Below are 143563 nucleotides of genomic sequence, written 5' to 3'. Positions count from 1 at the left end.
TCTTTAAGTAAGACATCAACCTCAAGTCACATCCCAAAACGCATATATCCCTAATTAACTTCATGATACACCCGTTCACCGAAGTCTGCGCTACACTCCCTAAGACGGTTCCAAAACTTCCCCACAACCTCACAATCTCTACCATGTTTCCTTAAAGCTTCGAAACTTAATCCATCATGCTAAAACGATCATAAGTACATGAATCATCACTTTCCAACGCAAATCCTAAGTTCCCCCAAAAACAAAATTACTAACATGCGTCCAAAATCATCAATTCTAAGCTCTAGCATGCTCGAACCATAATTATACATGCTCTAAAAGATAAATACTCATCATTTTGAGCTTGATTAGGTATTGCTCACCCCAAACAAGCGTCCAAACTGCTACAACCCTTCTAGCAACCACTTCACACGTCCGATCAAGTGCCATGCTCGAGATTGCTTGCTGTCGCTGCTCACTACACACCCTACTAGCAGGTAAGAGGGGAAAAACGTCCCCTAAACTGCAAACCAACCCCAAACGCCCAAAAGTTTAACACAACTCTGTTGCTAGGAAAGACCCACGGTAGTAGTTGGGGAAAAAAACTGAAATAAACAAAGAAAAGGGACGCTGACAGAGAGGAGAGACAGAGAGAGGAAGGGTTCGGTCAAGGGGGAAACAGCCGTGGGGTGAGAAGAGAGAGAAAGAGCAGGCGGGGGAGTGCGGGTGAGTGAGAAGAGGGTCGAGCGGTAGAGAACCAGCGGAAAGAGGGGAAAGAAATGGCGAGAGAGAAGAAGGGGGACGTGCGGCAGAGAGCAAACAGACAAAAGGGCATGAGTGGCAGAGCAAGAAAAATCGCACGAGAGAGAGAGGGTTTACCCAGCAGCCGCCGCCGCCGTCGCCGCTGCCACCTCCGTCGCCGTCGCCGTCGCCGTTCCAGCCACCACCACCCGACCGTCACTCTCCTCCCTCTGCGCTGCCACATGAGACCACCGGAGACAACGAAGAAGGAAGGGAAAGGCGAGGGAGAAGGGCCTCGCGTCGGGCCCTTACGCGAGTGGGGGGGGGGGGGGGTCGGTTCCGGGTCTGGACCTAGCTCGACCCGACCCGTCGAACCAACGAGCATTACATCCTACCCTTCTAAAAAGAAAATTTCATCCTCGAAATTTAGCTCATACCTCAATGCAAGAACAAGTGCGGATATCTCTTCCGCATGTCCTCCTCATGCTCCCATGTACTCTCCTTCAACCCATGGTACTGCCATTCCACTTTCACTAAAGGAATCCTCTTGGTGCGAAGCACTTGCTCTCGATGATCCACAATTCTAATGGGCTGTTCTTCCATTGTCAAATCATCTTGTACTAGAATACCTTGAAAATCAATCACATGTGTCGGGTCGGGTACGTATTTTCGAAGCATGGAAACATGGAAAACGTCATGAACATGACTCAAATCTGGTGGTAACGCCAATCTGTATGCCACCTCTCCAATCTTCTCTAATATCTCAAAAGGTCCTACAAACCTCGGGCTCAATTTTCCCTTCGCACCAAAGCGAAAAACACCCTTAGTAGGAGAAATCTTTAAAACACATGATCACCCACCTCAAAAGCCAATTCTCTACGACGAATGTCAGCATAACTTTTCTGTCTACTCTGAGCAGTCAACAACTTCTTTCTTATCTATTCCACTTGGTCGGTGTAGTGTTGCAAAACTAAAGGGCTTTCGATCTTACCATCACCCAACTCGGCCCAACAAGTTGCGATCTGCACGGTCTTCCATACAAAGCCTCAAAGGTGCCATCCCAATACTAGAGTGGTAACTGTTATTGTAAGCAAATTCTGCCAATTTCACATGTTTGTCCCATTCTCCTTTCCACTCTAAGACACATGCACGCAACATGTCTTCTAAGGTCTGAATAGTCCTCTCTGATTGCCCATCAGTTTGGGGATAAAATGCTGTGCTCATCTTAAGCTTGGTACCCAAAGCCCTCTGTAATTGCCCCCAAAACCTAGAGGTAAAACGCGGATCTCGATCCGAAATGATAGACTTTGGCACTCCATGCAATCTCACTATCTCGCCAATATACAACTCTGCGAGACTTTCTAATGATTGACTGATTCTGATTGGCAGAAAGTGGGCGGACTTCGTAAGTCGATCAACAATCACCCATATGGCATTTTGTTGTCTTTTGGTACGAGGTAACCCAACCACAAATCCATCGTAATGTCTTCCCATTTCCACACTGGAATATCGATTCTTTGCAACAAGCCTCCTGGCCGCTGATGTTCTGCTTTTACCTGTTGGCAAATCAAGCACTTTGCCACATATTCTGCAATTTCACGCTTCATTCCAGGCCACCAAAAATTTCTTCTCAAATCTTGAAACATCTTTGTACTGCCCGGGTGAATAGAAAACTTAGATTTGTGAGCTTCATCAAGCAACAGACGCTTCACCCCTTCATCTCTAGGAACCCAAATCTCTGCCGAAAACGCAATGAACCATCTTTATCTTGATGCCAAAGAGAATCGTTCTTCTGGCTTGCTTCCATGTTCTTAGCAAACTCTGGATCTTCCTTTTGTTTCATTACAAGTTCTTCCATCAAAGGACGCCGAATCAAGGCCGTCATCGTTGCCTTGTGCTCATCACTAATGCAAGGCTGCCAAGCTATCACATCTTGCAATAATGTCCAAGAACGAGTCAACATACTGCACATTGTCGCCTTGGCATGCCTGCTCAACGCATCTGCCACCACGTTCGCCTTGCCTGGATGATACGATATGGTGAAATCATAATCCTTTAAATATTCCATCCATCTTCTTTGCCTCAAGTTGAGATCCCTTTGTGAGGATATATACTTCAGGGACTTGTGATCTGTAAACACCTCGAATGTTGCACCATAAAGATAGTGTCTCCACATCTTCAATGCGAACACGACTGCTCCCAATTCCAAATCATGAGTGGGATAGTGCTGCTCATGGGTCTTCAACTGTCTTGATGCATAAGCCACTACACGGCCATGCTGCATCAACACACAACCATAACCGATCCCCGAAGCATCAGTGTACACCACAAAACCGGAATGACCTGATGGAAGCGTCAGAATAGGGGCAGAAGTAAGCTTGTCCTTTAGAGTTTGAAAACTCTTCTCACAATCTTCATTCCACACAAACTTCATCCCTTTTCTTAATAGCTTAGTCATGGGCGTAGCTATTTTCGAAAAGTCTTGTATGAACCTGCGATAGTATCCTGCCAATCCCAAAAAGCTTCTAACCTCAGTTACACTGCAAGGTGTTCTCCAGTCCTGAACAGCTGACACCTTAGCCGGATCGACGGATACTCCATCCTTCGAGATCACATGACCCAGAAAGTTTACCTTCTCTAGCCAAAATTCACATTTTGAGTATTTGGCGTAAAGCTTGTGCTTGCGCAAAAGACCTAACACACTTCTCAAGTGGTCTCTGTGCTCTGCCTCACTCTCTGAGTACACCAAAATATCATCAACAAACACAATAACAAAACAATCCAAGAACTCTTGGAAAACCCGATTCATGAGGTCCATGAACGCTGCGGGAGCATTAGTCAACCCAAAAGGCATGACCCTGAATTCATAATGTCCATACCTAGTTCGAAAGGCAGTCTTAGAAACATCTTCCTCCCGTATCAATAGTTGATGGTAGCCTGTCCTCAGATCGATCTTAGAGAAAACCTTTGCATTCCTAAGCTGATCAAACAAGTCTTCAATTCTTGGAAGCGGATACTTATTCTTGATGGTGACTTGATTCAACATACGATAATCTATACACAAACGCATAGTCCCATCTTTCTTTTTCACAAACAGTACAGGTGCTCCCCAAGGAGACACGCTAGGTCGGATGAAGCCCTTATCTAAGAGCTCCTGCAGTTGCTTCTTCAACTCTTCTAACTCCGCTGGTGCCATACGGTAGGGTGCCTTAGAAATGGGAGTTGTCCCTGGTAACAACTCTATCTTGAACTCCACTTCTCGAGTTGGAGGCAAACTCGACAATTCCTCAGGAAACACATCAGGATACTCACTCACCACGGCAACATCCTGCAATATCATCCGTTCAGCCTCATTGATCAACACATTGACCAAGAAGGCAACGCTTCCACCTTCTATCCATCGCTTAGCCTTCAATGCAGACACCAATATCTTATCAGTTCGACTGGCCCTACGTGCACGAAATTCCACAGGCTGCATCTCATTAGTCAACATCTGTATCTGCTTCTTCCTGCAATCTATAATGGCATAATGCGCATACAACCAATCCATACCCAAAATCACATCAAACTCATTGAGACCGAGGATCACCAACTGTGCAGGTAGGTGAAATTGAAGGATTTCCACGTCCACATCAGGAAGATACTCACGACACGACTCTTGAGCATGCATCGGACTAACAACTTTTAAAACATACGGCATTCTTCTAGCCGACACTTCGAGTGAGGTAGCAAATCGACTAGATATAAAAGAATGTGTCGCTCCTGGATCAAATAACACTCTAGCAAAATGAGAACTGACAAGTAAAGTACCTTCAACGAGGTCGTGTGCCTGGAGCTCCTCCACAGTAGTAGCGTAGACACGTCCCGACGTCTGTCGTGCGCTAGAAGAACTGGCTTCAGGCTTCTTCAATTCTCGTTCTTTCTTCAACGGGCAATCCTTGATGAAGTGTCCCATACTTCCGCAGTGTAAACAAGCCCCAGTCACCCGATAGCACGGCTTCCCGAGGTGCACACGAGAACAAGTGGGGCACTTCTGAGAAGTCGGAGTGGCCACTGACCCCTGGGTGGCCTCACTACGGGTAGACTGGTTCCGTCTGAAAGTTCGGTCATCCCGCCTCTCATAAGGCCTTGTCCTGCCCGCAAAGTGTTGGCGCTTTACCTGTGTCCGTCCACCTTGTGAATGCTGGCCTGCTTTCTTCTGATGATCCTTCTGTGTCCTCACCCAATCTTCTTCTATGCATCGTGCCATTGTAACCGCCTCATCCAAGTCACGAGGTCTACTTGTCAACACTTTGCTTCGTAGTCCATCTCGCAGCCCGCGCACAAACTTGCCCGCTCTGGCCTCATCGGTAGTGTAAAGGTGTGGGCAATACACCTCCAAGTGCCGATATCTCGCAATGTACTCTTCTAAGCTCGACTGATTCTGCTGCAAATCCAGAAACTCCTGCATTTTCTTGTCTCTGGCATACACCGGAAAGTATGTGCTGAAGAAGGAATCTCTGAACTGCTTCCATGAGATTGACCCTTGGCCAGCGAACCGAATCTCACTAGTTGATTGCCACCAATTCTTGGCATCACCCTTCAACAAATAGGAGCCATAGTTCACTCTATCTTCTTCTGGCACCTTCAGAAGCCCAAAAATACGTTCAACCTCTTCAATCCAGTCCTTTGCCTTGTCATGACTGCCCCCTCCTGAGAAGATAGGCGGCTGCATCGCCATAAACTGCTGATAAGACACTGTCGTTGCCTTCTCCCGAACTGGAGCACTGGTGTCCCCCGAAGGAGATGCGTTACTTCTCTGATTACCGACCATAGACTGCATTAACGTGGTCAGCGTCTGCAACGTGGTCAGCAATATAGTCTGCTGATCCACTGGCGGAGTCTGTCTCGGTGGGGTTTGGGCACCCCCACCTAGCTGGGCATACTGGGGCTCTGACGCACCGTCACCCCGCGGAGTATGTGCATCAGAATGGGTTGGGCTGGGCTCTCTATGTGCCTCTGAAGACGGCCCAGCTCGCTTCTTACCCCTACGATGATATTCCATCTGTACAAACAAGATCCTTAATTCTCAAATCACGACCAATACCAAACTCACAAGTCAAATCACAACGTGCATTAGCACGAAGTTCAAAACACAGATCACATTACATACTTATACTTGAAAAATCAAAACTACAATAACCAACTAATCAAACAAATGCGTACCTGGGCAACACGACTTCACAGATAGGCTTTAACTCACATCCATAATGGGGTTTGCCATGGCTCTGATACCAAAACTGTCACACCCCGACCTTTTTGACACTCAAACATTTTTTTTTTTTTTTTAACATCCAACATCGAGGTGTGACTACACAATAGTTCAAAAAGGAATGAGCCAAGCAATTCAAAACAATGGGGCAAGCTTTCCATTATATAGCATTTCAATTCAATTGTACATTTGACAAAAATGCCCCAAAATCACAACATCGATGCCTCATCAAAACAAGGCATCAGTAAAACCAAAAACCCGACGCGCCGGCACTACAAGGACAAAACAAAACCCAAAACCTCCCCAATAGGACGTGAGTGTAGCCATCTGCTCAGCCTGCTGCCCCGGGTACACCAAAACCTGAAAAAAGGAAACAACTGAAGGCTTAGCCTTCGCAGTATGGCAACAAGCCAGAAAAATGCCAAACCCTCTCAAGTAAGGCTCAAATAAAGGGACAAATATCAACCCATCTATCGTCATGTCGCGTCTGAGTGCGACACGTAAAAGCCACTTGATGGCCACACTAACACAACATCAGTCACATGCGAAGCATGCTTAAACATAACACTTGCATTCATATCAATCACATATACGTCAGTCACATGCATTCTGTCAAACACTTTGCATTTTCATTAACTTTAGTGCATTAACAGTTCCTGTGGGTGCAACACAGGCACGTGCACACCGCGGGCGGCCTACAGCCGAGAGACAACCCCCGTGGTGGCCCATAACAGTATGGATCCATTTCACCCGCTGCAGCGGTAGAGCACTCATCCCTGGATGTGTGACGTCCAAGGTGAGATACTCAGCCTTCCCTAGGACACCCAGGTTGGGAAGGCAGGAGCCCAACGCTCCAAGCACAACACACAACAGAACCCTGGGGCCTTGCACCGCCTGCGCTCTGACAGGCGAGACCAGTGGCAATCAAGGGGACGTCTCCCAAACACATAGCCACATCCCACTGGCCTCTCATCTCTTAGTTATTCATTCTTATCATTACAGTTACACATTCACAAGAAGACTGGCTAACACACGAGGTTAGTACACTTCCCGAGTGCACCCACACCTCCGATTACCTCCACATGAGGTCTATACATACAGTAACAGTCATTGCTAGCCGTCATACCATACGGGTACAACTACCCTCCAAACATCCATTTGCATCATTGCCCATGGCAATGCATATGCAACAACATACACATTTATATCAATCATCACATCAGTCATGTCAATCACCTCTTTGAAAAACATAGCCAATCCACAGAGAGTAGTCTCGATCTGCGGTTGGCTCGTAGCTGTCCTATGCAGTTATCATTCTATGATGCTTTCTAATGCACAATTGGGGTCGAGGAGACACTCGACTCGATACCCCACCTCATCTGTCCTAAACAGATATCAATTCTAGCATGCACATGCCAATGCGTAACATTTTTAAATCGAATGACTAATAATCTTTCTAACCCATTCATATCATGTAAGCAACATACACATACTCAATCACAAAACCGTCAATCAATTAACATCACAATCCTAGGATCCCTTGATCCTAGGAGCACCCAATCACACAATTGCCCCAGGCAGGAATTTGCCTGGAAAGTTGCCATACCTGTGGCGCGCTCACCAAATTCTTCAAAATGCCTCAAGCTTCGAACTCAAGGTCGACGGGATGAGCCCGGTGCACCTGCAAACATAAACAAGAATAAGGTTTCTACTAGATTCCTACACCAATCAAACAGAAATGAACAGATACAAAAATAAAATCCTTGAGGCACGTGACAGCGCCTCAAGAGGGCATCGACAGGTAGTGTCGACCGACGGGCTCTCCACAAGGCCTCCTCCTTTACGTCTTGACGTTGCCTTGAATTATCAAGGCCTTCAACCATCAATCAAACTGTCACTAAATCCTTCCTCAATAACGTTCTTTAAGTAAGACATCAACCTCAAGTCACATCCCAAAACGCATATATCCCTAATTAACTTCATGATACACCCGTTCACCGAAGTCTGCGCTACACTCCCTAAGACGGTTCCAAAACTTCCCCACAACCTCACAATCTCTACCATGTTTCCTTAAAGCTTCGAAACTTAATCCATCATGCTAAAACGATCAATAAGTACATGAATCATCACTTTCCAACGCAAATCCTAAGTTTCCCCCAAAAACAAAATTACTAACATGCGTCCCAAAATCATCAATTCTAAGCTCTAGCATGCTCGAACCATAATTATACATGCTCTAAAAGATAAATACTCATCATTTTGAGCTTGATTAGGTATTGCTCACCCCAAACAAGCGTCCAAACTGCTACAACCCTTCTAGCAACCACTTCACACGTCCGATCAAGTGCCAATGCTCGAGATTGCTTGCTGTCGCTGCTCACTACACACCCTACTAGCAGGTAAGAGGGGAAAAACGTCCCCTAAACTGCAAACCAACCCCAAACGCCCAAAAAGTTTAACACAAACTCTGTTGCTAGGAAAGACCCACGGTAGTAGTTGGGAAAAAAAAACTGAAATAAACAAAGAAAAGGGACGCTGACAGAGAGGAGAGACAGAGAGAGGAAGGGTTCGGTCAAGGGGGAAAACAGCCGTGGGGTGAAAAGAGAGAGAAAGAGCAGGCGGGGGAGTGCGGGTGAGTGAGAAGAGGGTCGAGCGGTAGAGAACCAGCGGAAAGAGGGGAAAGAAAATGGCGAGAGAGAAGAAGAGGGGACGTGCGGCAGAGAGCAAAACAGACAAAAGGGCATGAGTGGCAGAGCAAGAAAAATCGCACGAGAGAGAGAGGGTTTACCCAGCAGCCGCCGCCGCCGTCGCCGCTGCCACCTCCGTCGCCGTCGCCGTCGCCGTCGCCGTCGTCGTCGCCGTCGCCGTCGCCGTCGTCGTCGCCGTCGCCGTTCCAGCCACCACCACCCGACCGTCACTCTCCTCCCTCTGCGCTGCCACAGGAGACCACCGGAGACAACGAAGAAGGAAGGGAAAGGCGAGGGAGAAGGGCCTCGCGTCGGGCCCTTACGCGAGTGGGGGGGGGGGGGGTCGGTTCCGGGTCTGGACCCTAGCTCGACCCGACCCGTCGAACCAACGAGCATTACACCAATGGCTAGAAATCTAGCTGTTGGAAGCTGGTCCAACAGGTAGTTTTCCCTTTTACAAAAATAAAAAAGGCAAAAATTGAAAAGAAGAATACATAAAAGACATAAACACCTATGCATACATATATAATTATATATACAAATCATACATCAAACTAGATGTATGACCGTACATATGAAATATACATATGTATACTTACATGATGTCTAAACCTTAAATTCTAACACTCACTAGATGCCTATCCTCATGCATGATGTTGTTGCGCAGCCACCAAAGTCTCCAGCACGTGACCACGAAAGCCACCATCCAGCATCTCTTCCTCCACTTGCCCCCAATCCTCACATGCATCTATTTTCTCAAATTAGATGTTACTTCCTGAAACAGGAACATACATACCTTAAACTTGGAGGCAATCAACTTCCAAATTGCCTTAGAAATGCTGCAGGTTGACAACACATGGTCATTTGACTCTCCATCTTTCCTGCAAAATAAATAAAAATTAGCAATAAAAAAACCCTACTTTTGAAGCTTGTCTAGAGTGGGAAGCCTTCACACGCCAAAAAGGTGAACCAACAAGCACTAGCAGGGGCTCTGCTACACCAAATATCCTTTCTCTAAGCATCATTGACACCCACCTCTCTGCACTTCTCCCAAATGTTTTTAGCCAAGAAATAACTCTGCTTATTGTACTTCCACACCAGTTTATCAGCGCTATTCGTTGGTTGGGAGGTCTAAATCCATTGATATATCCACTCCAGTCCCATAAATCAATCAACGCCCCCCGACCCGCACTCCACATGAAGTATTTATCACACAAATAAAGATACTCCTTTCTCTCCCAATAAGTCAAGCTAGAATCTACATTTCCTACAATCCTCAATCTTCCATGTCACCTTGTCGTGAATCCACTTTCAGTCCCATACCAAGCTTTTCCAACTCCAAAAGTCTTTTCCAGTCTTTAATAGTCCACAAACTTTGGCACAACAGGTGCTGTCTCTATATAAATTGGCCCAAATACCTTTTGACATAATAAGCCTCACACCCTTCTAGCAAGTAACGCTCTGCTGGAGTCCTTCACACTTCTCATCCCAATCCCACCCCATTCAAATGGCTTGTAAAGCATAATGATGTGTAACTTCATCTTCATTCCATAAGAAGCGCCTACAGCTTCTTTCAATGCTAGAAATGATCTTATTCAGGAGCCTGTAAACCATCATTCAATAGAGAGGAAGTGAAGCCAAAGCACATTTAATGAGGGTGATTCGACCCACAAAAGATAGTATATTGTCCTTTCAAGTTCCAAGCCTCTTATCCATCTTAATCAGCAATTGTGCACAAACCTTTTCAGTAAGCCTGCCTCTAAACGAAGGAAGTACAAGGTAGTAGGAAAATCCCCAATAGGCCATTGCAAAATCTCCTATAGCTTATCTATATCACAGTCCACGGGGCTCCCAACAAATAGTTCCAACTTCTCCTTATTAACCTTCATGTTTGTCAAACTTTTGAAGTCAACTAAAGCCTATCGAATCGACTTGAAGGACCATCTAGAAGCATTGAAAACCATAAGCATATCATCCTCATATATGACAACTGCTACCTATTGCATGACATTCCTAATCTTAGGTATCTGGACCCTCGTGTTTCTCCCTGACACTGAATTCTATGATTAAACATCTCCATGGCCATGATAAATAGATAAGGGGACATGGGATCCCCTTGTCTCAAACCCCTCTTAACCCTGAATCTTTCTCCAAGCAATCCGTTGGCATGCACCTCATAAGGCACTGAAGTGAGCAGTGCATGACTCTTTCCACCGGGTGAAAACCTGGCAAAAGAAAGCAACTCTGGAGGAAGATCCATGAAACATGATCATAAGTCTTCGAAAGATCCAGCTTAAGACAACACCTACCTTTTCTCCAGAAATCCTTCGAGTTCACCATGTCACTCGCTCAAAGAATGTTATCCTGGATCTGTCTTCGCTTGGAGAAGGCAACTTCATTATCATGAATAATTTATATCAATAATAGCCCTCATGCGAAGCATCAGCACTTTTGCAATTATCTTATAGATTGTATTGCAAAGGGATATTGGCTTGTAGTCCTCTACCTGAATAAGATTGTTTTTTTAGCGATAAGGCAGATCATAGTCTGGTTGATACTACTGACCATTTTACCTTTGTAAAAAAAATCTTGAATCACTAACTTGAGGTCCTTTCCTATAATGTTCCAACAATCTTGATAAAAGTAGTTAGGAAAGCCATCAAGAACAGCCGCACTATCCTTGTCCAGGCTGAAAGTTGCATCCCTGATTTCCTCTCTTGCAATGTGCCTAAGAAGATAGTCATTCTCTGCATTAGGCACCATGTCCCTCTCGTGCAATGTGCCTAAGAAGATACTCATTCTCTGCATTAGGCACCATGTCTCCTTCTTGAACCCCTTCGAACATATCTCCAGAGTCCAGACGCTATATCCTCATTAAGAAGAGAACTAAAGTATTCAGTCCAAGCCTTGATAATGTTCTCTTCCTGCTTGAGGGTCACACCATTAGCTACCATCTCCAAAATGAGCCTTTTGGATTTCCTACTGTTAGCCATAACATGAAAAAAGTAGTGTTTTTAACCTTCAGCCAACTATTTAACTTTAGATCCTTGCCTCCACATTGCCTCCTCCATACGCAGCACCTCATTTACACGCTCTCTGACCTCTGACTCTTCATTGATTGCTTCAAGTGACCCATGTTCCACTCTAATCATGCAGCTCTCAAGATCACATCTTAGGTTACCAAAGCAATTGCCTAGCCTACCAAAAACATCCATATTCCATTCCAAAAGAGCTTTTTTAACCCTCCCAAGTTTCCTCACAAATCGCAACATTAGGCAGCCCAAAAACCTTCGTCTGTCATTCCTTCCTGATCACTTCCATACCATCCGCTGACATAATCCAAGGTTTGAAGATTCTGAATGGCCTCCTACCCTTGAAGCGACTCCTTTAAGAACTTGTCTGATACATAAGCCCATAGTGGTCTAAACTGGAAAAATATTTGATTTTCAGGTTATCAACTCCTTCAAAAGAATGAATTCAGAGAAGATTCACGAAGCACCAATCCAATTTGCATAGAACTGAGCTTTCCCCTGTTTAAGATTAGAGCACGTGAACTTCTTACCTGAGTCCATAACTTCTTTCAGATTGCAAACTAACACAATCCGATTGAACATGACACAAGATTGCGCAATGGGAACTGCACAAGTTTTATTCCAATTGCTCATCATCGAATTGAAGTACCCACGGACCACACAGGCACCATTGACCCTGGAGACAACATTTTCATGCCCAATCAAACTCTCTGTTCGCTCCCCAAGTCTGGTCGGCAGGTACACTCCAAACTCTATCCCCATCCTCCTATCTCTCAAGGACACACCAATCCAGTGCAGGTCCACCATCCAACTGAGCAGATCAAGATCATCTGGCCTCCATATACAAACACACCGCCTTTACCACATGCATGATTTTGGAAACTGACTTATAACCTTTTAAACCACGCAAGGCCAGATTTAGCCTCCTCAAATCTAACATGTGGTCAATAACAAAAAAGATTTTCAGCTTCACACCATGAATAACATCTCTAACCTCCGGCTTGGCTAGGCCCCTTACATTCCAGCACAAAAATCTTCATCTAGGACAATCAAAAGTAACCTCTCCCGACTTGGAACCATCCATTTCCACACTTTCCTTAATCATCATATCACTAGAGTCACTAACATCAATCTGCCCAATCTCCACTTCGGTACCAGCATGACTTGCAGTCTTCCTTTTTTTTTGACCCAGGTGTGAGACAAAAGAAGGTCCACCAAACTATGCGGCATTAACAAAAGTCTACTTTTCTTCCTATTAGGCTTTATTTTAGTTTAAGCTCTGTTAGTATTGTTTTATGTTATGTTTGTTTTATGCTATGTTTGGCTTTATTAGGAACATGTTATGTTCAGTCAGTTTTGATCAGGACCTTCGTAAGAACCCGCAATGCTTTATCCCTTTTTGGACGTGATTAAACTTAATGCAAGTTAGTATGTTGTTTTGTTCCCTCCCTTGATCTCTCTCCCTCTCGTTCCCTTCCTCCTCCTTCCCGCACAAGTCGGACGATAGCCTTGGAGGCTATCAACTGGTATCAGAGCCATGATGGATCCCATTACCGCCCTTGAAGGCAACGTGATGCTAGCCGCCCTTGAAGCACATCATGCCTGGATGGAGGAGACTATCATCGAAGTTAACTGCCGCTTGCAGACAATGGAGCGCTCGCAGGCTGACACCAAAGCCCGACTGCACAGCGCCATCCAAGCTGTTGTCACCACGGGCCTCTGTGACACCCTCCAGTCTAACCGCAGTCCGCCCGATCCACCTGTGAGACCGCCGCCCCTTCACACAGTCGTCGGCGATTCCCTCCTTGGCATGCCTGGTGCCGGCCACGACACACTGTCGGGCACGGGTCTCCACGACCACCCACGAAGCGGCAGTATGGTGGGAGCCGTTCTGCCTCCATAGTAGCCAAACGCCAACGGTGGCTTCATTGCAAATGGCGTGGGTGTCGGAACAGGCAACATGAATCCAGCGCAAAGTGGTGGCAGCCAGAGTTGCCGCTGCCCAACCTTTAGTATGGGGAGGAGACTTAAATAGATGAAAGTTGATCAAGATGGATTTTTCCTGCTTCAATGGAGATGACTTGCCCAGTTGGATCTTCAAGGCTGCACAGTTCTTTGAGTGCCAAGGAATTTTCGAGATGATGAAAGTAAGTCACGCTGCTATGAATTTTGAAGGACCTGCCATGTGATGGTTGGTATCACAGTAAGGACAAACCGAATGGCACGAACTAGCGGGACCCATGACAGCCCACTTTGGATCGTCGATATACGTGGACTACAATGCAGAACTCTCTAAGATATGCTAGAAAGGAAGTGTGGTGGCACACCAAGAGCAGTTTGAGGAAGCTCGCAACATGGTTTGAGGGTGGCCAATCAAAGGCGCTCGTTAGGACATTTGCCTGCGGCCTTGAGGAGGAATTACAGATTGAAGTACAAACATTGCGATCCTCCACTCTACATGCTTGTTTTGCCGTAGCATGTATGGCCGAAGAAAAGCACTATCGTTTCCTAAGCATCAACTGTATGTCCAATGCGTTGTGCACCCTACACCAACCCACCACTTATCTGGTCGAGTAGGATAAGTCGATGGGCAAACCACCTTCCGGCAAAGGTCCTACCCAGCCATTCGTGTGACGCCTCACATCTGAATAGATTCGTGAGAAACAACACTAGGAAATCTGCTTTTATTGCGACCAGCTGTGGACAATGGGGCATTCATGTAAGCGCCTCCACATGTACTTAGTGGATGAAGATGAAGACATGTCGTCCTTCGAGGAGGAACCAACAGACGCACCTGGCGAGCCATCGGCCATGAACATTACTATGGGTTTTTCGCCGAAAATCTCCCTGCACGCACTAGTAGGAAACGAGGCGCCTCAATTGATGCAGGTCGAAGGGTGACTCAAAGGCAGATCGGTGAGTGTGCTGGTCTATTCAGGCTCTACTCACAACTTTATCTATGAGAAGTCTGCGAAGGCACTGGGTTGCAAGTTCGATACACAACCTGTGTTTGACGTGGTGGTAGGGGATGATAGTACCAAGCAATGTAATGGACTTTGCAATGAAGAAAACTTGAAAATTCAAGGTCATTGCTTTCCTGTGCAATTATACACGTTAGCCATGGCAAGTGCCAACCTTGTTTTGGGCATGCATTGGTTACAAGGGCTTGGGGAGGTGGTGTGGGACTTTGTTGGCATGGGGATGCACTTTACACAATGTGACGATCATCGACTCACGTTATCGACCAACACGCGACCAACGGCTACCACTAAGATGTTGAGAGGAGCAACCGCAAGCCTTGTCCTACTCATAAGTCAAGCGAGACCAGACTAAACATCAAAAAGCACACTGGAGATAGATGGAGTACGTTTATTCTCATTCCCTAGTGAGCTCTCTGATGTTTTTGCAATACCTCGGGGATTACCGCCACCACGTTCATGCGACCACAGGATCGACCTTCAGCCTAGGGCAACCATCATCAAGCAATGCCCCTATCGGTACAACTCGTTCCAAAGGGAGGTACTCATGCAACTAGTACAAGAGATGCTAGCACACGGTGTCATTCAGCCGAGTAAGAACCCATTCGCTTCACCAGCATTAGTCGTGTACAAAAAGAATAGAAGTTGGCAATTATGCGTAGATTATTGGGCCCTAACGCCTTGTTTGGTTGGAGGGAAAGGAATGGAATACTCAATCTCTCTCTTTCCAATCCCTCCTTTCCTTTCCCTTCCTTTCCTTTCCCTTCCCTTACAGCCAAACAAACTTTCTCCATTTCCCTTCCTTTCCTTCCTTTCTAATTAGTCAACCAAGGAGGGATTGCTCAATCCCTCCAACCAAACAGGGCGTAAATGCCATCACTATCAAGGATCGATACCCCATTCATGTCGTGGAGGATCTTTTGGACGAGTTTCAAGGAGTGTCATTGTTTTCCAAGCTCGACCTGCAAGCTGGTAACATCAAATCAAGCACTAGAGGAACAATTGCGAAAGACCGCCTTCCTCACACCCGATAGCCATTACGAGTTTTGTGTAATGCCTTTTAGCCTCACCAACGCGCTGACAACATTTCAGTCCCTCATGAATGACATGTTGAAGCCTTATCTACACATGTTCGTGCATGTCTTTTTTTATGATATTTTGGTGTTTAGCGCAGACGAGGAGGAGCATTTCAAACATTTGCATGTCGTTTTATCCTTATTAAGGTAGCATGTCTTACACGCCAAATTCTACAAGTGCGTGTTCGGCATGTCTCATGTTACTTACCTAGGGCATGTAATTAGTCGAGGTAGTGTCATGATGGAGGCAGATAAGGTGGCAGCAGTAAAGGAATGACTATCACCACACAGGGTCAAACAACTTTGTGGTTTCTTTGATCTGGCAAGACACTACCGACGGTTTGTACGTAACTTTGGAACCATAGCAACTGTCAGCACGCAAGGTCAAGCAGCTTCGTGGTTTCCTTGGTCTGGCAAGATACTACTGACGATTTTTACGTAACTTTGAAACCATAGCAGCCCTGCCGACAAAGAAGAACGGGTTTCATTGAAGTTCCCAAGTAGAAGAGGATTTGAGGCCTTAAACCAAGTGGTCACGTCGGCACCAGTACCAAAAATGGTCAGCTTCGATATCCCTTTCGAAGTAGAGGCCAACGCTTTCGACATTGGCATTGGGGTTGTTTTAAGCCAAAACCAGCACCCACTCGCGTTTTTTAGTCGCGCCATGGGCTCTACTTTTCACAATAAATCAGCTTATGTCTGCGAGCTGATTGCTATAGTTCTAGCCGCGCTGCATTGGCGACACTATCTCTTGGGGTGACGCTTTGTGGTCCTCACAGATCACCATAGCCGACACTACTGCCTACAACAGGCACTCCATGAGGTACAAAAGTGGGTATTAAAGTTGATAGCTTTGACTTTGAGATCAAGCACTGAAAGGGTAGAGACAACCTCGCCGCAGACGGACTATCAAGAAGAGGTGAGTGGGAATCATCTGGTAGTTTTTTGTTGTGATTTCCATACAGTGTGGGATTTTGGATCAGATAGCTCAGGCACACGGCACCGTAGCCTCGATTCAACCCATTTGCACCACCGTGCAGGATGATCTCATGCGCAAATATGGATATGAATGGAGGCTTCCTTATCTATACTTTTGGGATCACATTTATATACCCACCGACATGAACTTGCTAGTATCTTGATAGCGCATTTCCATGAAAGGGTGTGATATTCGCCAATATAACAAATATGACTCCAAAAATGCACGTCAAGAAGGGGTGGAAGCTATATTAAAGGGTGTGATATTCGCCAATATAACAAATATGAAACACAGAGACCTGTAGGGTTATTGCAGCCATTACCAATTCTTGAGCAAATTTGGAAAGATATTTCGATGGACTTCATCAAAGGTCTACCCCAAATGCATGGGAAATCAGTGGTGTTAGTGGTAGTTGAGAGGTTGTTCAAATATGCACATCTCATTGCTCAAAGTCACCTTTTCTCTACCAAGATTGTCGTGCATGCCTTCCAAGAACACGTGGGGAAGCTATATGGCATGCCTCAAACCATTATTAGTAACTGAGATTCAGTGTTCCTTAGTGCGTTTTGGAGAGAGTACTTCCACTTACAGGACACAAAACCAAAGATGAGTACGGCCTACCACCCGCAGATGGATGGACAAACAGAGGTAGCGAATCGTGGTGTGGACACACACCTTCGATGCTTTGCAGCGCATTGTCCAAAGGCATGGGCAAATTATTTATCATGGGCAGAACTGACATACAACACCGGCAAGTGCACTTTCACAAATACAACCCTCATGAGGTCGTCTACGGGCGACCACCACCTACGGCTAATCGTTGCTTGTTGGGCACAACACCAAACAACACGGTAGACACTCAGCTATGTTGCTGAGATGTCGTCTTGATGGACCTAAAGGAACATTTAGCTGCAGCCTACAATTGCATGGTCATACAATACAATCGCCGCCATAGAGAAGTGATGTTTCAAGAGGGCGATTGGGTATTTTTGAAGAGGCCCTTGCAGCATACCACTTGCTTGAGAGGAGCTAGACAGCAAAACCCTCATGACATTGGGCCCTACAAAATCAACCGAAGGGTAGGTAAACTTGCTTACGAGCTCCTGCTTTCTGAGGAGAGCTCTCTACATTCAGTATTCCATGTATCTGAACTGAAACTCTGCACCAACGGTCCCAGCGGCGACGATATCGAATCTGCTCCTATCTTAGAAGAAGCATATGACCTTTCACCTTTTCGACGCATCGGCATGAGGAAGGTAAATGTAAATGGCTAGTGGCGTCACCAATAGCTTATTGAATGGCTATCCAATGAAGATGCACCAACAATGTGGAAAGATAGCGAAGACATCACATCTTGTTTTCCATTATTCGCACCTTGAGGACAAGGTGTTTTTCGAAGGGGGAAGTAATATGTTAAGACTTTTTTTAGTTTAGGCTCTGTTAGTATTGTTTTATGTTATGTTTGTTGTATGTTATGTTTGGGTTTATTAGGAACAAGTTATGTTCATTCAGTTTGGATCGGGACCTTAGTAAGGATCTGCTTTGCTTTTTGCTGTAATCCATTTTTGGGCATGATTAGCCCTAATGCAAGTTAGTATGTTGTTTTGTTCTCTCTCTCTTGATCTTTCTACCTCTCATTCCCTTCCTCTTCCTTCCCGCACTAGTTGGCCGATAGCCTTACAGGCTATCACTTCCCTTTCCCTGCAAACCTGGCATAGTCCGTCCCTTCACTTGGTATGGCTCATCTTGTATGTCTTTTTCCTTAGGGTGCCGTTTGATGGATGGAAATTTATTTCTGAAAAAAAATTTCCAGAAATAAATTTCTTGAATGGATGAAACGGAAATATTTTTCCGTTTTTCCAAAACCAACTTTTGTTTGTTCCAGAGGAATTATTTTTCTTGAAAAAAATTTCTTCATTTGGTGGAAATGGTGAGGAAGAAGGGAAGGAGTGAGGAGAAAGAAGGGAGCGAGGGAGCAGGGAGGAAGGAGGAAGAAGGGAAGAGAAGGGAGGAAGAAGGAGGAGGAGAAAGGAAGGGTTTGGGAGGGAAGACGTAAGAGAGATGGGACGGAAGAGAGAGGGAAGACGGAAGAGGAGGAGGAGGACGCCGGGATTGCTGAAGTGGCACAAGAAGGTTCTGACGGACAACATCCAGGGCATAACGAAGCCGGCGATCCGGCGACTGGCTCGTAGGGGAGGCGTGAAGCGCATCAATGGCCTCATCTATGAGGAGACGAGAGGCGTTCTCATGATCTTCCTTGAGAACGTCATCCGCGACGCAGTCACCTACACGGAGAACGCTCGCCGAAAGACGGTCACTGCCATGGACGTCGTCTATGCCCTCAAGAGGCAGGGCGTACCCTTCATCCCTTCTTCTTCCTCCTCCCTCCTTCCCTTCTTCCCTTCTTCTTCCTCCCTCCTTCCCTTCATCCCTTCTTCTTCCTCCCCGTCCATTCTTCCTCCTTCTTCCAACGGTCAAAAAAAAATTTCTGGAAATTTTTTTCCGAAAATGTATTTCCAAAATCACCTCCAATGGTCCACAATTTTTTCCATGTTTGATGGATTGGAAAAATTTTTAAAATTTTGAAATAAATTCCCTCTGCTACAGTAGATTTCCTGCCCATCAAATGGGCCCTAGGAGATTTGACACTATTAAACTTTAAGATAGGAGTCATGCTCTCAGTCAGGGACTCCATCGTGTCCATCATAGGATCAAGGATATCATGCAAAAAAACCAAGAGCCCATTTGGTGCTACTAGCATTGCGAGGATCAAATATTTCGTTAATTGAAGTAGCATTAGAAGGGAGAGGCATACCATCTAGTTGCTTCTCTTTCTTGAAGCTCTTCTGCTTTACGCCTGAATCAACCTTAAATCCTTTTTTACCTTTTTGGTACATTGCAAGGGACCTTTGATGCCTTCTTACTGTCTGCCCTTGAGCTCGGGCCATCATCACCCTTTTTCCTTGATTCTTGACCAGTGACTTTGCTATGATGTCCACTTGCACCTGCCCTCAGAAGGCTCCCTTGATGATTCTCCTGTTGGCTCAACACCAGAACAAATTCAGCAACCTTGGCCCAAGAGTTGGTTTAGGCAGCACCCTAATCTGACTCTATTCGTCCTTCGGAAGATCCCCAACCTCTTTAAGACCACTGATCTGGCACAACTTCTCAAAGTCAGAAGTCGTACCACATTTACTACAAGAACACACTTTTGCCTCATACAATATCTCTCCAACATGTTTCCTAATGTTGTCAACACCCAAAAACACCCAAGCAGTCAGTCGAAAGTTAAGGGAAACATCTATACAGATTCTAGCATAGTTGATCCTGATCATCTGCATAGTGCACACATCTGCTTTAATGAAAGCCCCTCCTAGAGCCTTTGCAATACTTTTGAAGCCATATTCTGTCTAAAATACTAAAGGCAACACAGGCAGCCGAATCCAAATTGGAACAGAGGCTTCCTATGCTATCTTCATCTACATCCCAGGGACCCACTTGCTGGAAATGAAGTACCACCCTCCAACCATCCAAGTTCTTTGATGAAGGACAACATGCAGTTCATCCTCCGAGGAGACCCTGATCAAGAACCTGTCATTCCCTATAATGGAGAATTTGGGGTTGTGTACAGACACCCACATCCTTCTCAATTCTTCAAAAACAGTCATAATCTATCCTTGAAATCATTCTACCCCCATAAAATCTACCGATAGCTGCAAGCCTGAAACGCATCTCCATCTTCTGATATACCTCACCAGGGACATTGATGCAGGTCTGCTTACCTTGCTTGACAATCTCTACTTCAGGCCATTCTTGTGCATCCAATTCCAGATCCATGTGGCTGGCTACCCTTGCCCAACTCAGCCCTCCTTTTCCCCCACAACGGCAACAGCTCTTTGAGTCCCAACGGGTTACCCTTCTTCACCCATCCACCCTAACTCCACCGTGCAACGCAAGGATATCATGACATCATCTCTAGATCAATCGCCTAGCTGCCCAATCACTACCATTGAGTCCTCTGCAACCTTGCTGCAATCCATATTAGTGTCACCACCTCACCACAAGCACCCATCTCCAAGTCCTCCAGATGATGCTCCCGATGTTGCTCACCCCTTCCTTTCTGATGACCACGAGTGGCCTCCCCCATCGCTGGTAAGACCTTCTCGTTCGACAAATCCGTAGAAGCCTCGCCTCCCCCAACGACCACTGGGAGGTAATCCCCAACTCGAGCCCTAACTTCAATTGTGTTGCCCCAACAATCTCTCTCTCCTCTCAAAGAGGCTATTTGGTCAAATGTTTGAATTACTTATAAACTTATCACACAATTTACTCAAATTTTAAAAATAAGCAAGTGGATGATTTATTCTTTTAATACAAGAACTCTGATTATACTTAGATCACATATGCATCATATATAGTCGTTTTTGTTCATATGTGAGATTTATGGAAATAGCAAAACACGTGAATTTTTCTCAAGATTGAGTAATCTATGAATGTTCAGTAACATATGCTTACATTCAAAATCACATATAAACTCATACTTAAATCATATGCATATATGTGCTTACCTTTATTCAATGTAAATCAGTACTTTGATTAAGCTTAACATATGGATCTTGTTAGAATATATATATATATATATACATAAAAGGGTACTTAGGTTGTTTATGTAAATTTTCCTTTCTTTATGTATTGTTCTTATTTCGTATTTTTTTATTTTTGCTTTCATCTTTTTGTTTTTTACTAATTGACTGGAGCTGGACTAATCCCAATGGCTAGATTTCTAGCCGTTGGAACTAGTCCAACGTCTAGATCCTTCTCCTCCTTATGTAGTCTTCCTTTATAAATAGTCTAGCTATTCAGTTGTTTAGGTGTGGGCTTTTTGGCATGATATTGTGTATCTTTTGAGATTAATGCATGTTTTCTTTCACCTCTAGTTTGAGGTTTCCCCTGTGCGACTTATTGAAGCAGCTAGTATCTACAAGAGTGTATCTCTTGAAGTATTTTGATCTCCAGGTTTGAGCCTGGTTTTTATAGTATCAGAGTCGTAGTTTGGCTCTTCGATTTGGTGATTTTGAAATCTTGAAAAATCAGTTCTTGCTACCTATTTGGAGCTATGAAGCACACTAGCTGTTCAACGAAAGTGTTGGTTGTTGTTTTGCACAAGATGTGTTGTCTTATTGCTGGCCTTTGGTGGTTGTTTCTCGTGAACTTTTTGGTGATCTTTGTGACTATTTTGACACTATCATCTCAAGCTTCTTTGTTGTCCTTGTGGCTGATTTCCTCTTGTTGCTGTTGAGATCATTTCTTCTTCACGTGGCAGCAAGCTTCTCCAAAATTGTAAGTAGATTGTTTTGCTCAATGAATGTCAAAGTCTCCTCTTTTCCATTTCTTAAACTTTCATCAACAAACTATATCCAATGGGCTAGAACTATAAAACATTTCATTCATAGTACAAGCCTTTGGGGACTAGTTGATGGGACAAAAATTGAACCTCAATCAGTTTCGACCAAAGATGTTGATGGAAAAGTTGAGGAATTAGGTGGTATGTTAAAGGAAAAGGTTGAGGCTGAGTACAACAAGAAGTGGGAAGAATGAAGTGTAGATCATCACAAGATTATCACATGGATATTGACTTGTGTGGACAATGTTACTAGTGGCCAGATTTTAAAATCAAATTCTGCTCAAGAGACACAACAATACCTAAAGAAAACTAACACAATGAGAGATGTAGCTTATATGCACAATATTCAACTCAAGATTCACAAAATCCAACAAGGAGATAGATTCATTAAAGACTATGTGGCTGAAATGGATCAATTGTATGATGAGTTGAGCATTTTTGAACCACATTAGGTTGATGCACAAGATCTTATTCTTAGAGAGAAGCAAATTCAACGTGATAAATTTATAAGTTTGTCATTGGTCTAAGACCCGAATTTAATGATGTTAAAACTTTCTTGTTCCACAATTCTAAAACATCATCTTGAATAATGCTATTGTTGAACTTCAAATGGAAGAGAATCGACTTTGCCTTGGTAGAGAAAAAGCAAACAATGTTCTTGCTACATTTAAGTTGGGGGCCTACTTAAAGCCTGATTGGCCTTCAGATTCCAACCAATCAAATGAGGGAGGAAGAAGGAGAATTATTTGTTACCATTGTCAAGAAGAATGACATGAAACCCAAATGTCCAAAGCTAAGAAGTGTTGACAAAATAAGTAATGTGGCTGCTCTCATCTAAGAAGAAAAGAAAGAATCAAGTTCATTTCAACTTGATCAACTCATAAGTGCTCTCCAACCAAAATTCATTGAAGTCATTCATCCATTGCATAAGGGATGAGGCACACCTTCAACATTGGGAGCTACCATTGCGTGTACTTCATCAAGTAAATCTTCTTGAATTATTAATTCGGGTACATCTTTTTCTTCTTCTCACCAAAACCCGAAACAACGAACATATGACTCTTTGTGGATCCCTTCTCACCGAATGCACAAAAATTGTTCATATTCTTTTATGAAAACAACTTATAGAAATCCTCTTGAAATTAACTTTATTGGAAATTTTGGTTAAACATTTCAAACCAAAAATTTAAAAGTGCATGTATTCCTAAATTGAACTTGAAATTATTATCTGTTTCACAAATAGCTGAGCTTGGTTTTGATATAATTTTCTCAATATAAATGTTTGATACAGGACCGTTTATCTAAGAAGACAATTGGGGAAGGTTTTAGAACAAATGATCTTTACTACATTGATTTTTTGGATCTTTCAAGGCCCTCATTACAATACTGTCTCATATTCCTTTCATAAAAAAACATCGTCAAAAGACTTTTTGTTGTAATGATCGTATCAATGCAAAAATAAAGGTCTTACTTTTTTATAATAAAAATTTTGATGCCTAAATACCTTTTGATTTGGTGCATTCGGATGTGTGGGGACCCGCTCCTATTATGTCTAAAGGAGGATTATTATATTATATGATTTTTATTGATGATTTCTCTAGACATACTTGGGTGTACTTTCTCAAACACAAATCGGAGGTATTTGTAAGCTTCAATAATTTCTATAACATAATTAAAACCCAAATTGACACCAACATTAAAGTTTTTAGAAGTAACTCGGAAGGAGAATTTACTTCAAATAAATTTGAATAATTCCTAAAAAATAAAGGCATCGTACATAAAAATTTTGTCCAAAGACTCTACAACAAAATGGAGTGGTTGAACGAAAACATAGGTACATTGTTGAAACCGCAAGAGCACTTCTTTTATCCAAAAATATTCCTAAAAATTTTTGGGCTGAAGCTGTTTTGACATCGACTTACTTGATTAATAGAATGTCTACCAAAATTTTGAAACATATTTCTCCACTTGAAAAACTATACAATATCAAGCCAAATTAGAATAGACTTAAAGTTTTTAGCTCAAAATGTTTTGTTTTAAGCAGTGTTGTACATATCGTACGATATGTACTGTATTGTTTTAAAAAAACGGAACGATACACGCCCCGTATCGTAAATAGAGGGTGTATTGTTCCTGTATCACACGGTGCGATACAGGGTCCGTATCGTACGATACGGGGTGATACAAACCTCGTATCGTACGATACAGGCTGATTTTGCAAAAGGGGGCCCGAGATCTACTTATTTGGCTTCTTTTTGGAAAAAGCCTCTGTTCTTCATTTCTCAAGCTCGGATACTGCCGTCATGGAGGGCGATCGTCCATTTTCACCATCAAAAAGTTGATTTACACTGTGAAATCAAAGTTTAAGGGGTTGATTTGTGCGTGGGTGGTTGATTTTCGTTGGGAGGAAAGGAGTTTTCTTCATTTCTTCTTCGTAAGGTATGAAATCTCATGTTTTTACCATGTATTCATCATTTTTTATCGTATAATCGTACATTGAAAGATTTTGAGTGTTCTTCATTAAGTTTACCATAGGATTTCGTTTTTTTTTAAGATAGGGATCCCACATGGCAATGGTGCGAAAGGGTGAAGCAGAATAACGGCTTGAAACTCAAATGTAGCTTCTGTGTGAATACATTTTCAGGGGGATTAGTAGAATGAAACACCGTTTGACAGGGACCTCCAAAAATGCGTCTTCTTGTGTTGGAGGACCAAACAAACCTTTGCCTCTATATGTGCGTCAGCAATGTTTAGATATGCTTCATGTTTTACATCAAAAGAGGATACAAAAAGAAATTGAAGAAGCAGATGTAGGCTATAATGAGCCTTTGGAAGATGAAGAAGCTTATGAATGTGATGATGAAGATGATAGCATTCTAAGAATAGATTTGGACACCTCAAGGGGTAGAGATCGTAGAGGAAAAGGGATTATGTATGAAGGAGGTCGATCTGGCATAACGAGAAGGAAGAGAAGAGGCACAACAGATAGGGCCAAGTATGGTATGCGACCACCTAGTAGTAGAGTTCTTACTGGTAGGTCTAGTGTTGGCTCTATTAAGAGTTTTTTCCCTTCATATACTAGCCCAGGTGGTCAGCCGCAGATTCGTGTTGCTATGACATCTAAATATATGCTATATCAAGCAAAAAAAGATGGTAGGGAAATGGTTTTATGATGCATGTCTTCCATTTAATGCAGCTAATTATTTTCAATTCTAAGCATGAAATTGCTTCTATATGCCTCAGATTCAAAACGGCATCATATTATCAGTTGAGGGGTAAAATTCTTCAAGATACAGTGAAAGAAGTGTCTGAACATTGCGATCAATTTAAATTATCTTGGAAGGAAACAAGTTGCCCCATTATGTCAGATGAATGGACTGATACAAGGTCAAAAACTCTTGTAAATTTTCTTGTTTATTGCCCTAAAGGTACAATGTTCTTGAAATCTCTTGACTTGTCTGATGTTCCTAAGATTGCTGAGATTTTGTTCAATGTTTTTGATAATGTCGTACAAGAAGTTGGACTTGCAAACATTGTACAGTTTATTACAAATAATGCTGCAAATTATAGAGCTGCAGGAGATTTGTTATTTCAAAAGTATGGAACATTCTTTTGGAGTCTTTGTGCCACTCATTGTGTTAATCTTATGCTTCAAGATCTTAATGAGATGCATGATATGAAATCAGCTACAATATTTGATGATGAAGATCTTGAATGCTTCAACCTTGAAGCTGAAGCAACAGAAGGCTTTGTTGATGAAGGAAAGTCTGCTAGTGCTACTGCTGGTGCTGAATATGTTGGTGACGATCTTCCAATTCTTGACGATGAAGATGAAAAAGAAGATGAAAATGAAGATGATGAAGATTATGAATGATGAATCATTATATGTATCGAACCACTTAAGAGTTATGAATCTATGGTTGTTGAACACTTGAATGTCTTATCACTTTATGACTTATGCTTTGTTGATTGAAATTGAATGATATTGTTATGAATTTTGATGTCTATGATATCTAAAATATGTTTTCTATGAAGAATTTATTATTTTTAATTATTTTTTATTTTTTATGAATTTTTTGATTTTTTTTTAATTTATTCTGATTTATTATTATTATTTTAAAAAAAAATTACCATACGGTTACGTTACGTTACGATAGGTTAGGATACGACGTATTTTAAAAACCCGACTGATACGCCTTACGATACGCGTTTTACAGCATTGGTTTTAAGTAACAAAAATGATAAACTTTCCTCAAAAACTATTAATTATGTGTTCATTGGATACTGAGAAACACAAAAAGGTTCGTTATTGGATAATGAAAAACACAAAAAGGTTAGTTATAGATATTATTATATTAAAAGAGATAATGTCTATGTTACTAGAAATGTGATTTTTTTTTAAGATTGTTTGCATCCCAAAATTTTCATTGGTTTTGGAGTGCTCCAGAAAAATGAGGTTTTTGTTTTGAAAGAGAAAAGAAAGGGACTCACCCGTCGGTACGAGGATCGACCGTTCCTGGCACCTTTACCGGGGGTAATCAACCCAAGGGCTATGTTTATCATTGATGCATTTCGTTTTAACTTGAACATCTTTTTTGATTCTATATGCGGTGTAAAAAATATTGAAAGTTTAAAGTTTCAAACTTTTGAAAAGGTTCTTGAAGAGTTGCTTGAAAATGTGAAATGTTTTGAGGAAAAAGTGGAACTAGTAAATATCATTTGAAAAACTTTTGAAATCACTTTAGTGTTCTCTTAAGACTTTAAGTAGGTTTGATATTTTGCTCTAATTCGGTTACCACCTAACTAGAGCTCCATCCCTTCTTGCTTAAGTTCTTTTGAAGAGATGCTTGTGATCATAAGTGAAATAAAGTGGGTGAGAATGCATGGATGCATTTATCCTATATAATTGAAAGAATGTAAAACATTTCTACCACAACATTCATCTAAAGTCATTCATACCACAACATACATTTAAGATTTCGTTGTTATAATTATTGTATACAAGAAGGAAAATTTTTTGAAAAGGGATAGGGATTGTAGACCATCAAGCATGATTCCAATATTGGGTCATTACTTGGTTTGTGGCCTTAATGAAATTGGTAAATAGAAAGTTCGTGAGAGGAGAATGTTAAAAAGAATACAAGAGATAAAACACTCTTATGAAAAGAAAGAGAGAGAGATAGAGAAAGACATGCATATATGTGTACATACGATCACATATACACATATATGAACGCTTAAGAGAAAAAGATGTATTGATTTGAAAAGAAAGAGAGATTTTAGAGGAAAATAAAAATATCATACGTATATATGGGTATGAGAAATTTTATGAGAGATGATATTTGTCTTGAAAAGAGGAATAAATATTTGAAAGAGAGGAAATGGAGCACATGTACATACGTATTCATGCACATATGAAAATTTATGAAATGGAAAGTGAAAGCATAGAGAGAGAAAGATGGGGGGTCATCATGTTGGCATAGATGTATATAACATATGTATACATCCATACCTTCACAAGATTAGAAATCAATGAACAACTTAAAATTACAAACTTCAAGTTTTATGTAGGCCGGAGGGGAGCTTGGACTCATGTAAGAGTATAAGCTAAGTCCCTAAGGCCATGTTAGAAGGTTCCTTTTGAAAATGTTTTTGAAAACAAGCATAAAATGTTATTATTTAGTTTGTTGTAAGGGATATATTTCTTCCACCGTTGGGTATGGAAGAAAACAAGCAACATAACGAAACATTCGTTAGGGTTCCTAATGGGATAATTAAGAAGAAAACTAGCGCAAAATGATATGCAAATGCATATTAACATGTACATTTTCGTGAGGGTTTATCCCGAGTTGTACAAGTCCCAACCTCAAAAATTAATATGAAAATAAGGAGTCCTCAAACCACTCTCATTCCCACCATACATTCACATACAAGTAGAAAACCGAGCAACTATGCATGGAAAATATATAGACAACATTCAAGGAAGGAAAAAGAGAAAGAGGATAACAGAAAGTGCAAGGTTCAATTAGGAGGGAGGACATGATGTAACTATGAAATGATATGTCACATCATCTTCTCATGTTCCTGGTGTACTTGAGTATAGCATCTTGACTCTAAAATAGAGACTGAGAGCTATCTCCTTTGGCCATGGGGAAATATGGAATAGAGGAAAATAAGAGGAAGCAAAAGAACAACAAGAATGTATTAATGAAAATAAAGAACATGATTAAAATGAAAGATCATCTCATTTTTTCATGCTCCCAGTACACTTGAGCATAACCTCTTGTCTCTAAAAAGAGATTGAATACTACCTCCTTTAGCTATAGGGAGATGAAGATGAGGAGAAAATGTAGAAAGAAAAACAATGCCATATTTAATAAAAGAGAAAGCATGATTCAATCACGAAATGAAAGATCATCTCATCCTTACATGCTCCCAATGCACTTGAGCATAGCCTCTTGTCTCTAAAAAGAGATTGAGTGCTATCTCCTTTAGTTATGGGGAGAGGAGGAAGAGAGAAAAGAAAATAACAAGAACAAGGCTATATTGAAAAAAGGAAATAACAATAACAACAAGAATATATTCATGAAGGGAAAGAACAACAACAACAAGAACACTTGAAAGAGCAAGATTTAATCATAAAATAAAATATCATCTCATCTTCTCATGCTCCCGGTGTACTTGAGCATAGCCTCTTGTCTCTAAAAAGAGGTTGAGTGCTATCTCCTTTGACCATGGGGAGATGAAGATAAGAAGAGAAAATGAAAACAATCAACAAGACTATGTCCAAGAAAAAGGAATAGCATAATAATAAGAACATATTAATGAAAAATAACAACAACAACAAGAATACTTGAAAGAACATGATTTAATCATAAAATAAAATATCATCTCATCTTCTCATGCTCCCGGTGTACTTGAGCATAGCCTCTTGTCTCTAAAACGAGGTTGAGTGTTATCTCCTTTGGCCATGGGGAGATAAAGATGAAAGAAAAAAAAAATAAGAGGAATGATGATTACATACCTCTAATGAGAAATGACCTAAGGAAGATAAACACCTTCACTTGAAAATCTCCTTTGAGTGAAGCTCTAAGATAATGCCTCCAAGAGGGTTATAGCTTGCTCCAAGTTGGAGAGGGAAATGGAGAGAGGAAGAGGGAGAGAGAGAGAGCTCAAGAGAAACTTTAAGTCTTCAAGTGAGAATACACTAGAGTTTCTCTCAAGGGCCAATCTTACTTAAGAGGAGGGAAAATGAGGGGTATTTATAGAAGATTTTGGAGCCAAAACCCTAAATTTGAATTTTTTGACCTAAGAAGACTAAAATCACCCCCTAAAAGGAGATTTTTGGTCAAAATGAAGGGCAAATGAGTCTTGTCCACCCAAAAGGACTAAAATTACCCTCTAAAAGGAGGTTTTTTTGTCAAAAAGAAGGGCAAATGAGTCTTGTCCATACAAAAAGACTAAAATTACCCTCTAAAAGGAGGTTTTTTTATCAAAAGGAAGGGCAAATGGGTCTTGTCCACCCAAAAGACTAAAATCACCCTCTAAAAGGAGATTTTTTTTGTCAAAAGGAAGGGCAAATTAGTTTTGTCCACCCAAAAAGACTAAAATAACCCTCTAAAAAGAGAATTTTTGGTCAAAAGATGAGGCAAATTGGTCTTGTACACCCAAAAAGACTACAATCACCTTCTAAAAGGAGATTTTTTTGTCAAAATGAAGGGCAAATGAGTCTTAAATGATCGATTTGAATCTGAACTTGAGTTTTGGATCTAATTTGGATATGGAAGTTGTATTTTGGATTTAATTTGGATCTAAAATTGAGTTTCGTGCTTAGATAAAACATCATAATCTTTTAGAAAAATTTGAGGTGATTACAAAGATGAAGGTGTGCTTTTCCATGGACTAATTTCGATGATGATGATGATTCTAATGGTGAGGAACATGTGAAGAAATTGAAGAAGATAGTTCTATAAATGACAATCCTCTAAAAGATATTATTGTTTATAGGAGAAGAAGTCATGCAACTCAAGAAACTAATCAATCAAATCTTAGGAGGTCTCAAAGGCATATTAGGCTTGTCTTATGACACATCATTCTTTTTATGAGTCTTCATCTTACCTTAAGGTTAAGGAAGATCCAACTTGGATTGAAGTCATAAATCATGAGCGTAAAGCCCTCAAGAGTAATGAGACTTGAGAAATTGTTTCTCTACATATAGAAAAAAAGACCATATGATGTAGATGGATCTATAAAGTCAAATTAAAAGTGATGGATCCTTACAAAAGTATAAGGCTAGACTTGTCGCTAAGGGTCATATTCAAGAATATTGATTAACTATGAAAATTAGCCAAGGGTCATATTCAAGAATATGGATTAACTATGAAAAAAACCTGTGCTCCGGTTGCTCGTATGACCTCTGAGAACTCTTATTGTCGTCGTTTTTACTAAACAACGATTTATTTTTCAAATGAATGTTAAAAATGTTTTTCTAAATGGCAACTTAGAAACCTCTTTATGGTTTAAAACAAGCTCTCAATGTTACAAGTTTAGTAGTGTCATGTTTGATCAATGTTTTCAATCATGCTATTCATATACTATCATGTTTGTGAAAAATACTTCTGTAGGCATAATTGTATTGTTGTTGTATGTTGATGATATGGTAATTACTATCAGTGATCATAAAAGATCATAAAAATAAAACAATTCCTTAAGAATTGCTCTCAAATAACTAATTTGGGAAGACTAACATATTTCCTTAGAATTAAAGTTGCCTATAGCAAAAGAGGTCATTTGTTTTCTCAAATGAAGTATGCTAGTGAATTAATTGACAGAGCAAGTGTAACGCTTGATGTCTTTCAGGCGGGGCGGGGCGGGTCCAGATCCAGACCCGAACCCAAGTGCGTGAGGAGCCCGACGTGAGGGCCCTTCTCCCTCGTGTCTCCCTCTTCTTCCTCGTCGCTTTTCTTTCCTCTGTTTCGACCGTGTGAGACCAGGAGGAGAACGAGGGTGCAGTGGCGATGCTTGGGCCGGTGGAGGAAGGAACGGCGGCGTTCGGGTAAGCCCTCAACCTCTCCCTAACTCTTCCTTCTTCTCCTCCTCCCTCTCCCACTGTTTTGCCGTTTTCCCTCTCTGCCGCACGGCCTCCTCTTGCGCAGCCTCTCCCCTTTCGTTTTTTTTGTTGTTGTTTCTCTCCCTCTCCTCCTCTGCTCGAGCTCTCACTCCCACACTCTCTCCTCCTCTCTGCTGCACCCTTTCCCTTTTTCCACGCCCGTTTCCTTGTTGTTTTTTACTGTTTTGGGGCTGTTGGTTTGGATTTCAGTGGGGAACACATCATTTCCCCCTCATACCAATGAAATGAAAGCATTGGTGGTGGAGGCAGCGATCAATCGTTTACGTTGGAGCTCAATCGAACTCTTGAAGTGGCTGCCGGGAGCACTACGATAGTTTGAATTTTAAAATTGGGGTGAGAAAGGCCTAATCGAGCTTAGATTGTTGTAAATTTTCGGTTGGAGTACGTATAATTATTGTTTGAGCATGCTAGAATTAGAATTTGATGCTTAGGGATGCATGTTAACGACTTTGCTTTTTGGAGAAAATTTAGGATTATGTTGCAGAAGCGATGATTCATGTATATATTGATGTTTTAAATTTCAGGTGTTGATTTTCGAACAATAGGGATGCATGGTAGAGATTGTGATGTCGTGGAGAAGATTTAGAACTGTCTTAGTGCGCACATTGCACATGTTTTTGTGAACGGGCGTATCTTTGAGTTATTTGGAGAAAGCATACGTAAGTTGGATATGACTATGGGGTTGACGCCTAAGGAAAGCAAATGAGACTTGGGTCGCGATGGATTGATCGAAACAGTGAATTTTGACGTTTGGTGGCAACGTCAAGAGGTTAAGAGGAGGCCTATTGGAGGGCTTGTAGGTCGACACTACCCATCGACACCTTCTTGAGGCGAAGACATGTGCATCAATAATTTTGTTTTATGTTTGTTTGCATAGTATAGGTAACTAGTAGAAATCTTATCTTGTGGTTATGTCCGCAGGTACACCGGGCACGTCCCGTCGACCATGAGCGACCAGATTCGAAGCTCGAGGCATTTTGGAGAATTGTGAGGGCGCGCGACAGGTATGGCAGCATTCCAGGCAAATCCATGCCTGGAAAAATGTGTGAATGTGTGTTCCTAGGATCGTAGGATCCTAGGATTTTGATGTGATTGACGGATTGTTTTGTGAAAGAATGTGTGTACGTATGCAAATGGTTTGATACATGATATGATTTGTTTTGAAATGATATTAGAAGCATGTTTTGAAAATGTTACGCATTTGCATGTGCATGATAGAATTGATAACTGTTTAGGACAAATGAGGTGGGGTATCGAGTCGAGTGTCTCCTCGACCCCAATTGTGCATTAGAAAGCATCCTAGAAGAATAACTGCATAGGACAGGTACGAGCCAATCACAGATCGAGACTACTCTTTATGGTTTGGCTAAGTTTTTCAAAGAGGTGATTGCTATGATAATTGATGTAAAGGTTGTGTTTTGTTGCATACACATTGCCGCGGGCAATGATGCAAATGAAGGAATTGGAAGGTAATTGTACATGTATTGTATGACGGCGAGCTATGACTATTAAATGTTATATGTACACCTCGTGTGGAGGCAATTGGAGGTGTGAGTGCACTCGTGAAGTGAACCAACCTCATGAGCTAGCCAGTCATTTTGTGAATGTGCATTTGTAATGATAATAATGAAAGAATAAGAGGTGAGAGGCCAGTGGGTTGTGGCAATGTGTTTGGGAGACGTCCCGTTTTTGCCACTGGTCTCGCCTGTTGAGAGCGCATGCGGTGCAAGGCCTCAGGGTACTGTTGTGTGTTGTACTTGGAGCGTTGGACTCCCGCCTTCCCAACCTGGGTGTCCTAGGGAAAGCCTGAGTATCTCTCATTGGAATTCACACACCCATGGATGAGTGCTCTACCGCTGCAGCGGATGAATGGATCCATACCATTATGGGCCACCACAGGGGTTGTCTCTCGGCTATGGGCTACCCATGGTGTGCACGTGTCTGTGTTTGCACCCATAGGAACTGTCAATTCACTAAAACTAATGAAAATGAATGTATGTGAATGAAATGTGTGTGAACGAATGTATGTGATTGATGAGCATGTGAATGTTATGAATGAAACGAAATGTTTAAGCATGTCTTGCATGTGATTGAGATTGTGTTACTGTAGCCCTTGAGTGGCCTTTTCATGTCGTGGTCTATGTTAGGGGTTTTATTGGCAAATGATGTGCTTATGTCCTAACACGACATGACAATAGATTGTTTTTATGATTGTCCTCATATTTGAGCCATACCTAAGAGGGTTTGAAATTTTCCTGACTTGTTGCCATACTGTGAAGGCTAAGCCTTCTGTTGTTTCATTTTTTAGGTTTTGGTGGACCAGGGGTAGCAGGTTGAGCAGATGGCTTCACTCACGTCTTACTGGGGAGGTTTTGGGACTTTTGTAGCGCCGACGCGTCATATTTTGATTGTATTGATGTCTTGTTTTTGTTAGACATCAATTATATGTTTTGGAGCATTTTTGTCATACACTTATATGTGATTTTGTATGAAACAAAATTGTTATATGAATGAAAGTTCACCCCATTGTTTTGATTGGCAGAACTCCCTCTTTTGAATTGTTGTATCGTCACACTTCAATGCTTTATGTTAAAAAAATGTGTTTGAGGGTCAAAAAGGTTGGGGTGTAACAACATGTATTTTAGATGACAAAATTGTAGACACTCCAGAAGCTCTAGCAGTAAAAATCAAGATTGATGATGGAGAGATATTAGAAAACCCTACTCCATTTCGACAAATTGTTGTTGCTCTCTCTTATTTCTCTATCACCAAACCAGATATTGTTCCTGTGGTTCATGTTATAAGTCAATTATAACAAAGACCCACTTTAATATACATGGAAGCGGCCATAAGAATTGTGCATTATGTCAAGAACACAATCAACCAGTGTTGTACATATCGAACGATACGACCCCGTATCGTACGATATGTACTGTATCATTTTTAAAAAACGGTACGATACACCCCCTATCGTAAATAGGGGGTGTATCGTTTATGTATCGCACGTATCGTGCGATGCAGGGCCCGTATCGTACGATACGGGCTTATTTCGCGGAAACCCGCCCGAGACCTACTTATTCGGCTTCTTTTTGAAAAAAAGTCTTTGTTCTTCATTTCTCAAGCTCGGACACTGCGTCAAGGTGGGCGACCATCCATTTTCACCATCAAAAAGTTGATTTTCACCGTGAAATCGAAGATTAAGATGTCGATTTGTGCGTGGGTGGTTGATTTTTGTTGAGAGGAAATGGGTTTCCTTCATTTCTTCTTCGTAAGGTATGAAATCTCATGTTTTTACCATGTATTCATAACTTTTTACCGTATAATAGTAGATTGAAAGATTTTGAGTGTTTTTCATTAAGTTTACCATAGGATTTCGTTTTTTTTTTTAAGTTATGGATCCCACATCGCAATGGTGCGAAAGGGTGAAGGAGAATGACCGCTTGAAACTCAAATGTAGCTTCTGTGGTAATACATTTTCAAGAGGGATTAGTAGAATGAAACACTATTTGGTAGGGACCTCCAAATATGCGTCTCCTTGTGTTGGAGGACCAAACAAACCCTTGCCTCCATATGTGCGTCAGTAATGTTTAGATATGCTTCATGTTTTGCATCAAAAGAAGATACAGAAAGAAATTGAAGAGGCAGATGTAGGCTATAATGAGCCTTTGGAAGATGAAGAAGAAGAAGAAGAAGCTTATGAATGTGATGATGAAGATGACAGCAATATAAAAACAGATTTGAAGACCTCAAGAGGTAGAGATCGTAGAGGAAAATGGATCATGTATGAAGGAGGTCGATCTGGAATAACGGGAAGGAAGAGAAGAGACACAACAGATAGGGCCAGACGTGGTATGCGACCACCTAGTGGTAGAGTTCAGGTCTAGTGTTGGCTCTATTAAGAGCTTTTCCCTTCATATACTAGCCCAGGTGGTTAGCCGCAGATTCGTGCTACTATGACATCTAAAGATATATTATATCAAGCACAAAAGATGGTATGGAAATAGTTTTATGATGCATGTATTTCATTTAATGCATCTATAGGCCCCAGATTCAAAATGTCATCATATCATCAGTTGAAGGGTAAAATTCTTCAAGATACAATGAAAGAAGTGTTTGAACATTGCGATCAATTGAAATTATCTTGAAAGGAAACAAGTTGCTCCATTATGTCAGATGGATGGACTGATATAAGGTCAAGAACACTTGTAAATTTTCTTATTTATTGTCCTAAAAGTACAATGTTCTTGAAATCTCTTGATTTGTCTGATGTTCTTAAGACTGCTGAGATTTTATTCAATGTTTTTGATAATGTTGTACAAGAAGTTGGACATGCAAACATTGTACAGTTTATTACAGATAATGCTGCAAATTTTAGAGCTGCAGGAGATTTGTTATTTCAAAAGTATGAAACATTCTTTTGAAGTTCATGTGCCACTCATTGTGTTAATCTTATGCTTCAAGATCTTAATGAGATGCATGATATGAAATCAGCCATTGACAAATGTCAAGAGGTAACAAAATTTATCTATAATCATGCATATGTATTGAGTTTGATGAGAAAGTTAAAAAAAGAGTTGAATTGATACGACCTGCACAAACTAGATTTGTCACAAATGTATTGACTGTGCAGAGTGTGGTGAAACAAAGAACTCATTTGAGGCAGATGTTCGCTAGTGAAGAATGGGTTGCATATCCACATGCTCATAAAAGAAATGCTTCTTTAGTTGTGGATATCATATTTAATAACGAATTTTTAGAATCATATGTGAAGCTATTGAAAGTTTGTGTTCCATTAGTGAAAGTCCTTAAGTTAGCTGACAGCGAGGATAGGCCTTCCATAAGGTACTTATATGAGGCCATGGATAAAGCAAAACAGGCAATTCAAGACAACTTAAAAGGAAAGAAAAAGTTATATATGCCCATATGAAAGATGATAGATAAAAGGTGGACTGGACAGCTTCATCAACCTCTTCATGCAGCAGCTTACTGTCTAAATCATGCAATTAGATTTTCTCCTACATTTAAGAAGGACAAAGAAGTCTTATGATACTGGTTAGCAATGAGTTAGATTTATATGATACTGGTTATCGGGGCATGGGACAACCTGTCGCCATTCGAGCCAGGACAACCATGTGTCCAGGTAAATACATAGAAATGTTTAATTTACTTTGCATTTGTTACATTTGATTCTTTTAAAACTTTCACATTGATTTGTTATAACGTTATATTTTTGTTTAGATTTGTGGTGGAATAGGTATGAGTTTGATTGTCCAAACCTAGCACGTTTTGCAATCAAAGTCCTCAGCCAGACATGCAGTGCTAGTGGATGCGAAAGGAACTAGAGTGTGTTCCAACATATCCATAGCAAAAAAGGAATAGGCTCGAACATAAAAGGTTGAATGACCTTGTCTTTGTTCGATATAATATGAGGTTGAAACAAAGGTAATATAGCTTAATGTTTACATTTTTTGTACAATATATTTATATGAAATTATATATTTACAAGTTTTCTCTTATGTAACGTAGAGAATTACAAAAAACATCAGCAAGGAAGCACACATCTCAGTTCGATCCTATCAGCTTGGAAAACTTTGACGATCTGGAGCCATGGATTGAGGAAGAACCAGCTACAATATTTGATGATGAAGATCTTGAATGCTTCAACCTTGAAGCTGAATTGATGAAGGACAGTCTGCTAGTGCTACTGCTGGTGCTGAATATGTTGATGAGGATCTTCCAATTCTTGACGATGAAGATGAAGAAGAAGATGAAGATGATGAAGATTATGAATGATGAATCATTATATGTATCAAACGACTTAAGAGTTATGAATCTATGTTTGTTGAACACTTGAATGTTTTATTATATGACTTATGCTTTGTTGATTGAAATTGAATGATTTTGTTATGAATTTTGATGTCTATGAAGTATGAATGATGAACCGTCAACGCGTAAGTTTATAGCATTTAGCAATAATAAGTCTATCATTATCTAAAAGACTAAAACATGTTTTCTATGAAGAATTTATTATTTTTAATTTTTTTTTATTTTTTATGAATTTTTTCGATTTGTTTAAATTTTTTCTGATTTATTATTATTATTTTTTTAAAATTTACGATACGGTTACGATACGTTACGATACGGCGTATCTTAAAGCCCGACCGATACGCCTTACAATACACGTTTTACAACATTGCAATCAACAAAGGATTTTTTTTTATCTTTCTCTTGTAAATTATAATTAATTGCTTTACATATGCTTATTGGGGTGGAGATCCCAATAATAGGCACTTTACCACTGATTTTTGTGTGTTTTTATGTAATTCGTTAATTTCCTGACGATGTAAGAAACAAAACAAGGTGTCTTTATGATCAACTGAAGTTAAATATTGACCCAATATGGGAATTCATTTTGCGGATCCTGCTAAGCTTTGCTATGATAAAAAGAGTGCAATTTATATTCCTTGCAATCACATATTTAATGAAAGAACAAATCATATAAAGATGGATCGTCATTATGTTCATGAAGAGTTTCTTTGGAAAGACATTGATCTCTCCTATGTGCAATCTACCTACACATCCTCCGTCCAGGAGGTAGGGGCACAATGGAAGCGGGACACTTTGACTCGAGGAGCAGTGAATCAACGAGACTCATGGATGCGGAAGTCTTTTTGGGTCTCAAAGGCGGCTCAAGCGATTGTTGCTACTTTTGATGACTCGAAGCGTTATCCCATCAAATGAGGGAATCTATCTTCTCATCTTCACGAGACGAGGGATCGAGGAAAGCGCGGTAGAGTGGAATGGGAGCCCAGGTGTCCAGACAGATAGATAGACGCCCATGAGAGAAGTTGGAAGTTCGTTCCCTCCCGTGTTATGCCAGCTAAGAGGGGGGATATGACTCCTGGCGCTTTCACCTTCTCGATCGAGAAAGGAAGACACAGATTCCACAGTTCTTTCTTCCATGCCAATTGGGTTCCGCTGACGGATGATTATAGACCTATATTGTCTTCTAATTAGGTGCCCCATCTTTTGACTGTTGTCAACTAATCTCTTCCATGTTCGATTCTCGTTAGCACTAATGGCATCTCATTGCCACGAATCCTGACCTTTCCATAATTGCCTTTCTTTTCCATAACCTTTCCATAATCTCCTTTTCGATTTGTCTGACCTGAATCAGTTTAGTGACCTTCAGTCTCATTCACGGCAGGTGTTGTCGCCAAAAACCTTCCCCGATTGACATAACGTTCCGCTACTGACACTTGAAAAAGCTTTCAAGGTCTCGTCGCTTCGGTGAATCACTTGAGCCCTTATACAGTTTCGGTGCCATGGAGCTAGACCAGTGAGCTATTACGCTTTCTTCAAAGGGAGAGGTTCAACTGGAAATTTATTTACCAAGACTCTTGTTGCTGTCAGGTATCAATTTCTTCTTGGCAAGCCATTCCACCGTAAGTTTGAAGGAAGTGTTAGAATGTATGTATCCAGATCTATAAATATCTATATGTATGTATATTACATATATTAGTCACCTTATATATATATATATATATATATATATATTAGGGTACTTAGGTTGTTTATGTATTTTTTCCTCTCTTTATGTATTTTTCTTATTTCATATTTTCTGATTTATGGTTTCATCCTTTTGTTTTTTACTAATTGAATAGAGGTGGACTAGTCCCAACGGCTAGATTTCTAGCCGTTAGAACTAGTCTAACGTCTAGATCATTCTCCTCCTTATGTAGTCTTTCTCTATAAATAGTGTAGTTGTTCACTTGTTTAGGTGTGGGCTTTTAGGCCCGATATCGTCTATCTTTTGAGATTAATACATGTCTCTTTCACCTCTAGTTTGAGGTTTCCCTTGTGTGACTTACTGAAACAGCTGGTATCTTTAAGAGTGTATCTCTTGAATTATTTTGATCTCCAACTTTGTGTCTGGTTTTCAGATCCATACCATTTATATTGTCAAAGTAAAAAAAAAATGAAATGATACATAATGACCACTTATGTTGGATCTTTTCTACAAATAACAAAAAAATGAAAAAACCTACAATCTTTCTCACCATGACGAGCATCAAATGCCATTCAGTAGTAAAATGCCTTTTGACTGTTCCTTTGTCTAGGTTCTTTAATCATTAACTACTTATATGCAGATCACGTAGTTCTTGATGCGTGTGTATAAAGAATATCCCTTGGTCAAACCATAGTTCATGCCTGTGCACAAATAGCTCTACATACCCTATCACAAATACACCGTAATTGGAACTTTCTTAGAGAGTGAAATGGATAGTGCACAATCTATTTCTTGTTGTCAAAGCCCCATTGAAACTTCAAGAATCATATTTCTCATCAGAATAGTGTTATTACAATATATAATCCAGTAATATGATCTTAAGTAATAAAGTAAAGTTTATTATATGCAAATCATGAAAGCCGTATCACTTTGTGTCTATTGCGTCAACATGATTGAATGATAGAGAAATACAAATAAAAGTCCCAGCATTCCCATAATCAAATGATCAAACAAACAAGAAGAGTATATTTGAGTCCCCTAGGCTACAGCAAGAGCTATGTCACTCCCTGATTCACAACCAGTTAGGGGTCATTTGGAAAATGGAACAGTTTTTGAATGTTCCATGAATATGCACTAGAGATTGGGGCAGATTCATGGACATTTAATTCTAATGTTTCATGAATTTGCTCTAAAATTTGAGGTAGATTCATGGAACACTTGCGTATTATTCTAACAACCAAATAGCCCCTAAGGATATGTAAAATTAAAGACAAAACCCACTTGAAAACCCTAGAGGGCATGTAAGGAGCAGAAATTATGCATGAGCACAAGAAATATGTAATTTTCATCCATCAATAGTTGATTTCAGCATTATATTTAAGGTACAACAGCAATTGACTGGTGTCCTCGTTCGTCAAAAGCAAAACTCATATTTTAGTTCATACATTATAGTCACTGCCAAAAAAATGTTGGCGGAAAAGAAGAAATAAAAGGTTCAATACAAGCAGCTTCTGCTGTTGAGTGCATGTGCTGAGTAGGATAGCACATCATCTTGGGAGGCTACATGGTGGAAAATGACGTAAAGGATTCTCTCTTAATAGTTCAGTTTCGCTGCAGGAACAGAAAAATAAACTTGTTACAGCAATGAGTACGCGGCCTAATGTAGGAGGAACCATAAATTCATCTAATTAGTGAAATGGCCCTTCATATGCTTACTTTTTGAGGTTTTGAATGCCATGCCGAGTATGCAAAAGTGATTGCCTTTCAGACTCAGAGCCTTCAGCAGTCCCAGGTAACCTGAGCCGATCATCAGCACTGGCCAAAAATAAATAAAGCATATAAGGATCAAAAGTAACAAGACAAGATGAAGCATTTGGAAGATGAGTTGAAGAATTGAAGATCTATATATGAGTCAAAAATATCAGTTTCAGGCTGTCAGCCATGATAACTAAAAGTTCTCCAATCAGAAATGTGTTTGCCTGTTTGATAATATAAGGAACATATGTAACAAAATTATTATAGAAATGCACACATACGTGTCGTGCAAATGCAAAAGAAGTCCTGAAACCTTTCAGGGTCTTGCTGAAGCCTGAAATCCTCCAGGTATTAATGCAATGTAGACATGTAACTGGAGCAAATTTGGACCAGAGTAATGTACATCCAATTAAATTTCTTTTTTTCTCTATAAGAACTCCAAATTCAACTCAAACTCTAATATGATCAAAGTTCAAGCCATTTTATCCAGACATTTATTAGATTTTGTACATAATTGTTCTACAATATCTTTACTGAAATAAAATATGGAAAAAACTAATTAAGTTCAATATATATCATATACACTACTACATAAGCAAACCAATTCTATTAACAGGTCAATCTTGTAATCCATATCCATCTCCAAATATACTCGGTCAGACTGGATATATAAACCAATTCAACTCCCTTTGTACCTCCACTGTGATGTATAAACGTTCAGTATTCCTAATGGGTTTTTTTTTATTTCAATTGACTCTTTCAATTTACAGCTTGAATTCCACAATGTTACAGTCTTTTTCAAATGAAATCTTATGCCCATATTGCTTCAGATCTTAAACTCATGCACATTTTGTGAGAATGTGTATCAATTATCAGATTGTAATTTTCATGACTGCATGAAAGATCACTTAAAATGCCCAAAGCAAATGAAAACACAGGCATCCTGATTGAGGTCAAAATTCAAATAATCCAATGATAAATGAATGTCATTCAGCCAAAGCTGGTAAATTTGGTCAATTAATTTCTCTGAAAACCTGTTTTGCTGAATGTTATTCCAGTAATTCAGTTCCAAATGGCTGCACTCCAAGTCCTGGCAAAGTTATCAACTAGTTCCTAGTTTATTTAAGCCAAAACACCAAAATAAGACGGCCATGATATTGTTATGCCTCTTTAGACACCCATGCGTGATGGCAGAAATCTGGTTCCCCAGAATATTCATGCTTTGAAATTCTATATTTAGTATTTCCTCAGCTCATAAAGAAATTAAAATTTTCCATGACTAAAAAGGCAATGGATCACTTACTCTGCAAATTCGTCATCAACAAAAACTTCAAGATATGGACTCGGACCTGTATTTCTTCTTCTCATTGTGTTCTTTTGGGGAATCTAGAAGAAAACAGTTCTTTATCAAACTTTACATGAGTGCATAAGGAATTTAAATTGACTGAAGTTCCAAATGGACCCAAAGCCTAGCCTTGAAATTAGCAACTTAAGGATGAGCCATGACGCACCTTAGTAGATGTCCACTTTACAGGCACAGCCGTGTTTTCCTTGTTCCTGTCAACCTGGGTGCCCAGGGTTCGCCAAACATGACCTTGAATCTTGCTTGATACTCTTTGAGATGCATTAGGTGATGATTGCACAGAGTGTCCTTCTGAAGTTGCATCATTGTAGATAGATAATGGTACATTACTTGATGCCCTGAAAAATTTTGAGTCATATTATGCTTGGCTTTTTTCCTACACTTGCAGTAGTTTCAATACTCTAATTTGCAGAAAAAGAAAGAACAACATTTCCAAAAACAACGAAGAATGAAATCTCCTGATTATGTGCTTCTGTTTTAAATAATTTTATCCAAGTCAAAGGACTTGCGGCAGCAGTCACCACAACTTAGGTATGGGTTGCAGTGTGGCAAAAAATAGTTTGCATTCTTTTTCATCATATCTTTGAAGAAGGATAACTTGATAATTGCTGGTTTTGTGGGTGTTGTGGATTAATAGCATTCGATAATAAAATTTAGAAGCAACAAAATTACACATAAAAATAAAAAACAAACAGCTGAAATAACAAAGCATACCTTGCTAATTTTGCCCTTTTTCGAGAAACATCAGGTTGTTGTTGCATGGCGAGTCTGCCTTTGATGCCCCAAAATAACTAGTTTGAGAATCAAATTTTTTATGCAAGGAACTGAAAGTCATAGCAAAGCTTACCAACTTCTCCGGCAGCCAAAACAGTTCCAAAGACTCGAGCAGGTAATGGATCTTGGGCAGATTCTTCCTAAAAATTAGCAAAAGAGATAAGACAAATGTAAATAGGAAATTGAAAAAAAATGTTCTCCCAGTTGGCAGAAAATAGTTTATCTGAAATAATATTGTATTTTATCTTCTCTTTCCAATTTCGTACTTCTTTAGATTTGCAAGATCTCATTGAACGTGAAAGAAATTTCCTGTAACCACTTTCTAGCTTCTCTATTGGATGTGCCTTCCTGAAACATAAAATCAGAATCAATTCCATGAGTATAGTATTAAAATAATGGAATGGGATTTGGATGAAAACATGTTTCTTGTAAAAAAAAACCTAGGTATTCCATAAAAACAAATGAGTTAAATTAAACACATTGAATTCATTCAGTGGCAACAATTAAAATACCCTTCTCATATTTCAAGGAACAAATTCCAAACAGTATACCATGAGTACTTTCAGAAATGCATCTATGACCATGGCAAATAGCATTTTGTGGGCATGGATATTGAGATATCTTTTGCTGTAAAACTCGTCTAGACTTAGAGTTAACAGATTCAACTCATAAACAGATATACAACAAAAGTATACAGATATATAAATGTGTTATGTATATACATATATGCATCAAAAAAAGATATAAATGCACATATGCTCACACATTTATATAGAGCGAGAGCAAGAGCAAGAGAGACAGATATTAAAAAAATAACAAAATGAAGATACAAGATATGTTTAGTTAAAAGAAACAGATATGTTATACAGAAACACTTTCAACCAGATGCATTCACTACTAAAAGAATATTCACAGTTAAAAGTACAAGAAAACATACATACGTTGGAGAGAGGATCAAAGGTACAGGAGAGAAAATATAAGCTTTTTATAACAGAAAGATAAATCACTAGTCTTGGCAGGTCATCTTTGTCGGGAACCACCCACACCCCCCCCCCCACCTTCCACCAACCACCCAAATAGTTCCTGGGGACTTTAAGGTCCGGGACTAGTTGTCTAACGAATGACCAAGCTGAATAAGCAACTAGTCAAACTGCCTACTCTCTGGTTTGACAACACAGATAGCTTGTGCATGCAACATTTCTTTTTCGAGTGAAGATAGGTAAAATCCACAGAAGGTTGGACCCAACTAACCGTGAAATACCAAGATTGAAGATATCATCTGCATTTTTCAACTTATGCTTTGATTCCATATGTAGAGCATATGATATGTAATAACAAGAATGTGTTTGTCCAATTTCATTTGCATCCAGAAATTTGTATATCACCTCAGCATCAGAGCAATTATCAGCCTGCCAAACATCAGCCAATAGCAATTTCATTTAGACTGAGCTTCGTGAGAGGATGAATAAAGAAAAGATTTGGAGAAAGGAACGAACATATTCCAACCACACTTTTACATAGCGCAAATCATCCTTATATTGCGCTTGATGCCAGAATGTACGGACACATTGCTCATAAATGACAAGCAACCCAGAATATTTACCACCTGCTGGAAAGTATTCTTGAACCCATTTGATGCACCTTCAAATAGAAAAGTTAATATCAGTAATCAGTGTTCAACTTAGTGTCCAACGAGCAACATTCAACTACAACAAAAATGCACATACAGTTACAATCAACTAGCATTTAGGAGAATTTCACCTGCAAGAAATCTCACATGGGAACTAACAAAGAACACCAAAGTATCAGTGGATGAGCAATAGCTTATGTGATACCATGAAGGTGAAGAGGATTCTGCTGCTAAATTCAACTTTTCAATCCAAATTTATTGGTTAGGATAATTGTCCTTACAGAATAGATCTGCCGAATAGATTTGTCACCAAATTGATTTTCTCTATTTGCCTTTTAAACAAACTAAGTTTGCCTTCTATTTAAGAACATGGATGTGAAACTCAATCAGGTGTGGGGATGGATGTGAAGCTTACATCAAAATCCAAAAAAAAGAAAAAAGACAAAGCAAATATGGGAAGTTCATTATTCCCAGTAAGACAATTCACAACCAAAAGCTTTACTCAAAACAATGGATTCTTTTCCCATAGTATTTTTAGCTGAACACAAGCTGATTACTAGACAACAAGGATGTTGCATGTACAATAGTATATGAGTAGGCTTCAACTTTTCACTTAGTACTCACTAGAATCTTTTGATAAGTTTCCTTATTGTGAAATGTTGTTGATCCCTTCGTGGATGGAACAGTTCTAATAATGCCTACAATGCAAATTTCTGTCAGAAGGGAGAACCTCTAGCATTACAGCTAGAGTTTTTCATATTGGACATAGATGAGGACATATCATCTGATATAAATTCTACATGATCATGGCTGCACACCTTCATCTGGTGAGCAGTAGCAAGGCAAAGCTCGATCAAACAAATCAAGGAACGTACATATACAAATGGTTCAGGTAACTCTCTGGCTAATTGCAAGTCGAGGATGCCATCAGCATCTTGTTGCAATAAAAGATAATAAAGTACATAAATGTTTGTCAATGCAAAAACACAATCCTCTAATTTCCATCAAATACAAACAAAAAACAGAAAGAGATAAACAAATGGGACAAAAGAATAAACAGCTAACTCGAGCCATGGCATGAGAGGATCGTCCCCTTTATAATCATCAATTGCTTCAATCAACTTCCTGACATGACAAAAAACGATAGGCAACATTAGAAGCCTAAATTGATGCCAATGGCGAGGTAAAGGGAGAAAAAGATGGTTGTTGCAAAAGAAGCGGGTGTTGTGGATAGATCTAGGGCACCTGCGATGCTCGAAGAGAAATTTCCTAGAGGCATTGTGATTATTGCATTTAAGAGCTTCGTTAAGGAGGTGGACATTTCTCCCCCTTTTCAACGGCTTCACGTTTTCTTTGTAGAGTTCCCACTCATGCCCTGTGGGCTTCTCCGTGGCCAAGAAGGCAATCTCTGCATCAACTTCCTCCATTCCTTAGGTAGTGAAGTTTTTTTCTAGGAAAAGAAATCCTAGCAAAAGAATCCTAGAAGAGGGTACAGCAGGGAAAAATTAGATGTCTTCCAAATCCAGGAATGTTTTTGAAGGGCTAGAAGAAGAATTCAAGTAGAAATTTCGCTAGATTACTGGACCTGAAAAGTTTTTCCAAAAAAATTTGACTCTTGGTGGCCATACAACAGTGCATATTTGTCGAGTCCCCAACAAGATAATGTGCTGTTTATAGAATTTAACCCCATGAAAACAATTAAACTGCATGTACTTCAACATACAACATGAAATGATGAAAACAAAAACAATGTAGCTACCTGTGCATCAAATGAAACAGATCATTCCTACATCAAGATTGAATGCTTACAGATTATAACTCCCATGAAAACAAAAGAAATACAGCTAACCCGAAAATAAATGAAACAGGGCCATCCCTACATCAGCCCTGCAAACATGAAATGTAGAGCAAAAACATATGCACCAAAACGGGTTCCAGGTTCCTTCCCCTTGATCAACTCTATATACTAGCTTATCATTGTCTATGCATGAGCTAATACTACAAGTAAAATGGAGAATATTTGAGACATAGAAACAAGAGTACTATAGACAAGTTCCTAGGGTTCCTAAGTACGATGCTGCCTCTTGGTATACATGTCAGTTGCCGACATATGTTAGAGCTCTGACGCGCAGATAAGCAACACTGATCTAGAAGGAGATACGCAGGGAAGCAAAGAAAATAAGATTGAACAAGCATACAAAACAGGGAATGTGATAAAACATATTCACAAAGCACCAAACGTGAGACGATAAAAAACGGAACGCGTTTTGTTCTCTCCACGAGATAGACATCCATACATAACTACATCGTTTAAGACGAAGGTGAGTAGAGAAACCCATACAACGAAGGAGAAACCGTATAGAGGACAAATAAGACGGTACATGGCGCAAATAAGACGGTAAAAGGGGCCGGAAAAGAGGGACGAAGAAGAAAAAATAGATGACTAACAAGAAAGAGGGCGCAGATCCATATGACAAATTAAGACGGTAAATAAGGCCAGAAGAAAGGGGACGAAGAGTCCGCTGCCTCCGCAGGGAATCCTTACTGAAATGGCGGAGGAAGAGTGAGAGGGACGGAAAGAACGAGACGAAAAGAGAGAGTGAGGCGTTTACCTTTCACCAGCGATGACGCGATGCTGGGAAAGCTGCTGCTGCGACTTTGCAAGAGGACGGAAAGAGAGGGACGCGCGACACGAAGCCCTCACTGCTGCTTCTTTTGCTGTGAATGATTTGGGGTCAAGGAGATCGTCCCTCGCGGCTGTAAACACAGTTCAAATTTTTGAATAATAGGAGGGACGGTTCAAACTTTTAAATAAAGGTGCAGCGAATCTCCACCATATAAAAGCACATAAAAACAAATGGTTTTAACGGACAAAAAATTTGGGGCTCAAATACAACCAAGCTATAATGTTTTAGTTTGAAGTAAAGAGAGAGGGAGAGAGAGAGAGAGAAAAAAAAAAAAAGATAGTCCAAAGAGAGAGAGATAAAGATTGGTAAGTCCTAGGGACAAAAACCAGACTGCTTAAATGTGATCAACCTTACATATACGAACTGTTGATGGTAGATGCATATTTAGCTCCTATTTGTGTTTAATAATGTTTTTCATAATAACAAAAAACGAATTGATCCTATAATATCAAAATTTTGGTAGTCGATTAATCAATAATTTTCATAAAAACAACACAATTTAAATCATGATTTATCTTAAATTAGTTTTTATAAACACATTAAAATGTTTATTTTGTTTAATTATTTTTTATCAAAAAACTTAAAAGGTCTAGTTTTTGTCCCTCACACACCACTCTCTCTCTCTCTCTCTCTCTCTCTCTCTCTCATGTTTTGTTGAACTTGCTTCAACCTCATTGATCAAGTATACGCATGTGTGTGTGTGTGTGTCATAGTTGGCACTCGATCACAAAGACAGATGACGGAATCAGTTAGTCAGCTGTTGACTCGATGGCTTTGCCAGGTCAAATCATAAAATTTTATAGTACATTTTACTATAATCTTGTTGTATAATCCACTGCCGCCCTACCCAGCATGGAGTAGCATCAACTTAATTATGATTTGTCAACGACTCTCGACAATGAAGGAGGCCATGAATCTAAGAAGTTGGAGACATTGGAATACGATATAAAGAAGAAGTTGGGTCTAAGACTTGGATTAACAGTTTAAATCGAATTATGGATTGAGAGATTTAGATCATAATTAAAACGGATTATAGACATGAGTTCAAATATCATGATGTGAATCAAAGATCTGGGATCCGAGTGCTCGAACTAGGCTTAGTGTGCATCTAATGGCTCGGGCTCAGTGTTCACAGGGTGGACTTGGGCTTGATCTAGGTTTGGACTCAGCTAGATGCAAGTCAAACTAGGTTCGGTTCTGGTCAAAGCGGTTCCATTATGTTTGAACTTGCTTGAGTTCAACTCTAAGCAGGCACAGACCATACGTGAACTTTTATTGGGCATAGGCCTCGTGCTGGAATACACTTGGTTTCGTTCATGTACCTCCAAACTTAGGTTTCTTTGAAAATAATGTATGTATGCACAAATGACATTTTCATCTTTGGCACAAAACTAGGCTTTTCGAGCTTGATTAGATTGAGAATTGACATTTAAAATGTCTCAAAAATCAGTTCATAAGTCACCAATGACAATATCCAGTCATGAACACTCTAGGAGAGACATGAAAACTACAATTATGTTATGAGATAGAATTGTTTGAATCAATTGCAAGGATAATTATATCCAGCACTGAAGAATACGATTTCAGTTCAGTTCAGGCTAACTCACTTAAACCAAGCAAACAATAATGGTTAGACATGGAAGTGGAGGAAATGGGATACCACTTCCTAGAAATGGTTGTTTTAACACTGGAATCCAGACTTGAAAACTAAAAATTAAGATGGAAATGCTCTACTGATATTTGGAAAATCTATCAAAGGTTTGATCATGTGTGCAGGTGTTCTCACGGCAATAAATAAATAAATATGGGAAAAGGTGTGCAGGTGTTCTCGTTCTAAATGTTCTCATGACTTATAAAGATGGAAATAACCTTGATTCATATTGGGTAAAACAATTTTCAAGACTTTCTCTAAAATTAGAGTAAATTGGGGCGACATGGGGATGACTAGGGGCAAAATGGCGAATTTAAGGTGAAGACAACCTGGAGAATTTGGCTCTAATGTAATTCATGGCTCTTACATTTGAAATCGTTTTTGAAACAAGTTTATAATCATATTCATGAAGGGTATAATAATCATTTTGGTTGTAAAAAATTTGAAGTGTCTACAAGTGGTATCAAATCCGATTTAACGTTCAGACCTAGGGTTCCCCACATCATGGATGTATGTGTCTTAAAGGGTTAATTGTAATGCCTATCTTCAAAAAGTTTAGTCTTGTATATAAGACTGCAAAAAATTTTGGGAGGCTGATAAGTGGGTTGACCAAGTGATAGATGATCTAGTTCCTAGTCTTTTTAGTGTTGAAATGAAAGTCGATGGCATTCTAGAATCCACCAAACCAGAAGCTTAATCTGGTGTAGAAGTGTTGTTATAGTGATACCAAAGCTGGTTATTGAGTTTCACCCATGCAGACGTGTGTACTTTAGTGGAGTGGGTTATAATGTCCCACTTTTGAAAAGTTAATTTCATACCTAAAATTTTGACGAATTTTGGATGATTTATTAAAGGGTTGTAAATGATTAGTTGTATTTTTTATGAATTGGAACAAAACAGCTAAAAAGATAGGTTGGGATCATCTAAATTAGGACCTCAGCTAGGGCTGAATGCCAGCAGAGTCAAGCCCAGGTTTGGTCAGCTCAAGCTCAGAGTTGCTTCATGTATGGAATATGGAAAGCAGAAAGTAGTTTTGCAAAGGAGAAGGAACAATCATATGTTACAAAAATCCTTCGTTTGGGGGGGTGTAGAGAGAGAGAGAGCCAACTTGTCCCAAGAGGCTTAATGCACAAATCAAAATGATGATAGACTTTGTCTGCTCATCAACTCAACCAACTATTCTAAGTCCCTTGAGTCAATGCTTGTGAGAGAATAAAAGATAGAATATGAGAGAAAAGAAAAAAAGGGAGAGAGTGACACGCACAGCAGTGCAATAGAGTTGGAAAGAAAAATGCCTAAAAAGAGGGGGAAATGCGAACTATGGAAAACCTGGTGCCTATCACTTCAGTGAGACGTGCATTTAGAAAGAAGACATAATCAAATGAACCCCTTAACAAATAACCTCTTGGTGCTACCAATAGATCAAGAGATGTTTGTTCAAGTCGAGTTGCAGGTAATGTCACACCCCAACCTTTTTGACCCTCAAACACATTTTTTTTTTGTTAACCTAAAGCGTTGAAGTGTGATGACACAACAATTCAAAAGAGGGAGCTATGCCATTAAAAACAATGAGGCGAACCTTCATTCATATAACTTTGATTCATACAAAATCACATCTAAGTGTATGACAAAAATGCTCAAAAACATATAATTGATGTCTAACAAAAACAAGACATCAATACAATCAAAATAAGACGTGCCGGCACTACAAAAGACCCAAAACCTCCCCAGTAGGACGTGAGTGAAACCATCTGCTCAACCTGCTGCCCCTGGTCCACCAAAACTTGAAAAATAAAACAACATAAGGCTTAGCCTTCACAGTGTGGCAACAAGCCAGGAAAATTCCAAACCCTCTTAGGTAGGGCTTAAATATGAGAACAATCATAAAAACAATCTATCAACATGTCGTGTCAGGGCATAGCCACATCATTTGCCAAAAAGACCCCTAACATAGACCACGACATGTAAAGGCCACTCAATGGCCACAGTAACATGTTTTCAACTCACATGCAAGACACGAACAAACATGTCATTTCATTCATAACATTCTCATGCATATCAATCATATACATTTCATTAACTTTAGTGAATTGACAGTTCTTGTGGGTGCAAACACAGGTACATGCACATCGTGGGCGGCCTACAGCCGAGCGACAACCCCCGTGGTGGCCCAGAACAGTATGGATCTATTCACCCGCTGCAGTGGTAGAGCACTCATCCATGGATGTGTGAATTCCAAGGAGATGTACTCAGCCTTCCCTAGGACACCCAGGTTGGGAAGGCGAGAGTCCAACGCTCTAAGCACAACACACAACAGTACCCTGGGGCCTTGCACCGCCTGCGCTTCGAACATGCGAGACCAGTAGTGAAAGCGGGACGTCTCCCAAACACATTGCCACAACCCACTGGCCTCTCATCTCTTATTCTTTCATTATTAACATTACAAATGCACATTCACAAAATGAGTGGCTAGCTCATGAGGTTGGTTCACTTTACAAGTGCATCCACACCTCCAATCGCCTCCGCACGATGTCTATATATAATATTAACAGTCATAGCTAGCCATCATACAATACGGGTGCAATTACCCTCCAATTTATTCATTGACATCATTTTTCGCGGCAATGTATATGTAACAAAACACAACCTTCACATCAGTCACTTCAATTATCACATCAATCATCTCTTTGAAAAACTTAGCCAAACCACAGAGAGTAGTCTCGATCTGTGATTGGCTCTTAGTTGTCCTATGCAGTTATCATTCTAGGATGCTTTCTAATGCACAATTGGGGTTGAGGAGACACTCGACTCGATACTCCATCTCATCTGTCCTAAACAGTTATCTCCATCTCATCTGTCCTAAACAGTTATCAATTCTAGCATGCACATGCACATGCGTAACATTTTCAAAACATGCTTCTAATAGCCTTTCAAAAGAAATCATATCATATATCAAACCATTTGCATGCATACACACAATCGTTCACAAAACAATCCATCAATCACATCACAATCTTAGGATCCCACAATCCTAGGAACACACATTCACACATTTGCCCAGGCAGGGATTTGCCTGAAATGCTGCCATACCTGTCGCACGACCTCAAAACTCGTCAAAATGCCTCGAGCTTCGAATCTGGTCGCTCAAGGTCGATGGGACGTGACCGGTGTACCTGCAGACATAACCACAAGATAAGATTTCTACTAGTTATCTCTACAATCCAAACAAACATAAAACAAAATCATTGAGGCACATGTCATCGCCTCAAGAAGGTGTCGACGGGTAGTGTCGACCTACAAGCCCTCCAATAGACCTCCTTCTAACCTCTTGACGTTGCCACCAAATGTCAAAATTCACTATTTCGAACAATCAATCTCAACCCAATTCTCATTTGCCTTCTTAAATCGAGGCGTCAACCCCATAGTCACATCCAACTTACGTATACTTTCCCCAAATCACTCCAAGATACACTCGTTCACAAAAGCATGTGCCATGTGCTCCCTAAGACGGTTCTAAATCTTCCCCACAACCTTGCAATCTCTACCATGCTTCCTTATTGCTTCAAAAATTAACACCTCAAGCTTAAAATGTCAATATATACATGAATCATCGTTTCTCCAACATAATCATAAACTTTCCCCAAAAAGCCAAGTCGCTAACATGCATCCCTAAACATCAAATTCTAACTTCTAACATGCTAAAACAATAATTATACATGCTCTAATAGAAAATATTCGACAATTTAGGTTTCATTTAGCCTTGCTCACCCCAAATTTAGCGTCCAAACTGCCGCAATGCTCTTGTCAGTCGCCTCAAGCGTTCGATCAAGTGCCAAAGCCAAAAATTGATTGCTGCTTCCACCACTAACACCTTCTAATCGCTATTATGTGGAAAAAAAACACGTCCCCCAAGCTGGAATCCTATCAAACAGTGTTAAAATCAGTGAAGAAGAGTGCTCAGTTGGGGAAAAAGGGAAAAACAATCAGAAACTGGGGAGAGATAGCTCAAGTAGGGAGCGTGTGGGCAGGGAGAGGCGCTGACAGAGGGAGGCGGATAGAGAGAGGGTTCGAACAGAAATGGGAAAACGGCAGTGAGGGTGAGAGTGCGTGAGAGAGAGAGAGAGAGAGAGAGAGAGAGAGTGAGAGTGAGAGTGAGGGTGCTGCCAAAGAGGGAAGAGTGCAGGCAGAGGAGGAGCTTGCAAGGATGCGTGGGAGGAAGAGGGAGAGCATGCATGGAGGGAGAGAGAAAACGCTGCAGAGAGGAGAGGATGCGTAGGAGGGACAGGGAGGGGAGAGGCAGACATAGAGCCTAGAGGGCGAGAGATATTACCCACGAGCTGCCGCCGTCGCCGCTGCCGGTCCCATCCACCGCCACAACAACCCGTCTGCCCACTTCTTCCTTGCTGCAGTCGTAGCAGAGGAAACAGTCGAAGAAGGAGAAGAAGAAGACGTTGAAGAAGTCGCACGAGTGGAACTCGGGTCTGGGTCTGGACCCGCTCCAGCCCAACCTGTCTTAAAAAAAAAGGAACGAGCGTTACAGGTAACCTCTATTCAGGGAGTCCTCTTAGGGCCTGTTTGGTAGGAATGAAAGGGAGGGGTTGAGCAATCCCTCCTTTGTTTGGTTGGCTAATTAGAAAGGATGGAAAGAGAGGAAAAGAAGCAAAGCGTGTTTGGCTGCGAGGAGTGGGGAAGGAAAGGAAAGGAAAGGAAGGGATTGTGTAATGTAAATCTCTTCCCTCCCAAATCGGACGGATTGGGAAGGAAAGGGAAGAAAGGGAAGTGAAAGAGTTTTTATTTCCACATTACCCCTCCCATTCTTTTCACGTCTTCAACAAGCAAAAAACCTCAAACCTCCCATTCTTTTCACATCTTCAACAAGCAAGGAAGAGAGAGGCCTCCTCCCTTGTGCAAGAAACTCTTCCTCACATTACTACTTCTTCTCAAGGAGTGAAGGGACGCTCGTCTTCAACAAGCAAAGAACAAGGTGCATCTCTCTCTCTCTCTCGTCTTCTTCTTCTCATTGTTGTTTTTTCTGCTTTTTCTCTCTCATTGAAAGCCCAGATTCTTCTCTCTCTCTCTCTCTCATCTTCTTCTTCTTCTGGTTATAGATTTTTTTTTCTGCTTTTGGGTGCTCCTCATACTTTGCCCACCAACGTCTGATTCTTCTCTATCTCTCTCATCTTCTTCTTCTTTTTCATTGTTTTTTTTGTTTTTTCTCTCTCATACTCTGCCCACCAATGTCTGATGCTTCTCTCTCTCTCTCGTCTTCTTCTTCTTCTTCTACTGCTTATAGATTTTTTTTCAGCTTTTGGGTGCTCCTCATACTCTACCCACCAACGTTTGATGCTTCTCTATCTCTCTCGTCTTCTTCTTCTTCTTTTTCATTGTTGTTTTTTTTTATTTTTTCTCTCTCATACTCTGCCCACCAACGTCTAATGCTTCTTTCTCTCTCTCGTCTTCTTCTTTTAAACATTTTGACTGTTAGGGGTATTATTATAAATGATTATAAATTCTATCCTTTCTTTTCCTTTATGTAGTCCAAACAAACATGATTTGTAGTCTTTTCTTTCATTTCCTTTCCTTTCTAGCCAAACAAGTTTTTTAAATCAACTCTTTCCTTTCCATTCCATTTCATTCACTTTCTCTTCCCTTCCCTTTCCTTTCCTTTCATTTCCCTCCCTTTCCCTCCTACCAAACAGGCCCTTAAGGCTTTTAATCATGGCTAAATTCTTAGGTGGCATGGATGCTAAGTACTCGTGAAAATGAAAATGTAAAAGCCAAGGATAGTGTAGAAAACCAATTTCAGAACCATGTCACAAGCTTATTCCTCCAGTTTGTTTCAAAATTTTGCCTCAGATTCAAGTTAAAGGAATATGACCGTTCTGTTATAATGGTATGCTGAGAGGCAAAGTCAGCTTTCTATCCCGAGGTTTAAGACTAGCTTAGAATTTAATTGGACCTACAATACATCTGTTAATTAGAGTGTCACTTTGTTACCACTTGCAGTTTGGGTATCTAGCTATCACGGGCTGACTCCTTCAGCCCGTACGGCACGACAAGAATCTGATTGCCGTAAGCCTTCAAACCACCGAAAGGGGCGCAAAGGTAGTTTTAGAAAACAAGTGTATAAAGAATGCTTTGTGAATAAAGAAATCTCACAATGTATTCAACTTGAAAAATTAGTACTTCACGAGAAAGATAAGCAAGGAGAATGATCTCAACTTTACTTATATAGGATGGCCGAAGCCGCTTACAGGATTTCCAAGCCGACCTCTCAAAACTAAGAATCCCAATACATGACACTTAGACGGTGGGAGGGTACTCCCTTACAAGCAAACGAGCATAAGCAAATGACTCAACATAAGCAAAGGAAGTATACTGCAAAACAATCAAAGGACTGTACAGACTCTCAAACACAGGGGAACAGGTTCCCCCCTTCAAATCAAGCGCCGTCCTCGGCACCAGCAGCTTCATGATAGGCCTTGACTTCCAGCGGGTAGCGCTGCTTCATACGAAAGGCATACTCTGAGGTTGGATTTTGTTCGCCTATCCACTTCACTTGGTACTTCTTTGGTTCCCCTAGATAGTTTGTTTTGTGCCAAAGAATTTCTTTCATCTGACGGTCCGCCGCTCGCTTGGTCGACGGGGCTCGCTGTAAGATCGGGTCTCGTTCCGGGACGCTTCTATCAGGGTCTTCCTCATCAAAGTATAAGGGCTTTAGGTTACAGACATGAAACATTGAATGCACCTTAAAGTCTGGCGGCAAGCCTAGCTTGCAGGCTAACTTCCCGATTCTTTTCAGCACTGTGAAAGGTCTCTCATACTTGCGGATTAATGACCTGTGTCGACCACGAAAAATGCCCATGTGGTCAGGATAGAGCTTCACGAGGACTTGGTCACCAACTCGGAATTCCATCGGCCTTCGATTCCGATCCGCAAACTTCTTCATTTTCTTGGCGGCCTTATGTAAGAACGCCTTAGCCATCTCTGTCTGTTCCTGTCAATCGCGAACGAACTGGTAGGCAAAAGTGGGTCGTCCCTTTTCTTGAGCGGCGAGGGTATGAGGCATCAACGGTTGTTGCCCAGTGTCTATCTCGAACGGACTATGTCCAAAAGGCTCGCTCTTCTGTAAATTGTAGCAAAATTGAGCTACATCCAACAATTTCACCCAATTCTTTTGATTCACGCTAACATAGTGCCAAAGGTATTGTTCCAACAATCCATTGATCCGTTCAATTTGGCCATCAGTTTGTGGGTGGAAACTCGTTGAGAATAATAAATCTGAACCCAGCAAACAAAATACTTCGAGCCAAAACTTCCCTGTGAAGCAAGCGTCCCGATCACTGACAATGCTTTTCGGACACGCCTCAGTACTTGACTATGTGCTTCACAAACAATTCTGTCGTCTTCTCTGCAGAACATTCCTTAGAGGTTGGAAGGTGGCATATTTCGAGAACCTATCCACAACCACAAGGATGGAGTTGAAGCCATCAACTTTGGGTAGGCTGACGATGAAGTCCATGGAGAGGCATTCCCACGGACGTTCTGGAATAGGAAGAGGCTCCAAGGGACCGGCAGGCTTCTGATTCGTTTTCTTGTCCTGCTGACAAATCAAGCATGTTTTCACATATGCTTCAACATCATCGCGCATCTATGGCCAGTAGTAACCACGTTCGAGGAGCGCCAGCGTCCGCTCCTGGCTAGGATGGCCAACCTACAATGAGTCATGGCATTCCTTCAACAATTCTCGTCGAAGGTTGCCCCATCTAGGCATGAAAACCCGTCTCCTTTTGCCATCAGAAGTCCATCACGCAACCAGAATCGTCACGTTTTCTCCGCTTCAACTGTCTCAACCAAGTGCTTGGCCACAGGGTCCTGCTTCATGCCTTCTCGAATCCGCCCGAGAAGAGCACTCTCAAGTTGTGCTTCGGATGATGATGTCCGAGTAGCTGCCAACTCCGCCTTCCGACTTAGTGCATCGACGATGTTTGTTCTCCCCGCCTTGTACTCTAAGGCAAAATCAAATTCTGCAAGGAATTCCTGCCATCGAGCCTGCTTTGGGCTGAACTTCTTTTGAGTCTGGAAGTAGCTTGTGGCTACATTGTCAGTCTTCACCACAAACTGACTTCCCAACAAGTAGTGTCTCCATGTACGAAGACAATGGATAATGGTCGTCATCTCCCTTTCGTGGACAGAATATCGACGCTCCGCGTCCTTAAGTTTTCTGCTTTCATAGGCAAATGAGTGACCTTCCTGCATCAACACTTCGCCAATAGCAAAATATGATGCATCTGTGTGGACTTCAAACTTCTTCAAGTGGATGGGTAACCTGAGCATAGGCTCCTGCGTGAGGGCCCTCTTCAATTTCTCAAAGGCATCTTCCTCAAGTCCTTCCCAAGCCCAAGTCTGGTTCTTTTTCAGCAAATCAGTGAGAGGTGCAACTATCAAAGAATACCCCTCAATGAATCGCCGATAGTAGTTCGCCAAACCGAGAAAGGAACGCAACTTCGATACATTGGTTGGCTTTTTCCAGTCATGAATAGCCCTCACCTTTTCTGTGTCCATTCGCAGTTGACCTTTTCCAACAATATGACCGAGAAAACTGATTTCTTGTTGACCAAATAAGCACTTCTCGTGCTTCACATAGAGTTCATTTTCTTCCAACACCTTGAACTCTATCCGCAAGTGTTCCACATGATCTCCCATGGAGCCCTTGTACACTATAATATCATCAAAATAGACTACCACAAACTTATCTAAGTACGGATAAAATATCATGTTCATTAGAGTCGAAAAAGTGGCTGGGGCATTCGTCAACCCGAACGACATTACCAAAAATTCAAAGGCACCGTAGCGAGTGACACAAGTTGTCTTTGGCTCTTTACCGTCAACAATATGAACTTGCTAATATCCCGATCTGAGGTCCAGCTTGGAAAATACTCGAGCTCCGCCTACTTGATCAAATAGATCTGCAATCAAAGGTAAGGGGTACTTGTTTTTCACCGTTACCTTGTTCAGCGCTCGATAATCCACACATAGCCTTTTGAAACCATCATATTTTGCTTGGAATAACACTGGTGCACCAAAAGGGGCTTTGGAGGGTCTGATTATACCTCCAGCTAGCATCTCGTCCAACTGTCACCGAAACTCTTTTAATTCTGTAGGGGCTATTCGATAAGGTGCCATTGTCGGGGGTTTGATACCAGGAATGAGTTTTATGGCATGATCCACTTCACAACGAGGTGGCAGCCATCTAGGGAGCTTCGCAGGCATTGTTCCTACGAATTCCACTAAGAGAAGCGCAAGCACCTCTGGGACCAAACTAGGAGAGTCATTAGTCACTTCTCTGATTGCCACCAAGTACGTACCTTCACCGTGCTTTAGGCCTTTCTTCAACTGAAGAGCAGATATCATTGCGGCCATACCTTTATCCCTCTTAACCGATATTGTTGAGACCATACAAGGAGACTTCTCGTCCATGATACTGATACTATGCAGATGCGACATCGGGACCATCTTTGTTGAACTGAAGAGCTCCATTCCTAGGATCATCCAGAAATCATCCATCGGGACCACCGAGAAGTTGGCTATTCCTGACCAACTCTCAATCTTCACAAGCGCATTCCGAGCTATACCGTGGATGGGTTTTGCCTCTGAGTTCACTGCCTTCATGCGTAACTCTCCCTTCTCGAGGGTGAGGCCGAATCTCCTCGCCTCTTCATTTGAGACGAAGTTATACGTGGCACCCGTGTCTACCATGACCATAGTAGGCCTTCCATTTACCAAAATCTCTAGGTACATGAGCTCGTTGGAAGGTGTCGCTATCACCTGCATTTTTTCCTCCTTTCTTAAGGTGTTCAGAAGTTGAAGTGCACCCATCTTTGGTCATTCTCCTTCTTCACCTTGTACCGCACCAGCAGATTGTCTTGAAGAGCTTGCCTGATTGTTTTTGTTCTGATGCTTCGGACATTGCCTTCCCAAGTGGCTACCTTCACAAAACCAGCATTTCAATACTCTATTATGAGAGTTGTCATTTTTGTGAAAGAATGTCCTCCTCTCGACTTGATGCTGAGTCGATGATTCATCTTTACGTTCCCGTCGATCCTTTTTCTTTCTTTCATGGTCAGGCTTCTTCGAGGGCCTGAAGGTGTTAGTGTAGCTCTTGCGCTGGGTATCGGCCAAGCGTTCCGCTACCACATAAGCATCCTCCAAGGTCTCTGGATTACTCCTTTCCACTTCGGATTGTGCCAACGATTGGAGTCCCAAAATAAACCAGTTCAGTTTATCTTGTTCCTGCATATCTGACACATCTAACATGAGCATTTGATAAGCTCTCACATAATCTTGCAGAGATCCCATATGTTTCAATTCACCGACCATCTGATAAGCATGACGTGTCGCATTCGGGGGCATGAATTAAGTTCTCAACTCTCACTGAAAATCACCGAAAGTGTCTATTGTGCAGATCCCCTTTTGAATGTCGAGCCGTTTTCATCTCCACTATGCTACAGCATCGCCCTCCAGCAACATAGCTGTAGTCTTGACCTGAAGGTCGTCCCCCACAACGCCTTGCAGATCCAGATAGTATTCCACTTGGAATAAAAAGTTGTCGATCACTCGACTATCTCGGGTCCCATTGTATTTCGCTGGCCTCTGAACGTCGACCCTCGCTGGCTGATCGTCACCTCCACCTACAGGGATCTGTCGCTGTAGTGTGTGGTTCTTTATCTGAAGTTCCTTGACTTCAGCTTGCAGTGCAGTCACTGTGTCAATAAGTAACCGGCCATAAGATCGGCCATTTAATCCCGCAAGATCTTCATCTCGTCATTCATTTCACCGAAGGATTCAGCTGCATTACTCAACGCTTCTTCATGAGTAGTCACGTCGGTAACCAGCTTGTTCACCACCTCGATCAGGTCTTCCTAACCCTAGGATGTACCCATCTCGTCAGACTGGGCTACTCCCTTGCCCTTGGCGCTTTGCAGATTGTATTGAGTTGCCAGGACGTCATCCTCGATCAACGATCGTCGGCGTGTAGTTCTATACTGACTGTCCAATCGTTTCCCCAGATTGAGCAGAACCTGGGGCTCTGATACCAGCTGTCACGGGCTGAGTCCTTCAACCCGTGCGGCACGACAAGAACCTGATTGTCGTAAGCCTTCAAACCACCGAAAGGGGCGCAAATGTAGTTTTAGAAAATAAGTGTATAAAGAAATCTCGTAATGTATTCAACTTGGAAAATTAGTACATCACGAGAAAGATAAGCAAGGAGAATGATTTCAACTTTACTTATATAGGATGGCAGAAGCTGCTTACAGGATTCTCAACCCGACTACCCAAAACTAAGAATCCTAATACATGACACTTAGTCCGGTGGGAAGGTACTCCCTTACAAGCAAACAAGCATAAGCAAATGATTTAACATAAGCAAAGGAAGTATATTGCAAAACAAAGCAAATGACTGTACAGACTCTCAGACACAAAAAAACATTAGCACCCACATAAATTAAACGGTCAACATAACGTTTCCCTTAACTAATTACCTAGCACCCAACTTAAAAAAAAAAAAAAAAAAGTTAAAACTGCCTAAGCGGGGGAACATCAAAAACCGTTTTACATGAAGATTTCCCATCCAAACCGAATCGATGAGTGATCATCCGATTCTTTGCACAAACCGAGCTATACAAAGCTTTCCGTCCAAACCCATTCCAATCTTTCGACCGTTTAAAATCCTGGAACAAGGAGAGTGAGAGATAAAGAGAGAAACACAGAGCGAGCGAGCGAGCGAGAGAGAGAGAGATGGACGTATTCCTTCCTCCTCTCGGTAGAGCTTCTTTATCTTTACGACGAAATTATAGGGCACCCTCCTGCAGAAATCAGTTTTTTTTTACCTCGCTCAGTCTCCTTTGCCCCATGCCTCCACCCCGTCCTTACTTTCCTCCCTCCTCCTCGTGTTTTCTTCGAAAATCCCGCGGAATCCCCTCGTTTTCCACCGTCCATCCCTCCAGTTCCGACGTCCTGGGAGACTGGGATGAAGACGAGGAGGAGGAGGACTATGTCTCCGACAACGAGGATTTCTCTGTCGCGGCTTATGGGGAGCTCGAAGAAGAAGCGAGGGAACTCGCAAGGAAGTTCGTCCTCACTCTCGATCGAGAATTAACTCTAGGTAACTCGGTTTCTTCTTTCTGACTAGGAAGACGTGTGAATGAGCGTTAGTTCTAAAAGTAGACAGAATTTCTCATTAAGAACGATTAATTCTTCTTCTTTGGGGGAAGAATGTTGCTGAATGCCTAAACCGTGAAAATGTTTTTGTTCGTCATAAATGAATTGTTCCCTGATTTGCTTTTCATTGTTTATACAAAATCAGCGGGTTGTATCTGTCGGTTGATTGCTTGTGTAATTGTCATGGTTAAATGACGCAATGTTTGCTAAGATGGTGGCCTCCTTAAGTTTTTTTGTTGTTTAATTCTGTTAGAAGAAGATCGACATGATAGGAAGACATCTTCTGGGCGGAAGGGAACTCGAGCAAGTGAGATTAAGCATGTAAGAGGTTCGATTCTATATGGATGTTCTGTTTGTTGCTCTTCACAGGTTTTTTCTTGGTAATTCTAGAAATCTTGGTTTTATTTTTTCGCAAGTTTTTACATGAAAATGGTTAAGCTAGTGCATGTTTTCATCTAAGGACCGATAACACGTCTATAGATTCTGATAACGCTTGCGGTCAAAACTTTGTGTCCTATACCTGTTTGGGACGCATTTAAGAGATAACCAACTAAGGACCACTCATAAAATAAAGTCACTTCCTATCTCTTTCTGTCTCTCAACTTTTTAAAGGTTGTTTTGCTAGTTAAGGCCATTTCTCCTTGATTATCTGGCACTCCTTAATATTGTTTTCTCTTTTTCCAGCAAGGTTCACCGAAAAATTCACTTTAAGATTGTTCAATTTTCAGTTTCGGTCTTGGCAAAAACAGCTGATACCTTTTCAAAACTATTGTTGTTTTTTTGGTGGTGGGTGCATCGGAAAACTTCTCTCTATATTGGCAATATTATGCACTTAAAATAGTTTGCATATACAAGAACAGATGCAATTACATAAATGGCTTGTAAATTTGTTTGCAGCATTTCAAAATTCAAAGTATTGCCATTCTACACTCCTCTCTGATGGTTCGTCCCTGAAATCTTGTTCCTGTAGAATTTATTCATCCGCTGTTGATGGGGATAGTAGAGTTCATTTGTCCATAGGTTATGTTGAAGAGCATGTTGAAACTTGAAACTTCAAGAGGATACTGGGAAACATAACACTTCCATGTGAAGAATGGTTGCATTTTTGAGTCAGATTAACTAAAACTACTTCATTTAAATTTTCAGATCCCTGATCATCTTCTTCCACATGTTACAATTGTTGGGAGGCCAAATGTTGGTAAATCAGCACTTTTCAATCGTCTTGTTGGGGTATTATTCATTCCACTACATAATTGTTTCTTCGCCAGTAAAGAAATAGATCACCTTGACTTTTATTGCATATCTTGCCATTCTTTAGCTTTGTCTATTTCTTTCTACACCATTTTGTAAATTTATTCACGGCGTGCAATGTGATAGGGGAACTTGGCAATAGTAGTGGATGAACCTGGTGTTACTAGAGATCGACTTTATGGTAGGGCCTTTTGGGGGGAACATGAATTCATGGTAGTTGATACAGGCGGGGTTCTCACTGTAGCAAAATCACAAAGTGCTGTAATAGGAGAATTGGCAATCACTACCACCATTGGCATGGATAACATTCCTCTTGCTTCAAGAGAGGCAGCTATTGCAAGGATGCCCACCATGATTGAGAAGCAAGCTGCTGCTGCTGTTGAAGAAGCGTCAGTTATTATATTTCTTGTTGATGGTCAGGTAATCGTTTATTGGCATATACTTATATGTCCTCATGCATCTTTCTCTGGTTTAAAGATTTGAATGACATTTTCTTCTATGGGCTGTAGGAAGGGTCAATTACCATGATGTTGTCACTGCTTGAATAAATTTTTTGTACAATTTCCACGAGCTTGTTAACTCAATAATGGCTGTTTCATTAAGACATTAACAGTAGATGAAAAGCAAAAAAGAATGTGAAACCTATGTTGCATGGGTGAGGAGGGTCTGGTGTGGCAAGGGTGTGTATCTATATTTGTTAGTGTGTGTCTGTGTGTTTGTTTGCACACAGCCACACACACTTTGATACACATACACATACCTTAAAATAAATTTTCTGCAAGAAAGATGAACGAAGGAGAAAAAAAGTAGATTAAAAAAAAAAAAACAAAGCGAAAGGGTAGGAAGAAAAAAAAAAGAATTAAGAAAGGAAAAAGAGGAAAGGGGGGCGGGGCTGGAGTTAAAAAGCTAAAACAAACAAATCACCCCTTTATTCGTATCCTTTAATGCATTTGAGGTGGCCCGCCTCCTTAAAACATGATAGGGAGATAGGATGGAGGGGTTCAATAGGGAAAAAAAAAACAGATAATGAGGGAGGCAACTTCTCCTCTCTCTCTCTCTCCTGTCCTTTTATTCTTCTTTTTCTCCTCCATCTTCTTCTTCCAACACTTCCTCCGCTTCATCATCATAATCTTCTTCTTCATCCTCCTCCTTTTTTTTTCTTGCTTCATAGCATTTGTGGATTTTTTTGAAATTTTTATTTAAAAGATACGAATGATATTAGACTAAAATACTAAATCAATGTTGGTTGAGTCGGCTTCTGGACAAAATAGGCTTGGTGTGCCCTCAATATCTTTTGTTTGTGCTGGACTTCCGAAGTCTGGTGTGCATTAAAACGTGGTGAAGATGTTGTCCACACTTTGAAGGTCTCTCTTGAAGCCTTGTATAATGGAACTTCTAAGAAACTGTCCTTGTCAAGGAATGTTTTATGCCCAAAATGTAAAGGAAAAGGCTCAAAGAGTGGTGCATCAGGGAGATGTTCTGGATGCCAGGGCTCTGGAATGAAGGTCTCCATTAGACAGCTTGGACCAGGCATGATTCAACAGATGCAGCATGTTTGTCCTGAATGCCGAGGCTCAGGTGAAGTTATAAGTGACAAAGACAAATGCGGGCAATGCAAAGGAGAGAAAGTTGTTCAGGAGAAGAAGGTGCTGGAGGTGCATGTTGACAAAGGAATGCAACATGGTCAGAAAATTGTATTCCAGGGTGAAGCTGATGAAGCTTCCGACACTGTTACTGGAGACATTGTGTTTGTCTTGCAACTGAAGGAGCACTCAAAGTTTAAGAGGAAGTTTGATGATCTCGTTGTGGAACATATTGAACACATGAGAACAGTATGATATTTTCATAGCCTTTTAAAAAAACATTTTTAAGTATATCTTTTAATAATTTGATATCTATTTTAAATTTTTATGAATGTGAATTGAGACTCCAGTCTTTTTCAATAAAATCATCTCATTGTAGATCAACAAAGCCCAAATGACATTTCCTTCCTCTTACATTTTACCTACTATGGTGCAAAGTGAATATGATCTCCCCCTGATGCAATGCTTTAGCTAGTGCGTCAAATACTATGATTCCTGCGTCTATCAATAACTGCATGTATGCATGGTTGATGTAAGAAGCAAGCCATTGTTTTTGCAATAATGAGCAAGCTAGTACTCGTAGTGAATCCCTCTGTCAAGTTGCCATGCATTATGGTATGAACTCGCGACTTTATTGCACATTTTATCTTTTTAATTATTTCTTCAAATGCAGTTGCAGCCTGTGGTGGTCTGCGCTTTAAGAAACTCATAATTTCATGTTTTTTCTATCCTTTTAGTTTTTGGATTCTTGAGGTTTTATAGAGAAAAACAACTTTCTTCATTAGTACCTGAGAAAAACTTCATTTCTAAAATTCTGAGAAATGGTACTGGTGACTGCTAAAAACATATTAGATCTGATACAAGGTGGAATGTAAATGTTAGGTCCTGCCTATCAATTCCAAATCTAATGGAATGTGTTTTGGACCTTATTGTAATGATATCGCATGGAGATAATGGGTCGTTTTCAGATGGGTAACCAATAAAAGTCTAGCAATTGTGTCCGTAATGTAAGATTGATTTTTTTCATTTGCTTTGTGGTTCCTTACAAGTGGAAGATACTGATGCTATGGCTGGAATGTCATCATGGTTTCCCACAGATTTCTATGTTATGACACCTTCCTTAATGCAATTACGATTGAAAATCTTATGTTATTATCTTTGTGTTCATCTATGTATCATCATGTGTATGTCTCTTTTCAATGGTGATATGGCTAATGCTCATGTAACTAATAGTGACTGTCATTATCACTATTACATATGTCGAATTAATGTACATTGATGTGTCCTAGTGGCTTATTTCTTTTGAAAGGAGGCAAACCATAATGCTATTAAAAGTGGCCGTGTGTAGTGATGTTTGGAGCTAATTCTCTAAATCAGAAGCCTCTGCCCTGCACTGGTATCCATATGTTTGCACATGTGCAAAAGCTCTGTGAATTGGTTTGTTATTACATAGTTGATGTGTGTGTTGGTCTGTGGCCACATCTTTATTTTGTATATAGTCAGTAAATTGTTTCATTTAAGACAAGAACATTTGTTTACCACTATAGATGTCTTGCATAGGCTCCATGTTGGAAGAACTATATGTGTTTTTTAAATATCTCTTATCATCATTATTTGACTCTTAGATGGTGATGCTTGCTTCACTGCTTGAGGTTTCAAGATTAACAAATACTTAACAGGCAGGTCCAACGGCGGCTGATGTGGAAATAGCAGATTGGCTGCGGAAAAATCATTCTGATAAACGGATAATTCTTTCAGTGAATAAATGTGAATCTCCACGCAAGGGTTTAATCCAGGCATCTGAATTTTGGTCATTGGGGTACGTTTCCTCCTTTTCCTGTTTACTGTTATTTCTGTGATGTATGAATGAGTCAATATGCCAGCTTCATTGTATATATCTATCATTTGTCTCGTTGATGAACAATCTGTGCTGCTTGCTTGCTGTCTGGTGAGATAATTGCTAAGGTACTGTCAAGAAGTTCTTGTGTTGACAAGTTTTGCTTATTTGCACTTTCTAATAAAAAAGATGTTCAGGTTTTCTCCACTTCCAATATCAGCCATATCTGGAACTGGGACAGGGGAGCTCCTTGATCTTGTTTGCTCTGAACTTAAAGTCATTGAGGTAATGCCACGTACATGTTCTTTTCCTACTCACCTTCACTTGCTTAGATGGGAATTAGAAAGTATAGAAGGTTCTTGAGTGGTCAAACACTCAGTGAAACTTCTGTGGAATGTATTCAGGAGAACCCAGCTAGATGGTGCATATTCTCTCCATAACTATTTTATGTTCGATTTTATTACTTTGTCCTGGCTACCTTGCTGCTTTGTTATTACCATTTTAAGTTTTTAAGAGTGCTGATACCTCTGCCTTCTATCGGGTAACTTGCTTTAGAAAGTTTGTATAGTCTTGCTGGGTCAAGCAAGAAACATGATTCATGCTACTGTTCTTTGTTGAGAAAACTTACTGTTTTGCATTTGGGGTTTTCTGTATTTTGGAAGTTTAGTATTAGGTAGTTTTCTGAATTTTAATATTTTGTTGGACTCTTTATGTAAAGGGTTAATCATAACCCTAATCATTATTATTTAAAGGAAAGGGAGCAGCCGTAACAAGTGTACTGCTCCTTACTCTCTTTCCTCCTCACGTTCTCCTTCTTCTCTACCTCTCTAAACAACATGGTATCAGAGTACGTTCCTTCTTGGGACTGATCTGCCTTCCTTCATCTCCATCTCCACTCCTTTCTCATACCCATCGTCTTCCCATTCCTCTACTCTACTTACTTTTTTGAGCACAACAGTTGGGTCGTGTTTGTTGGGCTCGATCTAGGGTTTTCTCAAAAATTTCAAAACCCTAGATCGATGCCTTGTTGAAGTTGATGTGGCTGCAGTATAGTTAACTGGTCTTCAAGATGGATGGACTTCTAAATACATCACAGCAGTATGGTTTACGTTTCTGTTGAGGTTGAAGTTTACAAGTCTGCCAGATCAGCGAAGATATATTGGTCTGGTATGCCTTTTTGTTGTTGATGTTGTCGGCCAGATCTGGTAAAATTTTTTTTTAAGTACCCTGCTGCTGGACCAGATTTTCTTATACCTGCATGATAGTTGGTGCTGATTACTCAAGCCTGTTGCAACATTGCAAAACTGTATATCAGTTTTCAGTTAGTTGGTTTCCTAGTATTTGAGGTCCATCATCTTTTCTTGTCAATCTGTGGTGGCTGCTTGCTAGAAAAAAACTTTATTTGCGATAAAGCAGAAGTATTACTATAGCAGTGGGTTTGTCGTAGGGGCTGCTAAACAACGACTGCAGGGATATTCTTCCTTGTTGGAGATTAATTTGATATCTTATTAGTCAATATTCAGTCTGCCGTGGACTTTCATATTCTTCTATTTTCAAGGTTTTATCATGGCTGCCAATAAATCTTTACAACATGATAGAACCGAATCTGGAAATCAGCAAATAGAGGCCGGTGTTGAGTACAAAGACTTCTCAAATCCCTTTTCTTTTGGATCTACTATCAAACTTGATGGAGCCAACTACGATGTATGGGCTAGAACCTTCATGTTGTCAGTCGTTGGACATGAGAAGAAATATATATTGGAGGAAGATGAACCAGTTGAAAAGATTGGTAAATACGCACGGTGGGAGGAAGAAAATAGTATAATCAGTGCTTGGCTTATGAATAGCACTCAACCCCACATTGCTGCTGGGCTTTGTTATTATAATACAGTTAAAGATATGTGGAATTCTCTTCGGCAGACATACTCTCAAGACAAGAACATCAACAAAATTTTACAGGTTCAGCAAGAATTGTTACAAATGCAGCAAGGTGACTTGGATTTAACTGAATACTTTACAAAGCTGAAGTTCACTTATGAAAAGATGAATTCCTTAAAACCACCTTGTAAGCATTGTCTCAAATCTCACATGGAGCAAATAATTATTGTTAAATTTCTTGTTGGACTATCATCGGATTATTCTGCAGCCAAGGCTCAAATGCTTACAGGTTCAGATTTTCCTGATCTTGATGAGGCCTTTCTCTCCTGTGACACGTCTAGGTACTATACGCCTTATTATATCTGTTGCAGTTCATTATGGATGGAATATGTACCAGCTTGATGTTAAAAATGTCTTTTTGTATGGGGATCTATTTGAAGTAGTTTATATGCAACAACCACCTGGTTTTGAGAAGCAGGGGGAGTGTACCAAGGTATGTTTGTTAAAGTGGTTTGAAACAGAGTCCAAGAGCATGGTTTCAGAAGTTGTGTGATGTTGTGTCCAAGTTTGAGTTGCATAGATCTCCTTTAGATCATTCATTGTTCATAAAAAAGACCTCAAGAGGTATGGTTGTTATGGTGATATATGTGGATGATATTATTTTAACTGGTGACAGTGAACAAGAAATACAAGACACAAATAAGTATCTCCAACAACGCTTTGTTACTAAAGATCTTGGCCCTCTACGTTACTTCTTGGGGATAGAAGTAGCAAGAAGTAAAGAAGGTCTAGTCCTTTCCCAAAGAAAATATGTTCTTGATTTGCTACAGGAGACAGGTATGACTGGAACTAAACCGACATCTATTCCTATGAATTCTCGTATTCACTTATATGATGATAAATCTGAACCTGTTGATAGCAAATCATATCGGTCTCTGATTGGAAAGCTACTATATGTAACCATTACTAGACCCGATATATCCTTTGCTGTGGGAAAACTAAGCCAGTTTATGGATAAGCCAAGAAAAGCTCATTGGGATGCAACTATGCTATTATTGAAATTTCTAAAAGGTTCTCTTGGAAAGGGTCTATTATTTAGAAGAAGTTCTTCACTTCAAATAGAAGCTTATTCTGATGCAGATTATGCAGGTTCTATTGATGACAGAAAGTCCACTACGGGATTTTGTATCTTTGTTGGTGGTAACTTAGTTTCTTGGAGAAGTAAAAAGCAAGCTATTGTTGCTCAGTCGAGTGCAGAGTCAGAATACCGAGCCATGGCCCAAACTGCCACTGAAATCACTTGGGTGAGAGCCATGCTAGAAGGACTTGGAATACAGACCGAATTGCCTATAAAAATGCAATGTGATAATAAAGCGGCTACTTATATAGCAAATAATCCGGTTTTCCACGAATGGACCAAGCATATCGAAGTTGATTGTCATTACATTAGAGACTTGGTCCAAGCAGTTATTATTTCTACTGAATATATTGCTTCAGAAGATCAAACTGCAGATATATTTACCAAAGCTCTTCCTATATCTGATTTCATGAAATGTTGTAACAAGCTAAGCATGATAGACATCTATGCTCCAGCTTGAGGGGGAGTGTTGAGAAAACTTACTATTTTGCATTTGAGGTTTTCTGTATTTTGGAAGTTTAGTATTAGGTAGTTTTCTGAATTTTAAAGTTTTGTTGGACTTTTTATGTAAAGGGTTAATCATAACCCTAATCATTATTATTTAAAGGAAAGGGAGCAGCCCTAACAAGTGTACTGCTCCTTACTCTCTTTCTTCCTCACGGTCTCCTTCTTCTCCTTCTTCTCTACCTCTCTAAACAACATTCTTTACATTTGCTTTTACTCCTCCTTCTAGAATCCAGTTCCAACAATCAAAAGCAACATTACTTGGTCAAACTTAAATTCGAGATGTTCATGTAATATTTTCTACTTGGTAAGTTGGCTTTGGTGAATGGCTTCCACTGAGTTGGATCTCTTTGCTGGCAGCAAATCATGCTAACCAGCTCTACCTGAAACATGCCTGAAAGTTAGATCTGCATAATTATCCAAAAGGAAAGGTTTTACTTGAGAACTAACCTGCTGCTACCTTTCATATCAAAACTGCTAAGGAGTAATATGTTTTGATGTATGCATTTGAATGCAAATCTGGTGAAATAGTTTGAACTCCAAATTTGATAAGATGCAGTTCAGGAAAAGAGTTAAAATACATTCATAAGGTTAACTTCTACATGTGAGTTTGATATTTCTGGTTTGTCTAAGACAGAAGATACTATTATCATATGAAGTTTGACACATTGAATGATAGGTATCTTAAGTTTATTCTGAAATACCCACTCTGTGATAATATAGTGCTCATCCATGCTAGTGATTCTTGCCCTCATGTTGCTAAACTGGTAAACTGTTGGTTGTAGGAGCAAAGCTCTGGCGAAGCGGAGAGTCGAATCCCTGCTATTGCCATTGTTGGACGACCTAATGTGGGTAAGAGCAGTATTTTGAATGCATTACTTGGAGAGGACCGAACAATTGTTAGTCCAATAAGTGGAACCACTCGTGATGCTATTGACACGGAATTTACTACACCAGATGGGCAGGTTTGTGGCATCTTAAAAGAGTTGCATCCCTTGTAATTCTTGTTTAATTTGGAATATACTTTTTGACCCTGTTGTTATTAGTCATCCAAAAATTTATTTTCTGGTAGTGCTTACTCATCACATCTCACTTCAGCTTAATGTATGTTTCTACTATGACCACCATATATTTCTCAAACTCTTTTAAAGCATTTACATTCTTACTAACGTATAAAATATGGGATGCAATGGCCTATGGCTAAATGTTTGACATTTTTTTTCCTGTGTCAGTGTCCTAGTGGTGATTATTTCTTTGGATTGCTGTTGCTTCTTCTGACACTCTCTATTTTGCAGAAGTACCGACTCATTGATACGGCAGGGATAAGAAGGAGAGCTGCAGTTGCCTCAGCTGGTAGTATGACTGAGACCCTTTCAGTGAATCGAGCATTCCGTGCCATACGTCATGCAGATATTGTAGCCCTTGTTATTGAAGCTATGGCATGCATTACAGAGCAGGTACTTTTTGTGCACCTTTTATGCATTTCTAGAATATATAGTTGTATACAGTTTCATGCTTATTGAGGCCCATACATTTTGTTCTGTACAAGTTCCATGTACCTCCAAAGAAGAGCTATATTCTTGTGGTTCTTGCAATGCTGTTGCCAATATCTCTATATTGGTTTATTGGTTACAATATGCTGTAGTCGGATTTAAGTTACTCTCAAATGCATAATGAGTAAAATGGTTCATGCCAATAGTCTGTGCATCTCTCGATATTAAGTTCACTGTGAAGCAGGTAAAGGCTCTAGTTACAGGGATTCTGTGACTACTACTGTAGTTGCTTTTATGTTAATCTTGTTGCTCTTTTAGCAAATATTATTTGTTGTTTCTTCTCTCTTTTCTTGTTCTGCAATTGGAGAAGGCAAAGATATATAACATTGTCAAAAAATTGAAAGTGATCCTATAAAACAACACATATATGGGATACATTCCTTTAGAAGCAAAGTGGCAACAAAAAGTTGTTTCTCATTTGTGAAGGCAATCTGATGTTTTTCGGCTAGCCTTTATGGCTTTATTAGTGCATGCAAGAAATTATGTACAGTTCAAGAAATTGTTTATATACATCTTAAACAATTTCAGTTCAAGAAATTGTTTGATATTTGTTATATTGGAGAGGGATTGTAGGATAATTATATACACATAAATACAAAAAATTGGTAATGTGTCTTTAGTGTTATATACCAACAGAACAGAGTAGTACAATTAGTGCAATAAAATGATAAATAGAACCGGGACCCAATAGTTCACATTTGACAACTATAGCACATTTATAAAGTGCAAGTTGTTTGATGGAGAACTTTGAGACAACAATTATATTTATAAGCTAACAATGCACACCAAATGGCTTTAGAGTTTAGACTAATTTCTGGAACAACAAAGCTTTGTCGAAATTTGACTGAATCTGTTTGCAGATGAAAATAGTTGTAGCTGCATTGACCACTTTAACCATGTCTGGAGATGCACCCTTGTCCATGCAGGTGTCCAATTGTCAACATGGTTTAGCACCCAATACAACTATACAAGTGTCCATATGTCATAGGATTCAAGCTATGATATTGCCAAGCTATGAGATTGCCATGGTTTAAGGCTGGTAAGGCTAGGATTGCTAAAGGGGATGGTTAATTCCTCGCGTTATTCAAGTCACCTACTTGGGTAGTTGCACCCATAGCCACAAAAAACCAATGTTATCCGTATCGTACGATACGTATCGTATAGGTCAAGAAGACATATACGATACACTGTTTAAAGACGATACGCGTCCGTATCGTATGCATATCGCACGATACATGCGATACGGTAGCCGTATCGCACGATACAGTAGCCGTATCGCACGATACGTGCGATACACCCCCGTATCGCACGATACAGGGGAAAAATTAAAAAGGGGCCCGACGGCCCCTTTTTGACGCCTTGTTTTAGAAGAGACACTCCTCTCTCTCTCTTTTCCTGTTTGTAAACGCTACAAGAGACGTGGGAGGAAGAGATTTTGTCCATTTGCATCAAGTTTTGCCAATGAAAAAGCTTTCTTTCTCGTTGTCTATGTCAATATGTTTTGAGTTTTGACTTCTGAACTTATGGATTGTGATGTAATTGAATACTCTTAGCCTCTTAGGTTGCTTAGTATGTTATTTTGATTTGAATGTTTGATTTCTTATTTTGGAATGTCTTGTTCATATGCATACTTCATAGTTCATACTTCATATACATGAATGATGAATGTTCCTTTAAATACATTTTTCTTGAATTTTTCTGATTTTTACTAGTTTTTTTCGGATTTTTTTAAGATTTTTTCTATTTTTTATAAATTTTAAACATTTTTTATAAATTAAAAAATTAACTTTACGATACGTTACGATACATTTACGATACGTTACGATACGGCGTATAGGTCGGCCCGACCGATACACGATACGATACGGTAGTGATAACATTGCAAAAAACGCGTTAAAAACATGAAAAACTATGTCAACAGAATAAAACAGCAAAAATATTTCCCTTTCTTAAAAAAAAACACTAAAACAAAAAAAAAGTGTTTATTTCTCATTTTCCCCATTTTTTCATTTAGGCATTTTTTTCACATTTTTGAATGCCAAACTACTTGTTTCCATTTTTTTTTTGCATATCTACTTATTTTTTTAGGTTGTCTTGTTAGTTTCTCATTTATTTTATTTTTCCTTAATTTTTAAGATTTTTTAATGTTTAAAATTTTACTGTATTTGTCCCCTTTTTTCAAGCTCACAATATTAACGCGAAAATGATATTTGTGACTATGGTTGCACATTCATGCATTTGCATTCATGCATTTGGGGAAATGAGAAGAAGGGGATATGATATCCTTGATACCAAGAGGAGAAACATTCATGCATTTGGGGAAATGAGAAGAAGGGGATATGATATCCTTGATACCAAGAGGAGAAGAATGTGGACAGAACAGTGAGTTGCTCGAATTGTGCTTCAACTTTTCAGCATAAGAAAGCTCATTTATGGTTTATGAAGCACAGTTTAGTTTACCTGAGGATTTTTTTTTTCCCCGTCGTACATTTGGTGTAATGAATTTCTTCTGTTTGACATATTTTTTTTCAACTATAATAGGATTGCAATATAGCAGAAAGAATTGAGAAAGAAGGAAAGGGTTGTATTATTGTCGTGAACAAATGGGACACAATACCTAACAAGAATCACCAGACAGCTACTTATTATGAACAGGATGTGAGGGAGAAGCTTCGCAGTCTCGACTGGGCACCAATTGTTTATTCAACTGCAACAACTGGTCAGAGTGTGGACAAGTATGTTTAACTTATCAGTTATTTGCTTGATAAGTTTAGCTTGGTTTAAAGCCTTAATATTTCAGAAACTATTCTATTCTGTGTGGAGCTCTATGGCACTTTAATATTACATGGAAATCAGAAAAGCGGGTGAACTGAGTTCCTACAGTTTATATGAGCATTCATTTAGTTTACATATATGAATTTAAAGGACTGATAAGGCTATCATATTTCGTGGTTCTGTAATCTGTAGGGACGTATAACATGTGTATGATCTGCATATGTGCAATAAAGTGTCCACGAAAATCCAGTAGTCTTTGATATGTATATCTGATAAAATATCCATTATTAGAGCCCTTCCTTGTCGTGGTAGTTATGTTCATGTGCGTGATTTTTATTGGATGAATGACTATTATAAAATCCTCTACTGAAATTTTTTGAGCTCCTTATTTTGTTACCTTGCTGTAAGATTGGATTTCATGCATGCATGACAACTCTCATGGATAAATAAAATACTCCATAGAAATATAATCATCACTTGGTCAAGTTTAAAGTCCATTTGAAGGTTTTTCAGAAGTACCCAGTGTGAAATGTAAACAGAAATATATAAGCCACAAAATAAGGCTTCCACATGGATCTCACCACACATGAAGCTCAAGGGCTTAACTCAGAGTGCGCTAAGGTACTCAGAAACATTGAAAAGGTAAAATTGTATTAACAAAAGCAGCACAAGCAGTGCATATTATGAAGTGGGTTAATCCCCTACTTGTATACATAAAACTATAAGAGGCTCCTGGGTTAGCTGTTGGATAGGCCAATTCTGATAAAATTCCAAAAAGTGATCACTGATCAGAACTGGAGCAGAGAAATGGGAAAAAGAGAAATAGAAGTGCAGAGAAAAAGGGAGAAGAAAGGAACTACATACTAGTTACATACCCAACATATATATATATACGTGTGTGTGTGTGTGTGTTAGAGACTATGGGATACAACTTACAAGTATATACCTTCATAATTGGCTCTCCAGCTGTTCACCTTTATTAGCATATTCTTGGAATTTTGTACCCCTTGACAAGTTTTAATATATCCTTCTTTTATATTGTTAAATATGAAACTTGTCATGCTTAAAATGCAGGAATAGAGGTAGGGATGTCAATGGATTGGATTGGATGTGTATTAGGATTTGCATTAGGTTTTACATAAATATCCAGTTGGGTAATGGACATCACCTTTAGCATAATATGCCTGGTTAACCTTTTGCATATCCATATTCATGTGACTTTCAAAATGTTTGAACCGCCATCAAAGTCAGATTTTGATTGAATTGGCTGAAGATTTGAGAATTATACTTGGATATGGTTTTTCCTTTCTTTCTTTTTTTTCTTTTTGGTTTGAATTTAATTAATTAGGGGGACATCCAATCAATTGTTGTCTCTCTGTTCCTCCTGCCAAATGAGCGTGAATGAACTTCTTGATCATGGTGTACTTGTAGGTTCAGATCTGAGGAATTACCTCTTTTACTGTTTTCCCCTTGATGTATGCCTACAAAAGCAGGAATTGACTTTGACTTTGACTTCAGAATCTTTTATTTTTTGATTGATTTGCGAAATGTCCATTCAGGATTATTTCTGCAGCAAGCACGGTTGAACAAGAGAGATCAAGACGTCTTGGTACTTCGATTCTAAATCAAGTTGTGCAGGAAGCATTGGCATTTAAACCACCTCCCAAAACTAGAGGAGGAAGAAGAGGAAGGGTTTACTATACCACCCAGGTATCCACATTGTTCCATGTTCTCCAAAAGATCCTGAGTTATGTCTGGATGTTCTTCCTCCATTGTATTTGGAATTAGTTTGTATTGTTCCACTTTAATGCAAGTTAATACTTCAACTACACATTTCATTATATACCTCCTTCTAGGCCTTTGTAATTTCCTCTGTACTTGCATTTCATTCTGTAATCTTGTACTAGTATGCTATTTGTCTACAAATATGTTGTACTCACATAGTCACCGCACCTAAACATACACATGGACATAGTTGTAAAAGTCTTGTTCTTCGAAGATAAACAAGGACAAACTTTCTTTCTACTAATGTACTGCAAATGTTTCCTGTTGGAGATATTCTATAAACGGTAATAAACACTGTTTATTGTCATCTCAAAGAACTCCCTTTTATCTTTCTTGTCAGACTATGCTGTTTAAGGGACAGTTTCTTAAGAATACCATATTCAGGTCGGGGTTTGCAACTGAACCATATCCCACTTTCTTTGTGACTTGTGCATAAATGATCCAAACAATTTCGCCCTTCTTCTTTATCCCTGGAATGGGGAAATGGGTTGGAGGATGGAATGCTTGCTATTGATGAGAGGGAAGATAGAAAGGTAGAACACGGTCTGATCCCAGACGAAGATAAAATCAGGGAAGATAGAAAGGTAGAACACGTTCTGATCCTAGACGAAGATAAAGCACATAAGTCTTCCAGGCAAACATTAATTAGAATTGTGGAATGTGCTAGATGTATGCATGTGAACTACGTGTAACCTACTATACATTTGTAACTATGCTGTACATTCAGTAGCTTAAAAGTGATACTGATTATTCATTATCTTGGCCATCATATACAAGCTTGGGAGCTGAGATTTCTCCTGGATGTGCTTAATGTTCTTTATAATTCTTGTTATAGTTTCTGTATTAACTTTAGCCGTGCTTGTCACTGCAGGCAGCAATTTGTCCTCCAACATTTGTCTTCTTCGTAAATGATGCAAAACTATTCCCGGAGACTTATCGTCGTTATATGGAAAAGCAATTGCGTTCAGATGCAGGGTTTACTGGTACTCCTATCCGCTTACTATGGCGTAGCAAAAAGAAAATGGGAAAAGTTGAAGGTCAGAGGATTACAACTTGTATTTGGCTTTTATTCTTTTAATATGTTAGATACTTATTCTATGTTCCAGTTTTTCTCCATGCATTGTAAAATTTGAAAAATGCAGCAATTATGTTTTACATGTGTATTTCACTGGCACCATAGAAAAAAAATGTGAGTAGGATACAGCGTTAGGATTAAAGTTACCTTTGATTTAAGGGTGGCATTATCCCCATGTTCTATCAAGTTGTTTGGATTCCATTCAAAACTTCAATGAAATTGCTGGAACGTTGTGCTTTTATTTTTACGTCAACGAAGTGATGATCCTTACAGCTGCTTGGACCCCACGTGACCAGATGACAAGAGACAATGGGATTGCTAAACCTCGGGACGTTACATAAGGCTTGGAAAATGGGCATGGTTTGATCATGATCAAATTTGGAGATTGTCCTTGAGGCTTTTCATAAAGGTTGAAAAATGACCATGACAGTTCACTAAAGGTAGATGCTAAAACTAATGAGATGATTACTGCCTGAATAGTGGCAATTTGGAGGGAAAAGAATCGCAGATGCTGTTAATCCTAGATTCCTAGTAGGCCCTGGAACGAGAGCGTGTATTGTCGCAGTTCGTTTATATTGTTCTCTAGGTCGTATTTCTTTGTATACTAGATGTTTCGCATTCTTAATGTGCAGAAGTGTTCTTTTTTGTTTACATAGTTTAACTTTCATCTACCAAAGTTGATGCATGTGTTTTTTATCAATTTTTTGCAGGAAAAGTTACAGGAACTAGCACTCAAGCATCGGCTAGAGGAAATGCTGCCAGACTGGAAATGGCAAGATGACTGCATGCCGCCCAATTTTGGCAGCAGTAGGGACCATTTGGGTGATAGGGTGTATTTATAAGTTTCTCTCGTACCAAGGTTTTATCCTATTTATCTTGTGCCAACGTGGGGACCCCATATTATGCCAGCAGTCCTTACTTTCGTGGGTACCTAAGGTGAGTGGATGACCGTCCCGCGCTAAGCAGCAGCTTGGATGTTTGAGCAAAAAAGATTGAGAATTTGCAAGATAGAATCGTTATATATTATTAGCGTAACGACCCTAAAATCTTTGAACACATTTTTATTTATAGTGGAAGCAAAACTTAGGCTCGTCATAGCTGGTCAAACCATACCTCACTTTATTGAAATAATATAATCCGAATTTACATCTCTTTTCAAGTAATAAATCAAAGCAAACACAGCTTTATACATTCAAAAGAGCAAAACTATATCTTAAGCTAGCGATAGCATATTAGGTGGCATCGTTGTGCCGTCAGTTGCATTATTTTCATCCATTCTTTGATACCTGAAAACCTGTATATACATGGCGAGAACTACGAACTTCACACAGTAGTCTGACCCTTGATCTGGAAAAGCAGTAAAGTTTTTTAATAACGGAGAGATGCATGTACAACTGCCAAAAAATCATGATATACAAATAACAAAAAAGACAAATTTAACGTTTATGGAGGAACAATACAGGGATATCTATCTTTTATCACCTTCTAATAATTTGCATGCAAGAATTCATGCATAAATAGTTTTTAGTTCTGGTAAGCATCTGCAGGCACCCACGCAAGCAATAAAGAGATTAGTTATTTTTTATCACCTTCTAATATTTTGCATGCATGAATTAATGGATAAATAGTTTTTAGTTCTAATAACACAAATCAAAATTATAAATGAGAGGCGTTTAAGGGCTTAATATTTGAATACATAATTGGATTTTCATATCCTACATGCAGTGTATTATATTCACATTTGGCTGATGTCTTCTTTCATAAGACTACTTGAACTGGACGAAACCAAGGTGTGTTTCACGGCTAGGAAACATATGCACTTTTCAGAAGTTTTTTGCAGTGACTTTGTTAGCTGCTACATCCGAAAGAGCTAGGGACTTTCTACTCAGATCACCCGGGGTGACGGTGAACGCCGATGTCGACCCTCGCTTGCTAGGCAGCAAGCGTCGACGGGACTCTCGCTATCCAACAAGCGAGGTCAGCCTGGCCGATGCCCCTTGCCATCCAACGAGGTGCGACGCCAAGGGTGGACGGAGAGGGGGAATAAAGGAGAGAAAAAGGGTGGGAGGTAGACCATTAAAGCTGCAGCTCTTCTCATATATACTGTGGGGGTGGGGCAGCAACATGTGCGGGAGAAGGAGAAGAAGAAGAAGACTATTATCATGGAGAAGAGTCAAAGACAGAGGAAGCGATTATCTTGTCTTCTGTCGGAATATTGACCATCTCTCTTATAACGCGTTCTTGTTCTTGGTGGTGCTGCGGGGGTAGGAGGAATACGGAAATATCGTTGGCTTTTCTTTTCTATAATCTTGGTTTGATGTCTTCGTGAGATCGTTTGGAAGCATTTACACAAGGTGGTGTGGGGTTTGATGCAAAAGGGTCGAAGAAAAATCACGGTCGCCCCACCCATCCTCAGTGCCTGCGGACCGACAGCGGTGGTGAGGGCGTTTTATATTTTTTAAATATACTTTTTGGTTTTTAAGGGGTTAAATTGTCATTACTTATTATTTTAACATTTTCTGTTAAAAACGATTGATTGAAAAGTTGATGACGCTTTTTTGTTGTTGTTCGAGAGAGTCTTTGTAAATTTTTTTTTTTTGGAAACCAAATTCTTAAACAAACTAAAGACACTTGGTTTTCAATATAACTTCTTTTTTCCTTAATAAACCCCATTTGAAAAATAGCGCCAAAACATGCCTTCATTAAATAAATTCTTTGTGAAAAAATTTGCTCACTTAATATTTTAAATTACTTCTTATAGCAATAGGAGCAGGTTATATTATTCAAATTGATCAAATCTTATGGATTGGAAATGAAAAAGGACCCCTGTTAGTTAACTGGAAGATCCCTCCCTTATATAGTAAGATATGGTGTAGAAATTTTTTCTTCCTGCAAAATCATCAAAATGCCTCTATGATGAAATGTGAGAGTAACATCATAACATAGAAAGTGTCTTCTCATAACAATTACAAATTTATATTATGTAAACAGCGCTTACTTCCATCAAAAAAACAAAAATGGCCCCCAAAAATTTAAACCTTAGAAAATAAGGGGTATCTTATTTGCATTTTCGCTTCTGATCCCTAATCCTTAAGTACATATTTCCTCTTCCCATGCAAATTGCTGGGGAGAGGGCTTCAATATTACCCAAAAAAAAAAAAAAAGGAATCGATATGCAAAGAGATTACAAAATACCACTTCAACAGGCTAACACCGAGATAACTGAGTGCGGGAAGATAGTCCCGAACTGCTGCTGAATCTACCTTGTCAACAAGATACAACAAACTTAGGGCTTCAACGCAAAGTCACAATTCAATTCCAAAAAGGACAAAACATTTTTATCAAAACTGCGATAACCCATTGCTTCGGTACAAAAAAGATGTAAGGCTTTCTTGATTGGTTGACGCCACTATTTGGGATCCAAAACACTCTGAGCTGACAAGCAAACCTCATACACAGGTGTTCGAAAATATGCCGGTTCTAAAGGAGTGGAGGCAAATTTGGAACCCTCACCCAAAGAGGGATAAGAAATCCATCATCCGTACGTAAAGAATCACTTGGAACCCATCGCCTTCCTAACCAGAATCCCACCGCCTAACCTTTGGCTCCTTTGTGCAAAATAGCATTCGTTTCTTCCTCATCATCTACGTAAATGAAAAACAAGCCATTCTCTAGAAGAGAAAATCTAGGGTTCCTACCTTCTTTTCATCACTCCTTCAAGCCATTTATTATTTAACTATACTTGATACTTTTTTTCTCGAGTCTCAAAGGAGCAGAAAATGGCAAACGACAGGTAGGCCTTTTTCAGGATTTCAAGATCGATTGAACGGGACAAAAATGCATGGTTTCCCATTAATCGATTCCACCTTGAGCGGAAGGTGCTCTATTTCAACGACTTTCAGATCAACAGAGACCCTCTATGCCCAAGAAAGAGTAGTTGGGAGCTTACCAGGATGGTCCCTCATGTCATCTGGATTAGGGTTTTGCAAGGGTTCAACTTCTCGAAGCATCCTGTTCTCTTCTCCTCGCTTCAAAAGTTTTGAGTACCTATTCCCCCGTGATGGATCACGGGTCAAATAAGAAACATCACAAATTTCATAGTACTACAAAGGTAAAACGAATTGAGATGCAGGTTGTTACCTTCAGTTTAGATCGTCGAAAGAACCAACCCAGGTCATGGTTTAGCTTGCCCTTCTCACCTTGTAGAGAAAATCTCCAATATTGAAACTCAACTCACGTAGACAGTGGTATACATAGATCTTCTATTGGCTCTGGGCAGTATGCAAATGCCAAGAAATCAATTGAGCTTGGCCTTATTGTTATATGTGATTTTGACATGGCTAGCACGCTTGTCCCACTCAGGGGGGCATGCATTCCCCAACAAGATTTTGTGAAAAATGAGATTTTACCTGTCAAATGTTCTTAAAAATTTTGTTTTGGTTCCTATAAACTTTTGAAAAACATTGTCAGCCTCTATGGCAGTCAGTCCCTATATTATTTGGCCATCTCAAGAGAAAAATTCTGACTCTGCCCCCGTCCAACTTGCCTTCTTGGTTAAAAAACGAAAAGAAAAAAACATTAGGTATAGATGTGTTGATCTAGTTAGATCTGGACAGGGCGGAGCGTAGTGGGGTCGACAGGGGCCATGGCCCCGCCCCCTTCTCAAGTTTTGAAATTTTCAAATTTATCTATTAATTTAAAAAAAATTTGTTCCAGCCCCTGTAAAACTTTTGTAAGAATAGAGGGTGGCCCCTGTTAAAAAAATTCAAAATTTTATTTAGTGTTTGCCGAATTATTTGGGCCCCACTAAAGATGAAATCCTAGCTTGGCCCTTGGATCTGAACCTAGATCAGTAGTAGACAATAGCAGAGCTACGATATGGGCTGGCGTGGGCCACTGCGTCCACTCGCCTATCAAAAATCAAAAATTATATTGGTGCCCCCAAAAAGATCCAGGTCTCAAACTCGAGTGCCCCTCAGCAAAAAAAAGAAAAAAAAAAAAATTTGCCTCCACCACTGGCAATAGATGTGAATCTAAACATGGCACCTAGGTTGTCGACACACCTAAATCAGTTAAAAGAGTTTTGAAATTAGCTGCAATATACATCAACCCTACCCTTGTGGCTCAATTGAACCCCATTGGTGTTCACATCTGGATCTGACCTAGGGAGGAGGTTGTACTCTGATTGAGACTGTCCGGGACCAGATTTCAACGTTATTGAGGGTTAGATACTCAATAGTATCTAAAGACCAAACCCTTTTAAGTCCATATTGGTTCATGCACGGTGGTCCTCCTTGGATAGTACCCTGGCATGTTGAATGGGGTGACTGAGTTCAAAGGGGTCATGAATTTGATGCTAGGTGATCAGGTATTTACTGACGCATGGGAAAACATGTGTCAGTAAAAAACATTTGTACTAATGTATTCTTCTGAATGTTAGTAAAATAAAGACATTAATGACCGGCAGTGGATCCGCGTCAGTAAAACTGCTTGTCTTTGGGAAGGGCACAAGAAATAAGCCTATAGTCGTGATAATGTTCAAAGATATGTACTATACTGACAGGCAACGATCTGTCACTGAATGTTCATCGTCTCTTTTTTTTGTTTCGAAGAAACTTGCAGCGGTGAGAATATTCATCTGTGATTCTGTATAGGTCCATGTTGTAAAACTACCGTACAGGCTAACCACTATTGTCGGGCCCATAAAGCATCAGCAAATATGTGTACATAATAGACGAGTACGAACCCGCGTCATTGAAAGTTCATTCTTGTAAAAACCATATAGTGGTGAGGACATTCGTCGGCATAGGTTCATGGAGTACAAACACTTTGCGTCATGTAGGTCAATCATTACTGACATTTTTCCTTGGAACGACAGTAAAGATGCATATCTATACTGACAAACAATGATCCATGCCTATGGCGTGAGAACATTCACCGGTATAGGTCCAGAAATGTTGACTACCGTGGTATAGGTCATTCATTACTGACGATCATGGATCCAGGTAAGTAAAGATCTCATTTTCCTTTGTCTTTTAGTAACATTTTTGTGGAAAACTTAAATAAAGGTTATGCGAGTTCTTTTATTCAATAAACAAGGGACGCATACGGTGCAACTTTTTACTGGTATGGGTTTGTCACTTTTAGTGAGTTTTCCTGTGCCAGTGGAAAACATTTTTCCTGATGAAATTCTTATCAGTAAAACGGTTACAGCTTCAGTTGCGACCTCTGTCAAAATCGATTTTCATGAACATTATTGTTTCGCGTCGGTAAAAAATACTGATGTAGTGTCAAAACATCAATAAAAGTATCAATTTTCATGAACATTCTTGTTTCACGTCAGTAAAAATTACTGATGTAGTGTCAAAACATCAATAAAAGTATCAGCAACACTACTTTTACTAACATTCAAAACAAATTGTCACTAAAATCTTTAGTGGCCAGTTAGAATATCTAAAACCTATGTATATATCTATAAGGAAAAAGGACATGATTGAAAAGTAAAGTAGAAAATAAATTCATTAGTGAGGGGGAAGGGTTAACATGCAGCCTAATAGGAGGACAGAAAGAAAACAACGTGTACAAACAAATGAAGGAATTAATTACATTGAAGACGACGAAAGTAAAAGATGGGAAGAGAGATTGTTGAGAGAGGCAGGCAACGCGTGAGGGAGAAAGAGGAAGAGCAGCAACGGGCTGCAGCTGTTGATGTACAAGAAATCAACGGCAGCAGAGAAGAAGGAAGTAAAAACAGGAAGAAGAAGAAGAAGAAGGTATCAGAGCCTAGTACGCTCTTGGTATTGTAAGTATGTTCCGTCTTTAATGAAAGTTTTTATCTGTGTTTAAAGTTTTCTTTCGTATTTCGCTTATAAGCCGAACGGGAAAGTCTCTTCCCCGGAAGCATGTATCTTTACATACGCCTGCATAATCTGTTGTTATGAATCTTTGTGTTTTATGTTGGAAGTTCTGGCCCTAGCCAGGATCTATGCGTAGGAACCATGCTTTATAAGGAAGAACCTACTGTAACATGTTTTGTCATGATCTGATTCCCGTGTTTTTGAGTTCTTGATTCTCTGGACGAGCCACTATGTAAATCCTTTAAGACCAAAAGGCTATTGTGAAAAAGAAGTACCCGTGAGGCGAGGAGGCCGTTTAGGGAAAAAATAGTACACAAACGGTGAGGTTTGAATGAGATGACAAAGGTGTCGCACATGGTGTTCTATGAAAGAAGAATATACCAAGTTTTCAAAATCGGAGAAATCATACCATAAGCTCATCATGTTTCAGTTTGTTCTTTTTTATAATAGATGTGTTATCTGTTCGTAGAACCCTGTTCATGTGAAAGAAATTTTTCCAACCTAAAACTAAAGACTTGTGAACAAAGTGTAAAGTTTTATGCATGATACATAGGACTGCGGGATAAAAAGAGATGAGTACCTAGTAGGCTCAAGAACCTTTTGATTTCGAAAAACTGTAGCCTTAAGAACCATTTGATTTCAGAACACTGTGTTTTTCAAAAAACCCAAAAATATTTACTAGCCAAAATTAATAGTTTACTGAATTTTCTTTTGTATTATTATATAGAATAGAATATTTGAATCCTGAAATATAGCCAAACCATAAAGATATAATATGCTAACTCAAACAGACCCAAAAATTTACAATAAACAAGTGAAACAAATAGCTAGAAACAAAGTTATAAAATATCTCAAAAAGTTTGTAATTGTTAAGAAATTTATAAAAAAAAATTATTAAAACAATTAGTGTTTAATAATAGGATAGAGGAACAATGGCATATGTTAGAATATTATGCACATTATCAATCAGACGATAGTTACACAGGCTACTCAGACTATGAAGAATATTTATACAACGAGTGGTACGAACCTTGAACGTTTGCCATACCACTACACCACCATATGAATCAGCTAGAATACATCAACTTAGAACTATACCCAAAGTCTAAAAGTATTGTAAAAAAAAACCAATTTAGTCATACATGTTATTTTCAAAATGGAAAACATCTACTTCATAATGAGGACACTAGTCCTATGTCTCAACAACTGAATAGTATAACTGATCTACACATTTCCTTAGCACAAAGCCTAGAATCCTACAATACTAAAAATCAGGTCTTTTTACAACCCATATTTGATACTTTAAGAAATAATATTTTTAAAGACATATTAGAAAACCAAAGATATCTAAAAGACCAACTAGCCACAATTTTGAGTAAACTAGGAAGCTTACAAGAATATAAAGATAATACTGAAATCATAAAATTAATAACTGAAATCAAGCAAATAATCTTACGCTGAATATGGATTATATTTCGAAAACCTTAGCCAAATAGAGTATAAACATGAGCATGAATGGAAACATAGATCAGGAAGTAGCGACCATCCATGCATCTTTTGTAATGGGTATCCTAGTATAGAACTAAGATTTCATTGCAAGGTTTGTATGACTGAAGCATGCAATTAATAGACACAGGGTGTAGCTTCTCGGTATTAGACAAAGCATTAGTTCCACCAGAATACCATAGAAGTTTAGACCCTGCCTTACAACTTTGGGCAGAACGAATGGATGGATCTTCACACAAATATGATGAAGAAATATGCAAATATAAAATAGCCTTTAGACTCTCTGAAGAAGAACATACTGCCTACCAACCAGGGCCTAAGACATTCATTAGACATATGCAATTACATGATAGTACGAAATGCATTATAGGACTAAATTTCATTCTAGAAAATATGGCCGGATGTGTCATAACCAGGACATGCCTTTCTTTTCTTACCAACCAAGTTTATTAGGTCCCAGAATGGAAATTATATGGAAATAAAGGTTGTAAATGTAAAATTTCAGGAGTCTGCAAAGAAAAAATTGACCTAACCTACCCAGAAGAAGAAGATGACCTAGAAGAATTAGAGATAGACCCCGATTATAACCTTATAAATATACAAAAAATCTATAATAAATTAGAAACAGGCTGTACAGAAATAGATGACTTGCTCAGAATATTAGAAAAAGATGAAATCATAGGAGAAATACCTACTAAACATTGGGATCGTAATAAAATAGAATGTATCCTACAAATAAAAGAACCAGGATTTACTATTTCCAACAAAAAGATAAATGCTATAAATGACAATATTAAAGATTTTGAAACGCATATAAATGAATTGTTGAAACTAGGAGTCATAAGGAGAAGCATAAGCCCTCACAGAAGTCCTGCCTTTATTGTTAATAAACATAGTGAACAAGTTTGTGAAAAATCAAGAATGGTCATAGACTATAGGCGACTTAATGATAATACCATAGAAGACTCTTATGATATTAATGATAAAATTGAATTAATCAATAGTATACAACACAGTAAAATATTTAGTAAATTTGATTGCAAATCTGGATTCTGGCAAGTAAAAATACAAACAGATAGTATTCAATGGACTGCATTTACTTGTCTCCTAGGAAGCTTCGAATGGTTAGTCATGTCTTTTGGCTTAAAAAATGCTCCTGCTATATTCCAATGAAAAATGGATATGATATTTGGTCAATATAGAGGATTTGTGTATATTTATATAGATGATATTCTTGTTCATAGTAAAACACAACCAGATCATATAGGCCACTTAAAAATCGTGTTAGGAGAATTTCTACGTAATGGAATTATAATCAGTAGTAAAAAGGCACAATTCTTTATAAAACACATAAAATATTTAGGTATAGAGATTGGTGATGGAAAAGTCAAACTACAACCACATATAGCAACTAAAGCTTTGGAATTTGAGATACATGATATTAAAAGCCTTCAACGGTTTTTAGGATTAGTAAACTATGCTCGACCATTTTTTAAAGACTTAGGAAAGATGGTCGGCCCATTATATAGTAAACTCGGCCAAATTGGGGTTAAAGCTTTTAATACAGAAGATATGAAACAAATAGAAAAAGTCAAGGAAGCAATCAAGTACTTACCAGAAATGTATCTACCCCTAGATTCAGATTTTTTAATAATTGAAACTGATGGATGTATTAACGGGTGGGGAGCAGTGTTAAAAAGGAAACCCAATAAGTATGCTTCCAAAGTAACTGAAGTCGTCTGCAGATATAGCAGCGGCCAGTACAAAGAAAAGGGACTCTCCAGTAGTATAGATCAGGAAATTCTTGCAGTAATATATGGGCTCAATAGTTTTCGCTTATTTTTGCTCAACAAAAAAGAAATAATAGTTAGGACCGATTGTGATGCTATTGTAAAGTTTTATGAAAATAAAGATTCTAAAAGAATAAGTCAGAGAAGATGAATATCCTTTAAAGATACCATTATAAACCAAAATTATAAAGTAGTATTTGAACACATAAAAGGAGAAAACAATCGTCTAGCCGATATGCCAAGTAGACTTCTAAAAGATGAATAGAGACATTGATGTTTATGAATCTGAAATAAGAAGACTAAATAAAATTATAAGTTATCTCGACCAATCCAGAGTAAGGTTACATGACCTTACCCTGCTTTCTCCATCGAAATCCGAAAAGTTAGTGATGATCTTTTAGATAATTGGGGTCTATCTCTAATTCTTCTAGGTCATCTTCTTCTTCTGGGTAGGTTAGGTCAATTTTTTCTTTGCAGGCTCCTGAAATTTTACATTTACAACCTTTATTTCCATATAATTTCCATTCTGAGACCCAATAAACTTGATTGGTAAGAAAAGAAAGGCCTGTCCTGGTTATGACATATCCGGCCATATTTTCTGGAATGAAATTTAGTCCTATAATGCATTTCGTACTATCATGTAATTGCATATGTCTAATGAAGGTCTTAGGCCCTGGTTGATAGGCAGTATGTTCTTCTTCAGAGAGTCTAAAGGCTATTTTATATTTGCATATTTCTTCATCATATTTGTGTAAAGATCCATCCATTTGTTCTGCCCAAAGTTGTAAGGCAGGGTCTAAACTTCTATGATATTCTGGTGGAACTAATGGTTTGTCTAATACCGAGACGCTACACCCTGTGTCTATTAAGGCATCTATTTCTAATTTTCACTTATCTATTTTGAATATACAAGAAATCCTGATAGTTGTTCTTCTTTGTTCCCTATGGTCAGTCTTTATATGGGAAATAATATAGTAGTTAGTGCCCTTTCTCCTTTTTCCAAAATTATGCCTTTTCCCTTGATATTTGGCATCTCGAAATTTGTTGGATCAAGCTTTACTATCTTGTTTTCTAAAGATCCTAATTTTAGTTCAGCTATGACTAAAGTTTTTTCTATATAATCCATTCTATTTTCTACTACAACAATTCGTTTTTCTATAGTGTCATCTTTTCGTCCAATTTTTTCTAGAAGAAATTGATATTGTCTTTGTTCTAGACAAAATTTGCATGCTTCAGTCATACAAACCTTACACTGAAATCTTATTTCTATACTAGGATACCCATTACAAAAGATGCATGGATGGTCGCTACTTTCTGATCTATGTTTCCATTCATGCTCATGTTTATACTCTGTTTTGGCTAAGGTTTTCGAAATATAATTCATATTCAGCGTAAGATTATTTGATTGATTTCAGTTATTAATTTTATGATTTCAGTATTATCTTTATATTCTTGTAAGCTTCCTAGTTTACTCAAAATTGTGGCTAGTTGGTCTTTTAGATATCTTTGATTTTCTAATATGTCTTTAAAAATATTATCTTTTAAAGTATCAAATATGGGTTGTAAAAAGACCTGTTTTTTAGTATTGTAGGATTCAAGGCTTTGTGCTAAGGAAATGTGTAGATCAGTTATACTATTCAGTTGTTGAGACAAAGGACTAGTGTCATCATTATGAAGTAGATGTTTTCCATTTTGAAAATAACATGTATGACTAAATTGGTTGTTTTTTACAATACTTTTAGACTTTTGGTATAGTTCTAAGTTGAGGTATTCTAGCCGATTCATATGGTGGTGTAGTGGTATGGCAAACATTCAGGGTTCGTACCACTCGTTGTATAAATATTCTTCATAGTCTGAGTAGTCTGTGTAACTATCGTCTGATTGATAATGTGCATAATATTCTAACATATGCCATTGTTCCTCTATCATATTATTAAACACTAATTGTTTTAATAATTTTTTTTTTAAATTTCTTAACAATTACAAACTTTTTGAGATATTTTATAACTTTGTTTCTAGCTATTTGTTTCACTTGTTTATTGTAAATTTTTGGGTCTGTTTGAGTTAGCATATTATATCTTTATGGTTTGGCTATATTTCAGGATTCAAATATTCTATTCTATATAATAATACGAGAGAAAATTCAGTAAACTACTAATTTTGGCTAGTAAACATTTTTGGGTTTATTGAAAAACACAGTGTTCTGAAATCAAATGGTTCTTAAGGCTACAGTTTTTCGAAATCAAAAGGTTCTTGAGCCTACTAGGTACTCATCTCCTTTTATGCCGCAGTCCTATGTATCATGCATACAACTTCACACTCTGTTCACGAGTCTTTAGTTTTAGGTTGGAAAAATTCCTTTCACAGGAACATGGTTCTACGAACAGATAACACATATATTATAAAAAAGAACAAACTGAAACATGATGAGCTTATGGTATGATTTCCCCGATTTTGAAAACTTAGTATATTCTTCTTTCATAGAACACTATGTGCGACACCTTTGTCATCTCATTCAAACCTCACCGTTTGTATACTATTTTTTTCCTAAACGGCCTCCTCGCCTCACGGGTACTTCTTTTCCACAATAGCCTTTTGGTCTTAAAGGATTTATATAGTGGCTCGTCCAGAGAATCAAGAACTCAAAAACACGGGAATCAGATCATGAACAAAACATGTTACAGTAGGTTCTTCCTTATAAAGCATGGTTCCTACCCATAGATCCTGGCTAGGGCCAGAACTTCCAACATAAAACACAAAGATTCATAACAACAGATTATAAAGGCATATGTAAAGATACATGCTTCCAGGAAAGAGACTTTCCCGTTCGGCTTATAAGCGAAATACGAAAGAAAACTTTAAACACACATAAAAACGCTGGTTCGCTTCTTACAACAGCATGGGAGTGGAGAAGAAAAGGAAAGGGAGTGAGTAAGGGAGAGGGACTCAAGCACTCGGAAGCAAGCACTCGGAGGCGGATGGATCGATGAGAGGATGTGTTGAAGGATGATGGATGCAGACGCTGGGGTGGTGCATTTATAGGCACCGGACTTGAAAGCAAATTATAATCTGGAAAAGGAATAAGATTCCTTCCCGAACAAGCTAAACACAAACAAACAAAAGCAATTACACTCGAAGGAACTGGAAAGTGGACAGCTGTCATGTGCTGGATGAGGTGGCAATCGAACGTGTCCAAAAAGCCAAAAAGTGCTACAGTGCGCTACAGTGTCCGTCGAAGTGCTACAGTAACTGTTACACTCACTGCTACAGTAGCCACTTCACCTTTCCTTCAATGGCAAGCCACGTGTTCATTTTTTGACGCGTGTAACATTCCTTCTTCTTTATTCATGCAACGTTGCTTTATTTACATAAAGAAGGTCGGCAACTACAACGATCTTCTAGAAGCGCCTCGAAAAGATTTGCTTTAGGATGTGACCCAGAGCTTATCCTGTGGGGTGCGTCACAGGGTAAATTTTTATGCTGAAAATTTACAAACGTAAAACCCATATTTATCCTAGAGAGTTTTTTCAAGGTAGATTTTGAGGCGATGATCTACAACGCAAATCCTATGTTTAACTTGAGGGATTTTCCCAAAGAGAAGTTTATCATGTTTCTTCTCAAATGGATGATGCTTACATTTTACATGGGAAGCACTGTACCCATGGAAAGTTTAACCATGACTTACAATGGTCAAGTTTTTCGGTCTTGACAAACATTAGGCTGCAGGGTTAAGGACTTAACAGCTTCGTCCCTACTTTTCTCTCAAAGAATGTCTAGTGCCATGCTGGATTTGTATCTTCTTCGCTATCTGAATGTTGATCAAATTGAAGAGTTATTGCAGTACCATCAGCACCATTATCGCCGAATTCATGAACTTGCCATCCTGCGTTGGTTTGGGCAAAATGTTCACGTAATCCTGGCTTAATACAAATATGGTTTTGGAATGGTATAATTATTTTTATATGTTCAGTGTCATAGGTGTATATCCTTGTATTTTTGTCTTCTGAAATGAGGTGATTTCAGGTTCTCCATTGTTGGGACATCTTGAATTCTCTCCATCTCGTAAGTTCATCATGCCATTCGTCTGGATTGGCTTTTGGTATGTCTGTAAGAGGTAGAGGGGCTTGCAGAGGGCTGGCAAAAGAGTATGTCCTAATGATTATTTCATGTTTCGCATCACATGGATAATCATATGTTGGAGGGATTGTATTGATATCGAGGTTTACAAATCCTTTTGTAACCCAGTTATTCCTAAAAATCTGTTCTACTATATAAGCCAAATGCCAATTGAAACGCAGCATATGAGTCTGCTCCACTGCTGTTACGATAATCCTTCTTATATATCCTAGTTCCATTAAGTTTTTCAAGGAAATCTGTGTGTCAAACATTTCTATGTCTGTCCATCTTTTCAGATTAATGCTTACCAGGATAATCCCGAATCCTTTATGACACTCGCAGAAAGAGTTATCAGCATGTCTTCTTTGTTGGTATTTGACTAAACAGAACTTCAATCCCTTGTTTCGTAATCCAGGGTTTCTGGCAAGAAATCTTAAGATCTCCTGAATATGTCCTTGTTCCTGCTTTTGCTTTTGAAGAACTATTTTATAGACTTGTTCTCTTGCTACATCTATTTCTGAAGGAAAACTTTCTCTTTTTTCTTCTCACTGTTTTTTCATTTCTTTTTCTCACTGTTCTTTCAGTAATTCTATTTCGGCTATTGACTGCTTCAATTTTTCGGTCATGTCTTCCAATTTCTCTTTACAGAGAGTGAGCTCTGTACTAGTATTCTCTAATTGTTGGGCTATGTTCAGAAAAGCAGGGTTTGGGATAGGCTCAGGAAAGAGCTTGAGTTGGCTTTATGTGATCTGGTTTTGAGTATTTTTTATACTAACGTAGGTTGCTAAAATGCTGAGGATTTTAGAGAAGGTTGGGTTTTTTCTATTGTGCCAGAGGTTATCTAATAAAATATGGTTTTTTTGGTCAAGATTCATACTAGGCAAAGTTAAGAATGTAAGATTGGAGTTTGGGGGTAATATGGGTAGGCCTAGATCTGGGTCTATTTGGACAAGGTGGGTTTAGCTAGAAGAGGCCATGTTTCTTGAAACAAAATTTTGTGTTAGATAAAAGAATGCATTCTACTTTGTCTACCGTAGCTAATGTCTATTTACAGAAGATCAAACTTATCTTATATGATACTCAAAAAGCTACCAAACAATATTAGTCATCATTCATGTTATCTAACATGTATTGTAGGTTGGTTAAAGTAGAAAATTTGTCTTGGAAATTCCTGACCATATTTTTTACTTGATTCGAGTATGTTATGGCCCATGCAGTTATCACTACAAGGTTCTTCATCAGAGGAATTAGGAGCATGAAATGATTCTTCTATAGATACAATACTATAGATGCTTTCAGTATCGCTAATATATTCATCTAAAGTCAATACATTCTCATTTACACAGTCAACAAGGATTGAAGCTTTATTGTAAAGATTTTTTCGTTTTGAACAGTCCCTAGCTAAATGTTCAGGACTGCCAAAAGTAAAGCATGTTAATTTGTTTTTGTAATCCCTTTGGGTATTATATTTTTTAACATGTCTATGTTTGTCAAGATAGGGTTTTTTAGCATTAGATTTACGAAGGTAGTATCTTCGTCGTTTATCTTTATCTCTTGTCCTATTTTTGGGTGTCTAGGTTCTCTATCATATCTTTGTGGTGTATAAATTTGTTTGCAAAAGCTATATTCTCCTTTTAACTGATTGGAAATGGTTATCTCAGTACATTTCTTTACTAATTCTTCAATAATAAATTGAATCCTTATACTAATGTTATCTAGGTGGGGCATCATCTCTTTTTCTTTATATTTTTTATGAATCTCAGAACCCAAGGGATCTGGTAACTTGAGAAATAGGCTTTCTCCTATCTCTTTATTATAAAAACGGCCTGCTAAGGAACTATAATAAAAGAAGTCTTGTAAAAAAGGTTTGATATAGCGCCAGTCTTTAATTTGAAGTTGTTCTAGTTTTCTGATCGAGTCTTGTTGTTGCTTATCATACCCTGTATTTGGCTGGTATCCTAGTAAGAGTAATTGTATTTTATTGGTAAAGTTATAAATATTTTTGCCTAGAAGAATTTCTCTTTGTAAGTCTTGTGGGTGTTCTCTTTTGTATGCTTCCCAAGATGCTCTAGCGGTTTCTCCTAAAAAATTTTCTGCCCAATTGTACATTTCTTCTCTTGTCCACATTTCTTGGTTCATCATGTCTCATTTCCTAGCAACTCGTTGAGACCACATGTCTATTACTGAGGGTAATAATTGTGGATCATGAGCACTTATGTTCAAAATTCTTCCTCCATCTATTAAATCTTTTCTGTCTATGGTTTCTAAAGGCATTCTTTTACCCTTAGGTGTATAGATATCTCTTTCTTTATATTCTACATAATGTCTTCTAGGGGGTTGTCCAGGTGAATAGAATAGTACAGGTGGAGTTGACGGGGGTTGTGCTTGTTGTTGAGGTTGTTGTTGATCTTGTGGTGATCTCCTTGTAGTAACTAAGGAAGATTCTGGGGCATCTATTTCCATAAGATTTTTTGAGATGTTCATTGGTTTCTGCATATAAACATCCTCTAGTCTATTTATCCTGATATTTCCTGTGGGATCTATGTATAGGTTGTCTTCCTCTTGAATTTTTCCTTCTGCGACTAATTTTATTTCTAGTCTAAAGATATCTTCTTCTGATAAGTCAAATCCCTTAGGAAGTAAAATACAATTATGTTCTAAGGTTTCCATCAATCTTCTATCTGGCTACGAAATTCTTCAGCTTCGTTTTCTTCTTTATGTTGTTTTTCTTTGTAGTATAAAAATCTCACAGTATAGCTACCATTGGGGTTTTTAAACATTAAACTTTCTTCAGGAACTTTGACATTAGTCTTTGTTTTTAGATTTTTACTAATATTCCAATCTAAGCCTTCTAATTCTTCAGGGTCAATAGCCATAGGCTTGATCATCCTGATACCTTTACTAGTCATAGATTCGATTATAGCCTTAGTATCGATTTTGTACTTTGTAGTACTACTATTAGGTACTTTTCCTAAGAATCCAACATTTACAAGTAAATTAGTTTTTCCCATAAATGTTTCATATCCTTTAGTTTGAATTCCTATCATAATATGTTCAAGGTCTCTTATGCTTAGCAAGAAATCAGGTGCACAATAAAATATGCCTTTGTTATTAGACATATCAATTTCCATACTTGCTATAATGGCCTTCCTAGCATCGTTTGTCCATCTCTTATCTAGTAAAGTGATTAATACTTTTGTTCCTAGATTTTTTCTGGCTAAACCCTTAATTCCTATAATTATTAAACCAAGATGGATAAATCAATTATGGTTTCGTAATAATTGTTAATACTGTCTTGACTAACGATGCCAATGTTTTGATGTTCAGTAGTTACACAAACTTCTTATTCTCTGCTTATTCTGACTAACTGTGGGTTAACACTCCAAAAGCTTGTCCTATATAGAGTTCTAGGATTTAACAAACAGAGTTGATGATTATTGTAGATTTCTAAATCTCTGTTTACATCGATTATTTCTTCTAATGTTCTAGGGCAGGGACCCTGGGTTCGGATTATTCTAGTTAATAGATTTTCGTCTATTCTCCTTATTCGTTCGAGTTGGCTAATTCTTTGGTTTAGTTTTATCAGCATAATGATTATGAGGTTTAGTTGGCGAACTATAAGTTTATCAGAACTACTAGGTGGATCGTATCTAGTTAGTCCTTCTGCATCGGGGTAGTAGGTTCTTGTTTTTTTCAGACTTTGTATGTAAATATCTTCTTTATCACTCATAAAGGTCTGTAAAGTTTATTAGTTTTTTGGGTCTTATGTTTTGGATATATTTCAGGATTCAAATATTCTATTCTATGCATATAATAATACGAAAGAAAATTCAGTAAACTATTAATTAAACTACTAGTAAATATTTTTGGGTTTTTTGAAAAACACAGTGTTCTGAAATCAAATGGTTCTTATGGCTAAAGTTTTTCGAAATCAAAAGGTTCTTGAGCCTACTAGGTACTCATCTCTGTTTAACCTGCAGTCCTATGTATCATGCATACAATTTCACACCCTGTTCACGAGTCTTTAGTTTTAGGTTGGAAAAATTCCTTTCACAAGAACAGAGTTCTACGAACAAATAACACATATATTATAAAAAAGAACAAACTGAAACATGATGAGGTTATGGTATGATTCTCCTGATTTTGAAAACTTGGTATATTCTCCTTTCATAGAACACCATGTGCGACACCTTTGTCATCCCATTCAAACCTCACCGTTTGTGTACTATTTTTTCCCTAAACGGCATTCTCGCCTCACGGGTACTTCTTTTCCACAATAGCCTTTTGGTCTTAAAGGATTTATATAGTGACTCGTCCAGAGAATCAAGAACTCAAAAACATGGGAATCAGATCATGAACAAAACATGTTATAGCAGGTTCTTCCTTATAAAGCATGGTTCCTACGCATAGATCCTGGTTAGGGCCAGAACTTCCAACATAAAACACAAAGATTTATAATAGAAAAAGTCAAGGAAGCAATCAAGTACTTACCAGAAATGTATCTACCCCTAGATTCAGATTTTTTAATAATTGAAACTGATGGATGTATTAACGGGTGGGGAGTAGTGTTAAAAAGGAAATCCAATAAGTATGCTTCCAAAGTAACTGAAGTCGTCAGAACGAAAAGAAGAAAATTACAGTAGCAACAGCATGAGGGAAAGAAGAAGTGTTGCAGTAGCAGCAACGTGAGATGGAGGGGAAAAAAAAAGAAAAAGAAAAAAACTAAAATAACATGTAACATGCATTGAAGGTATGATGGCTTCCTAGTATAATTCTTACCTTGTAACTATGATTTTAGTGAATTGTAGTAGTTGATTTGAGTGAAGGAACGGTGAAATTAAGAAAACTATATTTCCATATGATAATTGACGTTAAATTTATATGTATAGGCAATGTGGATGCACGTGAATGAAGATGAACTTGCATACACATTTAGTGAGATATATGTGTAGCACAGTTGTAGCACACCTATAATATCATACATTGATTTGTTGATTTGTCTTGCATCCAACACTAAAAATTAATAAATACGCCCTTTTCATTTTTTCACTGGTGAGCCTACTGGGGTGTAGGCGGTGCAAGGCCCCATGCATTGAATTGTAAAGTACTTGCTTGAGCCTAAAGCTTCTTCCTTCCCAACTGGAGTATCCTATTGAAGGCTGAGTGAGCATCACTACTTGTGGATGGAATCCCAATAGGTTGCTCAATCGTTACAACCATCCTAAATCTATAGTGTTTTAAGTCATCACAAAGATTTCTCTTGACTAAGAGGTCGTCTGTGATGTGCACGCTCTTATATTTGTGCTCACAGGGGCTATGAATTGAAAATTTTGAATGTAAAAAGAATCGCAATGTGAGCTCGTTAAATATTTGCAAGATCACTTCGTGAACATGCTAGAGTCCCATGCGGATCTTTACCCCATGGATTGGCAAGATCATTATGGGTTATGTGAGTTTACATTCTATTGATTAACTTTATCTCAGAAATTGTGAAGCCTTGTGTGATCAATGATACAAGTTGCATATGTTATACAAGTACTACTTAAATTAGTGTTCATGGGATAGTAGTGTCAGTGAACATTATCACGTAGACTCTAGGCGGGTTTGGAATTGGCTGGTTATCTGTCATAGTTTGAAAGTTCAGCCTTCTGCCAAACTTTTTTTTTCAAGACCCAGTATCTCGAGCGGGCCGATGAATGGGCGTAGCTCACATTCCACTGGGAGAAAGTGTTCAGTGTGCCTGTGCGTCCTTTGGTGTTGAAGTTTTCATTTTTGAGTTTTTACAGCAATGCACAAAGGAAACGTCAAAAGGGCCATAGTATCTACTTTGTATAGAAAAGTCTGTATATATGGTTTGTATATATAACGAACATGGATGGCCTAGTTTGTGATTCAAACTTTATGTGACGTGTGTTTTTAAGAATGTCACATTGCCAAAAGCTTGGTTTGTGCCTGTAGCGCATTGGAAAAGAAAAAAGTGAAAATTTGGGTTGTGATACGAGCTGTTACAGGCTAACGTAGAGATTGCCTATTAGTCAAAAGACCTTGCCATGATTTGCTTCCCTGGCATGTTTTGATCATATGAGAATCCATGGGAAAATAAATCTGCATGTGGCAATAGACAATTTTGAACAACATAGTTATCAAGGAGTCTCAACCATTAAATGTGACAATAATAAGGAAATTGGACTAGGTCTGTACCGAGACTACATAGAACATTATTGTTCTATGTAAATATAGCCAGGTCATGTGGACAAATAAGGCCAACCCTTAATCAAATAGAAGATCCCAAACAGACTAAAATGATGCCCAGGAATGGAAACGCATTGAACAAAATATGATTCATTTTATAAGGCAGAAGACGTCGAATATTCTGCCAGACAAGATGCCCAGCCACTAAAATATTCCTGAGCTTTAGCTTCTACATGGGACAGAGCAGCGAGCGGTGTGACTGTTATCTGAAAATCAGGAATCCTAATGTCATTAGACAATCAAGAAACTAGATGTTAGTCTTTACCCATTCAAATTAAATTGGGCTCTGCTATGACTTACATATCCACGTTCAAGTTCTCCGAAGTCCATTCCTTCTCCATCCTCCCCATACTCAAATTCGGAAATCTAGTTGACAAAAGGTAATAAATATCAAATTAGTGCTCACAACAAATAAACACTTGCATCTCATGTCAATTTGTTTCAAATATACAACTCTAAAGCCCAACATAGAGCGTGTACTTTCAACAGGAAAGCTAAATTATTGAATCATATAAGCTCCTAAGGTAAACAGTGTCATCAACAGTTAAGACAGTCTCTCCTTGCACAAGCACTTATACCTTGCAAAGCCACAGATACTCCCTTGACCACCAGGGAAGTAAATGAAAAGTAAATTTTGTAATTGCAAATTTTATGTGCCAGTAACTTAGATTATGCCTCAGTAGATATGCCTCCTACATGTGATACGAAGTGCTTTAAACTGTTTTTGATAAATGTAACAACAGAAAATATAATTCACAACATCCTTAAACCGTGAAGTGTGGCCAATGAACTATTCCCAAGGCTCTCTAGAACTTGTATAAAATTCATACTTATTGCAATATGATTGACCTCATAATTTGCATCATCCTGAAAATAAAGAACTTAAAACAGGTAAAAGTTTGAACACTGTAGAAACACGCAGTAGAAAGGGGGAGAAGAAAAGTCAACACAGGATATACGTGGAAAACCTCGGAACGAGGTGAAAAACCACGGGGAAGCTCTAACCTAGGGGCAAAACCGCAACCCTAGGAGAGAGAAAACACTATTCACTTAATCAACAATTACAATAAGTGATAGAATAAAAAGAGGGAGGAAGAGAGACCCGCCTAGGGAACCGAGCCCGTCCTCGGTTCCCGCGCCCATGGGTACCGGGTCCATATCCGGACCCCGTTCCCTATACATTGTATTCTAACACTCTCCCTCAAGCTTGGCATACATGTCAAACATGCCAAGCTTGCTAACATTCTTTTCAAAATTGAGATGTACATAAGGCCTTAATTAGAACATCTGCAATTTGATCTTCAGACTTCATATAAGGAAGGATCAACTCCTTTGAATCTATGCGCTCCCGTATGAAGTGGCGATCTATCTCCACATGTTCATGCAGGACGGGATTATTTGCCAGGTTAATCGCAGACTTATTGTCACAATACATTTTCATCTTCTCTTCAGTTTCAATTCCAATATCTGCTAGAAGAATCTTTAGCCATAACATCTCTATAACCCCCATAGCAACAGCCATGTATTCAGCCTCACCACTAGATCTAGAACAGACCTCCTGCCTTTTACTCCTCCATACCACTAGGTTTCCCCCTAAAAAGATGCAGTACCCTGTGGTAGACCTTCTGGTATCCGTGCAACCAGCCCAATCAGCATCAGAATATCATTCAATATTAGGTTTGTCCTGCCGTGTATACAGTAACCCTTTACTTGGGTTATTCTTCAGGTATCCCAACACTCTTTCTGCACTCTTCTAGTGACAATCAGTAGGAGCATGCATAAACTGACTCAACATATTTACAGCATAAGTAATATCATGACGAGTAAGAGTAAGATAAATAAGTTTACCAATAAGCCTCTGATACCGTCATTTTCCTTCCTCATCCAGGATGTCACCAGTTTTGATACTTATCTTTGTACCTGACTCCATTGGAGTTAGAAAGGGCCTGCATCCCAGTTTACCTGTCTCTTTCAAGAGGTCCAGAGTGTACTTCTTTTGGCTCATAACAAGCCCTGTCTCTGATCGTGCAATCTCTATTCCCAGAAAGTACCTTAATTTTTCCAGATCTTTAAGGTCAAATTCAGCAGCTTTCTCCTTCATCTTCCTTTTCTCTTCTTCATCATCACCTGTGACAATCATATCATCAACATACACTAGAAGAATGCTCACCAGGCCACTTTTCTGCTTAATGAACAGGGTATGATCACCATTTTCTTGTTTGTACCCATTTGTCTTCATTACCACCCTCAATCTTTCAAACCATGCTCTAGGGGACTGCTTCAGGCCGTACAGGGCCTTCTTGAGATGACAACATTTTCCACTTTGAGCATATCCGGGAGGCATGCTCATATAGACCTCCTCCTCTAGATGACCGTTCAAGAAGGCGTTCTTGACATCAAGCTGGTCCATGCCCCACTTCTTTTGCACTGCAAGTGCCAAAATGACCCTCACAGTCTTCAGTTTTGCAACAGGAGCAAAGGTTTCAAGATAGTCAATTCCGTATTTTTGGCTGAACCCCTTTGCAACCAGACGAGCTTTATACCGTTCCACAGTGCCATAAGGTTTATACTTCACACTAAACACCCACTTGGAACCAACTAAGTGAGTCCCCTTGGGAATATCGACCACTTCCCACGTGTTGTTCTTTGCCAAGGCATCCATCTCCTCTGTCATAGCCTGAAGCCATTTAGGATCCTCTCTAGCATCTTCCACACACCTGGGAATCACAGACATAGACAGAGTGGTAATAAAGCATTTGTATTCTTTACTTAGTTTTGAATATGAGACAAATCTCTGAATAGGGTGAGAAGTACATGACCTGGTCCCCTTGCGCAGGGCTATGGGAAGCTCTTCATTCATTGGACTTGGTTCATTCGGGGAACTCACAGGATTGGGATTGGTTACATCAACAGTCTCAACCACATCTTTCTCCTTTCTAGTGTAAACCTGCCCAAACAAATGATCACGGGATGTGGGTTGATCAACCACAGGGCCCCCTTCCACATGACTGTCGATCACGGGATGTGGGTTGATCAACCACAGGGCCCCCTTCCACATGACTGTCTTTATCATCTCTGATTGTATCTTCCACACTGTGACTAAGTCTGTAGTTCAAGAAGTTCGTAAACTGAATAAGCTGAAATGGAGAATACTCTTCCACACTGTCCCCTATACACTCCCCCTAAAGAGGATTCGCAGGAAAATACGCCTCATGTTCATGAAAGGTAACATCCCGAGAGACATAGATTTTGGAGGTAGTAGGGTCAATACATTTATATCCCTTCTGAGTGGAGGAATACCCCAAGAAGACAGCTTTGACAGACCGAGGGTCAAGTTTCTTGATGGTGGGACTATGATTATGAACAAAGCAAACACACCCGAACACCTGAGGAGTAAGAGGCCAGGGTTTATGAGTGGGACTGAGCACAGAGTAAGGAATACGGCCATTCAACACACGAGTAGGCATACGGTTGATGAGGTGGGCACTAGTGATGAGAGCATCGCCCCAGTAGCGCTTAAGAACATGCCTGTGGAACATAATAGCTCGAGTGACATCTAATAAATGGCGATTTTTACGTTCGGCCACGCCATTTTGAGGAGGAGTATAACTGCAGGACGTCTCATGAACAATACCCTTGCCCCGCAGGAAGTCATCTAGGGATTGGGAGACATACTCCCTGGCATTATCAGTACATAAAGTCTGAACAGAGGTCTGAAATTGATTTTCGACAAAGGCAACAAAGTTTTTGACAAGTACACGAACGTACAACGGGAGTAGTCATCAATCAGAGTCATAAAGTAATGGAAACCACGACAAGTGGGTACTCCTGAAGGACCCCAAACATCAGAGTGAACCAAGGCAAAAGGATGAGTGGTTTTATTGATAGAAATAGGGTACGAAGCCCTAACATGCTTAGCAAGCTGACACACTTCACATATGAAGGAGTCCATGGACACAGAAGTAAAACAACCTAGGAAACAACTTCTTAATCAACTGGAATGGGAGATGTCCAAGGCGCTCGTGCCATCTCATAATGCTAGACCTGTCCTCCACGCCCGTCAACTGTCTGCTAGTGGCTGAGATGAGAGCAGAAGCAACCTAAACGGGCAGTCTGTAGAGGCCATCAATAACCGAACCAATCCCAATCTTCATCCCCGTCACCAAGTCCTGCAGGGTACAATGATCAGCAGAGAAAATTAGATTACAATTGAGTTCTTTGGTGATACTATTGACAGATAACAAATTCATAGGAATATTGGGAACATGAAGAGCATTATGCAGAATATATTTATTTAATAAGGACAAACTCCCTTTTCCAGCCACAGAGATCGAGGACCCATCAGCCATAGAGACTCGTTGCTGCCCTGAAGACAATTTGTACTCTTGAAACATCTTAGGGTTTCCTGTCATATGATGAGTAGCTTCACTGTCCACAACCCAATCACCAAGTAAGGAATTACCTTGATCACTTGTGGCAACGAGAGCTTGGGCTAACTGAGCTCCCTCAGACGTGGAGGCTTCCTCCTTAGTAGTAGATAATCGGCTGATGTAAGCTTGTAATTCTTTGAGTTGATCAAAGGAAAGCTTCGGTTTGTCAACACTGGGAGAGCTAGTATCGGGCACAGGACCCCGCCTACCAGAAGAAGGGCGACCACGGGTGAGCCTCTTCTCAGGATGAAGATCCCAACAAAAATCAATAGAGTGCCCCAACTTGTTACAATGACTGTACCGCCGGATAGTACGCTGCCCAGTCCCTGGAGCATAGCTAACAAAAGCAGAGGGTGAACTACCATGACTAGAGTCAATATGCATCACTTGACGGCGTTGTTCCTCAGATTCCACCCGGGGCATACACCTCCTCAATGCTAGGGGTCTCATCACAATTGAAAATTTGACTCCTAATGGATTCAAACTCATCACGCAGACCTCCCAGAAAAATAAAAGTCCGGTCCATCCATTCTTTCTGCCAGTACAGTTCATGATCAGAACCACAATTTCAGTCATCATTCACATGATAATCCAGTTCCTCCCATTTAGTCTTCAGGGCTGCAGACAAGTCACCCTGTTTAAGAGAATAGATGTTGCGTTTAATCTGGTAAGTATGCATGACTCTCTTTTTACGGCCATACATCCTCGCTAGCACAGTCCACATGTCATATGAGGTCAACTTACGCAAAATAAGGGGCTGAATATCAGTAGAAACAGAACTAATAATCCAAACCTTAACTTGACTATCTTCCAACGCCCAAGTCACCCATCCAGGATCAGTTTTACTAGGCGCAGGTTTCTCCCCAGTGATATAGGGCAGACGACCGTGACTAGTGATCCCAATTTCAAGCGCAGCAGACCAAGAGAGATCATTGTCTTTGTTCAGCCGAATAGAGGTGACTTGAACAGGCAAGTTTTCGCTCTTGGTATTGCTGCCCGTGTCAAAGGTAACATCGGTCTTGGAGGGCATCTCTTCAGCCATCACAACCACAACAGAAATCCAACAGTCAGAGTATACCAAAAAAGCACAGGGTGAGGACGAGCAGCGGCAGAACAGCAAGCTGCGACGGCAATCCAGGCAACGGCGGAAGAAAGGCCAGGCGACGGCGGGAAAAGACCAGGCGGCGGCGGCGGGAAAAACCAGGCGACGGCGGGAAAAAAAGGGCCCAGGCGGCGGCGCATACCAGGCGGCGGCACATACCAGGCGACGGCGGGCGGGAATGCGTCGGCGGGCTGCGGCGGCGGCGGCGGAACAAGGGTTCAGACTTAGGGTTCCAAGAAAAACCCTAAATCACAAACGAACAAAGAAGCCAAACAGCACGATTTTGGCTCTGATACCATGTAGAAACACGCAGTAAAAAGGGGGAGAAGAAAAGCCAACACAAGATATACGTGGAAAACCTCGGAACGAGGTGAAAAACCACGGGGAAGCTCTAACCTAGGGGCAAAACCGCAACCCTAGGAGAGAGAAAACACTATTCACTTAATCAACAATTACAATAAGTGATAGAATAAAAAGAGGGAGGAAGAGAGACCCGCCTAGGGAACCGAGCCCGTCCTCGGTTCCCGTGCCCATGGGTACCGGGTCCATATCCGGACCCGGTTCCCTATACATTGTATTCTAACAAACACAAACACCTCAAAGTATGTGTTCCTATTTACCAATATCATATGATGGACAATTGAATCATTAAGAAATAGCAACTTAATGTAGTCATTATCTCTTATCATGGCAGTTCCAATTCTTTAAGAATGATACTGCATATAAATTCTGGGGTTAAACTGGTTATAAGAAAAAAACAGCATCCTACTAACCACCCAAATCTTCCCTGCTTTAACAAGCCTTATACAAGATTAATCATAACATGCTCATCCATTCGCCTATAGTCTTTTCCTGGCCCGTGTGACTGAAAAGTTTCTAGCTTATGCATAAGCAGTAGTCAACAAGACAATAAAGCATTTAAACAAGCTTCCTACAACTTTGAAGATGCCTAATCCAGATACCAGAACAGAGATAATTTGCAGAAGAATACCTGTCTTTTGAACAATAAAGGGCCTGAAAAACCTGAACCAATTTCTCCAGCACTTGGAACAGAGACAACTTCAATATTCTTTAAGGCTGACTTCTTATGTTCGAGATTTCCCTTAACATATATAACAATCAGCACCATGCCGTCAGGAACAAAATTTCAAAACAAGAAATAGACAAACAAGCAGATTAACTTTTCATCTCAAGAAGCACGAGTCATGTTTGTGCAGCCAAATGCACACTTGAATAGGTCAACTGCATTCACCTTATCGACAGGAGGGACAACTGTTGAATTGGATACATCCACATCTTGTGAAGTGATTTTCTTCCACATGGTTTTGATCATAGATTTCCCTTGTTTAGTCACTTTATAACCCTAAGAACAAACAAGGTAAAATGAGAAAAAACATTTGAATTAGGAAGAGGAACAACTGTACATACAAAATAAAATATTTTTGTACACAAAGATAAGCAACCAATGTTTTGCAAAAACAGAACCTACTATAAGTTTATCAAGTTCATACCACAGAGAATTAAACTACAATGGCCTTTCTTCAGTATCACAAGTTTTGGAGATGCCACATGTGAGACAAAATTTGGTTTGAAAAAATTAGTGTATGATATATAAGTAAGCAAATCTACACATTCAGGTAGTGACAGTGGAGCAAACAGAAAAAGGAGCTTAACAACAGTATCATGAGCTTATTTTGAACTCTCATATGTATCATCACTCATAACAAGTTAGATACAACAAGCTCAATTCAAGGATTTATCCTGTTAGACGCTTGTTTTTGCATGCAAGATAGTTTAATAACCAGAACCATCTAATTCTAAGCAGTGAAGAAGTGTTCCTAAGATACAAAAGCATATAGCTTCTGGGGAGATGTATATGGACATTAGGATCAGTTTCTACTAATTTTAAGGAGAACTATGAGAAAAATAGATAACAGAATAGATAGATTGAGAGAAAACCTGAGAGAAATTGATACATCAGGTTTTCACAATCTTCCCAAATAAATTTTTTCTTTTAGCTTTCCGAGAAGAATAATCCCCAAGAACTTTTTAAAAAACCTTCTGAACAGAATAATGTCCGTGGAAGAGACAAGATTTGTTTATTTGACCTGTGCAAAGATTGATACACATCCAAAGAGGTTTACTCAACAACACAAAGAAAATAAGAACTTGATAATAAATAATTTCTACCTTATGACTGGCTACATCTGTAGGAAAGTCGACATTAAGAAAGGTTCCTGTAGGATAAGTTCCATTCTTGAGCCCAGTCAGTACCATATCTACGATAGGCAAGCAAGCCTCAGCAGCAATCTTAAAGTCATTATCACCACTTTTACCTCTTATCCTGAATAAATATTTCTACATACATCAGTCATTTTGAAAATTTAAGAAATAATGAAAAATAGAAAATGAAGTGAATTATAAGACAGCCTCTGTCACATGAATGTCAGGCTGCAAGCCTGCAAGTATGATGTGTGGATGAAGATGCACTACTTTTTGAAAGAAACATGGGTGTGGATGTGGCAAAAGAACACAGATATAGATACACTTACATATTATAACCAGTCCCATTTTGGGACTGGAATTAAAAATCTCTTTCATTCACTATGATCCACCACTCCTAGGTGGAAAGGATGGTTGTGAACAGGGAAAATGCAAAAGAAGAAGGGGGAGAGAGAAAAAAAAACAGGTGAGAGAGCGAGAGAAAGAAGAGGAGTTGGGAAACCGTGTCCCAACACTTTGGGTCATATATATATATATATATATATATATATATATAATATGAGCCCATCCAAGAGAAACGTATGCATTTTAAAATATAGTAATCACCAATTATTAACATCTGCACCCACTGTACACATCCCACTTGGGTGCCCAGCCACTTATGGCACCCATGTGAACATGTGAGAGAAGCATAGTGGTCTGTTATTAGCCTTTCAATTTTCCTTCAATTTATTTCATAGAATTAGTAATCCAAAGAGGCCTGTTAAAATATATTGTAATGGGGAACCGGGTCCAATTCTGGACCCGGTCCCATGGGGCATGGGTACCGAGACTGGCTCGGTACCCTAGGCGGTACTCTTTCTCTCCCTCCTATATAATCCTCACTTAAGTGTAATTGTTGAATTAAGTGAATAGATTTTCTCTCTCCTAGGGTTGCGGTGTGCACCTAGGTCAGAGCTTCCCGTGGTTTTTTTTCCTCTTTCTGAGGTTTTTCCACGTATATCGTGTGTTCCTCTCTTCTTCCTTCGTGTGTTGCATGTTTCTACATGGTATCAGAGCCGTGAGATCGTTCGGCTTCGTCTCGTGTTTCCGCCGTCGCCCCTGCACCGCTGCCGCCTGTGCCGTTAGGGTTTTCCGCGCCGCCGCCGTTGGGATCTTCTGCGCCGCCGCCTGTTGCCGTTTGTAGCTTCCGCTGCCGTGGGTGTCTCCTTTTCCGCCGACGGACGATCCAGCGCCGTCACGCCTCTGCGTCGCCGCCGTCGGGCGATCTAGCGCCGTCGCCGACCCCTAAGGTTCCGTGTGGTGCTGGTGTTTCAGCCGCCGCCGTGCTGTCTTGTTGTTGCCGTTCTGACTTGACTGCTTGTGATGGCGGAAGAGATTGCACCTAAAAGTGATGTGGCCTTTGACGCGGGCAGCGCTCCCAAGAGTGAGAGATTGGGATAACGAGCCGTGGTCGTCTTTCCTATATCACAGGCGACAAACCGGCGCCCAGCAAAACTGATCCTCAATGGGCGACGTGGGTGTTGGAAGACAGTCAGGTTAAGGTATGGATCATCAGCTCTGTGTCCGCTGATATTCAGTCTCTTATTCTGCGGAAGCCGACTTCGTTTGATATGTGGACTGTGCTTGCGAGGATGTATGGGCGCAAGAAAAGGGTTCTGCGTACGTACCAGATTAAACGCAGTATTTATTCTCTGAAACAGGGTGCCCTGTCTGTTGCCTCCTTCTATGCTGCCCTGAAAACTAAGTGGGAGGAACTTGATTATCATGTGAATGATGACTCGGACTGTGGTTCTGATCATGCCCGGTGCTGGGAAAAGGAATGGATGGACCGGACGTTCCTTTTCCTTGGAGGCTTGCGTGATGAGTTTGAATCCATTCGGAGTCAAATTCTCAACTGTGATGAGATTCCTGGAATAGAAGATGTTTATGCCAGAGTGGAATCCGAGGAACAAAGACGCCAAGTGATGCAGATTGACCTCAGTCATGGGAATGGTCCCTCGGCCTTTGTTAGCCGTTCCTCTGTGTCTGGCCAGCGCCCTGTGAGGCGATGTACACATTGTCACAAGTCAGGATATTCTGTTGATTTTTGTTGGGATCTACACCCTGAGAAGAGACTTGTTCGTGGTCGCCCTCCGTCTAGTCGGCGAGGTTCTCTTGTGCAGGACTCAAATCAGAGTGGTTCTTCTAGTAGTGAAAAGTCGAGGCTTTCCCCGGATCAAATTAAGGAACTACAAACTTACATCAGTCGTCTTTCTACTACGTCAGAGGACGCATCTACGTCTGATAGAGCTAAGTTAGCTCAGGCTCTTGTGGCTACTAGTGATCAAGGTAATTCCCCTCCCGGTGATTGGATTGTTGACAGTGGGGCTACTCATCATATGACCGGGGAACCTAAGATGTTTCAAGAATACAAGTTGACTTCTGGGCAGCAGCGTGTTTCTATGGCTGATGGGTCTTCTATTTCTGTGGCTGGAAAAGGGAGTTTATCATTACTGAACAAATATTGTCTTCATAATGCCCTGCATGTTCCTAATATTCCCGTAAATTTGTTATCTGTCAGCAGTATTACCAAAGAGCTAAACTGTAATCTAATATTCTCTGTTGATCGTTGTTTCCTGCAGGACTTGGGGACGGGGCAGAAGATTGGGATTGGTTCGGCTATTGATGGGCTCTACAGAATGCCAGTACAGGTTGCCTCTGCTTTGATTTCAGCCACCAGTGGACAGTTGTCTGGCGTGGAGGACAGATCCGTTATTATGCGCTGGCACGAGAGACTTGGTCATATTCCTTTTCAGTTGATTAAACAGTTGTTTCCTAAGATGTTTCAGTCTGTTTCTTTGGACACCTTCGCCTGTGAAGTGTGTTAGTTGTCTAAGCATGTTAGGGCCTCGTACCCTATTTCGTTCAATAAAACCAGCCGTCCATTTGCTTTGGTTCACTCTGATGTTTGGGGTCCTTCGGGAGTACCCACCTGTCGTGGTTTTCATTATTTCATGACTCTTATCGATGATTACTCTCGGTGTACGTTCGTGTATTTGTTGAAAGAACGTAGTGAAGTTCCCGGCATTGTCAAAAACTTCGTTGCATTTGTTGAAACTCAATTCCAGACCCCTGTTCAGACCCTTCGTACTGAGAATGCTCAAGAGTATGTCTCCCAATCCCTTGATGACTTCTTGCGAAGCAAGGGGATTATACATGAAACATCTTGTAGCTACACACCTCCTCAGAATGGCGTGGCTGAAAGGAAGAACCGTCGTTTGTTAAATGTCACCCAGGCCATCATGTTTCAACGTCATGTCCCTAAGCGGTACTGGGGTGATGCACTCCTAACTAGTGCTCATCTCATTAACCGCATGCCTACTCGTGTGTTGAATGGTCATTCCCCTTATTCTGTTTTGTGGCCTACTCAGAATCCCTGGCCTTTGTCCCCTCGGGTGTTTGGGTGTGTTTGCTTTGTCCATGATCATAGTTCCACTCTCAAGAAACTTGATCATCGGTCCATCAAAGCGGTCTTTTTGGGGTATTCCTCCACCCAGAAGGGATACAAGTGTGTTGACCCTAGCACTTCCAGAGTATATGTCTCCAGGGATGTTACCTTTCATGAACATGAGTCATACTTTCCTGCGAATCCTCTTCAGGGGGAGTGTCTAGGTGAGAGAGTGGACGAATATTCTTCGCATCAGTTGATCCAGTTCACAGATTTCTTGGATTACACGACCAGTTCTCCGAGTGTGAGTGTGGTAGACACAGTCAGTGAGGATAGAGACAGTCAGATGGAGGGGGCCCTGTGAAAGAACAGTCCCGTGATCATTTGTTTGGTCAGGTATACAACAGGAAGAAGAAAGATGTGATGGAGGTTGTTGATGTTACCAATCCCGATCTTGTGAGCTTTCCGGATGATCCAAGTCCAATGAATGAAGATCTTCCCATTGCCCTACGCAAAGGCATAAGATCATGTACTTCTCATCCTATTCAGAGATTTGTTTCGTATGCTAAACTCAGTAAAGACTATAAGTGCTTTATTACCTCTTTATCTATGGCTGTTATTCCCAGGTCAGTGGAGGATGCCAGGGAGGATCCCAAATGGCTACAGGCCATGACAGAGGAGATGGACGCCCTGGCAAAGAACAATATGTGGGAGGTTGTTGATATTCCTAATGGAACTAACTTAGTTGGTTCCAAGTGGGTGTTTACTGTGAAGTACAAACCTGATGGCACTGTAGAACGCTATAAAGTTCGTCTCGTTGCAAAGGAGTTTAGCCAGAAATATGGGATTGACTATCTTGAGACGTTCGCTCCCGTTGCTAAACTGAAAACAGTAAGGGTCATCTTAGCTCTGGCAGTACAAAAGAAGTGGAGCATGGACCAACTTGATGTCAAGAACGCCTTCTTGAATGGTCACCTTGAGGAAGAAGTCTATATGAGCATGCCGCCTGGATATGCGCAGAAAGGAAAGTGTTGTTATCTCAAGAAAGCATTGTATGGCCTCAAGTAGTCCCCTAGAGCGTGGTTTGAAAGACTAAGGGTTGTGATGAAGACTAATGGATATAAACAGGGAAATGGTGATCACACCCTCTTCATCAAGCAGAGAAATGGTCTGGTGAGCCTTCTACTAGTATATGTTGATGATATGATTGTCACAGGTGATGACGAAGAAGAAAAAAGGAAGATGAAAGAAATGTTAGCTGCTGAATTTGATCTCAAAGATCTGGGTAAATTGAGGTATTTTTTGGGAATTGAGATCGCTAGATCTGAGACTGGTCTTGTTATGAGCCAAAGGAAATACACTTTGGATCTTCTAAAAGAGACAGGTAAACTGGGATGCAGGCCCTTTCTTACTCCAATGGAGTCTGGCACAAGGATAAGTATCAAAGCTGGGACAATCTTGGATGAGGAAGGAAAAGGGAGGTATCAGCGGCTGGTTGGTAAACTAATTTATCTCACTCTTACTCAACCGGATATTACGTATGCTGTGGGTGTGTTAAGTCAGTTTATGCATGCCCCTACTGATTGTCATTGGAAAAGTGCTGAAAGAGTATTGGGATACTTAAAGAATGACCCAGGGAAAGGACTGCTCTATACTCGACAAGGTCAACTCAGCATTGAAGGATACTCTGATGCCGATTGGGCAGGTTGCACAGATACTAGAAGGTCTACCACAGGATACTGCATCTTTCTTGGAGGTAACCTGGTGGTATGGAGAAGTAAAAGACAAGAAGTTTGTTCCAGGTCCAGTGCTGAGGCTGAATACAGGGCGGTTGCTATGGGGGTTACAGAAATGTTATGGCTCAAAATTCTATTAGCAGATATTGGGGTGAAAATGGAAGAGAAGATGAGGATGTATTGTGACAACAAGTCGGCTATTAACTTGGCAAACAATCCAGTCCTACACGACAGAACCAAACATGTGGAAATCGATCGTCACTTCATACGGGAACGCATAGATTCTAAGGAGTTGATCATGCCCTATATGAAGTCTGAAGATCAAGTTGCTGATGTCTTAACCAAGTCTTTATGTACATCTCAATTTGAGAAAAATGTTAGCAAGCTTGGCATGTTTGACATGTATGCCAAGCTTGAGGGGGAGTGTTGAAATAGATTGTAATGGGGAACCGGGTCCAATTCTGGACCCGGTCCCATTGTGCACGGGTACCGAGACTGGCTCGGTACCCTAGGCGGTACTCTTTCTCTCCCTCCTATATAATCCTCACTTAAGTGTAATTGTTGAATTAAGTGAATAGATTTTCTCTCTCCTAGGGTTGCGGTGTGCACCTAGGTCAGAGCTTCCCGTGGTTTTTTTTTCTCTTTCTGAGGTTTTTCCACGTATATCGTGTGTTCCTCTCTTCTTCCTTCGTGTGTTGCATGTTTCTACAAGGCCCAATCCAGAGTATGAAGAGGTGAGAACAACAAAGTTATTTTGAAGCATCTAAGTGACTTGTTTACATTTTCAGAGTGGGTCATGCAATATCCAGGTCCAAAAATCAACCTGTGAACAGGTAAGAGATCTCAGTTCATAGAAACCAAAAAAAAAAGTTTAAACATGTCTGCTCCCTATGCACAAGGTCCATACTGACATGAAGGTGACTGCAAGTAAAGTTCCATTTGTGAGATACAAAGCACCGTCGTATTTTGGGTTGGTTGTCAAATATGTTATCTTATTCTACATCTTGTGGACATATTATTCAAACAAGCAGCTTATGTGTTTAGCAGAATAATTTTGAACCCCTCACCATTCATAGTTTTTACATTTGCATGGTGAAAGTTTTGTCTTCATAGATTATTTTGTGGAACAGGAATGCTGTTGAAAAATTTTCATAATATTAATGACATTGTTGAAAAATTTTCTTGATGTTTGGACATTTGACAAGGAGAAATTGAAGGTAGCATTGCAGAGCGAGACTTTTCAATTTTGGGTTGAACCATGTGGAAGCCAGGAGTAGTAATGCCATGTTTTCTGCTTAGATCATTTCAAAATTTGTAATTTGACATGATCATGTTGCTAATAAGACCACACACTGAGGTCAACATGTTTAGTTTAAGATACAGATCCAGGTTGAACCAACTCAGATTTCACAAACTGATACCCAAAGAGACTTTTTCTTTCTCTTTTTCTTAATTTGGGGCAGGATGGACCCCCAATTGCTAGAAAGTTTGATACCTTGACATTTTTGGAAGGCCAAGAGTCCATGTCCGATAGTTTTGGATATTGACACTCCATGGACCACTTCCTTTTTCTGAGCATAGAATTCTCCAAAAACATAGGCATACAGCAAGTATGACACTCTAAGTGTCTTATATACAAAATGTCCATCAAATATTTCACATGCACATAAAGTCTCTCTTTCTCTTTCATACACACATGGATACCATGAACGTAAACAGCTCACACACAGGATACCAGGTAAAGTTATGGTAGTACAGCAAAAGTACAAAAACACATTTACCAGATTTGGCCCATTAGCAAGCCTAGCATGCACACAGATGGACAATATGTTCACATGGCACATGCATTTATATAATCATATCCGAGTGTACTCTTCAAGACCAATTATGTGCAACATTTCATGCGAGACAGCTCAAAGATAGGCCATCGGGTTCACCCAAATCAAATATGCAAAAGCAAGAGATACATACACAAAGATATATAAATACATGGAAAATTCAATGTTGTCATGTGCTGGATCCAAGACAACAGGTTGATCAAATGGCTCAACACATCCTACTGGGGTGATTTTGGGTGTATTGTCGTGCCGGATCGTCATGTTTTGTCTCGCCCTTATTGATGTTTTATTTTTGTTTAAACATCGATGTTTTGTTTTCAAGGCATTTTTTTATGAGTGTCAGTGAGTATGAACTAATTTTGACACATAAATGAATCATTCGCCCCATGCTTATATGATTTGCATAGTTCCATTTTGAATGTTGTGTTGCCGCATTTCGACGTTTTATGTTGCAAAAAATTGGGGGTCAAAAGTCGGGGTGTGACAGAACTAGCTATCTAAGATTCTACCGGTAAATGCCTAAAGCACAACCCTGCAGATCCCCAATACCAGAGATTCTATATATCATAAGAATGCTACTATAGCTATAGCCTAAGATTCCTCCTCCCTCCCTAGTTAACCAATTGTAGATTCTCGGGTTAAACCTGCTCAAGAAATGCAAAACGGCAGATTTCAATCCTAGTCATATCCTTTGAATTGCATACCAATTAAATGACATGGCTATTGATGGTACACCATAAATGAAAGCCTCTCGAGCACCAGCAACGGTCCCAGAATAAACACTGCAACAGAGAAAAAAGCTTGACTGTGACAGCCAGTAGCAAAATGTACACAAGAGAAAAGATAAAGCAATGCAGTAAAAAATAAGAACCACCAGGAGTTTACATAGTGGAAAGAAGGTTGATAAAACAAACACTTGACATCAGTTGGTAGGATAATTCAAACCAGTTGAAAGAGAGAGAGAGATTAATATCCTCAATGGTTAATAAGGTATACCAAAGATGTCAAAAAAGCATCAAGTTCACTCACACATGGTACCCACAATTGGAGCCTCTGTTAATGCCACTAATCACCTACAAACAAAGTATCAATGAAGTCACTAAGTAACTGGTTCATAAATGAGAGGACACTCTTATATGTGCCATTATCAAAAATGAGAACGAGGAAAAATGAAAAAGGAACAGAAAAGAAAACAAAGAGAGGAAGAACATATTGAAGAAAGGATAGTGTATGAAAACAGGTTACATAGACTAGCCTACGAACTTTTACAAAATATTAGACTGTTTATTTTTCATTTCATCATGCAAACAGGCCCAACAAGGTGAATCTACTAAACACATGCAGATATGGAAGTTTTGGTTGTTGGGTTACTGTTGTGGGGTGGACATAAAGAATACCAAATCAGGAGTTGAAGAAGTGAAAAGTGCTTGAGAGATTCCCAGACAAGCGCAATCTGCTGGTGTTCCTGCAACAACCGGTAACCGAGTATCAGAAGTCTATAGAATTGTCACTTTTAAGTTTTAACCCATAAAATTTTCCATTCAGTTGAAACAAATTCCCTATTCCTATAAATATTTAAGCGTTAATAGAGGAAGAAAAGGGGGGAAATTATAATGGGTATAGCATATTTGAGACTCCACTCTTACATGAATAAAAAACATGTAAATTCTAGATAGCTGGTACTGGATGTACATTGCCTCTTACACTAGCAATAATTTCAAATGAATTATTCTATTTATGCTAAACCACTTTCAGAATCAGATAAAGTTTTTTCAACAATTTCATAGTGTAGGAGATGAGGGCAACTTCACAAAGATGCATATGAAAAAATTTTATGGAAATCAATGACGACTACTAAGGAGTGAATTTAGAATCAGTGTGTGTTAGACTCTGTTTTATTTAATTAGGCTCTATTTTATTTAATATGTTAGGTTCTGTTTTAATTTATGTTATATTTGGGTTTATCAGTCAGTTTGGATCGGGACCTTAGTAGGGACCCGCTTTGCTTATGCTGTAATCTCCTTTTTGGGTATGATTAGCCCTAATGCAGATCATTATGATGTTTTGTTCTCTCTCTTGATCTCTCTCCCTCTCGTTCTCTTCCTCTCTTCCACCGTACCAGTCGACTGATAGCCTTGAAGGCTATCAGTTTGATAGAGGCAGATGATAGCAACCTAAATTTTTCTTAATGATTTGAAAAGCCATCCTTTTTTGCGCCAATCAATCAATCGACTTGATAGTCAAGGTGATGGTCAGCACTCATTTTGATGGTCAATGGTAAAGCTCTTCGAGCTTCCGGGTGAGCTTACGCGGACTCTCCGCCTCTTTGATTGGTAGGCGGGCCCTGAAGATTGACACAGGGCCTTGTCACCATGGTGAAGGATATTCCATTAGTCATGCACATGTTCCTTATAGTAGTAGACTGATATTCCCTGGTTATAACAAGTGCAGTTCATTTTCTGCCTATCAATCTTACTATAGTCCTTTTCTCATTCATTATTTGTAAGCTTTTTCAGCATGCTTGGTGGACATAATCTAGTGGTAGGTACAAGCTTATTGTACTAGAACACTAGGAAAAAGGTTGGTTAATAGGCCAAGATGAAGAGTCAGATTTGTTGTCTACAAAAATTTCTCTAATTTCAATAATCACTTAGACAATTGACAGCTTAAAGGGAAAATATAGGTTGACTATCGCAGCAGTTTTGTGCATGCTCAGTATGGCTGGTACCACCCAGCCCATGTGGAGACTCTCATTTGGTGCACAGGATTAGATCATTGTTCATTCTTATTGTAACATACAGCTTTTTGGCATCAGAAACAATTTATGGGTTGTAGTTTTAGCCCTAAAAGTTATTGAACCCTTTGTGTTTCTGTGTGTATATTGCTAAGACACTACATCAAAATTTGAAAATAATAATACAATAAAAAGTTTACGACCTAGTCTTGCTCATGCTTCGAACCAGACGGAAAATGGATGTCCGATTGTTACGAAATTCGCAATCAAACAAGGAATCTAAAATAGTCCAAGACCCAGTAAGACCGAGGTATTATTGTCTTTGGTCAGTGGCAGACTTGTAGTTTTCAGCCATGACCAGGGGTAGATTGGTAATTAGTTAATAGAGGTTAAATTATGCTAATCGTGATTAAGTTTAGCTAATGACAGTTTAAGAGTTTAAACATCCAATTAATGACAGATTACAGCTCTTAAGCTAGGATTAGACACTAAGCTAAACCAAAACTGAAACTAATCACTTAAATCCAATTAATAACTGCACAAACCTACTCAAAATATAGTATCATTTTTCTAACCTCCACAAGATAGATTAATATAAAATATGATACAATAAGTAATATAAAAACAATAAATTTTAGCTATAAATAGGGGTTGCTACCTCCTTTGGAATGCAACATGAGGGGGGAGAGGAAGAGAGAGAAGAGAAAGAGAGGAGAGGAAAAAGAGAGAGGAAAGGAGGAAGAGAGAGAAGAAAAGAAAGAGGGAGGAGAGGAAGAGAGATGAGGAGAAAGAGAGAGAAGATAGAGAAGAGAAGAAAGAGAGAGAAAGTAGAGAGAGAGGAGAGAAAGAGAGGGTAGAGAGAGAAAGTGTCCGTCGGAAATGAAACTTTGCCGAATCCTTCCTCTCGTGCATGATAATCATTTGAATAAGAGATTTTGCCAAAATCTCAGGTATAATAAAAGTTATTACAATTTTTTCAATTGCATGTAGAATTTTAGATTGTTTACCATAGAAATTTCAATTGCTTCTCTTAGGCTGCACTTTGCAGCTATTCTTCACGATTCTAATGGATTGGAATCCAGAAAATTAAAAGCGGTAGTCGAGATGCTATTGAATTTTCATTAGAAACGTTAAACCCCCTAGTTTTTGGTGTAGTGTATACCAGCAACAAACGGACTGTGCCATCAGTGTCTACATGGCTTACTTGTCTAGGCTACACTGAAGTTTGTATTGAACTACGCACCAATTTGTTGTATCGTGAAACTTGACAATGGGCTGGGCTACATTAGGCCGTGGGACCCAGCTAGCCTTAATCAATCATGATTACTAGCAGATCTTGGTCTACTACGAGCCAGTCTTGGTTAGATAACATTGGTCATACCCAGAGTTGAGATAAAGCCACCGGGCAATCGATTACACAGAGCTATGTCACATAGGTATGGGTCCGGGTACAGAGAAGCAGGTACGGGTACGGGTGCGGTGTTTTCGCCAATCTTGGTACGGCGGTACGGCGATAATTATATATTTTTAATTCTAAAAAACAAAATTGATATCATCACATCATTAAAAAAATGTTCCTTTCATAGTTCCTACATATAAATAGTCACAAATAACGCCTCGAAGTTTTAAACGGCGAGGTTTTTCTCGGGTATAATACGGCGAGCTTGAAAAAAACAGAAAAAATATGGTAAATTTTGAAAAATTTTAAAAAACTAAAAATGAGGGAAAAATAAAATAAGTGAGAAACTAATAACATAAACATCAAAAGATAAATAGATTTTAAAAAAATAAAAAATAGAAAATGAAAAGAAAAATGTTTGGAATAAAAAAAATGAAAAAAACACACAAAAAACGAGTTAAAAACACTTTTTTTTATGTTTTAAACGGCCATTTAATTTATTGTGTTTTTTTTGCATTTTAAAAAAAAAACGCGTTTTCTATGACTATATTATAATCTCATAAAAAAACCATAAACAAACCAAAACAATGTCTATTTTTTTGTGGTTTGGATCGGTTCCAATCTGGAACCAATCCAAATGCACCCAGTCCTGGTACAAGTATGCCGATACGGGTACGTGGGCTCCCCCCACGTACCACTGTGACTTAGATATCACTATGACTTAGACACAGAGTTATAATTAAGATTTAATGTTAATAATACGTAATTAGATTAAACATGTAGTTTACTAGCAAAATTGAGATTTAGCAAGCTTGAGCTAAGTTGTGAGTTTAAGCAAATGACTTAAGTTAATTAAGTTCAGCTTGACTCTTTGAATACATGTTCATGCATGCATCCACGTTATTTAGTTGTATCTGTTTTTGGAAGTACGTGCCACACTAAAATAAGAACTCAAGTTGTGTCAGTGATATAGGCAACTCAAATTGTGTTAGTGATACAGGCTCAATATTGAGTTCCAAGAGTGAATTGTTTAATGATAAATCTGTGCTTTAGCTCTGAGATGAGCATATTTGATAATGCAAACAAGGTAGGATGATAGATGTGGAAATATGCTCATGCATTAAATTGAATGAGCATGATGGTTGTTTAGTTACTTTAAGTAAATGTTTGCTCATGACCTAAGTTATCATTATAACATGGGCAATAGACTAGGACTGGTTTTATATTTCCGATTGATTGTAACGTTCCAACTTGCAAGCATCAGGCATTTAGATCAAGGTCCAGATCCGGACCCAGGACACCACTCGCGTGAAGAGGGAGGCCCCACGCTGGGTCTCTCTTCATCTCCCTCATTGTTCGGAGCTTGGCGCAAAGGAACAGGAGGCGGAAGAAGGAGCTGCAGAAGGAGAAGAAGCAGTGGCGGCGGAGGCAAGGGCAAAGCCAAGATTTTTTTTTTTTTAGGGCGGGCCGAACAGTCCAACCTCTGGATCTGGGTAGGGCCAAACTGAATTTGAATCCAAACAATACATGGCGCAAATAATTTTATTCAATGTAACTTTTTTATTCTAGTTGGCCGGGTTGGGTCCATGGCCTAAGTGGCCCTCCCCCTTCCTCCGCCCTTGGGCGGAGGTGGAGGGCAGCGGCATTGAGGTAAGCCATCTTCCTTCCCGTTTTTTCTCTCTCTCTTTCGTCTGCCCTCTCATTCTCACCCTCTATCTCATCTCGGTTCACCCACACTCTCTCCCTTTCTACTTCGTGTTCTCGCCCTCTGCTCTCTCTCCCGCCAACTTCCTCTCACCCTTGCTCTCTCTGACGCACACTCTTCCTCAATCAAACTCTCTCTCATGCACGCTCTCCTCTCATCTGTTTTTTTTTTTCGCTTCCTCATTCTCTCTCGTTTTGTCTCTCTTTTCGTCTCACTATTGTTGGATCCCTCACGTGTGTGTGTCTCCCTTACCCAAACCCTCTCCCTCTCAACCGGATACCCTCTTCTATCATCAGATCTCTCTCTTGCTCATTCTTACAATCTTGCAGTTGGAGGAATGTGGCTTTCCCCTCATACCAGCAAATAGGGTGTGTTGGAAGCGACGACAGCATATAGTTTTTGGCATTTGGGGTAGCTGTCGGGGACACCTACAGCAGTTGGGACTCTATAAGAGGGGTGAGCGAAGCTTAATCAAGCCTATTTTGTCTAACGTTCTCCCTAAGTACATGAATAATTATTGCTTAAGCATGTTAGATTTAGGATTCACTGGTTTAGGGCATGCGATAGAGTTGAAGAAGGTTTAAGACAATTTTTGGAGGGGCGTTATCCCATGCTATATTTTATTGGATTTCGTGATGCTTGTGGGAATGTTGGGTCGCATGTGAAATTTCGATTTCCAAAGACGACAAAACGTGTAAATTATTAGGATTCAAACATATGCTAGGGTGCAACAATAATGCTCATTTCATGGGATTCGATTAATTTTACGTTCTTACTAGTAAGCTAGAGTTGTCGTCATCAAATTGACAAATGAAGAAGCATGATTGCTAGGATGACGCCTCAACTAAAAAAACAAGTTGAGAAATATACTACCGAAAGGTTGAATCGAGGTCTTGGAGTCTAAATTGATCGGTCATAACCTCAAAAAGATAGGAAAACTAGTTAGAGGGTTATACAGGCCGATTCTACCTTTTGGCACCCTCTTGAAACGATAACTTACACTTCAATGGTCTTAGTTTTTAGTTTTTACCTAAATAGATTTTAGCGCGAGGTGGATAGCAAACTTATCGCTTTGAATTTTTGCAGGTGAATCAAGCACATCGAGTAGACATTGAGCAACATGATTCAGAGCTCGAGGCGATTTTGGGTTTGTGGAGATGCGTGATAGGTATGGCGGCATTCCATACAAATCCCTGCCTATGGCCAAATATGGAGTGTGTGTTTTGTTCTCTAGTATAGGTTTTTCAAGATCGTTGGATCCTATGATTGTGTTTTCTTTGAATGATGTGTGACTAACGTGCTTATTGTCACATGAATGCATGTGTGAGATTGACTGATTATGAAATTGGTTGATTGTTTCTAAATTATTACACGATGGCATATGCATGCTAGAAATTATAATTGCTTAAGATAGATTAGGCATGGTATCGAGTCAAGTATCTCCACCCCGATTGTGCATTAGTGAGCATCCTATCATGATATTTGTATAGGACAGCTACGAGGCAAACACGGATTGAGACTACTCTTTGTAGTTTGACTAAGTTTTCGTATGAAGTGTTTGTTATGGTTTGACTGTTGTGAATGTTCTAAGATTTTTGTTTGCATTGTCATTGGGCAGTAATTCAATTGAATGGAGTTAACTAGTAGAAGTGCCCATAAATTATGATGGCTAACTAAGAGTATTGATTGAATATGTGACTCTCTTATGGAGGTGATTGGTATAGGTGCACTTGTGGAGTGAACCACCCTCGTATTGTTACGCTCGATGTGTTGCTGTTTGGATTGGATTGGGATCCAGACCCAAACCTGAAATCCATCGCGTGAAGAGGAGCCCGACGCCCGCTCTCTGCCTTCGTCTCCCCGTCGCTGGTTCGTCCTTGTTGCTAATTCATGCGACGCAGTGAAAACCAAAGGCAAAAGAGGGTGCGGCAGCGACGAAGGTGAAGGGCGGTGGCGGCGGACAGGTGAGTCTGTCTATGTCTCCCTGCCTCTTCTTTCTTCTTCCTCCCCCTCTCGTTGTTCTCTGTCCATCTCCCCCTTTGTCCCGAGCGTTCACTGCTCATTCCCCCCTCTCTCTCCCGCATTGTCTCCCTCCTTCACAACTCTCTCGCCGTCTCATCCTCTCGTCTTCAGTCTCCCTCACTCTTGCTCTCCCTGTTCCCCCAAATCGTGTTGCCCTTCCCAATCTTTTCCCTCTCTATCTATCTCTCCCCTCTGTCCTGAACTCGATCCCCCTCTCCATCTGCACTCTCTCCCACCTGCACAACCCTCTCTCCTCTCTCTGTTCGCACCCTCTCTCCACCACCAGTCTCACTCTCACCATTTTTCTCTCTCCTTCTCCCTCGCCCGAACCCTCTATTTCCCCTCTCTTTGTTTCCCCTCTCTTTGTCTGTCCATCACCGTCTCCCTCCAGTGTGTTGTCTCCCTCTCACTCCCATCCTCTCATGTACTCCCTCTCGTCTTCAATCTCCCTCAGTCGAACCTCCTTTCACTTCGTTGAGTGCCCCTTCTAACGGCATACCTCTTTTTTGAACTCTCTTACGCTCATTCTCACCTACTTCCTGTTGTTGGGATGGAATTACATATTAGGGAACACGTCTTTCCCCTCATAACAGCGAATTAAAGGCATTGGTGGCAACAACATTGTAAAATTTTAGCCGCTTGGGGATCGGTCGAGCACTTGAGGTGGTTGTCGGGAGCACTGCAGCAGCTAGGACTCTAAGAGTGGGGTGAGTGAGGCCTAATCGAGCCTAACTTGTCTAATATTTTCTGTTAGTGCATATATAATTATTATTTGAACATGCTAGAATCAAGATTGGATTATTAGAAATGCACGTTAGTGACTTTGCTATTTTGGGGAAGGTCTATGACAAATATGGAGGGACAATGATCTATGCATATGATTATCTTTCAGCATGGTGAGACTAATAATTGAAGTGGTTAGGAAGCATGGTAAAGATTTGATGTTGTTGAGAAGGTTTAAAACTGTTTAGTGAACTCGTGACATATGCTATTGTTACACCCCAAAAATTTAGTCCCGTATTGAAGATTGTGAAGGATCTTCAAAGGATTATAAAGGAAGTTGTTAAATAGTTGGTTGTCCTGGTTCGTAGTCATTTCGTAGTTGGAGCCGAAACTGCTAGGGGGTGGGTTGGGCTCCACCGAACCAAGGGCCCGAGCCCAGGAGTGGGTCGGGTTGTTACAGTGGTATTAGAGCCAGTTTAACACTCGAACTTAGGGTCTTACATGCGCGGACGCATGTGCCTTAAAGGGGTGGATTATAACACCACAAAAATTTAGTCCCGTATTGAAAATTGTGAGGGATCTTCAAAGGCTTATAAGGGGGGTTGTTAAATAGTTGGTTGTCCTGGTTCCTAGCCATTTTGTGGTTGAAGCCGAAACTGCTAGGGGGCGAGTTGGGAGCCGCCGAACCAAGGGCTCTAGCTGAGGAGTGGATTGAGTTGTTACAATAGGGACATTTTTGTCATATGTGTTATTGACAATCATGAAGTTATTTTTGTATGAATTGATTTTGGCACATAATGGAATATTTGTCTTACTGTCATTTTGATTTGCATAGCCCCATTTTAATTGTTGTGTTGTTGCACCTCGACGTGTTTTGGAAAAAAAAAATTCTTTGGGGTTAAAAAGGTTGGGGTGTGACATTGATGGTATAAGGAGAAAGTTCGAGAGTGGCACAGTATACCGGAAGTGACTAATCCGAGATCGGCACATGTTGCGACTATAAAAAGTCGAACCCAACTGTACAACAAAAAACGGGCCAGGTTGGGTGGTGCAAGGGTACGGGGATCCATGAGTGAAATCTTCCCTAAATGCAGGGATTGCTAAAGTGCTCCTTCCTCAGGCTACTTAGAGGAGTCCATCCCTATCGTGAGGCAGCAACTGTGGAATGCAGTTAATGCAATAATGCTGTTGAGCTCAATGAAATGTGAGTCACGGCAGTGGTTACCCCAAAAGGCCCAAACTATGTCAATATTCCTGGTGACTCAGTGTTTGGAATCGAACATTGTGCAAGAGTCCACCCTAAATACACCATCGAGTTGGGTGACATCATGTGATCTTATTTAGGCAGGGCATGTGTATGCATCATAAAAATTCACAAGATTCTGAATTGTCTGTTTATTTATTTATTTGTTCATTTATATGTTTTCTTTATTGTCACCGATGTGATTGGTTTTTGTGTAACTTAGATTGAGTTTGATTCGTTGAAATGCCGAAGAGTTGAAATGCCGAAGTGGTAAACCAAACTTCAATACAAAACATAAACTTTATGTTAAGTGATATATCAGAAATCTTGTTATGATTTTCATTATACTCAACAGTTGTATTGATGCTATGATTATATGCCTTCATTAGGTCCTCACGTTGTAACGGATGGTGCTCGTTGATCGGGCGACTGAAGGGATGGGGGGATTGTTGGAAAGTAATGCGACACTGTCATATACATTTCTCCTATGCACTTTTGTTTGTACATACTTGTACAACTTTATGGTGTTTGACACTAAGACTTGAGAGTCATGGCTCTCCAACATATATATTGTCACACCCCGACTTTTCTAACCCCCAATTTCTTTTTCTTTTTTTTTTGATATAATACGTCGAGGTGCAACGACACAACAATTAAAATGGAGCTATATTAATCAAAATGACAGGGGGGCAAATATTTCATTATGAACAAAAAACCAGTTCATACAAAATGCCATCACATTTGTCAATGACATACATGACAAAAATGCCTCCATAACCAAAACATCGATGTCTAAACAAAAACAAGACATCAACGAAACAAAACGTGACACGTCGGCACGACTATAGACCCAAAATCTCCCCAATAGGTTGTGAGCTTAGCTATCTAATCAACTTGCTACCCTGGGTCCACCAAAACCTAAAAAAGATAGACAACAGAAGGTTGTGCTTTCGCAATATAACGACAAATCAGACAAATTTGTTACCCACTAAGGTAAGGGCTCAAGTCTGGAATCTAACATATAAAGAAACATGATCACTATGATCATGATATGCGCATGTAGTCACATAACTTAACACAGTAGTCCTTCACATATTCCATAACATATAAGGACCGCTCAATAGCCACAATCAACATACTTATTAGTCATCTTTAATTCATGTACATTCATTTCATTTACGTTTGATTCAATGAATGGACGGCTCCTGTAGGTGCGAAACACAGGCGCATGTACACCACGGACAGCCTTTAGTCGGGAGACAACCCCCGTAGTGGGCCAAAACAATACGGATTTGTTCACGCTGCAGCGGTAGATCAATTAACCATAAATGTATAAATTCTAAAGGAAGTTGTTCAGTCTTCCCTAGGAGAACCAGGTTGGGAAGGCGGGAATCCAACGCTCCAAACACACCACACAATGATATCCTAGGGCCTTGCACCCCCTGCGCTCCGAGCATGCGAGACCAGTGGCAACGGCAGGACGTATCCCAAACATATTGACATAACCCACTGGCATCCAATCAATTATTCTTTCTTAATTTATCATTACGATAGCACATTCACAATAGGATTGGCACGAGGTTGGTTCAAATCACAAGTCTACCCATACTTCAAATTGCCTTCTTAAGGAATTCAAACATTCAATCAATACTTTTAGCTAGCCAAATCATTATGGGCACTTCTACCTGTTAGTTCCATTCAGTCGAATCACTTCCCAACGACGATATAGACGAAAATCTCATAACATTCACAACAGTAAAACCATAACAATCACTTCATAAGAAAACTTAGCTAAACCACGAAGAGTAGTCTCAATCATTGATTAGCTCGAAGTTGTCTTATGCAAGTATCATACTAAGATGCTCACTAATGCACAATCGGAGTCGAGAAGATACTCGACTCGATACCCTGCCTATTTGTCGTAAGCAATTATAATTCCTAACATGCATATGACATAGCGTGATATTTTAAAAACAATCAATCATTCCCACACATGCATCCATAAGGCAATAAGCACGTTATACCACACATCATTCAAACAAAACACAATCATAGGATCCAACGATCCCGAAAAACTCACACTTGAGAACATAACACACTTCATATTTGGCCCCAGGCAGGGATTTGCTTGGAATGCCGCGACACTTGTTGTACATCTCCACAAATACCCAAAATTGTCTCTCGATGTACCCGATCCGCCTGCAAAAATTCAAAGCAATAAGTTCTTCTATCCACTTCACTCTAAAATATTTAGGTAAGAAAAATGACCATCGAGTCGCAGTTATCATCTCAAGAGGATGTCAAAAGGTAGAATCAACCCGTAAAACTCTCCAACAAGTTTTTTCCATCTTTTCGAGGTTATGACCAATTGATTTAAATTCTAAGACCTCGATTCTACCTATCAGTAGTATGCTTCTCAACCTGTTTTCTTAGTTGAGGCGTCATCCTGGCAATTACATTTCTCCTTCGTCAATTCGAGGACAACAACTTTAGCTTTGGTAAGAGCATAAAATTAATCGAATTCACATGAAACGAGCATTATTATCGCACCCTAGCGTATGTCCGAACCCTAATAATTTAAACCTTTTGTCGTCGCTTCAAATTGTAATTTCACATGCGACCCAACATTCCTACAAGCATCGCAAAGTCCAAAGAAATATAGCATGGGTCAATGCCCCTCCAAAAACAGTCTTAAACTTTCTGCAATGTAATAAAATCTCTATTGTGCATCCTAAATCATTCAATCTTGAATCTAACATGCTTAAACAATAGTTATTCATGTACTTAAGGAGAATATTAGACAAAATAGGCTTGATTAGGCCTCTCTCACCCTTCTTATAGAATCCCAACTGTTGTAAGTGCTGCCGACAGCCAATCACCACAAGCCAAAACTATCTGCTGTCGTTGCCACCAACACCCCCTATTTGCTGGTATGAGGGAAAAGATGTATTCTTCCAACTGCCTAATCCAAACCTAAAGAGAGTGAGAATGAGCAAAAAAGAGGGCAAGAGAGAGGTATGATGAGAGGAGAGAGCATTCGGTAGAGAGGGAGAACCAAGACAGAGAGAGATGGCTCGGCTGAAGGAGGTGCGTGAGAGAGAATTCGTGCGAGGGAGTTTGGACGAGAATGAGGGAGCAGGTGGGAGGACGACAGAGGGTTCAGCTGAGGGAGACACACATGGGAGAGAGAGACGGTGATAGAGAGAAACTGAGGGAGAGACAAAAGGGCGAGAATGAGGCCGAGGGAAAAAAAACATACGAGAGGGGGAGTGCGGGAGACTAGGGGAGTCAGTGAGGCAAGTGAGTGGGTGAGGGAGCGTATAGAGAGAGAGCGAGAGTGAGAGACGGTGAGGCGAGATAAAACTAACGGGAGAGGGAGAGAGTAGAGAATGAGGGAGAGCATGGGATAGAAAGGGGGAGGGTACAGGAGAACAAAGATGAGATAGAGGGCGAGAATGAGAGAGCAGACGGAACAGATAGAGAGAAATCAGGAGGAAGGATGGTTTACCTCAATGCCACCGCCCACCACCTTCGTCGCCTTTGCTTCTTCTCCTTCCGCAGCTCCTTCTTCCACCTCTTGTTCCTATGCGCCAAACACCAAACAGTGAGAGAGACGAAGAGAGAGACCCCCAGCGTCAGGCCTCCCTCTTCACGCAGGTGGCTTTCCGGGTCCGCATCTGGACCATGATCAAGCCTGACACCCCAAAACGCCAAATGTTACATATATAAAGTAATGCTTTTTATTAATAGGTGTTTTTCATTAGCAACATTAACTGCTAGGATAGATCGTGTCGTGCGCTAATTACGCAGGCAAGTTATTTGTACATAGAGAATAGACAGATCAGGCCTACGCCAACTACGTAGGTATGTGATTGTTCTGCTTCCGTTACACACATACACACACACAAAAAACAAAAATTGTATCTATTTCCTTTTTGTGTTTAGTTGTGTATGAGATTGGAGCGTTACACTTACAATCCTTGCTACAGGAATATGACTGCATACTTCTAGCAACAACCACCACCTTTGTAGACTGAATTCATAGATGCCAAACAAGATCCAACTTTCCTTGACCAAACGGGATTAATATCTGCCAAATTGGAGCCATCCTTAATTGGAGATAGCGACATTAATTACACCAATTCGAAATTAAAAAAAAAAGATCAATTGAGTTCATTCCCATCCTCAAACATATTACAAAAAGCTAGAAGCCAATACAAAGGTAGCAAAGTTGAAGATGATCCACCTAACAACTAAAGGATAGGACTTGGAAAATTGAGTAAATTGAAATACAATAATGAATCTTGGTCAGCAAAAACTAGAAAAGAGATGAATTATGACATTATCTTACTAATTAAATTCCAACAGAGGGCACTTGTGTGCCAAAATTTAGGTTCATTATGACTTTTAGAAAATGACAAACAATGGTAACCGACATGGCAGTCTTTTAAAAGAATATATAAAAGAATGTAGATATTTTGTTCAATATCACTCATGAAAATTAAGCAATATTATGTTTTCCTTTTCCATTAATCAGATAAATCATAGTGTACACAAATTAGGAAAGTAAGCTCCACATGCAAGCAAATCATTTATCATTTTTGCATTTGACTGGTACTTGTTCCATATAAAGGTCCTGACTACACTCTGAAATGAACCTAATTAGTAGGAAAAAGTTAGGGATTTGCCAAAAGAAAGAATTCATTCTACGTAAAACATAATTTCTTCAGCCTCTTTATTCTTGTTAAATGGATATAAGTTGTATTGTTAAACAGGATTTGCCAAAATACGACATGCATTCTGTATAAGAGCCCTAACAAAGTTAGCTTTCTAGCAAATCAGAAGGAGGTTGACTCCATTTAGTTGCCAAAATGAAGAGACTCATGCTATCAATTATCAAATACATTTTTCAGCTTTTCATTTTTGTAAAACCAATAAATCATGTCATTTAACATGCAGATGAATAATTGGAAAGGTTGCATAAAATTTCCAGGAAATTGCAAAAAGGGTTCAATGGTAAAAGAAGCCATCTCTGAAGGTTAGTGATATGAACTTTTGAGTTTGAAGAAGAAGCTCCAGTGACAAGGAAAAGAAAATCAGTTGACTTGAGTTCTTCTCTCCTAGGCACCTTTTCTTGATGCACATCAATTTATCTCAATTAACCACTAGCAGCAAAAGAAAATGAAAATGGGCAATTTAAATTTTTTTTTTTTATTAAGATTTGGCAAAACTGCTCACATGCATGTATAAAGACTAAGGATGCCCTTTCATATGCCAACATCACCATCCAAGCTGGTAGAACCACCATGACTCCATGTTCAGCACCAGATTCAGCCGATCCAGGTTCCAGCCCACCATGTTTAGCAGTCTATCCATGGTGAAGGTAAAACTTAAAAATGTGTTACTTTATAGAAGGAAGAAAGAAAGAGTCTATCAAAAAGACGGAGAAGATGTGGAGCAAGGCCAAAAGCTGAGAAAGCCCTGGAAAAGGGTTCCTGTTGTTGATAATCAGCAAGTATGAATAGAAAGAGGGCACCTGAAAACTCATGTAAACATGGTGGTCATGGTTTAGGCATGATTGAACAGGTGGAGGAGCTATTGATGGAGAAGGCTAGCCGCCAGTTCTGGTTGGTTTTATGGTGAGAAATTCTGTAGGCTTGAACATCGTTTTCTTTACAAAAGAAAGATGATGATGCTGATGACAATAACATATAGGGACTCAGATGGATAGGATTGTACTTTGATACCATAAAACCATTGTCACAATCCAGAAGACACTCAAAAAGCAACTACACGATTTCTACTGAATCCAACTCCAAACAAAAAGAGTAAGTGAAGACCCTATTAGTCCATTAACCAATGGCAAATCATAAATAGCAACAAGAAAATGCCCAAAAGAGCCATGAAAGGAATGAATATTATGTTGTCACATCTCTGTCATCCGTAATATTTTGAACTTTGTACAAAAGTTGTATGGTTGCCTTTTAAGTGTCTTTCAGGATGTGACAATGTTTTACAATTGCTTTTCAGCTAAATCTTGTAGTTGTTTCTCAGTTTCTGCAACTCAGCGACTTCCATAAGCGTCACTCTGTACAGATACACACCCACTTGGTGTGCCGCCGAGTGCAGCTGAGGAGGTTGTCATAGTTGCAGACATGTGCGAGGTCATGCCTGAGGCCAATGCCACATCCGCAGTCGAGTTAGAATGAGAAACATACCAGCTAGCTGAAGGGGTATGTCGCGGGCATTGTGAGGCTAACCAAGCAGAGATGCAAGATGAGCTAAGGCGTTTTGAGCAAAGTGAGGCTAATCCTATGACGAGCAAAGCCGAAGCACTAAGTGTACAGCGCATGACAAGCGGGCTGAATGGGGAAGGCCATTACGAATGTAATGAGGTTAACATTACAACCGGCGAGGCAAAAGCGCAAGGCACTGGGCACAAGCAGGCGAGGGAGATTGCAGAAGGCGTCAATATCTGTTGTGAGGTTAACCAGTAGAAAAGAGATATATGCAGTGGACCGATTTCAGCCAAGACCGAGTGTACAGAGTTCACAGTAGGTCCGAGCAAAGTTTAGCCAGCAGATCAGAGCTTAGGTGCAACCGAGTGTGGTCAGGTTGATAGCGAGAGTCTGATCAGAGGTCAGCAGGGCAAGACCGAGGGTCCGAGGTTGCTGGTTCGGGCAGACGAAGACTGCACAGCAGGGTTAGTTCGAGGCAGATCGGGCGCAGCTAGGAGTGCGTCCGGGTCAGGTTTAGCAAGCAAGAGCTCAGGCTAACTTGAGCGCGTCGTGGCTGGGTTCAAGCCCAGACCAAGTCATTGTATTCATTTCTATTTTGGTTTTGTTTGAGTCAGGTTTTGTACTTGTCTCAGTCTGAGACAGTGGGTTAAACCCAAGACAGTCCAGCGGTATAAAAGCTGGAGACTGTGCCAAAATTTGTAATCTTTGACATTTGAATCAATGAAATAGACTTTTTCTCTCCTGCGTGAGGACCAGGCCGCTGGATTGTGGCGCCAAAAACTTAGCCGACGAGGAACACTCACCGGAGAAGGAGAACCGCGTGCAGAACCAGAGAGGAGGAGCCGGGAACTCCACCGAAACTGCAGGCGACGTGAATTCTGAGCAGTCGGATGAATCCAACCGAGGTGCAGGCATTCTTCATCCCAGGAACGTCTAGAGGCCAGGGCAGAGGAAGGAAGACCTGATTGAGGAGCGTGGACGCCGATCGATCGGGTGAATTGCAGACTGTTGCACGACAGCCGGAGGTCATCTCTGTCGGTAAAAATCCAGACTCTATAGATTCTTTACCGTGGAATTGATCTGTTGACCCGATCAAAGGAGAAGGAGATGCTGACGATCTGCTCGATTCGAGTTCCACTCGTCTAACGAACATATTAGTTCGGTCTGATTCAACTTAGATCGAAGGATTTGAGGAAGATTTGAGGTGTTTACGAGATCGGGCGAGAACGATCCCTGTTTTAGGCAGATCGCCTAACGTCTGGCTTAGATCGGCTTTAATTCTTCTAAGAATCAGTTCTTACATGTCGCAATCGATGTTTACTTGCTGTGAATGATCTGCAGCGAGCAACGGAGCTGAATCTGTCAAGGAATTAGATGATTGAAGACGAAGAACAGGTGTTGAGTTCCTGTTCAGACGCAGAGACAAAATTCTCTGATAATCTGTAAATTCCCGACAATCGGAAATAGATCTGAGGACAAAAATGGCTCAGATGTCTTCGTAATCATTAGAGGATTATTCTAGTGAAGTTTGAGGAGAATCCGAGCTGATTTGGTTATTTCACCGGAGTAAATCGGAAGTGCGGCGGCAAAATGCGGAAATCGGCGACGCAGATTGGCGACAGCAAAATTCAGGTCGATTTTCTCTCTCAACGAGTGGCCAATTGGAAGCGAATTTGGGGCTGATTTTTGGAGCGTCTAATCCTCCAGATCTTAGCTTCCTCCAAACCAAATTTCGCGATTTTTGGAGCTCTGTACGCCGAGATATGATTTTTTGAAGGAGACTGACTCCAGAATAGTGCCAGAGTCCTGCGATAAGTTGTTTTCGGCAGATTCAGGCGGGTGACCAAATGAAACGTGATTTGTAAAGGGAGCTTCTTCAGATCTGATTTGGAGGGCGTCCATTCCTATACATGTTGGCAATCTCTAGACCAAATTTTACGATTTTTTGAGATCTGGACTAGGAGATATGAATTTTTGAAGCAGCACGGGTCTGGAAGCTTTTTTCACACTTGCGAGGGGGATTCTCGCCAGTTTCCCCAATTTCTGTTATAGATTTGGGTGAAATCGATTCTCTGGTGCATTCTCCACGACTCAAGCTATGTTTAATTACAGGAACTGCATCTACTTGATCTGTTGATTCAATTGCGGCAACAGAATGAGTCGCGAAAAGTTGCTGCTACACCTGTGCAAATGAGCTGAACCTATAATTCTGAACAGCGCTGCCGGCGCTGAACGGGGCACATGTTTCCCCCTTTTCCGTCAATCACAGGGGTTCAATTCGATCCTTGGTGACGCTCCTAACCTCCTGAGATCATCAGATTACTCTACATAATTCCTTGCAGTGACTACTCATTTCTATAAGTTGTTGTCACAGCCATATTCCGACAAGGAGGGACTGTCCAACATAAAGAGGCCGAGCTGTTGTGGAGCTGATCTTTGAAGGGACGTGCACTGGCGTCTAACCAGCATCTGCTACCCCCTAACTCACATCAAAACAAGGGTTTACACTGAGATTCGGTGAAGTGCAGAACCTCCTTGCATTTCTGTACTTTTGTTTATCAGTTCTTGATATGTTGTGTTTTTGTTGAGTTGAGGTATATCCAGAGAAGACGAATTCAGCAGGGAGCTCACTACAGCTGTTGTCCGAGGAGACGTTTGTTGTGGAGTATTGCTGAATACCAAGGATTGTTTGGCCTTCTTCCTCGGTGAGTGCTGGACTAGCTCCAACAAGGTACATACGAACCCCCCCTATAGCTGTGTGGGAGGGTGTATCTTCTATTTCCAGCCAACCTTCGGGCTTGTAGCTGATTGGGGATCCTCCAAAGCACAGTTGTCGAGGACACATTCCCTAAGCTACCGGACTTACCTAGGGCGAAGGGTGTGGATTGCTCGTTCTAGGGATTGTATGTATGGTTTGGGATGGATGAATGTGATTGTTGAGTGAAGGAAAGATCAAATTTTGTATCGTTGACGCTTGTAAAGCCTCACAACCCCACTCTTGATTGTATTAGATTGAGATTTTGGGAGGGAAAATCCACTTGTATATCAGTCCTAAGGGATACATTCAGTCATGGTTGTTGTCCGATTTGGGCTCGAGATTTGTAGTCCCTATTCTTTTATATTCCCTCGGCGTGTCCGTCCCCAATAGATCTTGGGAAGCGACTGCAACTTGGCGAGTTTTCAGCAGCTACAAGGGCAGGGCGCATCAGATACTTTAGATATTGAGATGGTTGATGGTTCCTATGATGATTTGAATCTCAAACATCTATCTCTCTAGCAAGGGTTAAATTGAGATCTTCAAGGAACACATCAGGATACTCCCATACTGCTGTTCCTCTGCACCCACGCTCACCAGGAATGTCCTGCCTCCATTATACTAGACCTTGATATTAGATATGATAATTTTTTTTTCCTCGTGTTACATTATTAATAGCAATTGTCACCTTCTTTGATCGGCAATAAAAATTGGCACAATGGACAGACAACCAATTCGTTTCTAGAATTATGTCATTTTCCCCATCCACGTGGGATACATTTTATGTACACCAAACAAGCATATAAAGAAGAAAAACCAAAACTAGCATCAACTTTTGATTTGTATAATCCCAAACTTTGTTCCACCGCAATTTTAAAAAACAAAACACTATTTAACCAGCCTTAGAGTCTAATTCAAACATTAATCTACAATATCAACACTATTTAATCTTTTGCTTTGCTTTCTCAATCTTGTAATTTTCACCTTTTTCAGTGAAAATAATGTTTTAGTTAACAAGACAAAAACTAGAAATTACCATATTTGAAGAGAACACAAGAGGGTAAAAACAGTGTCACAAATGTTGTTCTCGGGTATTTAACAGCAAGATTTTTCTTGGGCATTTTTTGGCAAAGTTGTCTTTTCCGAAAAAACTCAGAAAACTTAAAAAATAAAAAATAGGTATAAATGAAATAAATCAAAAACTAATTAGAAAAGATAAATAAAACTATATAACAGTGATAAAAGGAATGTTTAGTGATGAAAAATAATTTAGTTTAAGTTTAAAGTTGAATCCATATCAATGCTAAAAAATAGAAAAATGAAAAAAAATCAGAAAAAATAACGTAAATAACATTATGATAACGTGATAAATATATTTTTCCATTTTTTCAAAATGTCACCGAATTTTTCTCTTTTTTGTTTCCCTTAATTTTCACATTAATATCATGATATTTTCAGTAACACTAAGTAAAAAAATGGTTATCCTGAAGAAAGTCTGACTAAAAACATTTGGAAATTCAATTTTAAATGAGAAAGCATGAGATGCACATGCTTTCTAATGGGCGACTCTACTAACAAATAAAATGCATAAAGGACTTCATCCTTCAAGTACCAATCATTCCGTTCCTTTTTACTTTTGAGGAAGAATGAAAAGGAAACTTGGCATTGCTTGGAAAAAGCAAAAAGTTTCTTGGTCAATGCATAAACTTGAAGAATGATTCTCTCTCTCATGATTAAGTTCACTTTTGAAGATGACAAGAAGAATTGAGTTTAACAAGATAAACAATGAAGTCAGGATAAAAGAATTTTGAGACAACTTCAAATGTGAAAGCATGAACAAGTCAAGTGGGATGTCCATCCTTTAGGATGGGTGGCTCTCTACTAACAAATAAAATGCACAAAATGCTTTGTCCTTCTAAGTGTCATCATTTTTTTTTCCTCAGGGAGTATGTAAAGAAAACATCACACTGCTTGGAAGAATTAAAAAGTTACTCAGCTGATGCATGAAGCTGAAGAATTAATATATGTATTTAATGTGTTCAAGAGTGCATCAGGAAAGAAGAAAGCTCAAATGTACAAGTAGAAAATTTGATGGTGGCAACATATTACATGAAAATAGATGTTAGATATTGAAGAGAATACAAATGTAAAAGTTGCTGACCCAAGTGATTTACTCAATCTTAGTGTCATTGGTGCAAGAACATTATTCGTGGTCTAGAATAGAGAAGATAATTAATATATCCCAAGGACATGATGCAGATGCTAACACCCATTTATCAAATGTGTGGAGAGTATAGCACGTCATGCCAAATACTGAAATACACCATCCTGCATAATAACTAAAAGATAGTAAACCACAAGGACATAATAGCTAAGAAAACCAATAGATAACTATTGAGGTACGTGGAGAAAATCAACAAACCAGATACTGCATATGCCGTTGCTCCTTCTATTTGAACTGGAATCACACGAAGAGCATCACGAACAGTGACAGCATGACCAACAGCCGACATTTCACTATAATATCCAGAAATTGAGATTCTTTAGGGCATGACATGCAGGCAAACTTTTGTATACCATTAGCATCATCACCACTCCTCAAAAGCAGAGAGATGCACAACCTTCGACAACAATGAATAAAGAAAAAAGACATTTAAAATGCTACATGCTTCTAGCCGTTTTATTTTCTATATGCTTCTAGCTGTTTTATTAGGTTATAAGTTTACATTCTACTCTAGCATCTGTTCTAGCTGTTGTTGTATTAGGTTGTAAGTTTACATCTACTCGAGCATCTGCATAGTAACATATTCTGAACATGCTCAAGCATAAACATTGAAGAAACACCACAAATTAGGATTGCATTTAGAAAAACATACTAATTTTGTCAACTTTTTTGACATGGTAAACAAAAGTTACAATTACTAACATGGATAAAATAACAACTGAGGTGATGGTCCATAATTACTTAACCTTGTGCTTCCAATTAAAGCATGGGATGAGAAAGTGCTTCAAGAGTCTATTGGTAAAATAAGATGTCATATATGACAAAACCTGGGTTACCTTGACCATTCTAAAGGTGGAAATGCCACTGTCCAACACTTTTGGACAGGGACACTGCTTGACACTTCATGGGCACTTCATTATCTGAATATAGAAGTATTAAATCTCAACACACCTCATCGGCACTTCAGTAGCTCACAGAACGGCTCTCATGAACTGAGTGACCATCAACTTAACTTTGCAGGATTTAGCAATCCTTGTGGATGACAAATTCAAAGATAGAACAAGAAATGGAAAATCTAGAATAAAGCGATCAAGATGTATGGCATGTCAAGGACAAGAACATGAAACACGTGGTAAGTCTGGCAAAGAAGAGAATGCTTTTCGTTTCTGCATCAAAGCAGTCATAAAAATGTTGATGCTGCATGATCATGTTTGGTCATTAAAACGCACGGCTTGTCATTGAAAGAGAAACAGAAAATTGGGCTATCTTCAACCTTAAGCTATTTCAAGTCAGATATTTTTTCCCATGTCATACGAAACAATATCAGATTTCCATAACACGAGACTTACACATCGGTCAGTGGAGATACTAAGATCCGGCATGCACTTGCAGAAGATTTTACCGTGCAACCAAGAACAAAATGTAAAGTGGCAAAAATGAAATTGTTCATCTCCTTTATCGTTGTTTAAGAAAAGAAGATGCAAAAAAAAAAACATCTTTAAATTGACTTTGGCAATTACATTTCTCCTCTAAATCCCCGGAATTACAGCAGATAGTTGTTGAATTCGTGCGGTGTAACAATTTCAGGTCTTTTAATTAGATGTATTTTCATATTTTGTGCGCCTAGATGTCAAGTTCTTCATGCAGCATCTATTCTTGTTCTGTGTTTGTGACATCCACGTGGATAAGAATCAATACCGATCGAACTATAGCAGCAGCTTAGCAGAATCCATCATCAAAACAGATACAGATGGGCGCATGATACATCTGAATTTGACATTGCATGAACCTACAGAAATACTAAAATCTGAAATATAAACCAGGAAGATAGATCACGATATTTGGGTAGCGGTTTCCTATATTTTTTCGCTGTTTGAAAGAGGAACCTACGAATCGGGCGCGCAGACGTTCACATGGTAGCGGCCTGTGGAGACGAGGGCGTGAACAAGAGCTCTCAAACCTGGTGCAAAGATTCCATCGTCATTCGTAACCAAGATCAACGGACGAGATTTAGACCCGTCCATCACTCTCTCTCCCCCCTTCTGTTGACTCTCGCCATGCGGGAGGGGGATCAGTTATATTTCGAACCAGAACACAGTTTTCCAGCGGAAGTGATTCTTGGCATCATTCCAATAGAGATTCGATACGAAGGTCCGTTCATGTAAAACAAGTCACTCAGGGGCGTTTGATGGCCTCAAAAAAAAAATTTGGAAATATATTGCTGAAAATATAGGAAATGAAAAAATGGAATGAAAAAAATTAAAAAATAGAATGAGAAAAAAAAAATTCAATTTCAATTTTGGTGTGTGTGTGATGACTCAGAAATATATTTCCAATTATATATTTCTAAGTTTGATAGTACAGAAATATATTTCCAGAAATTTAATTCTTAGTTTGATAATAACGAAACATTTATCAAGATTTACAAAAATATGGCAACAACATGGTTATGCATGTATGGACGTATAAACCGGATATACTAGCCCACACAATCGATTAGAACAATTCAATGTATTATTATTAAAAAAATTTATTTATTCCACAATTACCTAATTTTCAAGATATTTTTAATTTATTAAAAAATTTCTTGAGATTTTTCTGAGATACATAATTTTGTCATATTATACCCAAGAAATAACTCGCCGTACATGCTCGTCACCTGACATTCGTCACCGATCACCTCACCTTGCAGCAACTCACAGTTTGTCAAATACTATAATGAATGTTAGGTGAAGATCCCATAAAACCTGGTCAAAAACCCACATACAACCAAAGTAGGTGGATCCTAGAGAAGAACGATATGGCAAGGTGCAGAATGCTGAAGCCTTATGAATCACTATCCTAACTCTCAACATGCACCAATGATCAACAACACCAACACCCTTTGATAGAAACTATCAAAAACTGAAATCAAATGTGAATAAAACTCATGTCATGCCAAATCCGATCCACCTGTGTCACATCAGAGATAACTGCAGAAGTACAAGTACTCAACCAAACACCCAACTCGCTGCAATATATATACATTAGATCTGAATGTAACAGAACCATAACAAGAAAAAAAAATCACAAAAAATAGGCTAAAATAAAACAAATGAAAAGCTGAAATGAAGGCATTAGACATCTAAGTTAAAAGGACTAATTGAGTTAGAATTTGCTAATTAAGCAAGTAACATGCTAGTTGCATAACAATAACAATTAGCACTAAATGAGTTAGAATTTTCTAATTAAGCAATCTTCACTGTAGTTGTATGACAATAACAAAATTAATAAATAAGTGAGCATCTAACAAGTAACATGTAATTATAACAGTCACACCAAACCATGTAAGAAAAGGTTAACATAACTCGTCCGACTCTTCTTTGACAAATAGATAAAGCCAAACCATGTGCATCATTTTTGTTCCTGGTACATCTACAACCATAGCAATCTGAAAAATGTCTTGATGAGCAATCCCATCGATCTAAAGCTGCCATTGAAGGCAACCCCATCAATCTGAAGCTGCTCAAAGGGCAACAGCTAAGTTGAAGGCTTAATTCTGCAAAATGCATGAAAGAGAACGTGAAGGCATGACCAAAATCATGGCAAACAAAATATAGTAGAACAGAACTGATATGAGCAAACCCATTTTAAGTCCAACTGAAACCCAAAATAAAGCCCAGCACAAATCTATTTTGAAATCTAATCCCCAAGCTTAGTTCCAAACTTTAAATTTCAAAATTTAAAGTTCAGTTGACGAATTAATCTCAAAACAACAGTGACAGTAATGTAACTCAGTACATAAACTCAGAGTTTCTTCTTCCTCGTAAGTCGTGAGGGAGTCTGATGTTCCAAACATGAAGAGACCAATGAAATTGGAAGAAACTAAAGATGTTGCAAAGTTGAACTTTTGCAGTTAGAAAAGCTCGCACAAGCAGTCGTGCAATGCTATTCTAAATTATTGTTGATCAAAGTAGAAATCAGAAAAGCATAGCTCTAAAAAGATAGTTGGGTGGCGGTTTTGCTGAACTTTACTGTGCAAAGCTTGACTTCTTTGATCAGAGGTGTCACACCTGTGGCTCGCCAGAAATACGCTTAACCCCAATCCCAAAACCAAACCCCCAAAATCGAAACCCAAGAAATGGAACCATGAAACATTAGAAACCCAAAACAGCAAGGAAAGAAGAAATGTAGAACGGAAAACGGCCAACGAACTCGAAACCATTCTCAATAGCAAAACAAAATCAAAGGGCATACGAAGAGCAAGACGGCCGAGCGATTTCTTACTTGACACACAGCCGCTGATATGCTAGAGAGTTTGAGAAGTAGGTCGGACGAGTTGCCAGAGTAGTATGTCGCGGGAGGCCAAAACTAGCTGCAGATTTGTCGCTCGCGCAGTGGCATCGTGGGGAGAGAGATCTGCGAAAGCAGGGATCGAGTGCAGAGGAGAGCCTCTCCAATAGGTCGATTTGGTTGATGATCGCAGTCTGATGCGGAGAGGGAGAGGAGGCACGCGAGGGAGTCTGCGGGTGCATCAACGAGAAAGAAGAGGGAGCAGCTGCGGCACAGGAAGGAAAAGAAGAAACGCGAAACGCGCTCGCGTGCCCTAACGGGCAAAAATATAATTCCATAAAAAAATCTCCGTCTCTCCAGACGGAAATTTTTTTCCAGAAAAAATTTCCCGAATTCGACTTCAACGATCGAAAAAAACTTTCTATGTTTGATACGATGGAAAAAATTCAAATATTTGATTTTTTTTTCCAGGTGAATAGTGTTTTTCCGGCGCATCAAACGCCCCCTAAGGGACGTGCCACTTGCCCTTATGGCGGCTCCTTAAGATGGGACCCATCAGCTCCGCCGGACCGCCACCTCCTTGGCGGTGTAATTTTTGGTCTTCGTTTATTTGTAAGGGCTTGATTTGATAAGTGCCAAGGGGCAACGTGGATCGAGCAAGAGCGCCATGAATGGCTCTAGAATGTGAGGCTTACCTGACCAACGCCATCGATCGCATGGAAAAATGGCCTACTGGCCCCTATAATTCAACATTCGCGATGAAGTGATGTTCAAGTTTATGTTGCAGATTTAAAAGAAGCAGAAGTTAGTGTACCGTGGGTTGGTATCACGACACTACCGGTGCAAAGGGTTGGCAATTGTGCTTATCAAATACAGGATCAAATTTCACTTGAGATTCCAAGTAGGACAGGCAAGATGTTGATCAGCCAAACTTTGTTTGTGCCCCTCCAAGGATGAGGACACTGTTTGAAGACGAGGTCAAGAGGATATTGTGTTGGAGTGAAAGGCAGCGCGGAATGACGTCCACACCCAAGTGCTGCAGCCACGAACGGTCACCTCTGTAGAAAGCAGCAAGACAAGAAAAAGAGAAGAAGAAGAATTTGATTAAGGGGTTTCCTTCTAAGGGGCTCCTCATGCAAAATCAGCTAGAAAGTGATTAACATGACATATTGCTGGGTTTATATAGGCCAGCCCCTTAGGTTTTCCCCAAATCCCAACTGCGGTTAGTGTGAGGGATTTTTTAGGAAAAAGATAAAGATAAACTTTATCTAGTATGAACGTGTTGAGTTAATCTCGTAACTGCAGGGTAGTTACGAGTTCTCCGGATATGGCTCACTGGCCACTATCCAACATCTCCCACTTGGCCATGAGACCGCCAGTTTGCTTCTACTATATGTGAGTTTTCTATTTTTTAGATTTACTTAGTTACATGGTTTTCCATAACCGGTTTTTCCATCGTAACTTTGTTCAAGGTTTACAGCGAGGTTTTCCATTCACTGGTTTTCCCTTCACAACTTTTCAAATATACTTTAACTTCATATGGGCTACATGTTTTGAAAACAAGTCTTTAGATATTTCCTTAGTTAAGGGATCAGCTACCATATCATTGGTAGGTAAGTAATCAACCGAGATTTCATTTTTCTCTATCATTTCATGAACATAATGGTATTTCACCATTATATATTTACTCTTTGAGCTAATAGCTCCATTTTTCATAAGAGATATCGCTGCCTGATTATCACAGTATAGTTGAACTGGTTCATGATCAATATTTAATTTCAAGTCTTTCAAGAACCGATTTATCTAGACAGCAAAAGTAGTTGCAACGTTACATGCTACATACTCTGCTTCCTGAGTGTGCTGAGTAACACATCCCTGTTTCTTACAAGACCAGGCTACCGCTCCACCTCCAAAGAGGAAAACATAACCCGAAGTGGATTTACTGTCATCCTTGCAGCCTGCAAAATCTGCATCGGAATAGCCAACTAAAGTTAGCTTATCTGCTTGATAAGACAATTTCAGTCATTTCGTTCCTTTAATGTACCGAAAAATCCTTTTGACTGCTTGTCAATGAGGCCATCCAGGATTACTTTGATAACGACTTACCAGACCGATGGAAAAACTTATGTCTGGTCTGTTACACAGCATTAAATACATCAGACTGCCAACCGCCTGTGCATATGGAACATTTAACATTTGTTGTCCTTCACCATGACAATCACTCCTGCTTAAGTTTGCTCCTTTAGCTACAGGAGTCCCAATAGGTTTGTAGTCTAACATACGAAATTTTTTCAAGATATAATCATTATATCGTTCTTGGCTTAAACTCAGGATTCTTGAGTTTCTATATCGAGTGATTTTTATTCTTAATATATAGGATGTTTCGCCCAAGTCCTTCATTTCGAAGTTCATGTTTAGCCAAGTCTTCGTTTTAAGTATCATGTCGTTATCATTTCCTGTTAGTAATATGTCATCAACATATAATGATATAATACAAAAGAGGCTCCCACTTTTCCAGACATATACACAGGGATCTAGTTGGTTTGTAACAAACCCCAGTTTCGTAATTGCTTTGTGAAAAGCAAAATACCACTGTCTAGGCGACTGTTTTAATCCATATAACGATTTATTCAGCTTGTGCACTTTGTCTTCATTTTCCTTGACGACAAATCCCTGTGGTTGAGTCATATATATAGTTTCTTTCAATTCACCATTTAGGAAAGCAGTCTTCACATCCATCTCACAAATATCCAAGTCATAACATGCTGTGATAGACAAAATTATTCTAATTGATGCAAACTTTGCAACCGACGAATAGGTTTCTGAGTAATCAATTCCTTCCTTTTGGGAAAAACCTTTCGCAGTAGTATGGATTTGAACTTTTCTACTGATCCATCAGCTTTATATTTCTTCCTCAACACTCATTTACATCCAATGAGTTTTCTTTCATTAGGAAGATCTATTAATTCTCAGATTTTATTCTTTTCTATGAATTCAATTTCTTCATTCATATCTTTCACCCAATCTAACGATTCATGTGAGCTTATGGCTTCGTCATATGTCAGATTGTCAGACATTTCGTCAATATCTACTGAATAGCATAGCTCCTCTGTCAAATATATATAATAATTATTCAAATATGAAGGAGGAGCTCTAAGTCTTTTATGACCTGACAACGTCTGAAATGACGAGGTATTCAGATCAGTTGGTTCATTACCTAACTGATCTTCAGTCGGTTCATTACCAGACTGTTCCTCGGACGGTTCCTGCTCAATTGGTTCATTGCCAAACTGAGCTTCAGTCGGTTCATTACCAGACTGTTCCTCTGAATAAATTATATCATCCAGCGTATCATTTCGATATTCAACTAGATCAAAATCTTTATTATTGAGTTCTTCTATTAACTCTACATCTCTGTTTTCTATAAGTTCCATAGTTGAATGATATAATTTGTAGCTGTTTGATCCTTTAGGATATCCAATAAATACACATCTTACTAATCTGTTATCTAGTTTATTCATTTTTGGATCTAGAATTTTCACATGTGCTACAGATCTTCATCCCCTCAGATGTCTCAGATCTGGTTTTACACCAGTCCATCTCTCATAAGGAGTAGTTGGGACTGCTTTGCAGGGCACACGATTTATTGTGTACATAACTGTTACACAGCTTCACCCCAAAAAATTTTTGGTAATAGTGCACCTGCCAACATGGATCTCACCATATTCAAGAGGGTTCTGTTACACCTCTCAGTCACACCATTCTGTTGTGGTGTTCTAGGCATTGTCTTTTACCATTTAATATCAAGGTCTTTGCAGTATTCAAAGAATTCATTAGATGTGTATTCTCCTCCTCGATCAGACCTTACAACTTTAATATACTTCTCAAGTTGTCTCTCAACTTCAGATTTGTACTCCTTGAATTTCTCAAGTGCTTCCGACTTGTGTCTAATCAAGTATATATACTCAAATCTTGAGAAGTCGTCAATAAATGTTATGAAGTATAACTTGCCACTATGAGTTTGAACTCTAAAAGGTCCACATATATCAGTATGAATTAATTCTAATAGTTCAGTGGCCTGAATTACTTCAGCCAGAAATAATTTTCTTGCCATCGCATTTCGCCTAATCATTTGTATTTATATCAGGTATTAAACCATGTTGTGCTAGAGTCTTCATCTTTTTTATGCTTATATGACTTAATCTTTCATGCCATAAGTTTACATTAACACTCATTGCACAATCGTAATAAGAAGAACTGAAAGCTTCATTCATATCATTAAGTTGTTACAAATTTTCTATGAAACATGGACCTTGCATGTTTTTCCACTGTTACTTTCCTTGAAATAAATCGAAGTTCAAAACTTTTCCCAGCGAGTACGGGAAGGGAACTGACACAAGATTCATTCTCATCGAAAGGACATACAAAACCTCATTGAGTACGACACTAGTACCCCCAATATTTAGTCGATATGCCACAACTCTCATGACGTCACAATATGAGTTGTTTCCCATGTTGACCTTGTTTCTTCCAGGACTTAGTTCTTACATGTGAATCACGTCTTTCGTTGTCTTTGCAATGTGACGAGTAGCTCCTGAATCAACCCACCAACCAGTCAAATCTCCATCTACAAACAAACATTCTGACACGACACATATGACTTCTCTGTCAGAGTCTCATTGCGGCTTCCTCTTATTGTTGTGGTCCTGACCATTGTTATCTTTCTTATTCGAGAATTTTGTCCTGCAGTTCTTCCTGATATGTCCAGACTTTCCGCATCTGCAGCATTTCACTACAGTTCCTTGAGATTTCTTAGTACCTGCAAAATTACCATTAAACTTGTCATCATTCCGATTTTTAAATTGTTTGGGTCTTACAGGCACATGACTACTAGCAGGTTTTTCCTGGACTGTCATCAGTTCTGCATTCTTTCTCTTGGCCAAACGTTCTTGTTGTAAAGCTAACTGTATAAGAAACTATTCTAAAGTAAGATTATCAAATTGAAGATTCAAGGCAGTAACTGCCATATCCCAAAAAGGATGTAGACTGTTCAGGATTATGTTAATCTGCATGTTGTCAGATATAACATTCCCCACTACGACTAAATATTTAGTCATGACCAACGTCTTATTAACATAGTCCATTACATTGTATGACTCTTTCATCCTATAGGAATTATACTGTTCTAACAGTAACTGTACGTGCATCGCAGTAGTGGTGTTGTATTTGGAAGATATAATATCAAGTATTTCATTAGCTGTTGGACAATCATCAAATACGGTAATTTGATCATCTTCCATGAAAGTTAACGTGATGGTTTTAGCCATCAGGTCATCAGTGGTAAAGGACTCATGTGTCTTTCTTTCCTCATTTGTAGGTTTATCTCCTAAAGTGGGAGAAGGCTGGTTGTTCACATAAATGAGTCTTACCAAAGTCAAGGCCAACATTATCATACGTTTCCATGCATGAAAATTTGTCCCATTTAATTTCTCAGTCTTAGCTAATTCAGAGGTTCCCACTCTTGATGTCATTTCTAAGTTAATTTCCCATGACAAGTAAAAAACAATACTAATAAAAGGAAAAAAAAAATCACAATAAATATCACATCAAGAGATCTTAAATGAAGTATTTTAGAGCATGTACATCAATCTCAAACAACATTCTAAAATAATATTTAGAACAACAAGACTTTGACTTAAATACATAACTCTTATAACTCTTTTGAGAGTTATTTTCAGAACATTTCTTTTATAATTTCAAACAAGTTTGAGGGTGTCTCTATGAAATTCTCATAAATACATAACTCTTTTCTGAGTTATTTTCAGAACCCCCCTTTTATAATTTCTAACAAGCTTGAGGGTGTCTCTATGAAATTCTCATAAAATCACGGTTTCCTACTGAAATTGCAAAATAAATTTTTTGGAACCCTCTTTTAGTAATATTTAATAATTGTCAGGATACCCAAAAGTAATTTTTTATAAAGTTCCCGGTTTCTATTGAAATTAACTTCCGCGAGCCTCTTTTTGAATAACTTTTTAGCAAAAATGTTGCGGCTTTAATTTCTGATAAATGTAACACCCTTTTTGCAAATAGCTCATAAATGATGGACTGTTTTTGTAATTTTTGACTTTTGACTATAAGCCCCTTTTTCACCTGTTTTCTCTCATTTTCTCTTTCGTCGTCTCTCTCCTCACCAAGAGACAGACTTCTCTCTCATGAAACCCTAGCCAAGGGTTCCGCCTCCCGCGCCTCGCTGCTGCTTCTTCAACCACCGCCACCGAGAGAAGGCCATCCACCTTCGTTTCTGCCGCACAAAGGGCTGCAGGAGTCGAGTTCGTTTTTCAGAGGGTGTCTGAGGCCGCTTCTGCTGAATCTGGCTCGACTCCATTTATGCAGTTCGGCGTTTTCAGCCGCGGCGCGGCTTCCTTTGCGCTTGTGTTGTCTTCCCTATGAGGAAGACAAGCTCCCCATAACCAGCAGATAAACTGCACGAAGGCCTGGCGGTCTCAGAGGATGGACAGGAGGAAGTTTGCAAGGCGTCAAACGCCGTCTTCCTCCTCTACCGCCGACTGGAACTCAAATTGAAGGGCGTCTGATTTCTGATCGTTATAGAAACAGGAAGCAGAGGATTTCATGGTTTTAAAACATATATGAGATCTCTTAAATTAGGCAAAACAGAGAGAGAGCATAGGCACCAAAGAAGGAGATGCATTTTTCGACTGTAACAGAAATCCAGATT

General features: G+C 39.7%; 4 protein-coding genes and 1 long non-coding RNA gene across 10 annotated transcripts; 1 reads left to right on the top strand and 4 right to left on the bottom strand.

The window, feature by feature from the left end:
• Positions 1–40082: 40082 nt before the first annotated feature.
• On the bottom strand, positions 40083–47088 carry LOC116256355 (mitotic spindle checkpoint protein BUBR1). Of its 2 annotated transcripts, XM_050078189.1 has the most exons (13): positions 46902–47088; positions 45875–45956; positions 45535–45768; positions 45355–45414; positions 44156–44300; positions 43911–44068; positions 42926–43007; positions 42733–42799; positions 42600–42657; positions 42034–42223; positions 41826–41908; positions 40484–40582; positions 40083–40378 (listed from the first exon to the last, which is right to left on the bottom strand). In XM_050078189.1, exons 3-13 carry the CDS (start codon positions 45714–45716, stop codon positions 40315–40317), a joined length of 1188 nt encoding a protein of 395 aa, XP_049934146.1. In that variant the 5' UTR covers positions 45717–45768; positions 45875–45956; positions 46902–47088; the 3' UTR covers positions 40083–40314. The 2 variants fall into 2 exon arrangements, with proteins under 2 accessions (XP_049934146.1, XP_031488567.1); XM_031632707.2 differs by lacking the exon at positions 45875–45956 and having other exon boundaries at positions 46902–47087.
• A 7981-nt stretch (positions 47089–55069) lies between these two features.
• On the bottom strand, positions 55070–55612 carry LOC116256622 (uncharacterized). Its single transcript, XM_031633017.1, has one exon. It carries the CDS (start codon positions 55610–55612, stop codon positions 55070–55072), a length of 543 nt encoding a protein of 180 aa, XP_031488877.1.
• A 4743-nt stretch (positions 55613–60355) lies between these two features.
• On the top strand, positions 60356–77254 carry LOC116256188 (uncharacterized). 5 transcript variants are annotated; one of them, XM_031632461.2, is made up of 12 exons: positions 60356–60793; positions 61106–61170; positions 61996–62079; positions 62227–62520; positions 65363–65502; positions 65718–65805; positions 69826–70005; positions 70336–70497; positions 73135–73328; positions 74928–75078; positions 76025–76190; positions 76939–77254. In XM_031632461.2, the coding sequence occupies exons 1-12, from the start codon at positions 60427–60429 to the stop codon at positions 77007–77009; spliced, it is 1962 nt and encodes a 653-aa protein (XP_031488321.1). In that variant the 5' UTR covers positions 60356–60426; the 3' UTR covers positions 77010–77254. The 5 variants fall into 5 exon arrangements, with proteins under 5 accessions (XP_031488321.1, XP_031488320.1, XP_031488323.1 ...); XM_031632460.2 differs by having other exon boundaries at positions 61103–61170; XM_031632463.2 differs by lacking the exon at positions 61996–62079 and having other exon boundaries at positions 61106–61177; positions 62327–62520.
• Positions 77255–77323: 69 nt separating this feature from the next.
• LOC116256189 (uncharacterized) lies at positions 77324–80593 on the bottom strand. Its single transcript, XR_004173073.2, has 3 exons — positions 80369–80593; positions 80178–80275; positions 77324–77575 (listed from the first exon to the last, which is right to left on the bottom strand). It is a non-coding gene; the product is annotated as an uncharacterized LOC116256189 (long non-coding RNA).
• A 15998-nt stretch (positions 80594–96591) lies between these two features.
• Positions 96592–134659, bottom strand: LOC116256150 (uncharacterized). Its single transcript, XM_031632390.2, has 10 exons — positions 134443–134659; positions 132751–132845; positions 112906–112973; positions 112538–112581; positions 112213–112290; positions 104472–104625; positions 103534–103644; positions 103273–103383; positions 97050–97115; positions 96592–96955 (listed from the first exon to the last, which is right to left on the bottom strand). The coding sequence occupies exons 1-10, from the start codon at positions 134574–134576 to the stop codon at positions 96845–96847; spliced, it is 972 nt and encodes a 323-aa protein (XP_031488250.1). The 5' UTR covers positions 134577–134659; the 3' UTR covers positions 96592–96844.
• Between the last annotated feature and the right edge of the window lie 8904 nt (positions 134660–143563).

The sequence above is a fragment of the Nymphaea colorata genome, chromosome 6 (assembly GCF_008831285.2).
Source record: "Nymphaea colorata isolate Beijing-Zhang1983 chromosome 6, ASM883128v2, whole genome shotgun sequence".
Lineage (NCBI taxonomy): Eukaryota > Viridiplantae > Streptophyta > Magnoliopsida > Nymphaeales > Nymphaeaceae > Nymphaea > Nymphaea colorata.
The sequence above is the reverse complement of the archived record's forward strand: the minus strand, read 5'-3'. Positions and strand labels throughout refer to the sequence as shown.

Bases quoted from the DNA above. Each gene is read 5' to 3' on its own strand.
- LOC116256622 (XM_031633017.1), bottom strand. From the start codon at position 55,612: ATGGCTAAGGCGTTCTTACATAAGGCCGCCAAGAAAATGAAGAAGTTT.
- LOC116256188 (XM_031632460.2), top strand. From the start codon at position 60,427: ATGGACGTATTCCTTCCTCCTCTCGGTAGAGCTTCTTTATCTTTACGA. The intron at 65,503-65,717 runs GTACGTTTCCTC...AAAGATGTTCAG, and splicing joins TCTGAATTTTGGTCATTGGG to GTTTTCTCCACTTCCAATAT. The intron at 75,079-76,024 runs GTATCCACATTG...TTGTCACTGCAG, and splicing joins GGGTTTACTATACCACCCAG to GCAGCAATTTGTCCTCCAAC.
- LOC116256150 (XM_031632390.2), bottom strand. From the start codon at position 134,576: ATGGACGGGTCTAAATCTCGTCCGTTGATCTTGGTTACGAATGACGAT. The intron at 112,582-112,905 runs GTATTCTTTATG...CTTTGTTTGTAG, and splicing joins CTTCTTCAACTCCTGATTTG to GTGATTAGTGGCATTAACAG. The intron at 112,291-112,537 runs GTGAGTGAACTT...TCTCTGTTGCAG, and splicing joins TCCAATTGTGGGTACCATGT to TGTTTATTCTGGGACCGTTG.
- LOC116256355 (XM_050078189.1), bottom strand. From the start codon at position 45,716: ATGGAGGAAGTTGATGCAGAGATTGCCTTCTTGGCCACGGAGAAGCCC. The intron at 44,069-44,155 runs GTTCGTTCCTTT...GATGTTTGGCAG, and splicing joins TAAAAGTGTGGTTGGAATAT to GCTGATAATTGCTCTGATGC. The intron at 42,658-42,732 runs GTAAGCTTTGCT...GGGGCATCAAAG, and splicing joins TTTGGCTGCCGGAGAAGTTG to GCAGACTCGCCATGCAACAA.